Source organism: Glycine max, chromosome 2, assembly GCF_000004515.6.
Source record: "Glycine max cultivar Williams 82 chromosome 2, Glycine_max_v4.0, whole genome shotgun sequence".
Taxonomy (NCBI): Eukaryota; Viridiplantae; Streptophyta; class Magnoliopsida; order Fabales; family Fabaceae; genus Glycine; species Glycine max.
Window position 1 is genome coordinate 44,339,832 of NC_016089.4, and position 124,483 is coordinate 44,464,314.

Here is a 124,483-nt window from a genome sequence, read left to right on the forward strand (position 1 = left end):
ATATATAGATCTTTCTCCGTCCCTGGTTCCTAGAGCTTGGTATAGTCCGTCAAAAGCTTGGGCTCTTGCCTCACTCACCGCCTTTTTGGTTTCATTTCTAGCTATCTTATACTTATCCCAAGTTTCAGAATTTCTACACCTAGACCACTCTTTGAAACACTCCTTTTTTACTCTAACTTTGCTCTGAACATTTTCATTCCACCACCACGATTCTTTACCCCTAGGTCCAAAACCTCTAGATTCACCCAACGTCTCTTTAGCCACTTTAATAATCTCTTGGGACATCTTGTTCCACATATCATTTGCACTTCCTTGTGATTGTCCACACCAACCCTCCCATATCTTTTGTTGGAAGATTCCTTGTTTCTCACCCTTCAAGTGCCACCATTTGATCATTGGTGCTACCAGAGGACTTCTTCTCTTTGCCCTATCTCTAATTCTTACATCCATAACCAAAACTCTATGTTGGGTAGTCAAGCTCTCTCCCGGGATAACTTTACAGTTCAAGCAATACTTCCTATCAGACTTCCTGATAAGGAAGAAATCTATCTGAGAACATGTCCCTCCACTTTTGTAAGTGATAAGATGTTCCTCTCTTTTCTTAAACCATGTATTGGCTATAGAAAGATCCAAAGCCTCCGAAAACTCCAAGATGGATTTACCCTCCCCATTCATCTCCCCTAGGCCAAAACCCCCATGCACCCCCTCAAAACCTCTAGCCACGCTACCTACATGTCCATTGAGATCCCCTCCTAGGAAAACTTTCTCTCCTTGGGGTATATCCTGAAGTACCCCTTCTAGATCCTCCCAAAATTTTACCTTAAAGTGTTCTGCTAACCCAACCTGAGGTGCGTACCCACTAATAACATTAAAGGTGTCCTGTCCCACTACCAATTTTAAGACTATGATACGATCTCCTACTCTTCTTACATCCACGACATCCTTCTTCCACTCCTTGTCCACAATAATCCCTACCCCATTTCTTGATCTGATTTTTCCCGTATACCACAGCTTAAATCCCGAGTTGTCTAATTCTTTCGCTTTTTCACCTGTCCACTTAGTTTCTTGTAGGCACATAAAATTGATCTTCCTCCTCACCATAACATCCACTATTTCCATAGATTTTCCAGTAAGTGTGCCTATATTCCATGTACCAAAGCGAATCCTCCTGTCATGAACTAGCTTCTTTACCCACACCCGTTCACGAAAATGTGGGAACCCTTGCTTACTTTTCACTACATCCGGGCGACGATGCAGCGGCCCTTGCTCTTTTGACACTGTACTCGAGCCATACAGCGCGTTGCTTTCGGGCAACGACCTAGCATTCACATTATTACGTAAAATAAATTGATATTTATAATAACAATAAAATAAATTACATTTCTTTTCCCTGAAAGATACTTACACCACACAATCTTCTCCTTTTATTTCTAAAATTATATTTCTCTCTTCTGAAAGATTAACGTACTCATATGAAAATATAGTCCATTAATTTTAATGTAAATGAATACTGCATTAAGACATTGTTGAGAATTTGGTTTTGAAACAAAAAGAGGGAAGGACAAATATGATTTTAAAAAATTAGCTACCAATAATCTTAAAAGTTGAAGAGAAAAAGAAAGATATCATCAGAAGATTCCTTAGTAGTTCACTATGATAGACTTGTTTGCATCAAAATAAATCAACAATCTATCAAAACGAGAAGCAGAGAACGGTGCGATGTTTAAAATAAGAGAGTCAACATAAAAAACAAAGTCAACATATTATTTTAACAAAATCAGTTAGCATCTCAACAAAATCCTTTTTAAATTTTGTCGCATAATATGTTTTTGTTTGTTGAATACTATTAAAGACAGAATGACATAGGGTAAAGTCAGATGTTGAAACTCAGTCATATATATATATATATATATATATATATATATATATATATATATATATATATATATATATATATATATATATATATAACAGAGGTTTTCCTCAATTTTTTAATTTTAAAAGTTTTCAAAGTATTTTTGTTATATTAAATTATTTTTTTACTGATATTAATTTTAACTGACATGAGAGACATTCATTTAATGACATTTTTTCACAATTTGCCATATCTCATCATCAAATTGATCAAAATTAATATGATGGATTAACAGCAAGGCCAATTAAAACATTTTAAAAGGAATAAAACAATTCCAAAATGGAAAAAAGGAAATGAGTCACTAAAAATGTAGTACTATTTTATATATATGTGGTCCCGTGATATTAACAAAAGACAATGTTATATATATTTACCTTTATATGGGAGAGTTGGTGGTGCTACGTAAGTGAAGCACAAGCAACTTCATCATGCGATATGACAAGTGACAGATGAGGAGAGAGAGTGGGAGAGCAAAACAAACAAATCTACATCCAACTACTCTCTTTGTTTATTTTGCCCAACCACTTCGACCTAGTTTTTGGATCTAGATCTTCATATGTTTATTTATGCCCACGTAAATCAACTATAAACTTCTAAGCCTAATAATAACTGAGAAATGGGTAAAGAGATCAATTAAACAATGCACACATGGGGACACAAAAACTCGAATTGGGTGCAGAAGAAAAGAAATGAACAAAATTTGAACCAACCAACTAAGTGAAATAGTGAATAACCCTTGTGTTTTTTAGAGGAAAAATAGAGTTACAACGAACAAAGATTAAACTTGTGTTTGGAAAATAAATTGAATGATCAACTCTAACAGACTTTTAGATAAAAATTACAACATAATTATTTTTAAATATTTATATTCATGAAACACGTAATTTTTTTGTTTAACGTAATTTTAACACTAAATTCAAACGCATCCTAAGGTGACTAGTGAAACAATAAAAAAGACTAAATTGAACACATCACAAGAGATATCAAATGGAAAAACATCTTATGGAATTAAGTGATGCATTTGGAAAACAAGCAAAATAATGATGATGGAAGATGCATTGCAACAAAAAATTTGTGCTAGCTTTGTTTGAAATTTTAATGAAGCCAGTAGTGGAACTACTTGGTCAATAATAGAGAAACCTATTGAGTTTAAAGCTCCAACTCTTTCATCATGCCTCAACTTTAGCCAAAAAGTACATTATTACATTAATTAATATTTGTGGGGCTCGTGCCGGAATAGCAACCAGTTTTCTATAGGTTGTGGATTGTGATTCAAAGTTTCATCACACTATAATGAAAGAGGAAATATATATATATATATATATATATATATATATATATATATATATATATATATTAAATTCATTGACCGTGTAGAAAGTTTTGTATATGCTACGAATAAATCACAGAAAATATTATATTAATGGGCTTGATTGGTAAATTAAAGTTGTCTGTGAGAAAACTATTTATCAGCACAAACTACAAGAAAAAAAGAGTTTTTTTTTTTCTTTCTAAATTGCAAATTTTCAATAGTGCATTTTGATCAGCCATATTTTGGGCATGTTAGGAAGGGAGTTTTTGACATAAAAGGCTCAATTTTCCTAATACTTTGTTGGTAGAACTCTCTTTTCTCCTGATTATGCAGGGAATTAAAGCTTATAAGAAAATAAAAGTAGAATTAAGCAAAAATTTGAAGAATTTCAAGCAAATTAAGCTCTTGTCAACAAGCTTGGTTGTGCTCAATCTAACATGACCGTGCTAAAGTCAATTAGTTAAAGGATTTAATTTGACCAATTGAGAAGCACGATCATACCACTTTTAGCATGATCTACAATCTGCATCGTTTCACTTACAAGTGAAGCACGACTATGCTCAGTCTCAAAATGACTCTGCTTTAGTTTGGGGAGACTTCATTTATGAAAGACACAAATCATGCTACTTCTCAGCGTGTGTTTAGTAAAGGAGCATGACCATGCTAAATCTCAGCACGATTATACTAAATTTGAATTTTGAATTGTGCCACGTTTCTAGCACAATTGTGTTGGTCTTACAAAGCCTTGTGCCCCATTTCAGTCTTGCTGTTAAAATAGTTAAAAAATATAAAATAATAGACATAGATATATTTATATTCTATGTTATATTTTTTCATGTTAAATATTTTATTATCAATCTTATATTATTTTTAAAAATATTTTTAATCAAATTTAAAATAATATAAAATATACTTAAGTAGACATTATATTTTTATTACGTTAATTAGTGTAATAGTTAAAATAAATTATCTAATATAAAATTATTTAAAAAATAATACACAAAATATAGTGTTTAAATGATAAATTAAATATTATAAGTGGTATAATAATTAAAATGAATAATATAACATAAAAAATGTAAAATATAATAACAAAACAACAAACGTATCTTCTATTATTATCAATGTCTTTATTTATAATACTAAATTAATAAAATAAATAGTATAATCATTAAATTAAGAATGTAATATAAAAAATAAAATAAATTATAGTAAATTTATGATCTATTATTTTATATTAAATGACAATAAAAGCCAGATTTATTTTAAAATGATAAATAATTTTTTTGATAAATACATTAAGGATAAAAAAGAAGAAAATATAAAAAAAACTAGAAACTAATGATTTAAAATATGTTATTTCAAGAGTGTTGAAAAAATTATTAGAAACTATGAAAAAACTATTAAAAAAATATATTTATCAAACAATCAAATAAAATTTTTAAATAATAAAAAAAATAAAAACTAATTAAAATAACTTATGAAAGATAACATAATAGAGATACATGGAGCTAGGAAGGACATGGGGAGAATCATGAGGGTTAACACCTATAAAGGATTTTTGTCCCTTTTACTATTTTATGCATTCCTCATTATATAATTTTGTGCTTTCTTGTATTCATGAATAGTATAAATTCAATTAAATATGCAGTCGAAGTTAACATGCACAGATTATATCATAACCTTAGTTTTGAGACTAAAATAAGTTTATCCATTTTATAGATTAAAAACATAATTAATCCTTAAAAAAATATTATCGAAATTGGATTATCACATAGCTTATGATTGGTAGCTTATGTATCATTGCATCAATTTATGTCAATATTTGGTCTTCTAATCTACCAGCGCAAATCTTGTAAATGTGAGTGGGGTATATGTTTGGATGTTTTTTCTGACTGTTCCGCATCTTATAAGATGATGCGATGATGATGAATTTCGTTCAAAGGCCTAAGACCAATCATGTCTACTATTGTGGTAAGTGTTGACATTCAAATTGATATGATGTTTATTTGATTTATATTAGCTGTTAAGGATTTTTTTTTAATATTTTAAATGTTAAATTACTCAAATTTAACAATTTTTAATTAAGTTTCTGGTTCTTTTTAACGGAATCCTTAAATTTATATTTATTTTTTAATTAGATCCTTTCGTTTAAGAGTACAACGCACAATGTAAAAAATATAATAATTACAACTAAAAATGTAGTTAAAAAATTGATCTTAAAATTAAAAATGGTAAGAGTTTTAAATTAATTTAAAAATTATAATTTTAATTATTCAAAAATAGATTTTTATTCATAAATAAAATTTAAATTTATATAAAAATATCATTTAAACATTTCTATTTTTTATTCTTTTATCTTTATTGGTCACTTTAATGAATAACTTACTAAATACATGTACTTTGATAAGTTACTTTAACAATTTTAAGATTTTAACTAATAATTTTCAACTACTAGTTTTTTTTTACTATTTAACTATATTTTTTAATTATAGCTAATTTTTTAATTTTGTCAAACCAGAGCTTTTATTTTCAAAATTCCTTTATCCTTGTTGTGTTGTTGTAAAATGTGCAAATGTTGGTGGTGAACATAATGTTTTTAAGAATGATTAAACTAGTTTTTTTTTCACAGTTGATTAATTTATTGATTAAAGGTTCAATTATCTAACTATGGTTAAACTATTGCCAAACCAATAATGATTAAATTTATATTTTAATGTTATATAATATTTTAAGTAGTAAAACAATATAAAATTATGAAAAATGAGGATAAAAATTATAAATTAATATAACATAATAATGAATAAAACAACTATTTCTTTTTTAATATTATGGTATATATTAAGAAATAACTTAATATAAAAGTATAATAAAATTAAGTTATATAAGAATTGAAAAAAATCACACAAGATGTCTTACAAGATAAAAATTCATAATAAATAGTTAAATAATAACGATCCTTATATGCATATGATTTTTATTTTTTAAAAAAGGTACTAAAATAAAAGTTTAAGGCCAGAAAGTTCTTTTCTTTCTTTTTTTTTAAAGAAAATACTACTACTTTTTTAAGCCCCACTCTAGTTTGTGCTGTCTCTTTGATTTATCATATCATATTCCCTTTCTCCGACAGCACAAATCACCCACTCACTACCTCTATCTGCATTCAATCAATTAGTAACTAAGTAAACAACTCCTTTAGAAATTAATGATTATGATTCATGAGAGCCAGTATCTATCAATCTCTATCAAGTGGTAACTTTTTTTCCCAATTCAAAGATACATGCACTCACAATATTCTGTAATAGGCTCGAAATAGCATGCGCCTCGTTGTAAACTCTATGTTACTACTGGTACCCTTTAATTATAATACATTTTCTGATAAAAAACAATATTATGTAAGAACGTGAAAAATGTGAAAAATATTTTTAATTATATAAGACACATGTACGATAAATAATTGTGTGTGTGTGTGTTTTTCTTACACATATTTTTAAGTATATATGTGTGTGTGTTTTTCTTACGCATAAATAATTTAATAATATATTTTCATTTAATTTTTGGAAAGAATTTATTAAAAAGAACTATAATTTTGAATTGTTTTTTCAAGATGGTAATTCACTCACAATTGACCTTATTGATTGAGGATAACTATCAATATAATCTAGTTTCACTCGATCGACCTTGCTATATGCGCCTTTATTGAAGCGACCACACCATACATATTGCTACAACCATTGTGAAGTAAATTTCACAAAAACAACAATTTTAAGAAGAGTCTAGGTAAAATGTGTCATCACTTCACAGTGTGCTCGGTGTTTTTCTTTATGGTCTACAAGTCACAAAGTTCAAGAGTGGCATGGTCCTCCATTTCCAAGCATGGACCATGGTCCCCCATAGTAATTATTCATCCGCTAAATGCTATGGTTAGTTTGGAGATGATGGAGAGTGGAGTTCAGGGGACTAAACAACATTATACAAATAGGGCATAGTAAATGACACAAGGTTTAGCCGAGAGTTATAAATTTGAGCATGTTCCTCTTGCCTTGTTTTTTTTTTTTGTTTTTGGTCAATTACAATTTCTAGTTATGTATTTTGGATTTAGATATATAATGAAATTATGATTCTATTTTTATATGAATATACAATGAAATCATGTTTCTATTCAACATAAAAGTAAGACAAAAAAAAAGTATTTCCGTGAGGTTTAGAGAAATAGGAGGACAAGAGTATCTTTTTGTCCGTTTATTTAAAAATAACAGGTGGGAATAGCAAAGCTTGAGGTAAGAATAGTGATTTTTGTTCTTGTTTAGTGGAATGATTTCTGATTGGAGTTTGAGGCCCATCCCATATGGACTCATGTATTGCAAGCTTCAAAATAAGTAATTTTTTGTTTGGTCAGCAAAAATAAACGTACCTCATTGCTATAAGTTTATAAAGTGTCATGATGTAAGGTTAAAAAATAAAAAATAAATGTTTATTATGAAAATAATATAAGAACATAAAAAATACAAATAATATAATTTTATATATTTTAATAATTTTTTAGTATTTTTTTAACTAATATGGATACTAATTATTATTTGTTTTTATCTAAAATAAGTTTATAACATGATAAATTGATAATGCTACTGATCCTAGAAACTAGAAAGATACAGGTCCTGTTTACAGAATTTATAATCAGTTTATTTGATTTTTTTGACAGACAGTTCATTTGAACTTAACGTTATAAGTGTATGGGAGTTTATACACAAAAATATTGTATGACAAATCCATATAATATTTTTAGCTTATTTATATAAGTTTTCCAAAATAGATTATAAGAATAGCTTATATAGAACTTGTGGAAAAACTCACATTCAAATCTAACAAATATAGAATATATGTACTTTTTATTCTGCCGTTTAGGGTCAAGTTTATTTTTAAAAAAATAATTTTAAAAGTGATTTTTAAAAAACTTAAAAAATGTCTATTATAATTTATGACCATGGTAGTATTTATAAAAAAATGATCATTAATCTTCCTCAGACACCTCTCTTGCATGTTCTTAATTTCAACGAGTTTCAAGCATTAATTAGGTTTAGCTTAATCATCTGTTATTTAAATTGAGCTCTAGCATATTTTGGATTTGAGCTTTACCAATGGCTGATGACTCTTCTAAAGTAATTGAAAATGCTTCTTTGAATCAACACAACTAGAAAGCCCTCCTCAGATTGAGCCCATAAGACTGCCCTCAGTCGAGGAAATCCGTGATCAAGACATCTGAAACAATTTGCAGTGCGCAGTGTCGTCAGTGGAGTCATGGCTATGTCATTTAGCCTCACTTCTTTTTTTCTCCTGATACATTTTAACACATATTTCACCTCTGCTTAATGATGCAGATGTCATATGAGCCTAGTTTTACTTAATAGTTAGTATTGTATTGTTTGACAATGTAGAGCCTATGAATGTTCTTTCCACAAATACCTTTTAGTTGCTTGGTAATGATGTAACGAAAAATTAACAATTAACAGCTAACATATTTGTCGATATAAAAAAAGTATGATGGACAACTATAAGATAGGGTTTTTAAGATCATGCATAATTTGACTCACCATCCTTACTGCTGAAACTTTATCATGTTTGTGAGACAAGTACATTAATATTCCCACTATGATTTAGGGACCGTTTCATTCAGCCCATTTAGTACCTTTTTAAGCACGTGTACTTTACCTTCAACACATTCAAACCCAGGGGTACCTCCGTATCAAATATGTCATTGAATGAACTTAAGCTTCTTTTTTCCCCCCAAGATTTTGACAGATGTTGCCAGTTGAGATGAATATTGTAAAAAGTGTGTTTCTTGGGATTCATGTGATGTTTTTTTTAGGTGGCGGGCTTGGCATCTTCATGGGTTTATTTCTTGGAGCACTGGACAAACCACTGATGCAAGAGGAAATGACTGGCAGACAGCAACTTATATATCAAGCAAAGCAGATGGGGCGAAGGCGTTGGAGTTCGGCCAAAGCATTTGCTGTTATGGGTTGCATATTCTCAGCTGCTGAGTCTGTTGTTGAGAAGGTCTATTGGATTTGATCATTTGAGGAATGAAAATATATATTTACATTAAGTATGTAAGGTTCATTTTTCTTCTTACCATCTGGGTCCTTGTTAGCAAAACATGACATGACAAATACTGTTGTTGCTGCATGTGCAAGTGGAGGTGCAATATCAGCAAAAGTAACTCTTTTTCTTTTATTTTCTGTTATTTTTATCATATTTTTCTTTCTTTCATATTTAAAAAATGACAGGCATACATCGCCTTTCAAGGCATGTATAAGATAAACTTAAAAACCTTATACTCAGAACTATGATACTGTAAGATTCTACTTTGCTTTTGTATGTTTGATTTTTTTGGGTTTCTCCAAAAAAAAAAAAAGAGATGAACTTGGAGAAGTGGTTCATCTTTTGTAGATATTAAAAAAACAAAAATTTAGTTGCTTATTATTTTCCGTACTCGAAGGAATGTGCTTATGCTCATCTCTGAGGAGTGAGGAGTATGATGCTTTTCAAATGTTGCTAGTTATTTCGTTAATTAAATAGTATCTGCATAGAAAAGTTCCCAATATATATAATTCATAGCTTGATACAATTTACTCATTAAGTTTATATATATATATATATACTTTTCCCCTTATTCTATGGTCGATCTCTGGCTATAATACAAATGAACTTTGCTACAAACTTCTATCCTATAAAAAAAATCAACAAAGAAAAGAAACTAAAATTAATAAATAAAAGAGTAGTGGAATCAGTCAAACATTTAAAACAAGAAATCCTACAGGCCACCATACATTGTTGCGATGCGATGCGATGCTATGCCACCATGGTAGTGGAGAAGAGGATGAAACCAGAAGAGTTTCAACCACGTCCAAATTTTTATACTGGATTTATTTTTTGTCTAGATTATAGGTATTCTTACAAAGCTCTCCCTCTAAGTATTTATACCAAATTTATTAGTTTACCTTAAGAAAGTTAGCAATACTATTGTCTGATACATGTTGAAACTTAAAATGCTTCCAACCATCTTTTTTTTAATTGGAAAAGCATGGAATTAGTAGCTTTAGATTCAGCGGACATTTTGAGGAGAATAGCATTTACTTCAACCAAAAAAGAAAATTAACAAATATTATTTGGTTTATCATTGCAAATGAACATTGGTAGCAAAAGGACTTTTATAAAAACATCTACACTCTTCCTTTTGCATTTTTAGTTGCATGGTAATTAAACCAAACATGCTCTAAGTAAATGCAGTGTTCTTTAAAAAGAAAAAATCCGATTAGGTGTATAAACAGAAATTTTCCTCAATAAAAAAAGGTGTATAGACATAAAACAAAACACACCCTAAAAGTTACGAAATATCGAGTAGACCCAAAAGTTAGCACGACTCAAAGCATTTTTATTATAATTCTCATTAATTCATATTGAAACTAGGATGTTCCTATATATCCAGATCAAATACATCTTAACATACAGATATGAACAAATCTAATTTAAGAAATCCAATCACGTCTCACTTTTTTCTTAATTACAAATTGACACTTTCATGAAAAAAATTAACAATCAAGAGAGAAAACGTAATTACTTCAAAAAATTTAAAATTCTTTTTGACAAAGCTTGGAATTGACTAAGGAAAGCAAATCTAGGAAATGGAGAACCTTCTCTTTCTGGGCTTGGTCAAGTCCACAGGGGCATCGTCGATGTGTGACGTGTCCTTAGACCCATTCTTGAACGGGTTCAACTTGCTCAGTTTCTTGGACATGGACGAGAAGAACGTGGGCTTTTTAGTGGGCCCAATATTCTCCCTCCCAGACGACGACGTTCCGTGAACATTCTTCTGCAAATCGGAAATGAACATTTTCATCTTCATCAGCTCCGACCGCAGCTCCTCGTTCTCCCTCACCAAGGACACGTCAGCTTGCAGCTGTTTTTTCTCCGCCGCCGCCACCACAGCTTGCTTGTCCGCCGCCGTACCGCTCCTTATTTGTAGTTGGTCGTAGTACAGCGCGTGAAGCACGATCTGTAGCGGCAAACGCTTGTTCTTCGACGCGTGCACACGCGCCTCGTAGGACAGTTTTAACGTGTCCAATACACTGCACACTTTCTCCTTCTCTATCTCGTCCAGGTTCGGGTGCACCTGCAACGTTGTAAAGTTAGTTAATTACTTCACTAGTTAGTTAGTTTTAGGTCAAGTTAAATTATTCATTATACACTTCTCATTTTAAATTTTACTTCTTAAGTATAGTACCTCTTTCAATTTTCAGTTTTTACACAGCTTTTTATGTGAATTTATCACAGGTAGAAAATTATTGTACCAATTTTACATCACCATGTATTCTTATTTGGGTGCTAGTGGTGATATCAAATTAAAGTTTATTTTTAAACATGGGTTTGAAGTAAAATTTGATACTAGAACTTAAATTAGAAAAAAATATATAGAACTAAGCAAATAGTTTAGAATAAACCATGGATCTGACAAAAAAAGAGAATAAACCATGAATTTCATTTTTAAAACATTACTCACTCTTTTAAATAGTTCTTAAAAATAAAAATATATATAAGTGAAATTTTAAATACTAAAATCGTGCTAAACAATTTCTCAATATTAAAAAAATCCTTCTAATTAGTTTCTAAATATTAATAAAATGTATTGATGTAAGGACTAAACTGATACTCTTGAGACTATTTATATATTGTAATTATTTCAAGAATTACATAGGAGTGATATTTTCTTAATAAATTATACTCATATTTCCTCATTTTTTTCCAAATTTTATTGCACATAACATCTTTTATTTTTTTTCATCCTACAAAAAATTCATTAATTATTTAACTCATATTACACCCAAATTCCATTTTACTAAACACCGTTTAATAAAAAATAAACACATACTAATCACATGACTTTAAATGAAAATTTATGTCTAAAATATTCTTATCTTTCTTTTAACTCCATAAAAAAATATGATATTATTTTTAACCTAAAAATATTTTAACATTTTTCTTTTTTTTTTCTTTTTTTTCCTCTAAATTGAACGTACACATGTGTTAATACTTTTTATTCTTTTTCTTTTTTAGTTTAATTTTTGTGAGTATATTGAGTTGTTTGATTGGTGGGTTATTGGACCTGTTCCTAATCATTTCTATTGTTAATTTTGTTATTAAATATTTAACAATAATGAAGAGTTATGCTAACAACAATGATGTAAAAGTCAACTATTTTATTATCTTAAAAAAAAAAAATCTATTCAAATGCTTAATTGTTAATTTGTTATTAGACATTTAATAAACATGTTAAAATAATTTAATTTGCTTGCATATTTTGACGTGGTGATAAAAGTAATATAAAAAAAATATGGGATGTAATTTGAGAAAAATATGCTATATAGATCGTTAATCCAGTTTAGGAACCTGATTATGCTAATTCTGTACCTTGAGGTAGATATCGACGGCGCGGTATAGATCGTCGTCGGATTTTCTCGCGCCTTTGGGAATGAGGATGGCGATGCCGTTGAATTTCGAGATGGAGAGTTCGGCGTACGCGGCGATCTCAGCGAGGTACGAGTCGACGGTTTTGGCCACGCGCTGCATCGCGGCGGAGAAGTCCTCGTTGAAGTTGACGCCGGCGTTGAACACCGTCGTGCCCTTCTCCCTCTCCACAAAACCGGAGATAATTCTCCTCACGCTGTCCAGATCCAAGAGCCTCTCGCCGTCGTAGGAGAACGTGAGCACGAGGAGGTCGTCGACGGTCACGTGCTCGAGAATCTCCGTCACGCGCTTCTCCAGCTCGCGCTTGCACGCGCTCGACGCGCGGAGGTAGATCGCACACCGCAAGAGGCAGCAGAGGAAGTTGATCGGAAACGCGGCTTTCTCCGTCGGAAAGAGAGGAACGATAGCCTGCAGAAGCTCGCGCTGTTCGCTTCTTTTCGACTCCGAATCGGAGTCTCCGGATTCCGGTGACCGGATTCCTCTTCCGCCGCCGGAGTGATCCCTGACGAGCTCCCTCAGCGCGCGTTCGGTGTACGTAATCAAAGCTCCGGCGACGGTTAGGTACTTCGCGCCACGCTGCTTCATCGCGGCGATCACCTTCGCGAAGGAATCCACGTCGAGCACGGCGAGCTCTTCCGTCCACCAGTTCGGCGGCGACTGGCTCGGAAAATTCGCCTCGTTGCAAGCCTTGCAGCTGATGACCTCAACGCAGCGGTCAACGACGTTGACCTCGGCGGCGAAGGGGAGAATCTTTTGGCAGGATTTGAGAACCGCGACGGCGCTGTGGAGCGTGGAGAGGCCGACCTGAGAGAGAAAATCCTCCGTCCTTCCGGCGAGGTTTCCGTCGCAATACTCGTCGGTCATCTGGAGGAACACAGCGGCGCAGTGCAGCGCCGCCACGTTGTGAACCGTGATCTCGAAGTTAACGCCGTAACAGAACTTCGCCGCTTTCTCAAAAGCTTCTGATCCTCCAGGTATGTCGGAAATCTCTATTCTTGTTAGGTCACTCTCCTCTGATTCCATTATCACTTTTCTGACGTAGTTACTCTTCGCCGCCAGAATAAACTGTAATAACATATTCCATACTTAATTAAATTTTAACACACAAAATCATGCACAAAGAATAATCACGATCAATCACGAACCACGAACCACGAATATACGAACAAGTTATCAACAAAATATACAACAATATATGTTGGTACCTTGTGGAGAGAAAAATTGGTTTGTCCAACTGCAACAATAACATCGGTGGGGATTTCTGGGGAGAAAACCCTGCAATAACAATTGATACATGAAATTGATTCTTATAAGAACTATAGCATAAACACATTTGATTAACTGATTCATGAAGTTGTGCAATGGAGAAGAATGGAATAATTGATTAAGCTTGAGATTGAAAATGAAGGAGTGGTGTGGGTGTTTACCATTGCCCGGTTCTCTCCATGGCAAGGGAGAATCTGGTGGGGTTGGGGGTTGCCATGAGCTGATGTAGTTGGTTTTTTCGTGGTCTGAATTGGATTAGGGGTTTGAGAGTAACAGCATGTTATTATATGGTGTTCTTAGCTGTTGTTATAAGGGGATTTTTGATCCCTGTTATGATTGTTATCTTGTCATGAGTTGAGTTTGTGACTGTGGTCCATGTCTGTCATGTTTTCTTTTTCCTCACTTGTTGTTATCTTATTTATCCTTCCATTAAAGTGATTCCTTTTTGAGCTGAGAGTGTCATACTTACCATAAATCTTTAGGACAGTTCATATTTTTTTTTTATTCGAAAAGGGAGTAAGACTGTTAATAGATATGAAGAGAAAAAACAAAAGTGAGCATGCATGTGATCAAATAGTTAATTTGACAAGATAAGGGAAAAAAGTAAATTATGAAGGTGCTATAAAAATGGGTAACATATGATTTTTGCCCCATCAAAATATTTTACAACATTAATTTTAGTTTCTATATAAAAATTTAATACTTTTACTCCTTATTTACTTAAAGTAATTTTAGTTCTTCATCATGGACTAAAAGCATATGTTTTTACCTTCTAAATGAATAAAAGAAATAAAAATATATTAAATCTTTATAAGGACTATAATTAACATTAAAAAAATATTTAGAGAAACTAAAACACACTTTATCCTATAAAAATTTATTATATAGGATAATGGTGTCTTTAATTTTCCAATTTTAGAAAACATTATTTGGTGATTCAGATAATAATTATAATCTTAAATAATTTCTACGCAACATCTAATTACGTATTATTAATTCTTCTTCATAATTGTAACTTGGATAGATGTCACATAAAAGATTAAAATCATTAACACAAAATAGTGTAAGATTATCTAATAATTTTTCAGTATGTATTTTAGTTAACGGTCACAGTCAGGGACACAATATTCAGCAATAAGTCCGATGCTAGGTGCAGCTTGTGAGAAGTAACCATTTGCCGTTTTGAACTCAACGCATGTTCATACTTCATAGGCTATGGACCGCAAAGCCGAACCATACGGTTAATCCGCTAGCTAGCTGCTTCCATGCAAGTGGGAAGTTTGAAATTGACATTTAACAACGACAGTTTTTTTGGTAGCTACTCAAAATTTTTGTTCTGCTCTTTGACTGAGGTTATCTTACTTTCTTACCTGTTTCCATTTTCTTCAATCTGCATTAATTTTCCGTTTTTAAACTTACAGAAATTGATTCTTTAAAGTTTAGGTTTAATTCCGGCGTGTAGCTTTTCTTCACATAATTTTGCATATGGGAGCTTGGAAATTAAATGATACAGTTTGTTCAATACTGCTTGCCTAAATTAGAGTACACACGGGCTGGTTTACTAGTTATTACTGATTCAAAAAAGATAAATGAATGTTTTTTTATTAACAAATAAAACAAAGAAAAACATTAGGGAATTCCATTGTTGAAGCTTCAAATAAAAACGCTATTGATTGCCGAAAGTTGGTGGTTGTCAATATAGGCACACACACACAAGAAAGGAAAAAAAGACGAAAAGAAAAAACCCTTGCATACATATTATTTCGGGGAGTCATTTCATTCATTAAGTCCTTGCGACAACATTATCTATTTTCGTTTTACCATCTCCATCTTGTTAGATTTTGTCTTTAATACTCTGTTATTATGCTTCGTTATTTCACCTCCTCAATAATGAGCTAATAACTGATATGATTTTGAGGTTAAGCTTTAAACTAATCATTGAGGGAGCAAATAATAACAAAACATGAGTTCACTTTAATCATGTGCCATCGGTTTATGGACTCGCACGTAATGTAACACGTCTTAAGATAATGCCCACCTCATCATGAATTTAAAACATTGAGTGTGACAAAATGTTCCTCTCGTTAATTATCCTAGCTCGATGAAGTATCAAAAGTGATAAAAAGAAAATATGTAAACCAAAAGCAATTAAATGTAGGCCAGCAGTCTGGAGCTTGATGTTATATGTTCAAATTTAATGTCAGGAAAAGAAAATTCATACCAATTCTTGAGCACCATATAAAACTCAAAGCTAAAAACAACAACGCAGTAGAGAGATCTAGCTTAATTTGCAAGGAAACTTAGAAAGAAGATATATATTCAGAAAATATTATTTTAAAATATAAACAAAAAAAAATGAAAAAATTATATTTATATTTCCTTTAAACTTAATTTTTGGTCGATCATATATATACCTATTAGTTATTAGTTCTATAATACATTCTGGCTACTAGCTACTTAAAATTACCATACAAGATTTTGGAATTTTATCAAATTACTATATATGTGCATGCATGTATATATAATATGTGATCTTCCTATACTTACAAAAATATAGTATATATAGAATTAAAAGTTGTAAATTTAAGTGATTAGGAGCAATATACGTACAAAATTATATATATATATATATATATATATATATATATATATATATATATATATATATATATATATATATTCCTTATATCAGTAAATCTAAAGATCTTATAAAAAAATTATAAAATCAAAATATTAATAGATCGTTTAAAACAATTGAATCTAATTAGAATTAGTTTTAAATATACCAACATGAATTAATCATATAATTACTCCATCCACTTTCTCTCTCTTTATTAATTTTTTAAATTATCATATCATTAATAAAATTTATCATTTTCTCTTTTCTTTTTATCTCTCTTTTTCTAAAGGATGTGAACACTTTAATTTAAACCTAACATGAGATTAGGGATCCATTCGTTTTATTGTTTTAAATCGTTCTATTGATTAAGGATCCATTAATTAGTTTTAAACCTAACTATATATAGTTAAATTTTTAAATCATTCTAAGTGATTATACTATGCACATTAAAATCAATTCAACCCTAAGTTTAACATTTAGAAAATTCAAGACACAATTAAAAAATAATAATGAAGCATTCGGTGGAAGATGGCGATGGGACGTGAAGTGCATGGGATGGGAGCTAGGAATTGAAACGGGAACATGCAAATGCATGTATCAGGTTGAATTGTGAACGCAACAAATTGTTTGTTGAGTTAGGGCAGCGTGTCTCCGCCACTCAATCAAACGAGTGGCTGTGATGCTTCAATATCGACAGCATCTCTGATACTAGGATACAGATCCGCCACGTCATCCTTTCACTCCACCTTGTCTCCGTGGGTCTCCACCATCTTTCTTATCCATTATTAATTATTATCATATTTATACACCGTTTTTCTTATATGATTTTTAGAGATGTGATTGGATGAAATTCTTCCTGACACTCTCTTATTGGATGGTAATTATTAAAAACTATCAATTTTGGAGTAGTAATATTCATTAAAATTGATGATGTTTTATAAATTTTAATAAATCACAAAGTATAGAATAGATAGTGTTATTAGTATTTCTCATACATAATAATTTAATTTAAAAAATATTTTTTATATACTATTATTTAATCACAAAATATTATATATATATATATATATATATATAAATTTATTAAATTTTATAATAATTATCTTATAACTATCTTAAAAATTATAATAACTATGATTTTTGATTGATTGTGTATACTACGTACCAATATATATGATTATTACCGATTCATAAATAATTTATAATAGTACAATATTATTTTTTTGTGTTTCTTCTCAAAAAAGTAAAGAGAAAAGTTAAAGGTGGAATGAGCGTGTTTTTTTCAAGAAAAAAAACTCAAATTGTTCTCATTATATATATATATATATATATATATATATATTCAGTTACTACACAACTAAATAATAGTAAAAAAGTATTTTTTTCTTTCATTTTTTCCTATACTAAAAACCATTTTGTTATTTTTTTTCATTTTCCTTTTCACTTTCTATCTTAAACTAAATATACTTTGTCCGTATTGAATTAGTTTTTTTAGGATATATTTTTCAATTTCTAACATAGTTTCTCTTATTTTGAAGGAGTAAAAAACAGTAAAGAGAGAAAAAAGTGGCTAAAACGAAAAATCAAGTGCGATTGATTTTGACATACAAGCAAAACTCCAAAATAACATTAATTACAATTGAAAAAAAAGCAACTACAACCAAAACACATATAAGAGATTGGACGTGACTTTGTATATTGTCTATTTTACACACATGTATATATATATATATATATATATACTACTAATATATTATATATGTGACTAGTAAGAATATGGTGATAGTAACAATGACGATAATGTCAATAATAATTATGATAGTGATAGTTTCAATGATTATGACGATAATAATAGTAATGACAACCATGATGATCATCAATGTTATATTTGTTGTTTTCGTCAGTCATAATGATAGGGGTAACAATGATGATAATCAAATATATGATAATAATCATTGTGGTCATAATTAATGATGATAACAATAACAATTATGACACCAATAAAGATTATGATGATAGCAGTGAACTAGTGGTCATCACCATCATTATGACCATTTTTCTTGCCACAATCACCGTTCTCGTTGTCACATGGGTTAATTACGTACTTAAAGAAAAGTCATGATATTTTAGATCATAATAATTTAGATCTTTTCCATAGATTTCATTTTTTTTAGTGAATCTTTGGAGATTTAATGGTGGATGTGAGGGTTTTATGTTAGGATAGTTAATGCTCTCACAAACAAAATTATTCACACCCACAAAGATCGTGAGAACACAACAAATATTACATCGTATAAAAAATAATAAAAAACACAAGAATTTAGGCACCTCTTGCCTATGTCCATGAAACCGTCTCAAAAATATTTTACTATCACAAAAATAATTATAAGATTGTAATTCACCCAAACTGTGTATTATTCTACAAATCCGAGTAACTCACTCAATGATTACAAGAAATAATAACACTCTCACATAAAGATACTTTGCTTCACAATATCTCTTCAAACACACTCTCTCTCCATGCGATTTTTCTTCACTAAATCTCTTCTCTATTTATAGTGAAAATTGTCATCAACTATAATAAATAAGTTCTTTTAAAAGTTGAAACAAAAATAACTTTCAATGCATTCATTTAACTAAGGTTCATCTAGTAAAATACAATATTTCACTTTGCATTTAAGCTACCTAAACCTTAGTGATAAAAATTAATTCCTAATATACATGCACTTTATCTTTTGACTTGAAACTCTACATTTTAATACATTCTTAAATAAGTTTTTTATATAAATTATCTATTTTAATTTGACTGTAATTATTAAATGTTTTCACCTCTCACAATTAGACACTTTCCTTGCATTAAAAAAAAAAGTTTGACCAACCTGAAAAGTCTACCACTTGCATTGTCATGATTTGATTGTGTTCAAATAGGTGTGAAATGAGAATTTTTTATTATTATTTAGTGAGAATCCACACTTCTTTCTCTTTACTTTAATTTAAATATTTATTCTCTATTTGATATTTGATTTTTTTTCATTCTTTTCCACTGAACCATATTCACTTATAGGGTTGGGTTTAGGCAACAATTTAGAATATTGAATTGAATAAAGGTTTTTCTTAGCCCTGATGGATGTAACCTGCAACCCACATAAGCTAACCCGCCTTGCATTGGGTTGGTGGTCAACAACATGCCCTCAAAGATTGTGGCTTAGCAAGGTATGTGTGGTTACTCCCCTTTCTTAAGATCTACAGGATTCATATCCCGTAGATGACTTGGATGCATGGCTTGGTAAGCACATTAATTCTAGAGATAAAAATTGGCATACTACTTTTGGTTTTACCATTCGAGCCATTGAATAAATAAAAATTAACCAAGTGATTGTTAGTCAAGATTGAAACTAGCTAGCTAGTGTTTTAAAAATTGAATTGGTCATCGATCCAATCTAGATACTAGGTAAAAAAAGAACATTTCTTCCGATCCTGCAAAATGATCGAATCCAATTCATAATTGAATTAAACATTTCTATCTAAACCGGCCGGTAAGAAAAGAAAAAGAACATTTATTTGGATGATGATTCATATGACAATTATCTTCCACGATATCACATCATGCATGCCAGCTAAATATATCTCATTAGATATTTTACTTTCAAAGGTAATTCTCCCGGAAAATATCTGTTTGTATGCTTTCATGGCCACAGCCTTCTTTTTGTGTGTTCTCGAAAGGATTATAATAAATTAAACGTATTTTGTCAATGAAATATTCATATACAGTCGTTAAATAAAATTATAAATATTAACAGAATATTCATATTATCATAATTTAGAGATTAAAATAAAAAATATAATTGTATAAAAGATCTAATTTAAAAATAATTTCACTAATGCATATTTTTTTATTCAAGCTAAGAAATATTAAGATTGACAGTTAACTGAAATTACATTTAAAATTTACATTTTTATTTTGACGTGTTTCAATGAATTAATTTATATTGCTTTTGATGAAATTGAATTTTTATGTTATGATGAATTTAATCAAACTATATATTAATATTTTAGAAAACAAAAAATGAATCTAATTTCAATCAATTGAATTTAGATTTTAAACTAAAATAAATATATATAATATATTACGGAAAATTAATTAAATTAGTTGAATTTTTCTCTTAAATTTCATATAATATATCATGGACATGAAAGTGTGGTCAATATTTATCTAAATTCCAACACAGAACCTATCTGAACTGGATATTCTCGTGGATAACAATCTCTTATTGCAATCAGACAACCTTATAAACTCCATATTCATCTTAAGCCACCGACAGACATGCAAAGCAATGAAAGTTACATATGCTATGTATGAATTAAAGCAGAACCCGAAATTTTATATCAAAGAGATTTTAACAAAGTTATGATGTTTATATGTGTTAAGCATGTTGATCGACTTAGGTTTAATTAATTAGTATTATAGTATATGAAAAATATTTTGTTGAAAGTGGCAAAAACTAACTTTGGTGGTGTTTTACATTTATAAGAAATTAAGACTAATTCAATTGTTGGTTGAAAGATATATATTCTTAATGTGTGTGTGTGTCTATATATATATATATAGTGTATGTGCAACGGTTAAGAATGATAAGCCAAGCCTTCCCATAATGAACTCTCATGAATTTTAATGACGTGATGTTGAACTTTAAGTTATGGAGCAATGAGCACTTATGAACATTTGGCCATTTGCTTATGCGTTTAGGGCATTCCTCTTGTCCTATCAGTGTCGAAGGTTTGGAGCCTGATATTGTTTCTTCTTTCTTTGTTCTCTTTTGCTTCCCTCCCTTCTAAGTTTGAAGCCAGGAATAGTTGTTTGTTCTTATACAACGTTGCTTTTGGCAACTAAATTGAGTTCTTAAGTTCTATCATTTTTCTACCGCAAGTTGGACAGAGATTGATAGAATGATAGTACACGTTGGACAGGGATATCTGTGTGGTGCCTCTTATCCAACTAGGCAAAATTTGGCCTGTATTGCTAAACCTTTCCATATCCATCAATTCACCTTATCCTTTCGTTTTTTAGTTTGACCCAAATTTAAATATTTAATATTCTAACTATACATAAAAAGCGCCCCCCTAGACTATCCATAAATCTCAACTATAAATAAGACAAACTATGAAAAATTCAATGAAAAACAATGTCTAGGTGACTTGGCTTCTAATAATCTATGATGCAGATGGATAAAAATGACTTGGACACTTGGCTTCTAATCAAGATTGCACTACTCTTTCTCAATTAACCTTAGCATGGCTTCTTCATGGGTTCCAAAATGTTCCTATGCTTATGTAGAAAGTTTTGCGGAATAACGTTTTCTTATTCTTATTGTACACTAATCTTAATAATTAACTTTTGATTATTTTATTACAAATTATTTTAATGCATAATATTTCTTATTGCAATTGTTTTTCCTTTGTATTGCATTGTAAACCTATATTTTAGGCCATGATTATTGTCAAGATGTCTTTCTATAAAAAAATCACTGAAACATTGGTACCTAACGTAGAAAGTCATTTATTTTTTATTTTTTAAAAAAACTGATATATTCTGCATTGATTCTTACTCGAACTAATGTAAAGCACCTTACAACATCAATGTTTTACAAAATGGATGCTATATAAGTATTTTCTATATTGGTAAAAATCACAATTGATATTAAAAGTTGAAAGACTTACATATTTTGACATACTTTCTGCATCCATTTAAGGTACCATGTTGAAAGTGTTGGATCCTCAACAATGATTCAAAACAAATGTTAGAAATTTTTAATTGATGTTAAATGTCTTTTTTTTTTTGTAGTAATGAGGTTTTGTTTTTTTTTTTAATTTTTTATATTAACTTGACTACAATTGCAAGTAGTACGTTCGTATAAATATTATTTTTGAGACACAATTTTTCAGTGATATAATCAAGAATAGAAATAAGAGTATTTCCACTTCCTTTTGATGACTTTGCTTTTGTATATGGTTAGGAACTTAGTGTACCTCTTGTAGAATATTTTGGAGACCTATTGAAGATCCAGTCACAAATCTTAATTATCATGGTTAAAAAAATAGAGTATCTTTTATACTATTTTTTAATGCACTTGTTTTGCCTATCCAAAAAAAAAAAAAAGAATAGAAATAAGTGTATTATATGTACATAATTCCTCCAATGCAAAATGGTAAAACAAAAGAATAATTTTAATTAGTAACAATTAGAGAAATGATTTTTCAGGTCCTCTTATGATTTGGTAAGTTAACTGCATGGTTCTGCTTTCTCAGGAATCACTGATAGGTACTTTAGGTCCACCTGAACCTCCATGGAGTTAGAGGAAGCTCCATCAGACACTAACATAGTTGTATCAACTATCTTTGGTAATATCAACTGCTCATCAAACATTGCATCCCTGCTGATTAATTTTTTTTTTAGAAACTGAATCCCAAAACTTGAACTACTTCACACCTTTGAAATAACCTACGAAAACACACTTTTTTGACTTTGGATCAAGTTTAGATCTCTCATCACTAGATATATGCACAAAAGTAGGACACCCAAATATTCTCAAATTATTAAAATCAATAGGGTTATCTATCCAAACTTTGCAACTTTTCTATCCAATGATGCTCTTGGTGATTGGCTGAGTAGGTAGTATGCCATATTCACTGCTTCTGCCCAAAAACCTATAGAATGGTAAACTTGCAACCTTAGACACCAGACCTTTTCAGTAAGAGACCTATTCATTCTCTTTGGAATACCATTTTGTTGTGGTGTTTTCCACACTGAGAAATATCTTTGAATGCCATGTTCCTTACAAAATATTTAGAATCGTGAATTTGTGTATTCTGTACCATTATCAGACCTCAAGTACTTGATCTTTCTGCCCGTTTGGTTCTCCACCTCAGCCTTCCAGAACTTGAACTTTTCAAAGATTTTAGATTTCTATTTTATGAAGTACACCCAAACCTTCGAGAAAAATCATCAATTAATGTCACAAAATAATGAGAACCACCCAAAAACAAATCTCTAATAGGATCCCACACATTAGTATGCACATAATCTAGAATCCTCTTGGTGGTATGTTTCACAACATTAAACCACACTCTGTTATTTTTCCCAAGCACACAATACTCACATAAGTCTAACTTTCAACTCTGAACTCCTTTGAAGAGTTCTCGCTTATGAAGCTTCTCCATCCCACGGACACTGAGATGACCCAAATGCATGTGTCACAATTTGGTAGCATCATTATCAGATTCAACAAATGCAACTTGGTGTACAACTATACTTCCTAGTAGCTCGTAAATGTTTCTTAATGTCTATTCTGCTTTCATCACAATCAATGCCCCCTTATACACTCTGAGGTTATTCTGATCTCCATTAGTTCTATTAATGAAACCATTGGCCTGTAAGGTATGAAGTGAGATCAAATTCTTCCGTAACTCAGGGATATGTTGGACATCACACAACGTTCTCACTCCACCATCATCCATAGCAATCAACACCTGTATCATTCCAACAATAGCACACACTTATCGTTACCCATATAGACATTGCCAAAATTGTCTGACATGTATGTGGTGAAACCACTCCCTGTTGGGAGTCATATGGTAAGAACATCTGGAATCAATAATCCATGCATTTGTCAACCAATTGCATGAACTAGAGAGAACATGTCCTTCATTGTAGTAGTCTGAATCGTCAATCTGCCACATTTGCTAAGTGAGATGTCCCTTCACCAGTTTTCTTCACCTCTGGGCAAACCCTCTAGAAATGCCCTCTTCTGGTTGCATTTGTAGCACTCCATTGTTTTCTTGCATTCTCTAGACTTGGACTTCTTCCTTTGCCTACCAACAGAACCCTTGCCTTGTGTCCTTCCATGTTCCTGTTTCCCCTTCACATATAGACCATCGCCTTGCGAACTCCCACTACATTTTGTCTTCATAGAGAGTGAGACATAAGTGCAGCCTATATTGCCGCCAGATTCATTGAGTGAGTCTTTCTTGTACATTGTCACCAAATGTTCATAAGAAGAAAGCAAAGAACACAACATAATAAATGTCTTATACTTGTCCTCAATCTTACATCCAGCCTTGCCTGATCGTTGGTAATCTGATTGAAGGCATTCACATACTGTTGGAGATTCGAACTCTCTTGCATCTTCATCCCATACAGTTTCTGTTTCAGATACAATTTGTTCATCAACGATTTCGACATGTATTGACTCTTCAATTTCTTCCATACCTCCTCGGAGACTTAAACTCCATCACATGATAGAGGACCTCGATCTGCCAAACACAAGCATATGGTTGCTACAACCCTCTATTGCAACTCCTCCCAATCCAAAGCTTCCATATTACTAGTCTTTGATTCGTGCAACGCCTTCAGAAGACCTTATTGTGCCAACAAATCCTTAACTCATCTCTGCCACAGTCTGAAATTTCCAATTTCATCGAACTTCCCCACTTCGAATTTGGCCTTAGAGTTAAGCATCATTTGATACCAATTGTTAGCAATAATAACTGAAATTCTAAAGGGTATGAGAAATCACACACACATACGCAAACATAAGAGATTTAGCGAGGTTCGACAATTGTGCCTATTTCTTATTATAAACAATAGGATTACATGATAATATATAATATTGAGTATATCACGGGCTTTACTTGCACCCCAAACCTCTTCGTAACTCAACAACAAGTGATATTTATGCTTTACTCTATCATTTTGTCTAGCCCATAAAATATGAGCCCAACAAAAATAAATCAGTTTTCTCAAGTATAATTTGTGCTTTACAAGTCAAAATTGCAAAAATTGTGTTACTAAGTTTTTGCTTATATTGCAATTTGATATGTGACTGCTCTGAAGCTATCTTCATGTCCATTTTGTCAACATTTATCAATTTCTGATATTCTGGATGGGTTGACACCTGTTTGATTGCTTCCGAAATTCAAGCATATTTTGATTTGTTTATTCAAATTCTTTAGAAATTCCAAGACCATAATATAATATTGAGGTGCAATGTTTGCTCCAGATTTGTTTTTAAGTTAAAAGAAACTCTAAACAAAACCAGTTAAAAAATGGATTAATGTCACTATGACTAATAAATGAATAAGCTGCTATAGACATCCATATATGGAATATAATATTTTCAAACTGTTTTTAAGTTTGGTCACTTGTACTCATATACTGCTTTATTATTGTTGCAGTGATTTCCCCCTCTCCAAGTTCATGGATAAGCAAAGGGGCACTGGCTGGAATAGTCTTAGGTGCAATTGCATGTGCAGTTACATTATCCGCAACTGGTTCCATTCTTATATTGAGAACACGCCTGAGAGATTATGGTGCACTTTCCAGACAGCGTAATGGTGAGTACCTTATAATGAGTGAACTAGCCTATTATTTTTTCCTCTTTGAAATGTCTTCAGTGCTCTAGCTCTGTCACAATCAGAAATGTAGTTATTCTTGCACATAATCTTATTTTGACTGAATTATGTTCTAAATCTAATTTTCTTTTATCACCATTCAAAATATTCATAATGCTTTCACATTAGCCTTTTGAGACTATTTCTGTTGGCATGGATTATCAAATTCTCAAGAATGCTGCTATAATAAATTGGTTTCTGAAAGAAGTGAATGATATATGTTGAATTTCCTTTGTTTTTAATAGAAAGATACTTTATTAGGAATAAAAGATGGTAATTATAATTATAGTGTAGATAAGATATCCTCAAAAACAGAGAATTACTGTTTCAATAATGAGCATTAAGAACCCTAAGCAAGGCTTTCTAGTCTATCTGCATATCAACAAATAGCAACGAAAAAATTTCCCATAAAGAACCCTGATAGTTGAGCTTTCCACTCAAACCATTACATTGGGTCTTCTAGTTTATTTCCTTTTAGCATTCATAACATTTTCGTTGAAACAACATATTTTGTTGCTTATCTTAGATGAAACAAAATTATCAGTTCAGTGTGAAAATTAAAAACATCACTGAACTGCTCTGTATAGTTAACTGTTCATCCTATAATTGAGTTAGTTAGTAACTTGGTTGGATTTCAGAATAAATATTATTCTTCAAATTTCAACACCCCTCTTTGTCGGGGAGATATAGCCAACAAACATGATGTGAAAAAAGAAATTGTTGTGATATTATTTTTATGTTTTTTTTCATATGTGTTCGTGATGATGGATTGACAAGTGTATTAATTCATTCTAAGTAGTAAAGTTAAAACAAAAATTCGAGTGTTGAATTCATACAGATTTTATTTGTATTTAGGTAGATAAATATTTTATTAATAAAAGAGATTAAAAGAAAATTGATTTGAAAAAGTTACGAGGAAATAGTAATTTAAATTGGTATAAAATTAAATCAAACAAAAGGAGAAATTAAACAAGAATTTAAATTAATTAATTAAAAACAAAAAGGAAAAGAAAAACCAATTAGTATAGAAGTTAAATTCAGAAGATGAGAATATTGAAAATTTAGCCTACCAGAACTACTTCTTGATGTAATGTTAATTCTCTATTTATAATTATTTTAATTTACACCTACATCTACTAGTATACTTTAATTTTGGTTCTCCGCATGAAAGATTCTAATTTATCTATTTTCTCTCCCAAATCCTTTTACATAGCTAAAATATAGTAAATTGCATTAAAAATAGAGATGTATAACATGTTAAACAAATATCAACCTATCCCTAAGGATAACTTTATTTAGATATTCTTTCCTAATTCTATCAAAAAATAACGTTTCCTAACGCTATCACTAAAACTTATCATGAAAATGGGTGATCAAACCAAAAACAATAATATTAAACACAAGAAAAGATAATGTAAATATAATATTCATAAATAGATAGGAAAATAAATTACATCAAGAGTAGTTGGTTATCAAGTTCCCAAAGACAGTTTAGTCTCTCATTGTCATGAAGACTTTACAATTACAAGAGGGCAATATTCAGTACATGGGAAGAAAATAACAAAGGGAATAGAGAAAATGAATGACTCATAATGCTTGTTTCTCCTTCGAAGATCTGTTTGGGAAGTAAGAAGTTCCCTTGACATCTCTTCATCTGTAAAGAATTGTCGATCTGAAAACACAGAGACAAAAGACTGATCTTTGAATAGGAAAAATAGTGGATCCGCGGGGTCCCAAATGAATTGGCTTATTCGAAAAAAGCCATGTTCTTTGGAAGATCTATCTTGTGTCTGGTACTGCATGGTTCCACCTTGCAAGAACTCTGAATCATTCTCTTGAAGCTCATCCTCTTCATCATAAATGATCCGCTTGTTCCGAAATGACCTGGCCCAATAGGGAAATCCCAATTCATTGGGCCTTTCAATACAATAAAATAGAAAACCCCAAGGGCTCCATATTCTAGGAGCCCAAACGATGTGATTGAAAAAATCCTCTAGCCTTTGCCTTCTATAATGAATATATTTTCTTGGAATTTATGTGTTTTTTTTTCTTCTCTCTTCTTCTTTTATATATTAGATTAGCTAAACGGATCTCGAAATTAACCTGTTTTTCTTAATTAGTCTTGCTTTCCTTAATTATCCTATTTTTTTTTTTGCTTTATTTTACTCACTAAACATCATAAATTTATCACTTTTAATATTTTTTGTACAAAAATTAAATAATGTTAATTTAATAATTATTTACTCAAAAAAAATTAGAAGAAAAAAATTATAAATTTCTATATAATTTAACCTCAAAATATATGTTATCAGTTCTTACAAGTTCTACACTAGTACTTCTCTTTTGCAATTTATCATATCGTGACTTGCGTTAAAGGGCATTTCTTTTGGTAGATAAATATCATGAGATTGTTTGTTCCAATGAATAAACATGATGCTACGATGAGAAAATATTTAGTAATTAGTACATCAATGCCAACGCACTGTATTTAACACTATTACAAGTATAATGAACGTTCAACTAGATAGGATAGTGAATATGGTAGATACTAGATAGGATTATAGAACATGGAACTAGCTCTCTTAACAGATATTAGATTTCATCTTAGAGTCAATTGACTTTAATAAAGTTGTCCAATAAATCTATAAATTGTACCTTAAGTATTGAGACTAAGACCTTCCAACAATAGATACCTTTATGCTATCCCAAAGAAGCTGCATTACGATTTCCACCACATGAAATTATAACATTCCAGTTCTTGTCTTTGTCTTATGTTATTTATGTTGTCATTTTTTTTTTTAAAAATATATTGTTACTGCAGTTCAAATATTCATCAATAAGCTCCACAGATAAAACATACACTTCTCGTAAATTTACTTTCTTCTAATTTTTTTTGTTTTCAACTTCAAAATTTTCATCTTTCTATTATATTTAATGTCTTCTTATTCTGTATTTGGAGGTTGGAATGTGAAAAAACATATGGAACTATGAATTTACTGATACTGACCAATAAGCATATCCAATTAGTTGTCAACTTGTCAAAAATGAGCTGATTAAAAAACATCATAAAAAAAGGCTTCTATATTTTTCACAGCATCTAGGATCTTGGTAAAAATTGATGGTGTAAGATCATTTGATTACAATCAAATGGCTTTGGCTTCAAACAATGTTAGCGAGTCTGCTCAAATTGGACAGGGGGGTTATGGGAAGGTTTAAAAGGCCATCTTCCTGATGGCACCGTTGTTGCCATAAAACGTGCAGAGGAGGGTTCGTACTGCAAGGTGAGAGGGAGTTCCTTACAGAAATAGAATTGCTATCAAGGCTACATCATCGCAACCTTGTGTCTCTGATTGGATACTGTGATCAAGAGGGTGAACAGGTAACTTTTGTTTTAAAGTCCAAAAATGTAAACTCAAAAGAATTTGTTATAATTTTCAGTTATCTTTGATTTGTGATTCATTTTCTACGAGACACATTGCCTTGCTGTCTCGTGTTGATTGACTCACTCCACGAAGGACATGATTTATCCTAAAACAGGGTAGGATATTGATTAAAACTGATATAAAAAATACTAGTGATAGTAACACAGTCTGTCTAACAAACTCTCTACTATTAGTTAAAATTTACTAGAAACTATCATTAGTGGAGCTAATTAAATAAGAAGTGGGACCCAAAAATTATGATTTTCCATAAATTTCAGTCAATAATAAAAATTGTTAAAGAAATATGTTGTTAGCATTTCTCTGAAAAATATTTCATTAAAATAAGGATCATAGCTTGGCCTGAATAACTTTAAATAAAAGAAGGAATTCACTGCAGAAAAACACAACTAGGTCTGTTCTTAATGAATCTTGAGGCAATGGTTATTTTGACATATAGTTAAGAAGTAAATTTCTCTGAACTATATAACTAGGAAAGTTAAGTTAATCCAAATTCATATTCTTTTGCTTATTGTCTTGTAATTGTTTTTATTCTATTTCTCCTTTAAATCTAATTGTTTCCTTTTGGACTAGTTTAGTTTTTTCTTTGGGTTTGCAGATGTTGGTCTACGAATATATGTCAAATGGAGCGTTAAGGAATCACCTTTCTGGTATATTTTATGCTCTTATTTTCTTATTTTCCGTGTTGTCTATTAACTAATTGGTCCCCATTGCATTTTTCTGTTGGCCTTTTCATGAAACAACAAATGTTGTTTTTCCGGTATAAGTTTTACTTGCTCTTTCTTGTTCCAATTTGAAGTACAAAGAGACTTGGATATTTTTATTTTTAATAAAAAAGAGAAAAAGGGGTCTGCACTCACAGTGTCAAATAATATTACACTATTATTATTCAATCACAAATTTTCATGTATGGTAAGTTTGTTGACTTTTACAATAATCATCTTAAAAGTCAAATAATGATTATGTAAAATTATTTTACACTGGCAATGCATGACTACAAAAATGTCTTTCTATGCTGTCTGCCTGAACTATGGTGCTTAATGTTTTATGATAGATAACTCAAAAGAACCTCTTAGATCTCCATGAGATTGAAGATTGCTCTAGGATCAGCTAAAGGTCTTTTATATCAACACACAGAAGCTAATCCTCCAATATTCCGCCGAGATGTCAAGGCCAGCAATATATTATTGGACTCTAGATACACAGCAAAAGTAGCTGATTTTGGACCTTCACGACTTGCCCCGGTTCTAGATATTGAAGGAAATGTACCTGGTCATGTATCAACAGTGGTAAAGGGGACCCCGGTATGGTTTTCATAACTGGATTTACTTTTGCTAAAATTGAGCATGTATGCATTCAGGGTAACTTTAGAATTTAGAAATCTTATTAAAGTATGAGACTCCATTCTACAAAATTTAAAAAAGGAAAATGTGGAACGATGCATTAATTCAAGAAGGTCCTCCAATCTCTCCAAACCCTAAACCTTAAACCCCAAAAAAATTCCTTCCACACTAGAAAGGACCTAGACTAGGAAAACATATATATTTTATGTAACCGATTAGTGGTTATGTTCAAGGCTCAATTTTTTTGGCTTAAGTTTTTTGTGACCGGTGGACTTGATCTGAGTTTGATAATCTGTTTTTTCATAATCTATGACATATGTATCCATTGGTTAAGTACAAAAAATACTTAACAAAAACATTTTGCAGCTCTACATCCACCAAACCAGCAGAGTTAATAAAATTTTCTCATATCACTATAACTTCTCTGGTTTGGTTGATGGAAAACCAATAATTTTGAATGTAGAACAATTTCACTAAATCAAAGACTTGAAAGATAAGGTTTCTAGGACTAGATTTTGAGGTTTATGTTCGAGAAGGAAAAGTTTTGTTGGATTGTTTAGAAAGGACAATGTAATATTAGAACTTTATAGGACCCAATGACTTTCATCTTGTTTAGGCTTATCACCAGTCTACTAGTATACTTAGATTTAGTCATCTACTTTTTAGTAGTTCGTATTTTGCACTGTACTGCTAGAGAGAATTTTAAAATAAATTTGATTTATGGACTTCTGAAACCAAAATAGAAAAAATATCTAACTAGTTGATTGGACATTATTTTTATATATTGGTTAGGGTTGATTTTTTCTGTTCATTGATTTAATTCTATATTGTTTGTTCACTGTTTTAAACATGCAGGGTTATCTTGATCCAGAGTACTTCTTAACTTACAAATTGACTGACAAGAGTGATGTTTATAGTCTTGGAGAAAATATTATTAGGCACGCATGGTTTGATTTCTCTTGTTAATAATCTTGATTTGATCAAGCGGTGGCAACAGTTATGTGTAAAACTGTAGTGGAGAGTTCTATTTCTATAACACTGCATTTTTATATTGGTCGGACATTACCCAAATGAAAAAAAAAATTGTCTTTATTTTTGCTGCAACATATTATACTTTACCTGCATATATACAGTCCATGAGTGAGGCTAAGCAGTTATGTCTACCTGTCTGTATTCTCATCCTCATACTTTTAGTTTGGTTGGAAACATTGTTTGCAGCTGTAGTGTTTAACCATTATACTATTAATATAAGGTTTTGATCTAAAGAGCTCTGTGTAAGTATTTAACATAGGTTGAGTTTAATTCGATTATTGAAGGAGAGAGTTATTGAGAGAAGTTGTGTTTACATGCAGGATGCACACTTGATCTCTTATTTATGACTTGATTACAACCAACCAATGCAGTAATCAAGAGGCTAATTATAATGTAAAAGCTAAGCACAGAATAAATAATCAGTAGCTAACTTGTAGCCTGATCAACTTAACATATATAATATATTATACTAAATATTCTAGCATGAACGCTAATATTTAATATTCTAACATCAATAATGTCCAAGTAATTTTGTTTCATTTGTTACATTAATATCCTTAATCATTTCCTATCTCTAATATATGAAAATAAAAGAATACCAAACACTTTAATTTTTTTTTTCATGTTTATGTAGCATACCAATCTGGTGGAATATTTTTGGTTGTTGATAAACATATTGAGTATTATGCTGCTGAATATGTGGAGAAATTTTTGGCTTTAGCCTTAAAGTGTTGGCAAAGATGAACTAGATGAGCGGCCTAAAATAAGATAAAAAGAAGTCTCTTTTCTTTCAGCCCCATTTTTTGTCCTTGCTTATGAATATAACGTAAACAAAGTAATTCTACTTTTTCAATTTCGAATTCTCATTAGGATTAGATAAGACAGAAGTAGGATGATTATGAATTATATTATAATAAAAAAAAGAAAGAGCTCAGGAGTGCCACCATTCTTCAGAAAATCAGAAAGTTGTGACAGACCCATCTATCACAGCTGACACAATTGTCATCACAGCTCTTAATTTGCACCAGCCGGGAATCGAACCCGGGTCTGTACCGTGGCAGGGTACTATTCTACCACTAGACCACTGGTGCTTTTTTATCAGAATTCTACACAAAATAATATTTATTAAGTAATTATGTTTTCAACTTCATTTTGTTTAATCTATAGTAATATGAACAGGTGTGTTTCATCCAAAATTTACTTTGGTTTCTTGCGCCTCTGACTTGACATGATTAAAATATGCTGATTAGACTCTTGAATTTGATTTCACCAAGTAGAAATAAAAGTTCAAGTCAAAGGGAATTAATTTATATGAGATAACTAGAACTTCATTTGCATCAAAGTTTAAAGACACCAGAGTCCACACTTCCTAAACATTTTACAATTTATATTTTTCTATTACGAGTATAATTTATGATTCTACCCGCTGTGTTTTGTAGAAGCTTCAATCTGTAAAATCAAATGCAATAGAATCAAACTTGGGTTATCATAATTAATCTCTCAATAATTGGTATGAGTAAATTATACTCTATTATCTCGAGGTTAAATGTAATATTCAATAAAATCCAAATTAACTATATATTTCACTGTACTTTATCTTGAAACCTTTTATTAAAGGATTTATTTGTAACTTTATGGTTGACTTAATGTCGATAATGTATACTTTATATTTTATGATTTTTTTTTGTTAAAATAGAATTTTGCTAACTTATCTTCTTTTTTTTCAAATTAGTCTTAAATTTAAAAAGCTTCAGTTTAATCTCTTAAAGTGTTTCAATTAATGGTGGGAGGCAAGGGATTTTATTTTTAAGTTTAGGGGGAAGTATGTTAAGGAGGATAATTTGTGGGGAAATTGAGAAGGATAGGTGTAAAAAAGGAAATGCAAATAGCAATTCCCTTTTCATTTTATTAGTCCACGTCTACCTCATAGCCCGGGTAAAATGGCTTGACTTGCATATCAAGAATAAAAAAATATTTTTTTTAAAAAAAAACCGACTAGTAAACCAAAATAAACTAAAAATGTCTAAAAAAATTTAAAATTTTATTTTATATTTTATTTTTTAATTAATACTTGTTAATAATTGATTAAATTTTTCATAATAAATATATATACTCATACATAAATAACAAATAGAAAGTCCCAGCCAAAGGCTAAATATATATAGTATTTATTGAAAACAAACCAAATATTCGAGCACATCAACTAATATATATTCAAGTAAATTACCAAATAAATTAAAATCAACCTATTTAAGCACTAACAAAGAAAAACAACGTTTTGTCCGTTAAACCAACATGTTACATGGAGTGGCTACACAAGATTGAAAATCGTATCTTAAAATTGAAAATAATCATTGTTAGTTAGATAAAGAATTATTTTATAACTTTTAATGAATTAGGGACCAAATTATAACTTAAAATAAAATTAAGAAATCACATTAGTAATAAATTAGTAACTTTTACTTCCTTGTTAGTTTCCTTTAATTTTATTACAAATTGATTGCATAGGCCACTTGCATTTGAGGCTAAGTGATGCAAACTTCTCAACAAATTCCTCTTTTTTATCTCACCAAAGTACTAAAGATATGTTTGTCTCATTGGATTTGCCAAACATAAATTCACGTAATTTTAGCAACTAATATTAGTCAAATCAAATAAACTAATTACTGAAACAATCAATTGATTTAAAACATTGTAATTCTCAAGTAGCGATTTGAGAAAGAGACTTTATTATTCAATTATAAGATCTTTAACTTCAAACCTAATTCCTATGACTTGTTCATTTTAAAGATTAGATTGGACTTTTTTCACGTTTAGATTAAATTAAGCTTGAAGCTAGCTGATAACTTCAGGATTTAGTCAAGCTTGACCGGAATATATATGTTTGATATAGAGTTGCTTCAATCATAAATGTCATAATATTTTTTTTTGAAAGGAATAAATGTCATAATTAACAAGTGGATAATTGAGCATGTATTGTTTCAAATATATATTCATCAACTTGAAGCGGACTACCTCGTTTCAAACATTTAAAAAATTTATGAAAATTGAATGTCGACGTATTTTTTTGGGTGTACCCTTCAATCGTATTTGGTAAATGCTGACGTTTTTTTTTTTTTAATGTTGGTTATATATAATCCACATGTGATTCATCAAATGAGTATAACTTAATTGAAAATACATACTGAATTTATAGGAAGAATCTGATTAAGTTCATCAATCCTTGTAAAATATATTTAAGGATAAGCGATAAACTCTCGGTGTAATAAAGTCTCTCGACTGAGGATTAATTTTATAAACTTGCATGTGGACAAGGATACCTTGGGGTGACCCCAAGACCCTAACTATGTTAGTAAAAAAAGTCAACATGTGATTCAATTCTACTATAGTAATTGAGAAATTTTAAACAAAACTACACGTTTTTTTCTTAAAAAAATATTAGTCCCCTTGGTATCTAACATTACTGGAAAGTATTCCTTTTTATTGGAGAAATTGTAAAATGAAATGACATATTTTTTTTTCTAAGAAGCATACAGATATATTAATATTTAGGACTCTCCAAAAAAAAAGATTTAATATTTGGAGATTATTGAAAATTTATTTACAATTATATAATTTTTCAGCAAGTAAAATTAATAGGCTATTTTGCCTATTAACCTCTTTCTATTTTGGTTCCACAAAACGAAGTCAAATGACCAACACCATTAAAAAAAATCTCTCTCTTAAAAAAAAACGAAATTTCAGTAGTTGAATTTAATTATTACATAAAAATTTAAGAGTTTATACTGTAAGTACATGGGAAAACTTCTATGAATTAATTATAAATATTTTATTATTATTTTAAAGATAATTATTATAAAAATTAATAATTTTTTTTATAATGACCGTCTGTGATTGAATGTCTTTTATATTATTTTGACATGTTTTGTTTATTCATTAAATAATAGTAATCATTTTAATATTCTTAATGTATTATTAAATATTTATTATTTTAATTTCTAAATTATAAAAATAAAAATAGGTCTACGTTGATTAATTTTATTAGCTTTAATAATATTATTACTCTTCTTCATTTATTTTTGGTTCAATTCCTTATTGCCATTTGCACATCATATGTAATGGCCTTTGTTATGAGAGGAAGCTACAGTGACGAAAGTAATGGCCTTTTCATCAACAAGTGGAGACACACAATTGCAATGGCGACCAAGTCAGAAAGTTTACCTTTACCACACTACCTAGCTACGAAGTTTTCAATGCTGATATACTCTGCTTATATATATTATAACCCACATGTTAACGTTGCTTCTCTCATAAAATAATAACATTTGCTTGTAAGTTATTACAAACGTACATTTTGCATTTTGACTTCTGTTGTGGTTGTATTATTCTTCCAGCATGAGCATCTGCTTTCTCTCATAAATAGGGTATATATGGTTTAATAGCTGCTGTGCCTAACTTTTTTGCACTTAGAAATATGCATGTATACATGGGATAATTGGCTTTTAAAAGGGTACGTATTCCATGAGATTGTATTCTACTTTATTTAGCTTGATAGCTTAAGGGCTTTTGAATTATTAGAAGCATATCTAGGGGTTCATAAATATGAGTGTTTAATTTCTAACTGGTTTTGTTGCCACCAGAGCAAGAAAAACACCCTACTGATCAGTTCACTGGGATATATATGATGTATCTTTCAAAGGGTTGTAAGTGTGAAGAAGTTGTTCTGTGCTTGTGCTTCTGCTGCTATTTCCTATTGGCTGCTGGTCTGATCACTGACCCCACTGAAGGTATACTCATTTTTCTCTCTCTTCTAGTTGGTATTCTATTTGCATCTCTTTTATGATTCACTAGGGTTTCTTGAAGTGGTAGGTATTCTCTCTATATACATGGCAAGGGCTATATGTTAAATCTCATCACGTGTGTTAACAAATGAGTTTTATTTTATTCTATCTTTTGCTTTGACGAGTATTGTCAACATGATATCCATGTCTCCTATAAAACAGTAGCTAAATGATTATTTTAGTCACGAGTAAATAGATGATAATTTAATTTTTAAAAGAATAGAAACCAATGATAAATTGATTCTTAAAATTTATAATTTTAATATTAAATTGATTATAAAAAATAATTTAATATTAAATTGGTTGTCAACCATAAGAGATGAAATAAAAAATTTGTTATTTTAAAAATTAATTAAATTGTCAACAATTTATACTTTTAGGGATTAAAATGATCCGTAAAATTATAATTTCATATTCACTTAAAAAAATCAATTCTGTGAAAAAACTCATTTATGACAAAAAAAAAATGGAATCAAACAAAATATCTTATGCATGTGGATTTGTGCTATGTTGAGTAGAGAGAAGAAAAATAAAGTGAATGGAAATAAAGATAAGCAGAGATAAGTGAGTAATATTAATGTAGAAATAAAATGTGCTTGGTTGAAGAGAAATATATAAGAGGTGGAGAGGTAGATAGAGATATGAGTGAACATCGTGAGAAATAGTAGTGTAGTAGGTCTCACCAATTAAGAATGAATCAATTGAACAATTGAAATCAGACAAAAATGTTTTAATTTTTATTTTCAAAAATATTAAGTTGAATTTGAATTTGTTTGGTAATGAATCAAAAAGTTATAAACACCAAAATTTAACATGTACTGTGTCAACCTTATTTCAATATGATGTAAAATCTGAACATGTTTTTAGATTTGTTAATTTATTATTATGGATACACACATCTTAGGATTAGGATGTAATTAGCTAATTATCCTTATTGTCGATAAAAAAAGGATGTAGTATTAATTATCCGAAACAATATTATTTAGACGATTGCAGTAGTATTAGTTTATAAATACAATTAAATAAAATTATTTTTTGTAATTTTTTTTAACATACCGTTTTTTTATATTAATTATGCTTATAAATATGTGTAATAATTACTTAGTCAATGAAAAGAAAGCAACCTTTATCACCTTACATGTGGAAGTAATGGGGATATTTTGAATCTAACTTAAATATAATTTTAATCTCTCAAATTTAAGTTATTTTTTTGTTTTTCCAAATTTTAATTTATTTATTATTTTATTTATTGGATTTAAATTATTTTTTTAGTTTCTTCTCATAGATGTCATTAGTGTGTCAAATGGATCGGATTCGCAATTGATGGTGATTTTTTTATCGTCAACATTCTGTTTTTAATTTAAACTTTAAAATATAATTATTTGTGTTGCTGTTAAACTGCAGAAATGTCACGAAATCAAAAGCAGATCTACATAAGCAAACAAACACACGAAATTGAACCACATTTAAATAAGGAAAAACAAAGAAAATCAAACCCAAATTTAAATAAGCTAATCCCCAAATCTTAATATAATTAAGAAGAACAAAAAAATCAAACCCTGATGAAATATTGACGCATACACGTCTCCAAGACTTTTTTTTTTGTGTCATTTCAATTTTAGGGGTCCGAACTAGGAAGCTCATTCGTCATAGCTTGTACGTTTACGCATGTTCATTGGAACATTAAACCACAAAATGAATATAGCTTCTCTTTTCGGTGTACAAAATTAATAGACCACCAACCAAGAGAAAGAGCACTGAAGGAGTACTTTACTCTTTTGGGTATGTCTTCTTTTTTTTTTTTTTAATGTGTAAAGTCGTTTTGTCAAGTCATGAATGAACCATAAAATCATTATATTATGAATAAGTAATGCTCCTTTTTCTTCTCTTATAAATATCCACAAAACAATGTCATGGTAAACCTGTCATCTCGCCACTGTCACCAACCCATCCATGCTGAGGGTAAACTGTAATTGCCTGACCGCCTCCTCTACCTCTTCACCACCATAAGCGATATCGCCCTTATCATTCTAACAAATTGTGGTTCTATGGATTGTCTTTACACCCTATTCCCAACCTTTCAAGTAACGTCCATCATCGTTTGCTCACTTAGCACCAACATGCATTTTGGGAAACCCTAACTTCATATATCCTTCTAGTAATAAGAAAAAAAAGAGATTAAAATCAAAAACATCTAAATAAGAAAATAAAATCAAACTAGATTTAAATAAGAAAAACCCCAAATCACTTTCCTATATCTTAATAAAAAAAATGAAAATGAAACTCAGATGAAAACCCCCAATCAGAATCTCAAATCTAAATAAGGAACAAAATGGAAATAAAAATCCCCCAAATCAGAATCGTACATCTAAATAAGGGGGAAAAAGTAAAAATCAAACCTAGTTCAAAACCATCAAATCAAAATGTTAACAGCTTGATCAGGGTTGATTAATTAGATGGTGTTGTGGTCAAATCATAGCATGAGGTCGGGGCTCTTGCACCACAGGGAGAACACAAAGTTTGGGTTCCCTGGAATCTCGTTGTTGATGTGGAATGTCACTGTTAACTCCACAAGTGTCTGAAACTAATTTCAAAATGATTCAGTTTTTAGAATTAATTTAAAATTAGTTCAACTCAAAATCAATTTAATTTAATTTTTTTATCAAATTAATTTTTACACACCCTTAATGTCGGAAAAGTTATCATTTACCTTCTTTATGAATTGGTTAGTTGAAGTAGCAATGATGGGTCTAGCATGAGATTGTGTTATAGTCCATGTGGATATTTAAAAGAAAAGGAAAACAAACATTATTTATTAGAAATATTTATTTTAGTATTCATTTATGACTCAACGAAAGGTTTTTCATAATCATTTATGATTCAGAAAGTCTTTAACATCCATATATGATTTTACCAATTTAAGAATCATTTATCTTTAAAGATCATTTATGATTTGACGAAAAATCTTTCGTTTATGATTAAGGTCTTTAATGTTTATTTATGACTCAGCGAAAAGTTTTTAACATAAAAACTTTTCGCTGAGTCATAAATAAACATTAAAGACCTTTTCCTGAGTCATAAATGCATATTAAAGTTTTTAATTTTTATTTACTCATTATTTAGTTCTTGTAAAATTATAGAGTTTTAATAGTTTATTTCATATTGATTTTTTTTCTTTTGTTTAAAAAATATATTTCTCTTTAAAAGTACCATATTTATTATCTAATCTTCAAAAGGTACGTCATCGCTCATTAACCACTTTTAGACATTAAGAATTAAAATGACATAAAAAGTTTAATAAATATAATTTAATGACTATACATGATTAGTGTAAAAATTTTTACACTATTAACCAATAAAAATTATCATTAATATCACTTTTATCATATAAGTTTATTTTAGATTAAATAATAATATAAAATTATTTTAGAGTTCCATATTAAGCATAGTTTATTTTCTCTAGGAAAAAAACAAATAAAAAAGTTAAGAAAATTAAAATGGAAATAACTATATGTTGAAACCAAAGATGATAAATATCTAACCCTTTAAAAAATATGATTCTCATAATTTTGATGATAAAAAAGATAATTATATTTTGATATCTAACAAAAATGTAAAATATACAACGAAATGATATACAATCTTATTCCTTAGATGCGTTGAAAATGCTTTTATAATAAATGACATCTAATGTTCCCTGTTAATGTATGCATTCAGTGTTTTAAAAAACATAGCGTCCAAAGTGTTTTATATGTAAATGACAAACTCATGTTTTCTATAAGTTGCCCAACTCGAATAAAGTCGCATAAACTATTGATCTTGTGAGTGTTCATTTTGTGAAGGTTTTTTGCTTTAATGTTTTTATCCTCATATAAATCGTAAAACCATTCCTGATATCTTCTTTACAATGCTCTATCATTTAAACATCATAAGCATTTATTGAAAAATAAGATTTTATGAAGTATAAGTACAATCTCTGAACAAAAGTGAGTTAATTTATCATTCTAAACTGGGTGTTAATTCCTCTAAAGGAAAATCACTTAAATTGTGGTTATCCCTAGCCCACCTTAGTCATGAAAAGTAGTCCTAGACAAAGAGAGGTGTGTTGTAGTCCCACATTGCGATGAGTAGCCAAGGAAAAAAGAGAACATGTTGAAGCTTCATAAATAATGGCGAGATATATAAATTATATAAGTAAGGAGCAATTCTCACTTTTATAGTGTTGAGTTAGGTTAAAATCCATGTTGTAACATGATATCAGAGTAGAGACTATTTTAGATTTGTGTTTATCACGCTCTAGGCGAGTAACCTTGAGCTTGAGAGAGAGTGTTGGAAAGTCACCTAAATTGTGGTCACCTCTAGCCCACCTTAGTTTTAACGACCCACTGTCACTACACACGATGGCTTAAAACTAACAAAGTGGAAGTCTTTGTTTTACTTTATTTCAAACTCTCCATTAATTTATTTATGAAAATACTTGTGAACTTTTCACATTCTCAAAAGCCAAAAGCTAAAAACATCAACTTCAAGATGAAATCTCAAAATAACTCAACACATATCTATATATACATGTACAACTTCTTAAAGAGATCAATCTTAAATACCTAAGTTGTTCAATACTACACATAAAACTAACGAAGAAAAGCAGAAGAAGGATCACATCTTCACGTCCAAGCATGCCCATCCATGATACCTCTAGCGGAAGGATCCAATTCCTAACCATTTTCTTACATGAACACAAAGTTTGAGATCACCTCAGTTACAAACACACGTGCCACACAAACGCTTACAAAATATAAACATACTTAAAACAATATGCACCTTAACAATTAAAGCATAAAAAAATATCATCATATATATATAGAACATAATATTCGGAAATCATACTTAAGGCATAAATGTTAGAAATTTATATAAAATAACATCTCATAATAATCCAAATCATCAACCATTACATCAAAATTCAATCATTATATACCACCAGTCAATCAATCATCATTATCATGATTCATCCATTAAACATTATCATCATCAATCTTTCAATCATTGACACCAAAGACAGACTTGATTCCATGGAGATTTACATTACATGAGCGAATAATCTAAACACATCTCTTAACATGGTCACATTCTATAGTCTAACCATACTGGAAAACCTAGATTAATTTTGCAGAGGAAGTGTGGTTTATCGAAAATAAATGAGCGTGAATAATGACCTACCTCTAAGGTATGCATTAACCTTATAACCTATCTAGGAGTTTGTCCACCCATCTATTCTATGGGCCCTTTCAGCGTTAGCCACCACGAAAACCTCTAATACTAGGTTGAAGGTCTTCTTAGAACTACCAACTTACATGCCTACTCACAAACAACAACTAAACTTAGATTCCTTAAGGTTCGAGGTACGAAACAGTACCCACCATCTCTCTCATGGTCTGTCTCAAGGATTCAAGTTTCACTATTAACAATGCATTCTATATACATTGAAAGGGTCACTAATTCCTTTGGGAAGTAGTTATGAACACCTTAACATGTTATTTGAAGTCAAAATGTAGGGATGATATTCAGGAAGATACCTCACTAGGAAAGACCCCTGGGTCGCTTTAGTGAGACAAAGTTATGGCATGAAACTTACCCTTCTTACAATACCATTTTCCATCAACAACAAAATCTTTCCTAAAGATATAATTAATTCCCTTTCACGCATATGGATGATTCTTAAAATTAGATTATCACCCACAACAATCAGATGTCATCACAAATTCATTCACAAAACTCAACACCACTAGAGGTTATAGTATCATATATTCACCATTCATATGTTCATCACACTCATGAATCCACCTATAGTTCAATAAGCATATCAATACATTCTAACACCTTGAGTTCTTGCAAATAACTCACCAAAAACTCATATGAATGAGAGACTCTTATGATCTCAACATAAAGTCAACTCTAATAATAAAACAACATCTATAGTTCAATAAGCATAACAATACATTCTAACACCTTGAGTTCTTACAAACAACTCACCAAAAACTCATATTAATGAGAGACTCTTATGATCTCAACATAAAGTCAACTCTAATAATAAAACATCATCTCAACCACATCTTATATCATCATCAAGAAATCAACCAACACAACCTAAATCCTTCATCAATACAAAATTATCTTATCATCAATATAATAGTCTCAACAATAAATAAATCATTTCACATCTTTAAAATATCACTTTAATATTGAAAATAAGAAGTATATCAATATCATATTTCTTACAAAGCCATACAACATCAATATTCTTTTCCAAGCTCTAAACACACATTCATTAACTACATTCGAAGGCTCTTTCAAGTCATTGCATTCACAAGCATTACTAAAAACATAACACTTCTTTTTCCTAAAAGATCACACTTAACACTGTATGTTTTTGCGCTTAGCTTAAAACTTCACGCTTAGCACACAAATTGTTGTGCTTAGCATGGAGAGTCCAAAGACTACTCTTATCTTAGAAAAGTTTGCGCTTAACGTACAAATTTTTGCGCATGAAGGATCTTGAGACTATTTTTTTCTTAGAAAACTTGCACTTAGCACAAACATTTTTGTGCTTAGCGCAAAGAGCTTGACAAAAATCACATTTTTTTTTTTGCATAATTTAGGGTTCCATCTTCCCCAAATCACCCCAAACATCAACTACAAAACCAAGGAGGTTTAAGATTGATTACCTATATGTTTCTAATCAATTTTTAACACACAATTTCATATTTCCAACACAAAATCACTACTTATTAAATCACAAATACTCAAAGCCCCAATTTTGAAGAACATGAAAAGGGACAAAGCTTCTCTTACATCTACATAAAGTAATTGGTTATTGCCTAATGGTGCTTAATTTGAAGTTGTGACACCTTCTACTCCGACATACATATAAATAAGAAAAACATATAAAAATGCAGAATTAACTAAAATGATTTTACTCAATTAACATAAAGGAGCCCATGTGAGTAAAAGGGTCACATTCGCTTTAATATTATCAAATAAAACTTATTAAAAACATATCCGACTTAGAACAAGGCCGTCAAAGTTTACAAAAGAAATTTTGTTAAATCAGCGAGGTAAAATAAACTAAAATAATATCATACAATTAAAATAAAAATTCATCTTCAATGTCACATCCTATCATAACATTGTATCCCAGCGTTCTCTAGCACGAGGTTCTTTAAAGTCATTCACCTAGTCATCTATTCCCACGAACACAATGTTCAAGATAATCACAAGATCCAAATACAAATAACACATAGGGAGTGAATTATCACATTTCTAAAAAAATACAAATAAACAAAGACATGATCAAAATAAATTATAGAAGTATTTATAACATAACTCAACTTAATACAATCCACATCACTTCGCCACTTTATCATTTAAAATTCATTTTTCAATCACCAATCACATTACACATGATTCACACACTCGAATTAATACATAACAACACTCATCAATTTCATAATAAACAATTAGCAGATGTTATGCAACAATTATACTAAGACTCAAGCCTATATGCAATGTGGTACCATGTTAGTGAAAAACCACACTGGGGAGTTTAGGACTACATAACAAAACACGCTACACAATGAGTATGTCAAGGTCACTTTCATTAAGTAAAATCATAAGGTGACCAGTCAGAGTCACTCTATTTTATGAAAATGTTTCAACCATATGGGATCAACATAAGCTTAAAGGAGCACTTAAACCGAGTGTCTTTACCCCCAAGACCTAAACTCCGAAGAATCCGTTAGGGCCTTACCTTCCTGATTCAGGTCCAACCCCTAAAATAATTTTTGCACGCAGACACTGCTTATGAATTATACAATACCCACGACCTCACACTCGTGTTTCAAACACGTTTAACACATTGCGATACAATTTAACACTTTAGATTCCTAACTAGGAATCCTACACTTTTCCTTTAACATTGCGCATAAACACTTTTCTCAAGGTAAACACGAGTCAGGTTATTGTATAATTCACAGCTACAATACAAATATTGTCACATCAAGTGTTAACCACACACTTATTCACAACCAAATTTCATGTCTACAATTTTAACATATCACATGTTTATGTGTATCTCACAAATCAACGCATGTTCAACTTTACACTTATACTCAATCTCAATAACAATATTATTATCTCAAAGCAACATGTTATCTCACAATTCATCACATATTCAATTTATCACTTACACACAAATTTAATCATAATTTCATGATCTCAATATTACAATCTCGTAATTATAATCATACATGAAGAATTACAATACAACAAACATCCCAAAATAAATTCCAATTTGATACCCTAAAGATTCATACACATGTTCATTCTAATCCCAATTGCGATAAACTTATCCCTTATCTCTAAGCGGGCTCACGTGTGTAGTATGGTAGTGATAACGGTGTCTTTGGCAGTTTCCTAAGATTCTTCAAGTTTTTCCTCTGTTTGTTCTGTTAGGGGTTTTCAAGCATTAGAGAGAAGGAAAAAAAATTATAGCCTCCATTTTATTGTCAATGTGCGAGACTAGTTTCTCTCTGCAAAAAATTTATTTTGCAAATCTCAATAGGGATAATGTGTGAAAATGGGTTTCGAAGGTGGTGTCCAAATTTTATGACGATCCAACGGTTGACAAGTCTGGGATCGCAGTTTTACTAGGACAGGTTTAGGGTGTCTGCTGAAAAAGAGAAAGCTTAGTGCGAGAAATATTTCTCCCCACTTTAGACATTATCACAAAAATCCCAATGGTGGGTGGGTGGAAAAATAATTTATGAACCACATGTTTAAATTTTACGATGATCCAACGGTTAATGAGATTGAGACCGTCATTTTACTCTATTTATAGCTACGATACTCTGATCCTTTTATTTATTCTATTTTTCTTTATTTATCTATTTTATAAAAATGAACTCTATTTTATTTCCTTTCAAATGAACTCTATTTTATAAAAATGACCAAGCAGGAATTCTGTTAGGTAAAACTTGCATGCAAACATGCAATGACATACGGTACAAACGATTATTTCGAAACTAAATTTTTATTTTTGGGAGCTATTTTATAATTTTTTTCGTAAAGGAATAACTTAAAAATTGGCAATATAATCTAAAAAATAGTACTTAAACTTATTATATAAATAATCTTTTTTTAAAAAATGGTACTTGAATAACATTTTATAATCTATTTAAACGAGAATTTTAATCCAATATATAGTTAGACCGATGAAATTCAACTTTTATAAAAAAAATAATTAATAGAGAAAGTTTGATAAGATCAACTACCCAAATTAAATTTTCACTTTAGAATATATATATATATATAATTAAAAAAAATTTAAAATTAAAATTTAAACAAAGAAATGTTTAAGAAAGACAGGCGTAACTTTTTAAGAGTAGAGTATACTCAACACGATGTGATCTAATAATGTTTAATATGTTGAATTTAATTTGTAAAAGTTTGTGTAATGAGCTTTCATTGTTTTTATTGATAAATGTAAAACTTCATTTGCATTATCATGCAGTTGACGCATTAAGAATCATAAAGGGAAGTCTGATAGATATTAATGGAAATTTGAGCAACTGGAATCGTGGAGACCCATGTACATCTAACTGGACAGGGGTTATGTGCTCCAATACAACATTAGTCGATGGCTATCTACATGTTCTACAATTGTATGACTTCAATCTTTTACTTAAAGTTTCTTTTCTTGTAAAAGCCATGTTAAGATGTATAAGCATACATTTTGTTGGTCCATTTTCATTTATATTTTGTGGAATCTTAGCAACACTCTCTTTGTGATTAGATGGAATTTGTTGAAAATCATCAATTTTATCTAAATCAAGAGATAGAATCATTAAATGATAAGTGAAGTCCTAAAAAATTGGTTATTTTCAACAAATTTCATCCAGTCACATAGTGTTGAAAAGAGGGTATCATAGAGAGCATTGTTGGTATTTCTCTTACATTTTTCCCTTCTGAGCCCAAACTTTCTTAATCAATTGACTAGATTAGAGAAGTTAGTATACTAAACTCAACACTAAACTAGTCAACTGACTACAATGAAAACAATAAGCTATAAGTGCACCATTCTGTATGATATTTTCACTAAACTTGAAGCACAATAATCTCTGTTTGACAAATTTATCTTACTCATCATTAGCTATCTTTTACTTCATGAATTGCATCAAATCAGAATAGTAGTCAATACTACTTAATGCATTGCATAATAATCAAATATAGTATAGACAAGTATATAAGCTGTGGATGAGTCTTTTCTTGCTTGCATTGACACATTTGTTTGAAAACTTTTTTTGTTTGCCTGCAGGCATCTACTGAACTTGAACTTGTCTGGAACTTTGGCACCGGAGATTGGCCGCTTAGCTTATCTAGAAGTGTTGTAAGGCTGTAGCAGCATTGATGTTTCTAATGCAAACATGTTACATATGAACAACTTCAATTTTGCAATTGCTAGATTGCACTTTTTTGCTTAAGAATATAGTAGACTTGATTCCTTTTTGAATATTTTCATCCTGTAGGAGCTTGCAATTACTTTCTTAATTCCTCTAATCATGATTTTGATTTGTATTCTTGAAAGGGACTTTATGTGGAATAACATAACTGGGAGTATACCGAAGGAAATTGGCTTTATCAATCCTTTGAGACTCTTGTAAGTTGAAATGAATTGTCCTTCTGAGTCATTTAACTCATATTAGTGCAAGAACAAACTTTCAATTGTATCAAATCAGAATAGTGTTTTCTAAATAAATTGAAGTTAAAGTACTAGTTTCTGTAGGATAAAATAACTCAAATCATTATAAACAAATGCCCTGTATTTTTACATGAGAGGTAGAAGGTTTCTGCTTTGTTTCTCATTAAATAAAGTTTTTGCAGACTCCTGAATGGAAATCAATTAACAGGTGAGTTACCAGAAGAGCTTGGATTTCTTCCATTCCTGAATAGATTGCAAATAGATCAGAACAATGTCACCGGACCTATACCTTTATCATTTGCAAAACTAAGCAGCCTTGTACATATGTAAGGTTCTTTATAAGGACTACTTCGGTTTTAAAAAAATGCTATTTTACTTGAAATCTTTTGTTTCTCTACCTTTGTTATTCTTGATTAAGAAATGAAAGAAAAGTAATGCTTTATCTTTTTCCCCTAATGGATCAGTCACATGAACAACAATTCACTTAGTGGCCAAATCCCACCAGAGCTTTCCAACTTAGGAAGTCTTCGTCACTTGTAAGTTATTTATTGAACACGATTGCAGTTATTGACATATTTTTCTCGGTTGACAAGATGTACTTCTGGACTTGCAGTCTTCTTGACAACAACAACTTAACAGGATATCTCCCCTCTGAGTTCTCTGAGATGCCAAGCTTAAAGATTGTGTATGATTTATTATTCTTTGTTTTACGCGTGTGTATGAATGTCTCTTAAGCTCGTCCGGCTTTCATTTTGTTTTGGATGAATATGACACATATTCTTAATATAGGAACTGAAGCTATTTTTGTTTTCTTTTTACCTTTTAGTTAACATGTTAGCTAGGCTCCATAAATTTACATATATAAGGTACCATTAAAATTAATTATTTTCTTTCAGATATATTCTTCAGCTAAGATTTTCCATGAATTATTTTAACAAATGGGCTACTATTTAGAAGATGGAAAATTTATGTTATGCTGCTCCCTGGCTACCATAAACAATTTAGCCACTGGTCATTTTTCTGAAGCAAGCATAAACTCAAGAAGAATTGTTTTACATAGAGTTTCTTAAAATCACAGATAATATGTGATCCATCAAAATGAAAAAAAAAATGTGAAGTAGAAATGGGAAAAAGATAGGAAAATTGTTACGAAGTGGCAGTTCTGTAATGTTCAATTTGTAGGGGGGAGGCAGAGCATGGCAGGGGGAAGAGAATGTACTTTGACGAAGTTCAATTTTTACTTGGGTCATGTTTCAAAAACAAAAAAATTGCACTTGGGTCACTTTGCTTTCAATTGGCCTTGCCCTCTTCCACCCATCACCAGATTTTAGCTAGACCTTCTTTTTGTAAGCAAGCAAAAAAGCACACTATGGAATTATCAATGTCTAATCAAACAGCTTAATTAAGGTAATTATATGGAATGGTATACACCATGAAATATTAATAGTTTTAAATATATGTTTCAATAAATATCTATTGGAATTAAGAGCATGCAACCTAACAACAACAGCAAAAGACTCTCACAATGTCAGGTGATCCAATTTATGGTTTTAATTACATATAAGTATTGCTAAGTGAAGTTCTAGAGTTAAATAGTAAAACTCTAAGTAGTGAATATTTTGCCAAAGGTTCCATATATCATAAACTGGACCAAATCAATGGATTGAATACTGGAAAGTTGCCATTATTGTCATTGTAAAAGTTTTTGATTTTTTTTTTGAAGTTTGTTGCTTTTACAATATCAACTGATTTAATAAATATTCTTTACTTTGTGATGAGATTTTAAAGTATTTCATGGATCTTCTTGTTCTTGCAGTCAATTTGATAACAACAACTTTAGTGGAAATAGCATTCCAGATTCTTATGCCAGCATGTCCAAATTGACGAAATTGTAAGTTCATTTTGTGATCCCTTGTTTGTAAGTATGTTAACTGTACAATGAGTGGAGCTGAGGTGCTGGGAATCTTTGTAATTTCATGTACAACTGAACTTCAGTTAAACATCGGGAAGGAATTTAAATTTAAGATGCTAGGAATGTTTCGAAGTACCAATCTAAGATAGTTAAATGTTTGTGATTTCATGTACAAAGGAATTTCAGTTAAACATTGGCAATGAATTTAAAAATAAAGGTCCAAAATTAAAAAAATACAAAATTATGGATATTGTTTCCTGAAATTGATATTTATTAGACAGTTGTTGATCACTCGGTTGAACACCAAAATTGAGAAAGAAATAATGTCATACACTGATACACAGACGTTTAGTTTTATGAACAACTACTGACATGATCTTGTTATCTTGATTTCTTTATCTTATAAAATTTAATGAGAAATTGTTAGGATAAATAAGGGCACAGTCAGATAGTGTATTAGTTGTTAGAAGGGATATGTTATAAATAGAGGAAAATTAGATTAGAGGGATTTATTCTGTGAATTTGATAGTCTGTCTGTGAAAGGAGAAATCCTTTTACAAGGGGAAACCCTTGCTTGGAGGAGAGACTTCTCTTCATTGCTCAGTAGATTTTTCGTTCAACCAATAATATTATTTTTCTCTTCTCTCTATTTTCTGTTCTTTGGTTCCCAACAGCTATGAGTCATTCACAATAATGCTTTGATACTGTTGTATTTATCTGAATCCAAATCATTTTATAAGAGTTTTATTTCCTCCATTTTCTTTCTTTGGAGTATACCATATTGCCACTCCTTTATATTTTCCACTTGAATCACTTGATAAAATTTCTTGTCAAAAACTAATTATTTGGTTTGGTGAGGAGAAACGTACAAAGTGTAAGGTTGATTATATATATGTTCTTATTGGTTTACTTGGTTTTATCAGGAGCCTTAGGAACTGCAACTTGCAAGGACCAATTCCTGATTTGAGCACAATGCCGCAGCTTACTTATCTGTAAGTTGGTTATCCCATTTGCATTCAACTCGGTTTATGCATTACTTTTTTGGATCCAAAATAGAAGTGTGTGCACCTGACATAATGAAGAGTGAGATTTACTTGTTCAAACGTCAGTCTAAGACTATAACTGTTTCAACTGACTGTTGTTTGTGTATATTCCAGTGACCTCAGTTTCAATCAATTGAATGATTCAATTCCTACTAATAAGCTTTCAGACAATATCACAACCATGTAAGAACCTCTATTTCTTAAATAATATACAAATCTATTGTTCTTGAATTCAAATATTTGGATTCTCAATGTTGATATTTTCCTCTCATGTTAAGTATATCTGGTTTGAAAATCTTCAAAACATGATAACAAAGATTTCATAAAATTCATTATTTGAAATCTGGAGATGTTTGCAGTGATTTATCAAACAATAAGCTTATTGGAACTATTCCATCCTATTTTTCTGGTCTTCCACGTCTTCAGAAGCTGTAAGTTGTCTTCTTTTTCTTTTTCTCTTCATCCTTTCTTCTCCTACACCAACAAGTACTGAATACCATAAACCAAACGATATAAACGTTTAAGTCTATATCACCTTATCTTACAAATCATATTGTGTTATTCCTAATTAATATATTTTTAATTTATAATTATATAAAAATGCTAAAAAATCAATGAATTTTCAACACTTGTCTTTTGCTGACAGGTCAATTGCAAACAATTCATTGAGTGGAAGTGTTCCATCTACCATTTGGCAGGACAGGATTTTAAATGGACCAGAAACACTTCACCTGTAAGACCTAAAATGATAATTGCACAGTTTAATTTCCTCCTAGAACTCTACATGGGAGCATGTGTATGCGTTTCCTTTTTCGTTTTCACTTAAAGAAGATGGTGATTGGGGAGCTAAATTAACTGATAGTACATGTGTGTGTGTTAAGATGCAGATGGCTGCATATTCCCAAATGCACCATAGTTAGCTGACCTGAAACAGTTAGAATAAACTTATAAAGTATGTTGCCTATAAAAAGGAAGAGGAATTTAGGGGAGTAGGGTGATCAGTTGGTGAGTTAGTATTGTGGCTAGGGAGAGTCATGTTATGGATCCCTGGAATATCCACGGAATTTACTATACTTTTTATAGTGTCAGTTCTTGGTTCTGTATCCATATTAGGGAAGGATTGGAACTAGGCTTCACAAATAAAGATTCATATATTTACTCACAAATCTGATGTTCTATCAACTGGTATCGTCTAGGAGTTGTAGGAGGTGCCAGTGCATTACACGGTGCGAACAATTATTAATAGATTTCTAATGTTCTTGTTAAATCAGATCAAGTAAACTGAAATTGAGTTTTTTTAACACTGAAAACATAGTGAGAGTACATATATAGAGAGATTTCATACTCTGAGAAGAGTCTGGAGGAAGAAAATGACAGTTCTGACTCAGCATGTGATTGATAACTAACTATCCTAACTAACCGAGAAATAATTAGAGAAAAATAAATCACCTACTACATTACTACAAAGACTAGGCTGCTACTGCACAAACAGATATAGCTCGTATTCTCTAACAAGAATGAGACCAGGTTAGAATTCATGGAAAGAATCATCACAAGATGGATTAAGAAGCGAGGAATGTTTGAGGTGCGGTTTGCTTAGCAAGATGCATGACATACAAGAGTAGAGGTAAGGGAGGAAAATCTGGTGTTGGAGCAAGAACAAGTCATATCAAAGAGTGAATTGTGCAATGAAGAAACATGGGAAAAAGAGACTCAAAATGGGGAATCTTTAGCTTCAGAGGGTAAACTGTAGTTTCGGATAATGGAAGAAACCTCATACAAGAAAAGCAAATAGAAATTCCAGTTTGAGAATACAAGGAACAATTTAAGATATACAAGGAGTTATCTTGAAAAGACTCAAGAGCTGAAGTGACCCTTGCAAGAATCAAGATAGGTTATAGACTCTAATACCATGTTAGATTTAAGCTTAAAATTAATCAACACTAAGTAAAGTTGTTCAACAGATATATAAGCTATATCTCGAGAATTGAGGTAGGCAATGTGAGACTTCCTAACAGTCATTACCACCAGATCTATCAGACCTTGGTGATTAGAAATGCTGTAGGTGAAAGCAAAGGAGTAGTATTGGAGTTACAAAAAGCACTTCACTTTTTGTCAAAGGATTACTTTTTTACATCTCCTATTTCTACTAATTACATCACCCATCTTTCTTTTATTCTTTTCATATTTTTTGTTCTAAGAATGCCCCTAATGTTACAAAAACTAGGTTGAGGGTAAGAATCCTCCAAGGTTAAATTGTTTTTCTTATCTAACTGTTCTGACCCAAGAGAAGGTAGTGTAGGATGATGCTAATAGTAAGATAGTTAGAAGAAAATAATAAGGCATATTGCCTATAAATAGGAAGAGGGCTTGAGAGGAGTAGTTGGTATGTTAGTATTGCGGCTAGAAGAGTCTTCTAACTCTTGAATATCCAGGGAATTTTCCATTCTTTGTATAGCTTAAGTTTTTGGTACAGTACCCACATTGGGGTAGTATTGAGTGTGACACCCTCTACCCCTCACATATATATTAATAAAGGAATAAAAATTCAAATATTAATTAAAAGTATTTTTAAAACATTTTTAAATACAAGCTTTTCAAATGGATAAAAGACTCACATTCACTTTCTTCTACATCATATTCAAACTTGTCCAAATAAATAATAAAGTCATCTCGACTCAAAGAAAATCATATAAGTCTCATACAATTAATATAGAACCTATATCCTAATGTCACATCCTATCAGAGCGTGGTGTTCCCGTGTCCTCTAGCATGAGGTTCTTCATAGTCATCCATCTATTCATCTGCTCCCCCGAACACAAGTTCAAGATCATCACAGGATCCAAACACAACAACACACAGGGAGTGAGTTATCACATTCCTAGTTAATAGAGAAACAAGACAATTAAATATACATATTATATAAATGAGATACCACTTGCTTAAACATAGCTCACGTAACTTCACCACTTCATCATTCAAAATTCACTTTTCAATTATCAATCACATTACACAAGAATCTCACACTTCGATCAAGATATAATAACACATCAATTAGCAAGCATATGCAATAGTTATGCTAAGACTCAATCCTATATGCAATGTGGTACCATGTCAGTGAAAAACCACCCTGGGGCGCTTAGGAGTACATAACAAGACACACCACACAATGGGTTTGTCCGGTCACTCTCACTAAGTAAGATCATAGGGAGACCAGTCAGGGTCACGATGTTTTGCGAGAATGCTCCAACCATATGAGATCAGCATAGGCTTAAAGGAGCACTCAAACCCGGTGACCCCCAAGGCCTACACTCCGAAGAGTCCGTCAGGGCCTCTCCCTCCTGATTCAGGTCCAACCCCTAAAATAATTTTTTTGCATGCAGACACTGCTCATGAATTATACAATACCCACGACCTTACACTCGTGTTTTAAACACGTTCAACACAATCGCACTATGATTTAACACTGGCTCCTAAATAGGAAACCTACATTTTCTCTTTAACACTGCGCATCAACGCTTTTCTCAAGATAACACTGGTCGGGTTATTGTACAATTCATAGCTTACAACACAAGTAATTTCACATCAAGTGTTAACTACACACTTATCCACAACTAGAACTCATTCACAATTTCACTTCTCATAGTGTGATAATTCACCATCACATGTTTACACGTATCTCACAAATTAACACATGTTCAACTTTACACTTATACTCAATCTCAATAACAATATTATAATCTCAAAGCAACATATTCTTCTACAATTCATCACATACTCACAATTTGAATCATCATTTCATATCCTCAATATAACCATTTATATAAAACACTATCACAACATTAGGACTAAAACCCCTTAACTAATATTACACAATTATATCAAAATCATAGGTCGAAATATACAAATATCAAGAGCACAATTTATCAAGCAATTTTCATTAGGACATCAATATTTTATTTATAATCATAAAGGAAAAATTGCAATTTAATAAACATCTCAAAATAAAACCCCAATTTAATCCTCTAAGGATCCCTACACATGTTCTCACTAATCCCCAATTGTGAATAACTCATCCCTTACCTCTGAGCGGACTCACGTGTCTTCAGCCAGGGATAGCAACATCTCTAGCGGTTCCCTGAAATTCTTTCAGTTATTCCTCCGACTGTTCCGATAGAATTCCCAAACGTCAGAGAGACGGAGAAGAGATTGAAACCTCCACTTATACTGTCTTCATGCGATTCCTTTTTCTCCCTCCACGAATATTATATCGCAAATCCCAACGGTGGAAGCGTGCGGAATTGAATTTCGAACAACATATCCAAATTTCACAATAATCCAACGGTTAACGAAACCGAGATCGTAGTTTTACCAAGACAGCTCTGGGTTTCTGCGGGAAAAAAAAAAGCTACAATGCGAAGGGTGTTTCTCTCAGTTCAGACATGATATCGAAATTCCCAACGGTGAGAATGCTCGGAATTGTGTTGCGAACATGATACTCAAATTTCACGACGATCCAACGGTGAATGGGTTCGAGATCGTCGTTTTTCTGAGACTGGTTTGGTGGGCTGCGGGAAAAAGAAAGGGTTTTGAGAGGAGAAGGGGAAAAACGAAAATGAGGCCAAGAGGAGACAGCTGACTTAACATAACTATTTATACCTAGGGTACTCAGCCTATTATTTACTCTATATTTATTTATTTATTTATTTATTTTACTAAAAAGCTTTTTAAATTTATTTACGAAAAATTGGGATGTTACATTGAGAACTAGGCTTCATCAACGAAGATTCGTATTTCTACTCACAAGTTTGATACAGTTCTATCACATAATGTATTCTCATGTGTGTTTTTTTATGCTTTTGTTTTATCTTCTGCATGGGTGCTACTGAATTTTATTGTTCTGATTTGCTCAGCATGGTTTATATATGATCTTGCAGGGACATGCAAAATAATCAACTTACTAGTATATCGGGCAGTATAAGTCTTCCTCCAAATGTCACACTCTGGTATGCTTCTAATCTTATATTACTAGTATATAGGGAATCACATGATTTGAGATTCAAATTGCATGAACCAATATGAATCAGCAAGTCAAAAATTCATATCATGTGGTGAATTGCAAATGACTTTGAATCAAGATGCACACGCATGAATTGATGTCATTCCGTATCATGGATATGATTTACATGATTCAATTTTATTAATCCTGATTCGTTATTTTTATTTTTTTTCACCAATTACCATCAAAATTGAAAATTTAAATTAGCTTAAATTGAATGCAACCTAATTTATTATTCAATTGCTTTCATTTCACTTATATGAATTAAGGGCTTCACACAGTCACTCACTCACTCTAAGCACCATTTTCAGGTTCTCAATTTTCATTTTTTAAAACATATGCTTCACACAGTCACTTGCTCTCTCTATGCACACCTTGTTTGGCTTTATCATTGCTTTGTTTTCATTAATTCCTAACCTACAACTTATGACTTATGATTTTGTTTTGAGTCTACACCTTAATACGATATATTTCAAGTTTTGTTTGTAACTGTGAATCTTATGATTCGTGATTAAAATTACCTTGGCAATTCACAACTAGAATTAGGATCGCAATTCAATAACTGTATTTGAAAGTTACTATGTTTCAGGCTTTTGGGAAATCCTATGTGCTCAAATAATAACACCTTAGTTCAGTTCTGTGGACCTGAAACTGAAAGTGACGGTAGCATCAATGGTAACTTCAGCGTTAGCTGTCTCAGTCAAGCATGCCCCTCCCCTTATGTATACGCTGTGGACTGTTTCTGTGCTGCACCGTTGGTTGTTAATTATCGATTAAAAAGTCCAGCATTTTCAGATTTCCGCATATACACGAATGCATTTCAGAGCTTGATGTCAAGTGGTCTTAAAATACATATTAGTCAGGTCTTCATTAACAGTTTTGCATGGGAAGAAGGCCCACGGTTGGGAATGAACTTGATGGTTTTTCCTATATATGTTGATAATAGAAGCTCTCCTCGTTTCAATACAAGTGAGGTTATTCGGATCAGAAACTTGTTCCTAGACTTTGATGTTCCAAGCAATGACTTGTTTGGACCTTCGGAACTTCTAGACTTCATTCTCCTGGAACCTTACAGAAATGGTAAGTCACAGAAACTTCTTATGATCTTCTAGTTTTTAGTGGAAGTTGAACACTGAATAATATGACCTCAGTTGAATTGTCTTTAGGTGGTTGAACAGTATTACTGTATGAATTTCAAGTTTCAGTCCTATTAATTGAATTATTTGCATAACATTTTCCTTTCATTGAGCTAGTAGCTCACCGGTTGCTGTTAAAAATCTAGGCTTCTCTAGTATAATTAATGTTTCACACGTCGAAGTTAGCAAAAATTATGAAGCTGAAGTTTTGCTTTAATTCTATTACTATTTGATATGTCACCTCTCTGAAACCGTGTGGGTACAGGTCATTTTGTCAACTTTTTTCAAATTATGATATTCTGGGAAAGTTGTCATCTATTTGATTACTTCTCAAATAGAAATGCTAGCAACACACTCTTTATCATTGGTTGTAATTTATTAGAAAATACAAAATTTGGTAGGTCTCACTTATTTAATGAGTGCGTCTCACGATTTTGTAGTTTCTAATAAATTTTACCGAATAATAAAGAGTGTATTGCTAGTATACTCCTTATCCTCAAATTCAAAGTTTATATTCACTTGTTCATTGTAATTCTTTAAAGATACTGTGACAAAAATGAAACAACTGTGCTGAGATAACTAACAGCATTGGACAATTGAGATGCAATGCCTTGTTCATGATTACATTCTATGTGTTGCTGTCAAGTGTCAAGTTAAAAGTTTAAGCAGTGCCAGTTAAAATTGGAAAGTTAATGCCTCTAGAACTCATTAACGAATATACTGCTTTATAGTATGAGCCATATAGCCATTTTTATACAGAAATTTATATTTGCAAATTGTATTATGGTTGTTCTGATACTGCTTATATTGTCACAGTGATTTTTACCTCTCCAAGTTCAGGGATAAGCAAAGGTGCACTGGCTGGAATAGTCTTAGGTGCAATTGCCCTGGCAGTTACATTATCTGCAATTGTTGCCATTCTTATATTAAGAATACGCTCAAGAGATTATCGTACACCTTCCAAACGGACAAAAGGTGAGTACCTTATAATGAATAGCCTAGTCTATTACTATTTCCTCTCTTTGACTTGTTTTCAGTGCTCTCTGGCTGTCACCAACTGAAGTCTAGATGTTACTGCACATAATTTTATTTTGACACCATATTCTAAATTTAATTTTAAAATATCATCATTCAGAATAGTCTTAATGTTTTCATATTAACCTTTTGGGACTGTTCCTGTTGGCATGGACTTTCATATTTTGAAGAAATAAATTGATTTCCTGAAAGAACTGCAAGAAGCATGTGTAGTCATCTTTTCTACTGAAACCTTTGGTTTCACTGATATATGCCCCTCTGATTTTCCCTTGTGTTTTATAGAAAGATACTTCATTAAAGAAAAAAGACAGTTAGTACAATTATGGTCGCATATCAGATCCTCCAAAACAGAAAATTCTAGTTACAAATAAGGAGAATGAAAAACCCTAGGCAAGACTTCCTTTAGCCTCTCTGCATATAAAAAATAATAACCCAAAATTTGGAACACCATGAACACCAAAGATAACACTATTCCATACCAAGTTTTGGGGAAACGAACCCTAAAGATGTGAGTATTCTACTCCAACCATTACATTTGGCCTCCTTAGTTTATTTCTTCTCGGTATTCAATAACTTTTTTACTAAAAGGAAAATTTTCTGTTGTTTATCAAGGAGTGCAAAAAGTTTACAGAATTGTACTGTATAATAACAGTTCAGCCTTTAGTTTAGTTGGTTATACAGTTGATTGGATTTCAGGATTGATACCATTCTTCAATTTTTAAACGTCTATTTGTGGAGTAGATATTGCCAACAATATAAAATAACAAACAGTTCTATTTTATTGTTATATTGTCTTCTCTAATGCTGACTAACGAATTCTAACTAGAGTGTCTTTAGAAAGACTTTAGCTAATGAATATAATCTTCAGAATATCAGAAACCTTCTCTTTGCAATTAATCATGTCCTGACTCGAGATAGGTCTGTCTATGGAAAATAAATATCTGATTAGACAGTTTATTCCATTACATATACATGATATTATGAAAAATATATATATTTAGTATAATAATTTTATGGAAAAAAATATTTAGTATCTTTATGTACTGTATTTATTGAAATGGCGATTCATTTAAAAGTATAATGAACGTTGTTACAAAAAGTATGAATATATATGGTGGATTGGACTAGAGCAGTTCATGCATCTGGTTCAGTAATTGAACCAGCACGCTATCACAAAGTAATGTGAAATTATACTTAACATTCCAGTTCTTCTAGTCCTTCTTATACTTGGATTCCACTATTTAATTGATGAACAAGATGACATCTTAACATTCAGATGCTCTATGTATCAGAGCAGCTTACTGCAGCATTCCTGATAATTAAGTCCGCTGATAATACTAGTACTTTTTACTTGTTATGAACTATGAATCTGGTCCCAGTTAAGGCTGAGAAGGTGCAAACGCCCTGCCACTCCCTTGCATATGCATGTTATTTACGTTATCAAATGTAAAAAACAATTTAAACTCTAGTTCAAATATTCATCTATGAGCCGCATAGATTTAACTTACAGTTTCTAGCAAATATACTTTTTCCTATATTTTTTGTCATACTACTTTAAAATTACCCGCTCTCAGTTAAATTTACTGTCTTCCTGGTCAGAATGAAAAAGTTATTAGTATGAACTACTGATGCTAACCATATCTAATTTGTTGTTAACTTATAAGAATGAGCTGATTGAGATATATGTTAAACATAGTCTTCTATTTGTTTAGCAGAATCAAGGATCTCCATAAAAATTGAAGATATAAGAGCATTTGATTATGAAGAAATGGCTGCGGCTACAAACAATTTTAGTGACTCTGCACAAATTGGGCAAGGGGGTTATGGGAGGGTTTATAAAGGTGTTCTTCCAGATGGTACTGTTGTTGCCATAAAACGTGCACAGGAGGGTTCACTGCAAGGTGAGAGGGAGTTTCTCACTGAAATACAGTTGCTATCAAGGTTACATCACCGCAATCTTGTGTCTCTTGTTGGATATTGTGATGAAGAGGGTGAACAGGTAAAATTTGTTTTAAAGTTCAGAAACGTAAACTCAACAGAATTTGTTATAGTAAAATATTTAGTTATTTTTTATTCTTTGATTTATTTTTTGGAATTTCTAATTTCTGTAAATCCAATTAGCTTTCTGTCTTGTGTTAGTTCCATGACGATATGGTTTGTACCAAGAATAGGATGTTGATTACAGTTCAAAAGTCGCCTTAATTGTGGTCACCCCTCGCCCACCGTAATTGGGACCTAAAAATAGACTAGAGATATGGACTAAAAAGAGACCATATATAAAGCTTGGGAAATCTTCATCTTACAAGTCAATTTTCTAGGATTGAGTTAGGCCCTAATTACATTTGATATTAAAAATATTTGTTTTTTTTTTAAAAAAAAGATGTAAATGAATTAGCATCCCTTAATTCTTATTTCCTTATGTGAGTTATGGCTTTGGGCTTGCAGATGTTGGTTTATGAATACATGCCAAATGGAACTCTAAGGGATAACCTTTCTGGTAAATCCTTTGCTCTTTTATCTAATTTTCTGTATTGTCTATTAACTTCTTATAGTGGCCATTATATTTTATCATTGACTCTGTCATGAAACAACAAATGTTGTTTTGCCTGTATAAGTTTTCCTTGCTCTTTCTATTCCCAATTTGAAGTACAAAGGCACTAGGATTTTTTTATTTTTTATTTTTGTAGAAAAAGCATGCCTTTCTTGTTTTCTCTCTGAACTCTGTACTTAATGTTTTATGACAGCTTATTCAAAAAAACCTCTTACTTTTTCCATGAGGTTGAAGATTGCTCTAGGGTCTGCTAAAGGTCTTCTGTATCTACACACCGAAGTAGATTCTCCAATATTCCACCGAGATGTCAAGGCCAGCAATATATTATTGGACTCCAAGTTCACTGCAAAAGTTGCTGATTTTGGACTTTCAAGACTTGCCCCAGTTCCAGATATCGAAGGAAACGTACCTGGTCATATATCTACAGTGGTAAAGGGGACCCCGGTAAGGCTTTCATGGCCGGGTTAATTTAGTTATGCTAATACTGAGCATGCCTACATTCAGCATAAAATTAGAAACTATGAGACACCATTCTACACAATTTAAAAAAGAAAATGTTGAACATTTTCCTGTTGTTCCATTTTATATACTATGATGAATTTCATTATAATCTCATTCCACTGAAGTATGATCTTTCTTTTTACAGATAACATGGCTATAAATCTGAAAAGGGATAACCTACATTTTAAATGATCAGTAATCAGTAGATTAGGTGTATTTGAACCATTAGATTATAAAACAATGGTGAATAAACTGTTTTTACTCTCTCTCTCTCTCTCTCTTTCTAGGAAAACATATTTCGTGTATTTATGCAAGCACTTAAACTTTTGAACCAAATTCTAAGCAAGTTGTTGGTAGACCAATTAGTGGTTATGTTCAAGGCTCAACTTTTTTTGTATAATTTTTTCATGATCTAAAATAATGGTTGACTAAGGATATGAATTTGAAAACCAAATTAGCTATGACTGTAAAACAATTTCAACAAATCATGATTCTATATTTTATCTTTAACTGTCTATTTCTCAAACCAACCTTCAAGACCAGAAAGATAGAAGACATTTTTTACTAGATTTTAAGGTTTACATCCCTCTTGGAATAGCTATTTACAGAAACCATTGATTTTCACTTTCTTTAGGTTTATCACCAGTCTACTAATACTTAGATTTAGTAGACATGTACATTTTAGTAGTTGATAATGTGCTCAACACTTCTGAAGAGAATATCAAAATAAATTAATATGACTTTTGGACTTCGGAACACAAAATTGAAAATCATCTAAATGATTGAAATTATTTATATACATCAGTTAGGTTGAGTTTATGTGTTCAAAAGATTTAATCTCTATTTTTTGTTCACTGTTTTAAACGTGCAGGGTTATCTTGATCCAGAGTACTTCTTAACTCGCAAATTGACTGACAAGAGTGATGTTTATAGTCTTGGTGTTGTATTTCTGGAACTTGTGACTGGGAGGCCACCAATCTTTCATGGCAAAAATATTATTAGACAGGTATGGTTTGGTAACTTTGATTTCTCTTCCTGAAATTTGTAATTTGATCAAGCTAGAGGGTAAAAATTGTGTGTAAAAGTTGCAATGCAGTGGATAGTTCTATTTCTATAATTTTATTTGCACATTTGTCAGACATGACCTAAATGAAAAAAAAATCTGCCTTAATTTATGCTGCTTCATATTACACTTTTTCATTCATACAGTGATTACAGTCACGGGTTCAAATTGTTTTAGGGTACTAAAACAAGGCTATGTAGCTCAGTTTGTTTGTCTTTTCAGTTTCAAGTTTCAACCCTGGAGTTGTGTTTGTGATCAAATCTTACCCGGACCTGTTTTAGGGATGTGAGGGTTTGTTTCTTTGCTTGACAAATTTGCAGAGTGAGGTTAAAAAAATATGTAAAAATTAGCCTTCCCATCATTATTCTCATCCATTTACTTTTTGAACAGTGTTTGTAGCTTTCATGTTCAGAAACTATGCTTCAGCCTAATTTATAGCTTTGATTACAATGAATCAATGTTGTAAGCAAGGGTAGGGCATAATTAGGAGTTGTTTAGAAACTATGCTTCAGCCTAATTATCAGTAGCTAACTTATAGCCTACCACCAGCAAGTCAATCTGTAGTACAATATATTCTAATTTCTATGATAATGCTGATATTTAATATTCTAAAGTCAATAAGTTTCCAATAATTTGTATCACTTTCCATAATATTGTTCCTTAGTCACTTCCCATCTCTAAGATGTGAAAATAAAATAATTCTTGACAAAAATCCTTTTTTTTTTTTTCAGGTTAATGAGGAATACCAATCTGGTGGAGTATTTTCGGTTGTTGATAAACGTATCGAGTCTTATCCTTCTGAGTGTGCGGATAAATTTTTGACTTTAGCCTTAAAGTGTTGCAAAGATGAACCAGATGAGCGGCCTAAAATGATAGATGTGGCCAGAGAGCTTGAAAGCATCTGTTCTATGTTAACTGAGACCGACGCTATGGAGGCAGAATATGTTACAAGTGATTCTGGAAGGGTATTCAATCCACATTCTTCTTCATCTACTACCAGGACTCCTTTTGTTTCAGCAGATGTGTCAGGTAGTGACCTTGTCAGTGGAAAGATACCAACCATTAGGCCAAGATGAAAGTTGGAAAAGATCAGCTTTAATAAATGTAGTTTTTCTAATATCAGAATGTCAATACCCTCTAAATGGCTAAAATAGAATTTTGGTTCCTTATCTATATTTTAGATTTCAGTTTGTTCCCTTATGTTCAAAAAGTTTCACTTTTGTCCCTTAAATTTTCTTAGTTACACCAAATTGGTCCTTCCATAAGTTTATCACACTAATTTGATCATTTTGGTGACATGTGGTAAACTATAAGAGAAGTCACATCCGCCTAAATTGACACCATCAGTGCTAAAAACTGACAAAAGGACCAATTTGGTTTAACAGAGACACTATAAGGTGCCAAAGTGAAACCTTGTAAGGGACAAAATTGAAACCTAAAATATAGATAAGGGACCAGAATTCTATTTTAGCCCTCTGCGAATTAAACAATGGAACCACCAAATGTACTATTTTTCAGTTATACTTGTTAATTTGTTTTGTGTGCTTCCTATTTTAAGGTTAATTGACAGAGAACTGGTTTGTAAGTTATATTATATTGATTTTGTACACCCATCTATATATCTATTTACAATGTGTAATAGCTGAAACAGAGGTGATGAGTGATGACATTGCTACATCAACCACTTGAATTTTCTTCAATTGCCACTTCATCATTTTGCTGATTGATACTCATAGCTTTACTAAAAGGAAGAGAGAGAGAGATCCTAGCTTTTAAAGGAGTTGCACGGCTAAAACAGCTGTCCTTCCATCGATTCATGTTCCAACCCTCTGTCTTGCTGTCTCGTGTTTATGTTTAAAATATAAATATATTTTGAGGGCCAAGATATAAGAAGAGCATGGATGCAACTAACTTGCGAGATACATTATAGACAATGTCATGATGTGAACCTCATACACTGCAACTCTTGCACAGAAAAGCTGCAAACCCTCAACCAAGGCAATTTTTTGCTTGCACATGAAAAATAGCTAATCATTAAAAACAATATATACTACTAATCACAGACCAAATAAATAGTATATCATATTCTGCATTTTTTCCTTCAAATAACCAGCTAAGCATATCTAATTAAACTTCTTGATACCATATATGCTAATGATGCACAAGGTTCAGGCTCGTGATTGAGTTCAAGATACTCTGAAATTACAACAACTAAAAAGAATACATAATATACAATGGGCATTTTTGTTGAGCCAGAGAAAGGCAAACAAAAAATGAAAAGGAGAAATTCATCCTGTTAGAAAGTCTCACATCGCCTGTCTTAGTTCTTAGGATACAGTTTATATATCTGTTGGACGACTTCAACTAGTATCAGTTGGTTTTAAGTTTAAAAGGAGAAAGGTTTATCAATTGATTTTAAGTTGAAATCTAACATGTATCATGAGTCTCCTTAATGTCCAACAGATATATATAACATTCAAATGAATAACCATTGCAACAAGGGTAAATTCTGATTCAAACATTCAAGTTCTTCCTTATACAAACAAAACAATAAACAAGGATGAAAGAAAAGGAAAACATATTTTCCAACAGAAGCTCTTGGAAAACAACAAACAACTTGCTCTCATTTTTTTCACCCAATTAAATTTTTCCTTTTTGTACCAAATATATATTCTTAGAAAAATAACCCTCCTCAATTTTTTGGGTCTTGCTCTGCACTAACACTAAGTGTTCAAATCATTTTAATTGTTCCCCAGCCAAGTCAAAACGGCATGTATCCATTGATTCTGTTGGTGAATGCATAAGATGTTTATTTAAAGATTTTGAAAAGTGTTTTTCATCGGTTATATACAAAACTTTAAATCAAAGTGGAGATTATCGAGTTGAACCAGATTGCTATTTTGTTCGTTGGAGGAAAGTTTTTAGTTTCATCATTTCTCATTGGTGGAACTGAACTATGTCAATGAGACCAGAACATGAAAATTTAAAGATGGAATATTGAATAAACTTCTAGTAAACTATCATTTTAATCCTTAAAATTTTTATTTATTTTAATTTTTGAGAAGGCAAAACAAATTTATTGATCAAAAGCATTGACTTGACCACAAGATGTGACCATTCAAAGGCAAACATTACAGAGATTGATACTGTCATTTTCTAACAGCATCATTGACCTACCAGAGCTGATTATAGCATATTAATTAAAACATTTCTGCATAATACTGTGTGTACCTATCTGCTGCAGACTAGTAACAAAAAAACACAGGACAGAATATACCCCCCTCCTTACTACCTTCTATACACACTAAAGAACTCCTCTTAGACAAACATCCTACATTTACTGAATCCTTAAATTTTTATCCCTGCCCTAGCCACACCAATATCTTACAGTCATCACTGAAACCAAAAACAGTCCGACCTTAACTTGCTAACTGCTCAAATTGTGGAGTGTTATTATAGTAGTCTCTAAGATTAAAAAAAAATGTCAAATAAATCTCTGAAATTGAAATTTGTTAATCATATTAGCCTTCATGCTAGTTATGTTTGGGACTATAATTATAGTAAGTTGTAAAATTTAAGAATTATAATGCTAGTAAGTTGTAAATGTTAGGGACTAAAATAGCAGTAATTTCAGTTTCAAGGATTTATATGGCATTTTCTAATTCCAAGGACTAGCATGACATTGCTTCACAATTTCAGGAACTAAAATAATAGTTTACTCAATAAACTTCTTAGTCCAAGATAGAGAAAACTTCTCGGCTCTAATAATACCTTTAGTGAAACTTATATTTACCTCACTTCACCAAGGGGATCTAGCTTAGTTGGTTGAACAAGGTGTGTGAGTATTGTAAATCCTCAGTAATGTCTTTGATCCCTATAAATAAAAAAATATTTGCCACACTTCAAAGAGACAGATGGCACTTCAAAGATGTATGGATTCATGGATTTGACATAGTTCAATATTTTAGTTGTAGATTTGGGTTCTGTTTCCTTAATCGTCTTCGGCTCTTATCTTGTAAAGCTATTATATAGCTATATCAGATTATCAGTAATAGTAAGATGTCATTCCCAATTGTTGAACTCTGATCATAACAGTAACCAGTCTTATTTCTCTTGATCGACTAAACCACTTAGGATTAAAGTTTCGAACATGTTTGGAAGGAGTCAATTAACAATGACAAAAAAAATGGTAGTGCAATCACCTCCTTCATAGCCAAGCTTCTTTAATATTACACTATTTATATATATTTTTTAATAAAATATTATATTTTAAAATTAAGATAGTAAGAATTTTTTTATTATTTCAAAGATATCCTCCATTGAGATAGTAAGAATTCATGATTAGGATTATATCATTTCACATGGAGGATATCTTTCTTGCAATCATAACAAAGATTTCAGAATATACAGTGGATCCAATTTTACACTGTGCTCAATAATTGTGTTTTTTCAACAACTTTGGTAAGAATCTTCCAAATGCCAAAGGAGAATTGGAATTGAATCAAGACAGTGTAAAGGAACGAGTTAGAGAAGCCACTAACAGGACTGAAAAAATTGAACCAGCCGTTGAGAAGTGGCTGAAAGATGTTGAGAAAGTCTTACAAGAAGTGCAGACGTTAGAAGGAAGGATTTTGGAAGTACGAAAAAGTCATTTCCGAAGTTAATGCCAATATTTCCTTGCAGAAGAAATAGCAAGAAAGATAGAAAAAATGACTCAGCTCAATCATAATAGCAAGTTTGAGCCATTTTCTAGTAAGACAGAACTTCCAGGCCTGAAGTACCATTCTTTCAAAGATTTTGTTCTTTTCAAATCTACAGAGTCGGCTTGTAATGAGATTTTGAAAGCATTAATAAAGGATAAAAGTTTTCATATGATTGGACACCATGGAATGGGAGGATCGGGAAAAACAACTTTGGTGAAAGAGGTGGGTAAGAAAGTTGAGGAGTTAAAACTTTTTGAGAAGGTTGTCATGGCAACGGTATCTCAAACTCCAAATATTAGAAGCATCCAAGAGCAAATTGCTGACAGAAGGGTTTCCCGTTAGAGGAAAAATCAGACATAGGTAAAGCACGAAGACTATCAAAAAGATTAAGTGGAGGCAAAACTTTTCTAATCTTGGATGATGTATGGGAAAAGCTAAACTTTGAACCTATAGGTATTCCATTCAATGAAAACAACAAGGGTTGTGGAGTACTTCTTGTAACACCCGTAACTTTAATAAGTAAATAAGAAAATAATAAATTAATACATAAATAAATAAGAAAAAAATAAAATAAAAATTATTAGGTCATAAATTCTCACTATATAAGCCAAATGTTAACCTATAGTAGCTTTTTGTAAAACACATTATGTTCCTTTCTTCTTTTCTGACACACAAGAAGCCTAACAGAGCAATTAGAGCTGGAGCTCTAGAAAGCACCACAGACGCCACCATTGTTAACAGAGAACATTTAAGCGACTACCTCGAGGTAAGGGATGAGTTACTCACACTTGGGGATTAGAATGAACATGTGTAGGGATCCCTAGATGATCAATTTTTGGGTTATTTTGGGGTGTTTATGAATTTAATTATGTTTTCATGTTTAATCGCGGATTGAGTGTGTTTGATGAACCAATTGGTGTTCTGTTGCGAGTTTGTTGTAGAATTGATGTGTTCTGTTGCAAGTTTGTTGTAGGATTGATGTGTTTCTGTGTTAGGTGTGTACCTTAGGAATTAGAATTCTTTATAATTAGCATAAAAATTGTGTGGTGGTGATTTTGTTTATACCAGATATGTTGGCCTTTCAATCTTGTTCTTGTGCTAATGTATATTGTGTCCAAATAATTATTTTTACACCGCAGTGTATACGTGTACATATATATTGATACTATTTTTTTTACAAACTGTATATTTTATTTCACGTGGGTGATTTCTTATCATGAAATTCATAGGTGTAGGGATTGTTGGATAATTGAATTGGCTAAAATCATTTAAAGAAATTAACTAAAGTTGTATTCACATTGTAATTAGGCATTTTCTTGATGTTGGCAACTTAGTTGAAATATATTTAAAATATAGGTATACATGTTGTTCATAGAAATCAATATGAGTATATATTTTATTGTTATATATAATTTGTATTTACTTAATAATATATTTGATATTATTGTGATTACTTTATATTAATATATATTTAATACTTTTTATATGTTATATATAATATGTACGTTTACGTTTACGTTAATATATATTTTGTTATATATTTTGAATATAATATACTTATATATATATTTTACGTGTATTTTATAGTTACTTGTTTATAAGCCATGAAGTTAAATATTGTATGTTATTATTATTATGATACATTGTTATCTAATTGTTGAGTATATTTTATAATTAGTTAGAGTGTGAAATGTTAAACTGTAGACATGAAACATGGTTGTGAATGAGTGTGTGATTGATATTTGTAGTGATATTACTTGTCATGTGAGTTATGAGTTATACAGTAACCCGACCAGTGTGTACCTTGAGAGAACTTTTATGTGCAGTGTTAAAGAAAATTGTAGGATTCCTAGTTAGGATCCTGAAGGGTTAAACTATAGCACAATTTGTTAAATATGTTTGAAATATAAGAGTAAGGTCGTGGGTATGATATAACTCATAAACAGTGTCTGCGTGCAAATAAAAAAAAATATTTTAGGGGTTGGACCTGAATCAGGAAGGTGAGGTCCAAACGGATTCTTCGGAGTCTAGGCCTTGGGGGTAAAGATACTCGGTTTGAGTGCTCCTTTAAGCCCATGTTGATCCCATGTGGTTGGGGCATTCTCGCAAAACAGAGTAACCCTGACTGGTCACCTTATGATGTTACTTAGTGAGAGTGATCGAGTATACCCATTGTGTGGTGTGCTTTGTCATGTACTCCTAAGCGCCCCAGTGTTGTTTTTCACTGACATGGTACCACATTGCATATAGGCTTGAGTCTTAGTATAATTGTTGCATAACGCTTGTGTTTGAATTTCATTGAGTTAACAATTGTGGTTGATGTTATTTTATGGAGTGTGTAAACTTGAATGGGTGTGAATAATGTGTGCGATTTTGTGCAGTAATGTTATTTATATAAATTCAGCTTTAAGTATTATATGTTTCACATGCTCTGATGTTTTATTATATACGAATGTGATAACTCACTCTCGGTGTGTGTTTGTGTTTGGGCTGATTGCCACTTTGTTTCAGGTGAGCCTTCATATGATGAGTCACATGCTAGAGATGGAGAGACTTAGTCTGTGATAGGGATTATGATTTACTGAATGATATAATTGTGTTATACTTTTCTACTTTAGTTTCTTTTTATTATTTATTTAGAGTGGACGACCTTGTTTTGAGCCGGGATAATCTTATCTTTTATTAAAAAAAATAATATTCTATTATGTTTTCACTAAGTGGATGTGAACCTTTATCCTTTTGAATTGATTAAATTAAATGTGTTTAAAAAGAAAAAAATTATTAATTAATTTTGCATGTTTTTTTCCTTCTTTTATTATTATGTGTTTATAATCTTTTAATTAAATTTTGTATGATTTATTTAATTAGTTAGTTATAATTGTAAGGGTAGAGGGTGTCACACTTCTAACAACTCGAAGTAGAGAAGTATGTACTTCTATGCAATGACAAAGTATAATTGAGCTCAATCTCTTAACTGGCGAAGAAGCTTGGGATTTGTTCGAGTTGTATGCAACAATAGCTGATAACTCCTCAGCTGCTTTAAAAGTTTTGGCAACAAAAATTGTTAATGAATGTAAGAGATTACCTATTGCAATTGTAACATTAGGAAGCACACTAAGGGGGAAAACTTTAGAAGAGGGGAGTTGGCATTATCAAGACTTGAAGATTCTAAACCATTGGATATTCCAAAAGGCTTAACAAGTCCTCATGTTTGTCTTAAATTAAGTTATGATAATTTCACAAATCGATTAGCGAAATCCTTATTATTGTTGTGTTCTATATTTCCAGAGGATCATGAAATTGATTTGGAAGATTTATTTTGATTTGGAAGAGGATAGGGCCTAATTGGGACTTTTGAAACTTTGGAGAAATCAAGAAGGGAGATGCATGCAGCTATTAACTTCCTCAGGGAGTCTTGTTTGTTGTTGCATGCCAAAATTAAAGAAAAGGTGAAAATGCATGACCTGGTTCGTGACGTAGCCTTGTGGATAGCATCTGAAACGGGTCAAGAAATTTTGGCAGGTGATGCAATGGATCCATGAATCTTGGTACAAAGTGATAACATAAAAGATAAGAAAGCAATAATATCCTTATGGGATTTGAAAAATGGTTTGCTTCCTGATGACCAATTGAATTGTCCAACAACACTTGAAATTTTCTTGCTTCATTTTCCAAACAATGGCTTCGAAGTATCAAATGTGTGTCTTGAAAGGTTGAAAATGCTTAAAATCCTAGGCATTCTTAAGATCTGACTATGGGTGGATTCTAGATTATTATTATTATTATTATTATTATTATTATTATTATTATTATTATTATTATTATTATTATTATTATTATTATTATTATTATATATGTTTGAAAGAAATATAACTTTGTTACTGCCACGGTCATTTGAGTCAATAAAAAAATCTTCATACTCTGTGCTTGAGAGGTTATAAATTAGGTGACATCTCCATTTTGGAAAGCCTACAAGCACTTGAGATTCTTGACTTGCGTGGTTCTTCCTTTGATGGAATTTTAGCATTAAAGAAATTGAAGCTTTTAGATTTGCTCTGCAGTGGGATTGAGAAAGATATTGCTTACGAGGTTATTGGGAGATGCTTGCAGCTAAAGGAATTGTATTAGTTTTTATTGCAATATAAAAACGACTTTCCACATAATGTCACTTTTTCAAGATTGCAGAGGTATGCTATAATACAATATGGTTCTGAAACACACTCCAACTTCTGGTCGCTTGAAACTTTGAAAAGGCGTAGACTATCTAGAGTTTTATGCTTAGATGGTTTCAATGCTTCTGCTCAATCTTTTATATCATTACCAAAAGGATCTCATTCTTAGAGCCGAGTACTTTCATTTGATGACACTTGAGGGAGGTTGCAAGAATGTAATCCCATCCATAGATCCACAAGGCATGAATCAATTGATTTTCTTATTCCTCAAATCTTGTCCAGAGATTGAATGCCTCTTTGGTAGTACCAATGCTAATCTGCTTATGACCAAAGTTGTGTTCTGCAACCTAGTTACCTTAAGGTTGAGTCGTATGCATGGTCTGCAAGAAGTGTTTAGTGACCCCTCTTCGCAATGCTTTCTCAAAAATTTACAAGAGTTAGAGGTAGAAGAATGTAGACAATTGCATAGCATATCCTTTCCTAGGAACTCAAAGGTATGCAGTTTTACAGAATTGAAAATAAATGGTTGTCCGATGCTAACTTCTCTCTTCATGCCATCTAGTGTCCAAACTCTGGAGCTGCTAGAGGTTCTGGAAATATACGACTGTAGTGAATTGAAGCGCATAATAGAAGAAGTGGAAGAAGGGAATGTTGAATATGTTAGCAATCAAAGTCATATTTCTTTGGCGCTCCCAAAATTAAGGAGTCTTTATGTTTACGGATGTCACAGATTGGAATATATATTCCCTGTGTGTTTTGCTCGAGGGCTAGTAAGTTCAGAATTATTTGTTAATAATATATTAAGATGATCAAAATCGACAATTTATAAGACTAGAGGATCAAATCTTACAATTAAAATTTAGAAAAACCAAAATCATGGATTTAAGAAACTAAGAGATGAAAATTACAATTTAACCTAAATCTTTTCTTCCAAATAAATAACTGTTGTAGGACTTTTGGTCTCTATGTTTTGTCAAGCTTGGCCTATATACGGTTTTAGACTCCTTAATTGTTATTGCACGCATTTAATTCTTATAGTTTTCCAATTATTCAAATTAAGTCTCCTATTGCAAAATTTCATCCAATAATGAACAAAAGTGTAACAAAGGTGTGACCTATCATTGAATTTTAATACAGAGAAAGAAAATTCAGGTCAATCATGCATCTTAGTCAATTTAGTGATTTCAAGTGCAATACAACTCCGTTTTTTTTTTATTGCAGGGCCTTAATCCAGAAAAAACAGCTTCAGTGTCACTTGTTTCGTGATCTTGAAAGCTCAAGGAATGTTCCGAGTTTGTTTCCAATAACATATTCCTCTTGTAGTTTGTTTGTAGTTTGTGTATCACAGTTGTGTAGCTAATGCAAACCAAATAGTTTCACGTGAATGTTGTGTAAGGATTCAAGGTTAAGCATGAATTATTTACTTTATTCATCATAAAACTGTTTAAAGCAGCATTTTTGTAAACCCTGAACTTGCTTTCTGTACAAGAAACAGTGAAGTCATAATGTAAATTCAATCAACTTGCAGTATTTATAAATGAAAGCATCCAGATTACACATTAACAAAACATTGTTTTTTATGTATTATAACTAACATACTGATAGATATCAAATCAAATACATATCTTACACTTTACTTCCATTAATCCACAACAGAAAATATTGTCTACTACCATAATATACTCCATACAAGTCTTAATACATTTTATAATTTACCAGTCATTAGCTCCAAGATTATGCTTTCTTTCTGAAAAATTTGGAGCTGGTTTTTTCTAGCTTTTTTGTGACACATTTTCTTGCTTCTTCAACTAGTTCAACTTTCTCTAACTTGCTATCAGCATCCTGAACAAACTCATTCTTCTCTAACTTGTCTGAACCACCAATTTCATTTATACCTTCTTTCGACTTCCTTGTATTGTTTGACAGCTTTATAGATGCCTTTGGTTTCTCAGTTTTAATTTGCACTTTCCCTTTTGAATCAGCAGTAGCAGGATATTTAGATTTCTTTGGCGTATTTTTCTGAGAAAATTTAGTTTCCTTATTAGTTGGATTTACTCCCTGTGGTTTCACTTCGTTGTCAATGCTGCTATCTAGAAGATATTCCTGAGAACTCTCTGATTCCTTAGTTTCATAAACTGCAGCCTGTTTTGGCTTTTTTGTCTTACATTCCGATTCAAGATTACAGGCAGCTTTTGGTGCTTTGGTTGCACGCACATTTCCTTCTTCCTCTAAAATATTATTTCCCTTTTCTTCAACTGAATCTGGAAATGCTCTTACAATATAAATCTGCAGTAATAACATGTTAGGTTCATTATTTATTGTTAATATATTATCTATAAAAACAATTAGAGGAATTGTGACACACTTCAGTTCACATCACATACTTGGCATGTTTACCAAATAAAGCCCAAAAGCTGATTTCTGGCAACACCAAGACAAAATGGTGTTCATAAATTGATAATAAATGTGTATTATAGTACCAAATCAAGAAAGTTATTTTGCGGGACAACTAGTAGAAAAGGACTATGAAACTTGAATACAATTTTTTTTTACATAAAGATCAAATGTTAGTTCGATTGTTAACCTATTGAGCAAATTACAGAACATTCCTTGAGCCTTTATCAAATTACACATAGTCCCACCCTTTTTATTTTCCTACACTAACCTCCCTTTAAGTTTGAAAACATTACACAAACACCCCCTTATATGGTTGAAAACATTACATTGACACTCCCTCAACACCCCCTCAAATCTTACACTAACATCCCTACAAGGGAAGTGAAAGTAATGGTTAAAAAAGCAAGGGGTGCTTGTGTAATTACACGAAACCTCAGGGGGTGTTGCTGTAATTTGTTCAGTAGGCTATGTCAAGACAAATAAAGCATGTCCTAGCACACAAGACTTAGGCTCTAGCATATTATAGAATTGAGCCTGGATAGAGGAGAATATCAAGGGATTTCCTCCATCAGTTATGTGAAGCATGTCACCTCAGCAAACATTAAGATGCTTTCCTATAAATGAGACAAAACCTCAAAATGATTAACAAGGAACCAATGAATTTTGATGAAGCTATGAAAGATGCAATCAGAGACAAACCATGATGAAAAAGATAACTTGGGAATTATTATTTTCCCCCCAAGGGTATGAATTATAGAGATCTCTATAGTTCTGCACAAGCAATTGCATATCATCAATTGTTTGTCATGATTGAAGCAAGCATTACAGATAGTGTATCATTGAATTAATATCATTTAATTAAAGAGAACAAAAGGGAGACTCAATGCACAATGATCCCACCTTATGGGGGTCTGGGGAGGATAAATGTACACACTTACCCCCACAGCCACAAGTGAAGAGGCCTGTAGGATTTAAACCCATGACCAACAGGTCACAAGGCAGCAACCTTGACATTGCACTAAGGCCCACCCTCATTTCATTAAAGCAAACATTGTGATAGATACTCATTATTAGTTAGTTAGTTGCATAATAGTTAGTTAAGTTTGTTTATGGAAGAAATAAGGTGTGTTTGTTGCAAAAACAGGGCACAAGGCTCCCAACAGCTAATAGTGTGATTGTTATTTCCATTTTGAACCCCTCAAACTGACACTGAAGCCAAAGCTAGAAATTGTACTTCTCACAAAATGGAGCTTTGGAATGTGCACCAACTGAATCTAACACAAACACGAACATGCTTTAAACTTGATACCAATTGAAAAGAACTTTAGAGGAACCATATCATAAAATCTAGTCATTGTAACAGGAAAGCCCAAAGCCTTATAAACTCCAGAGTAAATTGTAACTGGATCCTAACATATTGCAAGGTTTATAACATTGTGAAGAAACCTCTAGTCAAGAAGAAATTCAAAATTAAAAGTGTGTGTTGTAAATAATTTAAGAATTCTTAAATTAGGAGTTCTTTAGTTGTAGTCCACTTCAAAGTATTTCTCTTCCCCTAACAATCCAAACTTAAATTTTACTTTTTTCTAATCAAGATAACCTCAACCTTGATTGATAATAGATTTCTCAAACATTATAAAACAGACTTCTTTACCAAGCTGACATTTTTTTCATCATTAACTGGCATTTTTACCAAGCTAGTTTTAAGGGTTGAAGAGCTTCTATGCGGCTTATTTGGGCTTATGAAAATAACATAATTATTTCAGTAAGTTTCTTTGTAAAACTTATGGCATAAACTCACATGTTAAGAGTTTATTGAATAAGCAATTATTTATGTTCTTTACCCAAACTCATCCTTAGTTATTCTTCAAATAATGATGATAGAGCAAGTATAACAATTGTAGGGCTCAGAAGTTAAAAGAGGGTTACAATGGAACTGGTAACATAAAGAACACCTTAAATCTTGAAGCTTCAATCAATTCAAAAACAAGGGCATCACCATCATCGAGTTTATGATCCAATGCAAATGCTCTCCAACCACCACTAAGCCCAGCTCTGTTGCCAATGTAAACAGCCTCATATTCTGAGCCATTTTCATCTTCTAAAACCATGTCATGTAAAGTTTTTGGCAGATGTTCCTCACAAAATTTAGAAGGAAGACCCTAGCAGAATCAAATAAAATAATATAACAGGAAGAATAACTTGTGTTACATTTATTATAACAAAAAGAGCCAGCAGCAGGTTGAGTACATGCAGGTCATACAGAAAACTACAACCTACCAACCAAAAGCAGCTATAAACATGAGACCGAACCATTGACTTGATAAATGATGGATTTGATGAGTTCAAATTGATTTGGATTGCCTCTGCAGCCTCCAGAGCACAAAGTCTTTCCTCTTTTGTTGCTTCTTTGATTTCATCTAGAGGCCTCGCAATGTAACTGAGTCCCATAACTGTTATTAATATTTCATCAGCAATACAGAAAAGTCATTAAGTAATTAACTACCTTCCCCATGATGAAGAACTTGACCTTGACCTCTTCCGCAAGGGTGGAAGGTCTATGTTCACCTGTGATAGAAAGAAATACACACTGTCAACTACAAATTTTGGGTGCTCAGTATCACGCTTAATCATTAAAAAATAAATATACAGAACAAGATGGGAGTATTTATTCAATTTTTTAGGGGAATTCTTGGGTTCTTCTAAATTGGTGATTCCCATGCATAGTTAATTACTATGCTCTTGGAAGTTAGATTTTGACTCTTGACAAAATCTACATTCACCTTTGAAAGAATGAGGAGCCAATTTTTAAATAAAGGGAGCATGCTAAGAGTTGAAGAATAATTTTTACATTCACCTTCTAAATCTACATTCATTAAGTAAAATAATTTATATTTTTAGAAGAAAAATCACACCACCACTATATAAAGAGAGCATGTTAAGAGTTGAAGAATCTGTTGGCGGCTGAGATTTTTCCTGCTATTATATTAAATATTTAAATATCTCTGCAGATTTTGTGGTTGCTTGTAAGTTTGTTAAAAGGTTGCTTGTGCTCAGAAAAAAGCAACTTGTAACTGTTTGCTAATGATGCCTGGTTTTAGTTGGCCATAATTTGCTATTTATTTCACCCAATCAAGAACTTGTTAAGTTTTCTATTTAACCTCTAGCTGTAACAGTTCAAAGTGTGAAAAATCTGAGTTACAAATCTGAAATATATCATATCAGTTTTTGCTCCTCTCTTCTTCTTTATACGTTTATATTTGTGTTGTCTTTATGTTCTGTTTTTGTTTTTCTAACATAGTATCAAGATCTTCATTGATCTTTAATGGTCTATGAGAGAGTGAAAATCAGGGTTAGTGAGGAAGAGAAAAAACCAAAAACATAGTGAGAGAAAACCCATACAAAAAAGAACCTTCAAACACAAAAATGACTTCCAGCAGTAGTTCTTTACCTTCACCTCCTATATTTGCAGGGGAAAACTTTCATTTGTTAAGACTTGAAGAATCTATTGGCAGTTTTTTCCTGCTATTATTAGTATTATGTTAAATATTTAAATATCTCTACAGATTTTGTGCTTGGTTGAAAGTTTGTTAAAAGGTTGCTTGTGCTCAAGAAAAGCAACTTGTAGTTGTTTGCTAATGATGCCTTAGTTAGCCATAATTTGCTGTTTATTTCACCTAATCAGGGACTTTTTAGTTATTCTATTTAAGCTCTTGTTGTAACAGTTCAAAGTGTGCAAAATTTAAGTTACAAATCTGAAATATATCATATCAGTTTTTGCTCCTCTCTTCTCTTCTCTTCTTTATACGTTTGTATTTTTGTTGTCCTTATGTTCTGTTTCTGTTTTCCTAACATGGCATCAAGAGCTTCATTGATCTTTAAGGGTCTCTGAGGGAGTGAAAACCAGAGTTAGTGAGGAAGAGAAAAAACCAAAAACAGAGTGAGAGAACCCATACAAAAAAAACCTTCATACACAAAAATGACTTCTGACAGTAGTTCTTTACCTGCACCACCTATATTTGCAGGGGGGAACTTTCATTTGCGGGCTGCAAAAATGATGACTTATCTTAGAGCTCAAAGTTTGTGGGATACAATGGAAAATGGAAGTAACCCACCTTCATTACCAGAAAACCCGAAAATAGCTCACTTGCCATTATACAGGCAGCACTACATGATGATGTATTTATCAAGATTCTAACTCTTGAGACTGCAAAAGATACACAGGATCAATTGAAGGAGGAGTTCCAAGAGACTGAAAGAACAAAAAGAATCAGGGACTGAACTTGAGAAGGGAGTTCAAAGCTGTGAAAATGAAGGAAAGTGAATCTGTCAAAGATTTTACTGACAGGCTTTTAAATGTGGTTACACAAATCAGGTTGCTTGGTGAAAAGCTCAAGATCAATGAGTTGTGGAGAAAATTTTTGTGTGTCTCTTCCAGAGAGGTTTGAGTTGAAAATTTCCTCTCAAAGAAAATAAAATTTTTTCAGAAATATCAATTGCAGAGCTTTTGAATGTTTTGCAAGCAACTGATCCTAGATGACGGAAGAAGACATTGAAGGTGCTTTTGTGGCACACACAAATGGAAAAGCCCAAAGCTAAAAAAGTTTTGGGTAAAAGCCATTTTTTGAGGAGGAAGAAGGCAACAAGAAAGGAGGAGGTTGGAAAAAAATTTCACCTTACCCCCAAGCATCAAATGTAGGGCCTACAATCAGTTTGGTCATGTGGAGAAGGTTTGTAAAAATAAAGCAAACCAACAGGCACAACAAGCCCAAGTTGTTGAGCATGAAGAACAAATTGAGGAGCATTTATTTGTTGCTACTTGTTGTCCAGCAAGTAATACCAAAGAAGTGTGGCTTAGAGACAGTGGGTGTAAAAATCATATGACCCACAATGCCTAGCATTTTCAAGGAATTGGATCAGTCCTACTTCTCCAAAGTCACCATTGGCAATGGTGAATGTGTTGATGTCAAAGGCAAAGAGTAGTTGTTGTCGAAACTCCAGAAGGTACAAAATATATTTCTGATGTGTTATTTGTGTCTAAGGTAAATCAAAGTCTGTTGAGTGTGGGACAAATGCTAGAAAGGAATTATTCCTTGTGTTTTAAAGATATGAGTTGCACTACATTTGATCGTTTTGGATGTGAGCTAATCTCCATTGAAATGAGAGATAAAAGTTTTCCAGTGGAATGGAAGAAAAAAACCATGCATGTTGTGCTAAAAGAAGCTGTGAAGTTGAAAAACATGTCATATAAGGAAGAGGTATTTCAGAATCTAAAGTGTGATTCAAATGGGTCTACAACAAAAGTTGCTAAGAAGTTGGACCTCTTTGACCACAACAAACTGGAAGAGAAGAAGGAAAACAAGTTTTTGGAGTTTTATGGTGAATCTTTTTTTGTGGGTTATGGAAGCTGCAACAATTTTGGCCATTGCTTTGGAAAATGCAATAGGTAAATCTCTTGATTGGAAAGATTTTGTTGGGATTTTCACACTCCTTATCAAGATAAAAATAAATTTCATAGAGGAGTACAATGTTGATAAAGTTGTTGCAACTGTCATGACTTCTCTAGCACCAAAAGCTAAGTTTCTTCGAGATCAAAAATGGATTAAGGAGGTTGCAAGCATTCTCATTTCAAATGGTATAATTGCTGTTAAGCAAGGGGATGCAGATGTTTTTTTCTAGTTGAAGGTGATCCTTCATAGATGTGGGAATGAACTAAGATCAAGGCTTGTAGTATTGAAGAAAAATCTCAAGAAGTGTTGGTAGTTGAAATTTTACCTGTTGTCATATTAAAATATTTAAATATCTCTGCAGATTTTGTGATTGTTTGTGCTCACAAAAAGCAACTTGTAGCTGTTTGCTAATGATGCCTAGTTTTAGTTAGCCATAATTTTCTGTTTATTTCACCCAATCAGAGACGTGTTAGTTTTTCTATTTAAGCTCTTGCTGTAACAGTCCAAAGTGTGCAAAATCTAAGTTACAAATCTGAAATATATCATATCAGTTTTTGCTCCTCTCTTATCTTCTTTCTATGTTTATATTTTTGCTGTCTTTATATTCTGTTTCTATTTTTTAACAGAATCCAATCCAATCTCCAAGCATTGAGAGTCACCTAGAGGGTGGTAAGATTTTCAAGTTTTCACAGAACTTGTAATTTTATTGAGATAGTGAATATTTCGTTTGAACATTTCCATGGACACAGGCAGATGCTGCTCAACCACATAATCATGTCTCTTACAGAATTTTCTTTGTGGCATGTGTGTACTCCCATCATCAACTATTGGTGTGTGTGCATTTTTCCAGCAGAGAACAAATCAATTCAAGCACAGATTCCTAGTATACATTTTTCTATTAGGCAAAATTACAAAATTGATCCCCCATTTTATCTCCAATTTCGGGTTTGGTCCCCCAATTTTTTAATTCACAAATTTGGTTTGACGACCACATGTCATGTTTTGATTGGTCAATGAAAGCAACAATGTATTTCATCTTTCATGGAATTGATATCCAATCAGAACATGACACTTGGCAGTCAACGTCACTTGCTAACCGTGAACGTCCAATTGTGGCCCGCCCGAGGGACAAACATTGCACGATTTTACAAAATAGAGGACCAAATTAGTGAATTAAAAAACTGGGGGACCAAATCCGAAACTAAAGATAAAGTGGGGGACCAATTTTGTAATTTTTCCTTTCTATTATATCCAATGGTACTAGCTTAAGACAATCCAGTGTCCAACCCAAGTTGATAATTTATTCTTTCTTGAGTCACATGCTTGTTGTCTGCTCCTGCATTATGGATTTATGGTAGTTTGAAAGACAATATTACTTACATCTTCACGGTATGAACGAACTGGGTTTCGCACACGAGAAGATCGCCTAGGTTCCACTTCAACATTTGTCTTCTTTGTTTTCTGTTTAGGAACATGACGCTGCACAGGGCAAGATGGAAAAATTAGTCAAATCAAATCCTGATTCTTTGCAGAGAGAAACCAAAAAAAAAAAACAAGTTTACCAGCTTCTTCTTTGCAGAACTTGCGATTTCAGTCAAGTTTTTTGAAATCCTCGAAATTCCCAAATCCTTGAGAGCAAAAAGTGAAACCAAGTAAATTGAACAGTCATCAAAACTCAAAACAGAACAGAACAGAACACCATATATACCAACAACAGTACAAGAAAAAGTTAGGCATTTCAACTCAAACAACATGAAAAGTCTCTACACATGCACATATGCTGCTCACAAAGTTTAAGATCTTATAAACAAAGAAAGAAAAAAAAAAGAATGGTGATTACCTCAAACCTCTTTTTGTTTTCTTCAAGTCTTTGTTTTCTAGCCTCTTCATAAGTGTTGTTGGAGCAACCCTTTGCCATCTGCTAGTGCACAAGACAAATTGTGATTACTTATATCAAATGTCACAAAAAACCTCACTAACTATTATCTAATAGAACAAAACAAAACAAATGTGAAATGATTTCCAATGGCATGTCTTAAAAGACAAAAGCTGAAATCTTTTTTAAGTTTCCCGCTTATTTTTTCTATATATAAAAAAAAAAACTATGTAAAGAAAACGGATTCATCTAAAAACTTCGGTAACAGTACCAAAACTAAAATGGGTCCAGCACAAATTACTGAAATTAATTCTAAGTTGGACAAGATCGGTTTTTGATATCTTTGGAGGTTGTGAAATATATGAAAGAATCCAACTTTGCTGAGCAAACGCAGTTGAAGAGTGTTGAGGAAATGCAGCAAAAGAAATTGGAGTAAGAAAAGAAAGGGAAAATGGTTATTACCGAAAAGGAGAGGAAGGCGCAGTGAACTGAAGTACTGAACTTGCTGCTTTCGGACAGTATGTAGAAGGTGGCAATTTTTTATTTTCAAATTTCTTGTTGCCGTTGCCTACTTTAACACAATAATAATAATAATAATATAATGAATAAATGAACAATTTCGTATGAATAACACTCCCTTCTAAGTCTGGCAAGATGGAGGAGCTCGTCTAGTCTATGAGCTAAACGTGGGGTGGAAATAGGTTAGGTTGGCCTACAGGGATCTACGACCTGACCTACATAAAGTCTAGTCTGAACTGATCTATTTAATTAAAAGACAGATTCAAACTTTTTTAAAAGCCTATTAAATTAAATAGATCAAGCTTAAACTTATTAAAAAACCTTATAAGCATGATAGGCCGCCCAATATATATATATATATATATATATATATATATATATATATATATATATATATATATATATATATATATATATATATATATATATATATATATATATATATATATATATATATATATATATTATTTTTAGGGTACCAATATATAATATTATTTTTTGGATACAATTAATTTTTTTTTAAACTATCAATTACACTCCATAACTTTTATTTTTATAATCAAGGACTTTAATTACAATTTAGGTGTGAGTAATGTGTCCTTTTATATTTCTCATTATTTTGATTGACTTTCATTTTTCTTTAACTTTCCTATTACATTCATACCCCATAAAATATTAAATATTTATTGTGAAGAAGACTTTTAAAAAGGTTATCAGGTCAGACTTTTAAAAAGGTCAAGCCGAGCCAAAATAAAAGTCTTTGATAGGTTATAGGTCAGACTCAGGCCTCAAAGATTCATCGTAGGCTAGGCAGAGGTCTTTCAAAGCCTGGTATGGTCTATTCACACCCCTAGCTAAGCGCGAAAAAATAGATTGGATTGGACAAGATATAGGTCTCAATTTTTTAAGTTTAGTCAGATCTGGTAGCTCATTGGATTAGTCCATATTGATTCTTTTTTTTTTAATTTATACAAATTCAAAAGAAAAAAAAATTTAAAAATATTCAAAGTAGGCTTAATTGAATTCTAGTCAATATTTTTTTAGTCCAATGTCCCCTAAGGCTAGCAAAATGGACGGGTCAGCCCGGGGAGGCCTAGCCTGATTCATCGGGCCACACATTGAAAATGGATCAACCTAGGTCCGATCCATATTTTTTTGGATTGGAATTTCTCAAGTTCAGTCCTATGTCAGGTTGTCAAGCCACCTGGCCTATTTGGTTCAATTTAGAAATTAATAAAAAAAAAGTTAAAAAAATTGATTCTATGTAAAAAAAAATCAAAGACAAAATATATCATGCATTTATTCCGCCTAACAAGTATAGACAAACGCATTTAAATTATGTTTAATGAATACTTAAATTAATAATAATGCTTTGGGATTGTTACTTCTTGTGAACATTTAATTTTATGTTTAATGAATATGTTTTACCTTTTAAAAAATATAAATTGAATTTAAAATTATAAATTATATTAATAAGTTACTATATTTTATTTAATATTTATTATATATTACTATCAGGCCATTTGATCCATCAAATTAAATAGGTTGAACCAAAAAAGACTCTTTTTTATTCAGACTGACTTTTTTTAAACCCAACATACCCCTAATTGTGGATCAGCCCATCGGACAAGTCCATTTTGTTAGCCCTAAGATAAACCTAGGGATCCAATTCTTAAAGGGAAAGGTTATTTGTTAGTCATTTCATATTGTTATATTAGAAGTAGTAGGTATATTAAGGGAAATTCTTAGAGAATCAAGGTTTGAGTATCAGTTGAAAGAGGTGAGAATACCTGGTGTTTGATCATGATCATGTCTCATTTAAGATTATCTTTAAAATGACACGTATTAGAAAAAAAAATATAAAAAAGTATAATATCAAGCACATAAAAAAAGTTTTAATTGTTGTGAGTTCTTCAACTTTTATTACTTTTTAATTAGGTTTTTGATTTTTTTTTCTTTCAATTGAATCCCTAACAGACGTTTGGTTTAGGGATAATTTTTTTAGTCCTAAAAATATAATATGGAAATGTTATTCCCGTGTATTATTAAAAAATGTATTTCGTAAACTATTAAAACTGATTGGGATTATTTTTTATATTCCCTTGAATAATTAAAACATATGTTTAGATGAGTTATTTTTTCTAGGCAATATATATTGTAATTACTAAAATATTCTTTTTACAAAAACTCTCGTTACACTCTTTGTTTCCTTCTCATATTTTCGAGAATTACAATCATTAAAAGAGAAAGAAGAATTGCCTATTAAAACAGGAGCATCGGAGGAAAAGAAAAAATTATCTTAAAATCTAAGAATGAAACTAACATTAAATCAAATTACAGGAACATCAATTGGGTAGGAATTTGCGGGATTAAAATAAATTTAAGCTCATCATGAAGGAATAATGAGAAAATAGTGGGGTAGTGGTTAATAAAAGGATATATATGAATTTTTACTCATGTAAAAGTATTGTTGTCCTATGAGAATAATTTTTGTCGCTTTCTCCATCAGGACTAAATATCTGTAAAACGTGAGATTATGTCTTTTCCAAGAATAAAATATACTCATGGTTAATATTTGCTAGAATAACTAAATAGTCCATGAGACAACCGTCTCCAAAATATATATTTATTTTTTGTAGGAATGTAAAATCAAAATCACTGTATTTCTAAGAACAAAAAAACATGTTGCTGATGGTAGATTCACGACAAGGGTCAAAACAAATAACGAGGAATAGTACTGATCAAAAACCCATATTTATTTCAAGCCTAAAATATGTTTTAAGTCCATAAGTGAATTTTATTTTATATTCCTATAAAAAATTATCTTAAACTTCTAATAAACCAAAAATTTATTTTCATCATTTATATTTTGTTTTAGTTCCTCATAAATTTGTAAATTTTTTATCTTTAATAAAATGTGTTCATTTGTTATTATGAAGGAAAATAGGTGTTTAAAAACACACATTACGGAATAAAAAAAATCTATTTTGTATTTAAAATTATATTATAAACAGATGACATATAAAGAGAGTAGTTGTTGATGAGTTCTTGAAATAAAAAAAAATATTTAGTAGTGTGAAGACTCTACGTGTATTCACACCGAGACTGAAAAAATAAGAATAGAGAAGTGATGTTTTCAGAAGCATTTCAATGTGTAGCCGAAGACTCTATTTATATTCGTGATCAAATCAAAACCAGTATCTTTTTTTTAAGCTATATTATTTCTTGTTAGCTTTTATTGTTAACCATTTAATAATTAAAATTAAAATAATAATTGATCAAATCAAACTTATATCTAGTCACCTTTTCAACCCAAATCCCAAATACAAAATCATACATGTTTGTTTCTCTTCTTTCATCAAATCTTTCAAATTATTATATTTTTAGTGGTAGAAAAAATATAATAATATTTCACCTTTTGAAATAAATTAATCATTTGATCATATTAAATTCTCTAATTTAATTAATTATCAAATATTAAAATAATTTCTTTAAGAGAGATTAGAACACTTGTTTGTGTTAGACCCCGTAGGTTCAATACTAAACTGGTAATATATTAATCAAATTAAGATACTAATCAAGGTAGGCGTCTAGCAACACTCCTTAATGTCCAGATAACATGAAGTAACATTTTACTTTCAAGAACCATTAGAAGAGTAGTGTAATAATTTCTTCCATCTTTACATCTCTAGGTTAACTCTAGAGTATGATATTACTGTCCAACCCTTTTGAGTTAACTCATAATGAATTAAGAAACTCCTTTCTTCTTTCATTTAATCTTCCTGGCTAGGATTTAATTTTTATTCAGAGTTCAAACTCATTACCAAGAGTTGATGGATTCTTTCTTAATTAATCATTAATTCTACAGGTATTTAATCATATCTAATATTCATTCAACAAATACTCTGAAGCATTAGGTGTTCGAAATTAAAATACAACAAATAACATGTTAATTACTATGACAATCTAAGGTCAAAGAAATCTATTATACCTCTTATTGAGAATTTTCTATTGACAATTTATGGTAAATTTTAATCATTAAAAAATTTCAATTGAGTCAGTTCAATGATCACATCAACATGTGACTCATCTATATATGCAAATTAATAAATAAGATCTATTAATATTTATCCAATAAATATTATCAAATATATATTAATCTATCTGGATTATTGATATCCTATTTACAATAATCCTATGATCAAGAACAGTTTAGATTACAATTAGAACAAACTTGTTTCTCATTATCATAATCTTTATTATAATAACAAGTCTTTAATTTTAATCAAGGACATTATCAAGCGCACCATTTAATCAAATAGTAAAATATGACAATGAAAATAAAATAATATTTTATTATTAAAATTAAAATTGATTACATGATGACTTAGATCGTAGGCATACAAATTTATTCCCAACATATTAGTCATAGTTTTCAAAGAGACTAATACAAAATGAACAAAATTTATTAATTTAACAATGACTAAAATCAAATATCAATAACCAAAAATAAAATTTGTGTTTTATTTAGGTACTCAACACAAACAATAATAATATTAACAACTCAAAATAAAATTCATGTTATTCGTTACCTTAAATATAAAATTTGCTTTGTAGGAACCTCAGAACATATTTAATCATTGATACTGAATATATCTAGAATTTGATTTGCAATGAACTCATCAATTGAACTCTTCATTAAAAATGAAAAATATAAAATTTCAAGTTGATATCAAATTAAAAAAAAAAAAAGACACCTAGAGAACCTCTAATGTAATGCATTGTCATTTGGGTTCCTATAATATCAAACATCATTATCAACTACTCGATATATAATCTCCTAAAATACAATTGATACTATCAAGTGAAATTAAGGGAAGTTTAATAATAACATTTAGATAGTGGATCAGATTTATAATAATGAAGAAGATATTTCTGAGTGTGGAATGATTTTTAACCAAATTAGAGAGATCCTGAAATTATTTCCTTTTTTCCATATTCAATATGGTAGAAGACAAGTTAATTTGGTAGTGCATTCCTTAGCTAGAAATTATATGATGTTTGATGTTGAGCATACTTATAATATGATTTCTCAGTGTATTCAGCATATTATATCAATAATGATTATGTTGTTGTAAAAAAAAATCTCCTTCTTGCTGTTATTTCTCAAATTTGGTCCCCCAAATTTTTGTTTTCGCAAATTTATTCTCTCACTATTTTAATTATGCAATTTTTTCATTTGATAACTTACATAAAATATTTAACGGAATTACTTACATGACAATAGAGTATTGGTGTTGATATGCAATAGTGTCACGTCTATATTGAATGCCAAATAAATGAGCGACCTAAAATTGCACAATTAAACAAGGGACAAACTTCAAAACAAATAATGAGGGGATCAAATTTGAAATATGTCAATGATAAGAGAACCAAAAGTATAATTAAGTAAAACTTTTAATGCTCTCAAACTTTATAACTTAATCACCTCTCTATGAGCTATATAACATATAAGCAAGACTGTAAAAAGCATCACGACCCTCTCTTTAAGACACTATGGTCTTGTTGCAATCTCAAGCACCTTAGTTCAACTTGTTTATAATTAGGAATAGGTTTTTAACATAGTAATAATAAGTGTAATTGCAGTAAAAAAAACATAGTAATAATGACAAAAGTAGGAGTTATTGAAAATAACATTGATGTATAAGGTGGAGAATTATTGAAGTTATTAGTTTATATATCCATGTAGAAAGCTAAAGAGTTATTAAACAAAGCTAAAAACTAAAAGGACACTCAACAATGGAGTGATAAAAGGTAGGAATAGGTAAAATTTACTTACACGGCTAAATGATAGAAGTTCAAGAAGCTTAGACATCTCAAGAACTCATGTCTTTGCTTTTATAGATTATATAATTAACAGACAGATAGAAAATAGAAGTGCCGACATGTTTTCCTTGTTTTACGCTTATATATGATGATCTTTTATTCTCTGTGTTCAAATAATAATCATAAATAAAGGTTAACTTAGAGAAGTTTACATTTGTTGTACATGAACTTGAATTTAAGGCTGAGTGTCCGGCAGTTTGGTAAGAACTGATCGAGTGCTCTGGTTTGTGATCACATTCGAAGTCTAGATGAACAAATGCCCTCTCAACTTCTGGAAGTTTCTCTAGCTTTATCTGAAGGCTCTCTCCAATGGCATGAGCTTCTTTTAAGGGTAAATCCTCTGGTAGTTCAGTGTCAACCTGTTACAGTAGAACCAAAATCATAACAACATCATTTCTTTATCATGAACATAAGTCCCTGATACAGTGATACTAATTAAAATCTATGCCTTAAGTTTTAATTTTGCACATTCTGTTGTGTTGTGTATATATAAGAAACTAGAAAAATAAGAGAGACATAACCATGGAATAGTGGAATAGGACCGCAATGTAGTTCTCAGGGAGAATGCCTTATGAAAAGTTAACACAAATAATTTGCCTTAAATTAAATATTACAAAAAGGGGAGGGGAATGGGAATTAAGATTAGTCTTATATATAAGTAATCTATCAGTACAACGTCAAATTAAATAACAACTATATTTTATATTTAGGTTACAGTCTAATGTTTAAAACTGCTGAGAATTTAACTTTATAAAAATACCTCCACAAAATATAGAACGCCAAATGTGTAGGCACGGACAGTGTCAATGCGCTTAATTTGAGCGTGCATTACGACAAGATATGTCAGCTTCTGCAATACTTCAGGAGGTGCAGATTATCCCACTAATGAAACTGCAAATTTATCAAAATAAAAACCTCCACAAAATAATTTTGCATCCATGCTAATGCTAATATGTATAAGTGATGGCATGATACCATCACATTTTTTGATAATGTTGAAAAAATCAGTTTGTAAGATGATACGTCATCACTTAACTAATGATAGAGACTCAAAACAAAAGTTTCAATACATCAGAGATTCAAAATAATAAAAAAATTTATTAGGGACCCAGAATAAAATTTAGTCATTTATCAGGACCTTACACATGTTTAAGCCTATAATATAATGAAAAGAAGGTGCAGCTGATCATAGCTTATCCCCCACCCCAAAAACAACCTTTCGTATTTATTTTTCTATATACTAAAAATAGGACAAAATTTTGATGCAGCTCTTTAGGTTCTTTTGGTGATCTCTAATCAGAATTGAATTTTCTCTTCTGTAATAAAAGTTTGCATTAAAGTTAGCATAAGCTATCGAAGTAAAACTCAATTCTGGTTAAAGAACAACACCAAAAATACTTAAAGAATTACATCTAAGATTTATAAAGAAAACCTTTTATAGTATAAAATTTAGAAAGTACTTTGCCTTAAAAAACTGCATCTTAAGTTTTACCTGCATTTTCCATCACAGTGCCAGACCAATTTGTAATAGTGTAAATTGAAAGTAAAATAGCACCGACCGGGTCGATCCACCAGTAAAATTTATCACCAAGAACAGCCGCAATTAATCCAATCACATTTGTTACAACATCAAAGTAGTGATCCTGCAAGTTGGCATTTGTAAGATGTTGCAACAGTTTCTTGACTCAATTCATAAAGCAGTTACTAATCAAAAGAGGACACATACATCCGCATAGGCACGGACAATTTTGTTTCCTGAGCTTCTACATTAAAGCCAGAGTGCAAGCTTCACCACTGTTGCAAATATCATAACAGAGTACAACCATACTAGCTGATCAAAAGACATCTTCTCAGGAGGATTGTTTTCTATTAGTTGTTGTACAGCCGTGATCAATACTTGAAAGCCTGTATCAAAATGGATTATATGTAATCTTTTTTTCTCATATTTCCAAATAAATGTGCCTTTCCTAGATCATGTCCTTTAATATAATCTATGCCAAATCATACAGTATTCTGTAAACATTTGTATGTTTGCTTGATTATCTTACCAAATTAGGTTCATGTTCTCAGATTTCAGTATGATGAAAAGATGTATAGTGTAATGAGTAAATAGTCTATGGACTGACAGTGTAAAGTGCAGCACTTTACGCTGTCATCCAATCACAAATTACATGTATGATAAGTTTATTGATTTTTATAATAACACCTTAAAAGCCACGCATACCATGATTTCCTATTAGTTAACAGTGTAAAAAAATGTAAACTAATAGTGCATAGAAATAGGCTAAGTCAATTCTACTCACCAAGTGTTGCTATGACAGCTGCAAAGATAATTATGCCCACTGGCTGCCCCCTCAACTTTCCAATTGGGTATTTGTACATATTTATATCCTTCATTGCAAGGTGGGTAAAGCAAAGTATGCCACCAGCCATGAAGTCAAGAAGAGAATCCAATGTTGATGCTGCAACAGCTATTGATCCACTCCTTATAGTCACATAAATCTAGATATGTATATGAATATTGTTATTTAACTGAGATGTACCAACAAGTATTATACATACAACATCAAACATTAAGGGAGATTATACTAAAACAAGTTCAATTGATATATTGTTAGAACTCTTCATATGAAATTTCACTAGCATGAAGTGAATCCTATTAATACCTGAAAGATGGGTTTATAACTAATGGAACCTGAACTTGGTCGCTACTTCAAAAGAAATTCATAACATGCACATGCCTTCTATTCAGAACAACTACTTGAAGTTTCATTGCTAAACGAACATATAAATCTTATGAATATCACCTTCAATGCCAATAAAACTGCATTTGCATAATTAGAAATCTTCATTGCCCGTTCATGTTCAGCTTGTTTTCCAATGTCTTCTACATCAGTGCAGTCCGATATTACTATGGAGTCAACTTCTTCAAATGATTTTAGAGTAGCAAACTGTCTTTCATAATATTCTTTCTCTCCTTTAAAAATTGAAACATGTCACTTCAAACGAGAGAAAAGTTCGTGCTTTGGAAACAGGTCATGGTTCTAAAGACAGAATAAAGCAATCAAGCAGCCCAAAAAAATGTAGCAATTCCTTCGTTGTTATTGAACATTTTTAAAAAATTCTATCAAGTATTCAAACTAAATATGTATGATTTTCTCCTTCAGAACACATAATGCAAAGCAGAATTTGAGTTATTAAGTATTGGATCAAATTAGGGTTTTGGTGCAATTTCACTAAGTATTGCATTTGTCTAGAATCTGTCACTCCCTTGAAATTCCTTCGTTCGATTTTATTAAAGTGTATTGGCGAGAATGGCTAAACTGAGTGAGACTGACAGAAAAATTGTCTAATGAAAATATAAAACAATCTTATATTGATATGATTAATTTTATGAGCATGATATAAAAGTACATGCCATAATCTAATTGAGTCGCACAACATTGAATGTAGTAAGTGGTTTTCATTGTATGATTAACATACTAAGCCATAGAACATGCAGGCACGCGCGCACACACAACGCAACTTTAACTTTCAAGAGAGAAATCAGAGAGAGACCTTGACTTAAGTGGTTGGTAGAGGAAACTTGATGGTCAAACTGAAAGGGAGACTCAGAGTCGAGGCCAGAACGGTCATTATCGGGAAGCTTGAACAAGAAAGCTGTTCTAAGAGAGTTAAAAGAGTTCCCATCATGGTTCTGGTTCCCCAGTAGTGGCCTTGAACCGCAATTCTCATCCATTCAATCACAGCTAGTACTAGTGCAAGTGCTCAACCGTGGACCAATGTCCAATAACATACGTATACAACTCATAATAACTATAGTATTAAACAATGTTTGTGCTGTTAAATTGAACACTTGATTACAGCCTTTAGATTATGTTTTGAAAAGTAATTTAAACATTATCACACATCCCTTATAGAATAACCAACCATCTTGCTTCTTGGTGCTGTTAATACAAGCTCCTACTTGTTCAGAAATTTATTCAGAGTGGAGAAACTTGTCATTTGACCAATTGACAATGACACTAGAGAACAAGCATGCTGAATGCTGCATGCCGCATGCTGGCACAGCAAAGTGTCTTGCAAACATGGTTGTAGTAAACTAATAAAATTTGAAGGTTTGACTTGAAATTTGTAGTTGAACCTAACAACGGATGACTAAAGAGTACTTGATTCTCACTTAAATAAATATTTATTTTAACTGACATGATTTTGATTCAAATGATAAGTGGCATCAATTAATCCCTTAAACAAAAAAAATTGACATCAAACTTATCATTCTAACATTAAATTGATTGCAGCTTTCTCATTTTGAAATACTTAATTGATGTAATTTCTTGAAAGAACTAAATTGTTAGCACTCCACATATTCGCAGAGGCTAGTGTAATTCCAAAAACCAAAATGACAATCTACTCTCCTTTACTTTATTTTAAGAAGTTTAAGTTCAATGAGCTGAACACTTTAATTTCACATGCATTTTTTAAATTTGAGGAGGGAGGGGAATGCTGACATCAGACTTTATGCAAATTACTCAAGCTCCTCATCATTGGTCCTTTTAAATTTGAGATTACTAGTTACATTATTCTTTTTTTCTTAAATAATCTAACATTTTAGAAATTAATGTATGATTATTAATATTGATTAAAAATTAACAATTAAAATTATAACACATATATTGTTGTACATATATAATTATTTATTATTCTCTCTATCTCTATCCCATAATAAGTATCATCCTAATTTTTTTTTATTTGATAACAACTAATAAATAAGTAAGTGTAATAATTTTACAAAGTAACATTACTATTAATGTTACATTAAAAAACAAAAATAAACTTATTATAAATATTAGTGAAAAAAGTAATCAATCAACATTACAATAAAAAGCTAAAATGACCCTTATTTTGAGATTTATTTTTCTTCTTACACGATATTTATTTTGAAACAAAAAAGTACAATAATCATCAATTTATAATTAATAATTATAATTATACTTCATTTTTTTAGTGCATTCCTTCAACTTAAAAAAGACAAATTACTTTTCCTTTAGATTGAAATTTCATTGGCTGAAAAGGAAAAAAAAAACTTATTCCAGATAGAAATGTTTATAAACTTCTACGCACTCTTTTTCAACCCTGTTATTGAACACAATCTCATATTTACCAGTAAGATTGGGCACTTATTAGTAGAACCGGTACCTGATTTTACAACCATTTTTTAGCAAAATACTATTTCGTTAAAAAGGCTCATATACTGATCATTCTCTTTACTGTAGAGATACGCAGCAAATAATACGCGTCAAAATTTAGCGAGTATTAAGAATGCTTGTTTTGAATTAAAAAATGATAAAAGTAACTCAACCATTCTAGAGTTTAACATGCAAAACTAACCCTGGCATTACTGACAACACATAAATTTGTCTATCAAAGTAATATGGATTAATGAAATAGACCATCAATAAACACTGTCGAAGTTTAAAAAGCTCAAACTCAGACATCTCAAAACCAAACGGTAGAGCAAGTTTCAACAGTGTCACATTATTGGGTGGCTAAACAAGATCAAGGCAACAAACTAGAAGGTTATCCAATCAGCTCTTGCATGAGTTCAGTACCTGTGAGACAGCTTCTCCTTTTCCAGGTAGTTCTGAACATACCTGCATCCATCAAAAGCCATATTAGACATACAATTTAACCAGCCGGGGAGAGAAAGAGAGTCATTTTTTAGTCGAAGCTACTTAGCTAATGAGAAATTCTATGGAGAGGAGAATCACTCAAGAGGTTGAACTTTTCACCATGAGTTGGACTCTGAGATTCATGGCAGCATATATTATTATCCAGCATTTATTTTCTCCGTTTCAAATCCACCTCTCCAGAGAATTACTGTAGCTAATTTCAGTTCAATTCCAGCACCTATTTTACTTATCAACCAACGCTAACAGACTTAACATCAAGCACTAATGTACCCCAGTACCATAAGGCTCCTCGCTAAGCAAAGATATGGAAGAGGGTCATTCGAGCAGCCTTACCCTTGCATATGCAAAGAGGCTTTTCTGGATTTGAGCTCATGCTAAGTTAACAGACTTGTTTCAAGAAAATAAATACCAAGCCAAATTCTGTTTTTTAATCTTCCTTTGAACTTTTAATAGATAGAAATTGCAATAGTTGCTGAGGGTAAATCAGATTGAGGGAAAGAGATATAATGCAGTGGAATAGAAAGACATACATTACACTAGTTGTAATTGTTTAAATTTTAAAAATAGGATGGCATGGAATGAACCTATTGATTCCACCCAAAACCTTTTATTTCCTTCCTAAGTTACAAGTGATGTCCAACAAATTTTGCACAATTGCATTGTTAATAGTAAAAAAAAGAACCAATGTTGTTGAGATCACAATCTTCCTCGAAGGATGGTGCAATGTTGCACTTTTGTGTGGGAGCTTCAATCCAATTATTCACACCAACATAAATTGGTGAGAAAAATATATGACCATAGGGAAAGGCTTATCAAACCACTGAATGGGGTGATTTTTCATAAATCTAAACGACCGGCCATTTAAGTGGCAGGGCTGAGCAACCCATTTTTTCCCCAAAAAAAATCCCATCCTCAAAAAATCTAAACTTTGTATTTAATTAGCTAGAATCTTATTATCTGGTTATGTGTTGCTTATCCTCCCCTTCCAATCTCAATCACAACAACCTTGTATTCTGCCGATTTGTAAGCACAATGTAGGTTAAAAATTGACCTAGGCTTCAAATATGGTTTCTGCAACAAGCAAAGCTACTAATCTCCAACGACAAACAAAAACAAAAACATCGCGGAAAAACATAGAAACAAATATTTCCTAATCACCTAATATTTCCTCTGACACAGAAAACAAAAGGGGAAAAAACAAGCAAATAAACAAACAAATTCTTAACACCTGAAGAGGTCGCCAATCCATTGAAAAGTACATCAAACTCAACAGAATAATAAATTAATTAAATATTTATCAAAACAGATTCGTTCCCTTTTCCCTAACAGATCAGAACACAAAGCCCGAATCCTCTCCAATTTTGTTCCTTCAACCAGATCAATTCCGGTCAAGTTATTTCCAAAATCAACAACAAAACGTTGAATTGTTCATCGACGTTCGATCGAATTTACAACCACAGGCATGTACATACATAATCATCGCGCAAAACAGAGATAGAGCGAAACCCTAATTCAGAGAGAGAGAGAGACTTACGTGTAGGTTCCGACGAGGGGACCAAGCAAGAGAGTGGCGCTGATCCAATTCTCGGAGACCTTGTGGTGAATCTTTGTGGGCAAGTCCTTCCAGAGACCCGGCATTATCTTCTGCTGGAAAGGGGAGAGCGCGTAGATCACTGATTTCACCGGCACAATCTGTTTCCCCATCTTCTTCTTCTTCGATACGAACGAAGGCGAAATCTGAGATGAAATCAGAGGAAATGAGATATGAACCCTAATTTCTAGTTTGTTCGGTTGAGATTGGAATCGGATCTTCTCTCTGTGCCTATTCCAGTCCAGTACGACTGCGTTCCGCTATTGCCCGGCTCACAAATTTTCCACGTCACGGTTTATTTTATAAAAGTTTTTTTTTCTTTTTTTTGTATAATTATTTAGAAAAAGTGTGGAACAAGTGTCATGTTTTTTTTCATTTTAACTATATATAAATGTTTTTAGCTTGTGTGAAAAATATAAAAATATAAATTAAAAAATGTTAAATGGTTATTTATAATAAAAAAATGTTAGTAAAAAAATATGTAATTAATTTATTGGAAAAGTTGACAACAATATGAATTAGTCAACTATGTTTGGTTCGATGGTTAAGAATCAGATTCATAAGAAAATAAAAAGTTGATTTTTTTTTTCTATTTGAAGAGTTTTTTATTTAGAAAATTCTATTTGAAGAGATAAAACAAATGACTAAGTGGCATAATGCTTTTTTTTATTAATAATTAATAATAAAATGAAAAGAACAAAGTGAGTTTCAAATAAATAATAAAATGATTGGTTGAACTTACTTTAGAATGTTAGTTTTTTTCATCATCAACATAGAACTTCTACAAAAATTATTATTTTTTAATTTAAGTTAAACCTAACATACAAACATGCCTTTTTCAAATTTTATTTTTTTATCTTTATTCAACTAAAGATATTTATAGAAAAATTAACCGTCTCTGAAAATTTTTAAAGTAACAACTAATTTTTAGTTTTAATTTAAATAAAATAAATCAATTTTTAAAATATGATTAGTTTCAAATAAACTACGACAATGACTCATAGAGGTAGAGGTACCATTAGTGGTGGTGGCAATGCAAATGATGGCAACAATGACAATGTCATGAAGGTAGCGGTATTGGTGGTGGCAGGTAATGGTGACAACATTAGTGGTGGTGACAGAGGTGATATTAGTAGTGAGGACGGTGATGGAAGTGATATTATTGGTGGTGGTGGTGGTGACATCAAGTTGCAGTGGTGTGGTGTTGGTGGTAGTTGTGACAACGTTGGTGGTGATTGTGGTGAAAGTCACGAAAGTGCTATCGTTAGTAGTAGTGGTGACAATGACGGTGGCAGTGACCTCTAATGGTGGTAGTGGTAACAACGCTATTGACGACGATAGTGACAGTGATGATGATGATGACAATAGTGGCAGTGGTAGTAATGTTGGTGGCGATAATCAGGTTGATAACGATGGTGGTGACAGTGAAAATAATGATAGTGGTAGTACGGTACTAGTGGTCATGGTGATAACAACCAATTATGATAATTACAACAATGGTGATGGTGACAATAATATGATAGTGACAATGACGGAGGTGACATTGATGATGACGATGGTGGTAATGCCAACAACAATGATGGTGGTCACAAAAATTGTAGGAGTGGTGACAACAAAAAATGTTATTGTCAAATGTGAAAAATATATATTTTTAAACTAAAAAATAAATTCACAAAATATTTTTTCTTAATTTTGAAAATAAATGTAAAAATATTTTTAAAATAATTTAAGCTTATTTTTGCCAAACACATTTTATTTTAAAAATTGCATTTGAAATTCAAAAACTAAAAAATCACAATCACCCCAAAATGATTCTAAGTTATACATTAATAATATAAAATATTTTTATACTATTATTCAATCATAAATTATTGTAGTGATAAATTTATTAATTTTTATGATAATAATCTTAAAAATTATCCCAACAATTTTTTTTGTTGAGAGTGTAAAAGTAACTGTGTATGATAAAACATATTTTTACCTTTTGTAATTCTATGTTAAATTTTTTACTCATATATATATATATATATCATCAATTTAATTATGATTCAACTACAATAAAATCATAAAACAATGCCTTCGTTTCAATTATTTGTCGTATTTTCAAATCACCGCTTCATGTATGAAACAACCAAAATAGAATAAATAGAAATAAAGTAGCATACGTATCTTAGATGTGTAGAGTATATTATTATGCTGTCATTGTCACAGACAACTATAAGAATACTAATATAATGATGATACATCAACTCACCTTAATTATTGAGCCTACTTAGTTATAAAGCAAACTTTAAGCTCATCTTTATATATGGTGTATAAATAAATGTGGCTTGGCATAAGGATCGATGGAGAATATCTGGTGGTGCTAGAGACATGAGGGTCCCATGATGGACTTGCAGAAATTTAGAATAGTCCCACTTTACAAAGACATGCGTTAATAAGTCAAGCCTAAAATAGATTAGTTTGGCTTAGCAGAGCTAAGGACAACAACATCCACCTCTACTACATTAACCTCAATGGCCCTACTAACATTAGACATTATCCTTAACAAAACGCGGTATTACTTTGTTCAAGAAAGTACATACTTTGATGGAGTTTGAGTTTTGTATATATAATTATATTAAATACTAAAGATTTTTTTTATTATTTATAATAATCTTATTCGACTCAAACACAAATTTATTCAATAAAAAATACTTATGACCAATAAAAAAATAGATACTCTCACATCAAACTAACTGTTCTTTCCATTCAATCATAAACTTACAATAATAACAATAATCAGTTTAGTCCCAGCAGGGTTATATTTATAGACATTACAGATATATATACTAATCAATCGGTCAAAATATAATAATAACGAAATTCTCCTAATTTTACAAGTCTATTGATACAATTGAATTGATTGTGGCAATGAATATGTGTACCCCCTCCCGTTTTTCTTCCCATCTTTTAGTGAAGTTTTCCTGTAGCTGCTTTGCAGAATTAACATGCAGGAACTGACATCAAATATGCTATGATTCTCAATGTAGACACATACTATAGGTCAGTTTTGGCCCGTTTCATTTCGTTGGAGTTGAATGTAGAGGGACTAGCACTGAGTTGAGGGCTCTCTTCTCTAAAATTGGAATTCAGCATAGCAAGTTCTCTTAGTTGTTGCCTTTTGTAGAGATCCTGTGACTCATCCTGCACGTGAAACGGAGGAGAATAAGAAAAACTCATATACAACACAATATCAACACTTAATGTCTCTTTGCTAATTGGTTTGCAATTTGACTAATGGAACATTTTGCTCCAAACAAAACCCACTTTCCTACACATTTCTGTCTATTTGCTGCAGCTAATTTATTAGCATATAAAATTAAGTAAAAACTTCAGTGGTTTGATATATGTAGTCACAATATCTCAGTAGTAAGTAATATTCAGAGCTTTAAAACTATAAGGAGATACCATGGGTTTGAGTAGTTCTTCTATGATTTCCTGTGCTTGCCTCAGCCTTATATCAACAACATTGACAGGTAACTCAGCCTCAATCAAAACGTGCAGTGGTTCATTTAAGTGTTCGTAGCCTGGCCTTCCCCTTAACAACTCTTCCTTTGGATTATAAAAGATAGAGTGAAGTTAATGGTTACAGTTAATATATGTAGTCAGAAAAAAAAAAAAGACACACTCAACAAATTGAAAGGAGAAGCAACTGACATTAAATTAGGTTCTTAGGATTTGCAACTTGCAAGACAATCCACTAAAGAATAGATGATACCTTATCTAGTTCTTTTATTGAACCTTTCCCTCTGATAAATACACGGCAACCTGTGGTAGCCTCCACTCGCTTCAGTGAATTACCCCTAGGGCCAAGAAGCCTTCCAACCAAATTGAACTGAAATTTAAGCTAGGCTTAGTGACTCAAAGCTCAGTAGAACAACATAAAACTATTGCAACAATACATGGTATAAACCTGCATAAGGCTACAGCAAAAGGCATTAAAATGTTCTACATATCTTCTTACATTTGGATAGCTATCATTAGCAATATCCAAGCGCAATATCCTCTTCACAATGTGAGAGCTTGGGACACCTGGCGATGTTTGCCAATCCACGTTTAGTCCTTGTACTCCAGCTAACCCCTTATGTAAGATTGGACTTAACCTCTTAGAAAATGAAATGACTAAAAGTAAAATGATAGAAAAAGAAGAAAGGATGAATGAAATGGAAGAGTAGTAGTATAAGTGATACATGATACAAAGAAAACAAGTTGTAGCTGCTTGGTTTCAACAAAACAGACTGAGGGAATCAATTTAAATTCACAAATATTGATAACATTGGTGTCATAAACTAACAATTCCAAAAGTTTTCACTGATAGATGAAGACATATGCCTCCTCACACAAGAGAACATAAATAATGCATAGGTTCACCAACCTTGTACCAAAAGTAAACTTTTTATCAAAAGAATGGGGTAGACGGGTGGTAAGGACTAAGGATCAAACTCTAGATCACTTGCTCATAGAGACTTTAATACCATGTCATGAACTAAGGATCCCAAAAGCTTAAACTAGTGAAAACAAATAAATGGTGTTATATATTATATTTCTAATTTCTAACTATTGTCACCCTATGCACAATGGAAAACAGATAATGTTAAGTACCTGAAGTTGTAATAGGCTAAGAATTAGATTTTCTAACAATCCATGAATAGCTTATGTAGACTAACATTGAAGCAAAGAAAAGTAGGAACTAAACATGGAAGAGTGCTGGAGAGTGATCTATTAAACAGAAGTATAGAACAGAAAAATAAAATACATACTTCATGTGACAAGCTGTTCCAGCCTGTAAAATTTGGTTGTATGTCTAAAGAAGGCATAAGATTGGGTTTGGGGCTTCCGAACTGCACTCTGTCATAGTCACTAAACCCTTGGTTCTGCATCATTCCATTCTTTCCAGAAACCCTTAAAATCTCTGATAATAAAGTAACACTAAATATAAGAACGAGTTAAAAGAATGAGACCTTACTACTGTAGGTTGTCAAATATGAGCACGAAGGGTACTAGCTAGTAAGCACATACAGTTCAAACCATGACTATGAAAACAAAAAATTCAAGCAAGCATAAATATTTAATAGTAAATCTGATCAGATAAAGTTTGCTCTACTCATTGAAAAAAATATGCCTAATTTACTTCTTTTACTATAGTGGATATATCATCAATGAATAAAACATTTTGTTCGTTGTTTGAAAAAGAATAGCGATAATTGTATAGACACATTGTTGTGGAGAGTAATGCACATTGCCGCCATCTTTTAGGACCTTTTAAGGATTTTTTCCTCCCTGCATTCTGTTCTTTCTTTCTTTTCGGTTATCCGAAACTCACCAACTAAGATGATTGATCCCTTTTCATGAGTTTATCAGAACTATGTTGAAGTTTGCTATGGTCACATATAGGTGGCTAATCTGGTTTCCAGTTACGTGTATTTTGTTCAACAATATAGACTTCTATTTCCTTTTGCAATTATTAGTGATGACAGAATTAAGCATCAACCAGTAAATTGAAATGAAATCCTACTATACTTCAACCCGGTGACAAGATCATAACTCGACAATTCAGTGCAATTTGAAGGAGTTAATAATAGACCTCAAGACAAAAGGAAAATGAGATACTAATCCAAGTGACTAGAAAACTGGGTTTATGACGAGGCCCAATTCACCTGAAACAAGAGGTGAGATCAACAAAAGGAGGAAACTATCAATAACAGAAACCTTGGAAGGTTTTAAAAAACAGCCAGCGACTGTGATTTGGACTGCAACATCAAGGTTTGTTTTTTTTTTTTTCTTTCTGTGGTCACAATTGCGATCACATCAGCCATATTTATCATGGATCATCACAAAACTGCAATTTCCTGCAATGTCAAGGATCACGACACAACCACGATCGCAACCAAAATTTAAAACCTTATGATACATAGATTTAGAATAACCAACCTTGATTTAAGAGCCTGGTACACAAGGGTAGGACTTGCATGAAAGGCCCAAGCTTCTGGTGTTCTGCTAGCAGCTCCGTTAAGTACTGACTATAAAAACGTGAATAAGAACATGCACCCAGAAGTTAATTGAAATCCTGACATCAAACATATACGTATACATATAACATAGGTACCTAAAAAATCAAAATTTTCAGTTTCACAATAAATAGCAGAAGAAGAATCACCCCCCAATCCATTCACCTTTCAGCCTCAAAATTGCTTCTCATGTTTATGTTTGGTGAATTGGCCCTTGCTGTTGAAGGTGAGGAAATCTGATTGTACAAACCAGACATCAATTCTACAAGAATTAAGGGATGCAAATTTTGCACAGAAAGGCTATAGAAAATTCAAGGCACTAAGAGAGAAATAAAGGGTTGATTGAGATGGGGTTTGGCCTCAATGATCCTATTAAAAAAAAAACACAGAATCACCTCACTTATGTTTGAAAGGAAGAAAGAGCAAATGGTAATGAAAGAAGGAAAGGTACAAAAAATAAGAAATATAGATGGAGGGCCACCTTCTGTTGCTCAGTAGTAAAAGCAAGCGTTAAAGGGTGCCTCTCAATCCATCTATCTCTCTCTCTCAAGGTGTGATTTAATTGTTGTTTTGTTGACTTCTGTTGCATATGCAATGTTGTATCATTACTCCTGATTAACTAGTAGTTTTGAACCGTCTATGCAGCTCCCATAAACACTCAGAGGAGGAAGAATTTATCGTGTTGATAGTAATCTTACAAGGCTGAAACATGATTGTCACCTATGAAAGATACATGTGTATAAAAAAATTGGATGTGGTCTAGAGTCTAGACAAAATAAAAAAGGTTTTTATAAATGGTTTTTCTTGATTTATGAGTAAATAATTACAATCTCATCCAATCACAAATTGATAAATGCATGATAATTTTTTTTTTTACATGTCTTCTCTTTCAGTGACAATTTTAATCAAGATAAGATCCAACATTAAATATGAATACTCATCTCAACAAGAATTTCAACCTTAATTCACTGTAAGTTACGAGAGACTAACTTCTTTGTTAGATGAAATTTTGTTAATTACTACTTGATAAGTTATTGACTTTTACTATATTAAAAATAATATATACTATGATTTGTAAATAATTGTGAGTATCATAAAAATGTATAAAAATTAAACTCTATTTATTTTGCAAAATAAATAATTTTCCAATGAAGAGAGGGAGGAGGGCAGTCAAAGAAAGACATGAAAGCACTCCAAATCTTCACTACATTTTTCAGGAGCATAAGGCAAAGGGTCCAACCCTAGGGTGATGTGACCATGAGACTTCTCAACTAGAGAAGGGTAATTAAAATCCCAAAGCAATCATTGAAATGCTGAAGCAGTCATGCACGCTCCAATAAGGGTGCGTGGAGGTGGATTCACTTCAATCAGTGAAGAAGCATAGACAGGGTACCCCAATGACCAATGTGGGTCAATGGCACCAGATCATGATCACGTACACTATTTGAAACCAATCACCCTCATGTTTCACGCTTATGTACATAACATAGCATAAATGATGATAATTAAATCCCTGCAAGCAGTTATTATTGTTAGTATATATTAACTGGCAAGCAATGAAAATAATCAAAATATGATAAATATCTTCCCAACAACTTCCAAAACTAGCAACCTTCATCACCTCCTCTGCCCTTAGCAAATAAAATGTATAAATAATGAAGGGAAGAAATTATGTGACTACTATTAACCTACAAGATATCTTCATTCAAGTGGTATTGCGGTAAGGAAATTTAGTGATTTTTTAATTATAAATGAAAAAAATAAGTATTTAACCATAAAATTTAAATCTACCAATTCAATTCAAATGACTTGATGGTGAAGTATAATTTTCAGAGCGGAGGGTAAAACAGAGAAAGAGCTTATATTAATCTTGACAGCTTAATTGCTATAATTATTTGATTACTAAAATCAACTTGCTTACGTTTGTTTGAAATATCATATGCTATTTGTTTTTTAAACCACCTTTTGCCCCATTTCTTGTCTTACTCGAACCAACCCTACTGACCTACGAGAACAATTCTCTTTTGATAGAAACTTTAAAGGCTTCAGCACTGGGAAATCAAGACCCACACACACACAACACATTTTATATCTATTTGTAGATAATTTTTTTAATCATAAATTTTTTATTTTATATTTTATTAAATTTTTTTGCGACAATATTTTTTCATAGAATTTTGAGAAAATAACTTAACATATTTTTTATTTTTCTTAATTTAATTTTATTGCCTAACACATGAATAATATATTGATTATTTCTAAATTTGTTGTGATTGAATCATGAATTAAATTTAATGCCAAGAAGGCATGGTAAAAGACTTGGAGAGATATTTTCTTTCTTTTTCTTTTCATATACGATAGTGCATATTCTAAAAAAATATATGTAAAGAATATAATATCATGTTATCATATATTATTTATTAATCCTAAATATATTATGATACCATTTTAGATTTAAAATGTGAGATTAAATTTAATTTAAAGATTATCCTTTATTTATATATTTTAATTTTATTTTATTTTTAACTGATGTGAAACTTGAATTTTTTTTTTCAATGCCATCTAGGGTCATGAAATAAATTTAATGGCAAGAAGGCATATGGTTAGAAACATGTTGTCTTTCTTTTCCTTTTCATATTAGGATGGATATTTAATTTAACAATCTAGATATGTCATCATGTTAATAATATCATGTTCCAATAAATGTCATAGAGTATAAGGTGTTGTACTTGGACTTGGAAGCGAAGAGGAGTAAGGGGGAAGATAGAAGGAGGCATAGGATTCCTAGGACTCTGTGGTGTTCTTGCAGAAAATGAATGCCAACGCGCATGTTGGGCCAGGGTTAGGGACGAGAACTTTGTCAAGCAGATAAAAGCCATATGATAGGTCACAATTATGTGAGTCATGGCCATCGCAATTCTAATTCAGTTTCTTTTTCTAAAAATTCACTCTTTACGATTATATAATTTTATTGAATTTTCAGATATAACATTTTAGTTAAAAAATTTCTAATAAAATTTTCATGCTTTGTAAATAATTAAATACGTTCCTAAATTATCATATAAATTTTAGTAAAAGTATTTGTAATTATTTATTATTTTTATGTGTGATCATATAGAAATTCAATTAGTTTTTGGTGTACAATGACATGACAATACTTTGAACATAGGACATTATACAAATTATCCAAACTCTCACCATTAGGTGGAGTCTAGTGGGTAGAAACTAAATTTTAAAACTTTGAGAAATGCTAATGCAAGCATCACATTATTTGTTATTACACATTCTTTTTAGACACAATCTCTATTATTAACGGAAAGAAAAATGTGTTTTTACTCCTTCTATTTTTTTATTTATCAAAATTGGTTTTATTTACTGCATGCATTCAAATGGTGAAAATAATCCTCCAACTTTTATTATTAAATGATTAAAAAAGAAAATTTTTTTGGATGAAAAATATTTTTTTTATATGAAAGAAAAAGACTTATTTTGATGATAATAAGTGACTTAATATTTAATAAATAGAAAATCTTTAAGTGTTTTCAAATATATATATATATATATATATATATGGTGTGTGAAAAAAGAATATCAGTGATAAAATTAGTTTGTACAAAAATGGTGTATGTTTTGTGTGTGTGTGTGTGTTTTTTTTGTGTTGTGGACAAAAAAATGTTAATTTTGCATCACTATAAGATTCTTTTTCTCTTCTTTCTAAAACCTCTTTTTTCAAATCATTTACTCCATCTTTTATAAACTAATGTTAGCATACAAACTAATTCAAATATTAAATATTATATTTTTGTAAAAAATATTCAAAGAAAATAAAAAGGGAAAATTTACCTTATTTGATTAAATATTGTATTTAAATTAAAACCTTATTTTTATAACATAGTACTATTTTGTTTTATTCTTATGTGAAATTCCTTTTTAATTATTTAATAGTTTAATTATTCTTATGTAGAAATAACGAAATAATATTAATATACAAATGTTAAATGAATATTATTATTATTGAAATAGACCATTTTAATGTGTTATCATGCTATTTATGAACTCATTAAAAAGTTTATTGCATCATTCCGCATCTTGTTCAAGGGTTGAAAAGACTAAAGACTAAAAGAAGATCGCTTGATAGTAGTTCTTTAATTGTGAAACTCGATCAGACCCGATATCAGGTATAACAAAATACTGTTCTTTTAAAAATTAGATATTAACAAATTAGAAAAGGGATTAATTCAATAAGAGGATGTGATATGCATGACCCTGAAACTGATCATCATTTTATAAATCTGATTGCAATTAAAATTTGCTTGTGATTAAAAGGTATTTATATTTAAATTTTGTTTTAAAAAATAACTTTGTAATTTAAAAGTTATGTTTGAGTTGTTTCTTTTATAGAATTAGTTTTGGCATCTTTTATAAAATTAGTTTTGGGATTAAAATCCCCTTGCAAACTTGAAGGCAGAACCTAGCACACTGAATCATTGGCGAACAAGTTCGACTCTAAACACATTATTGGTTATGTTCCTTCCATGTGTATTTAACTGTTTATAGAGGCTGATTTTTAATTGAGATTTAAGGCAATTATTACACATTGGCTGACATTAACTTGGTTAGAGTGGCTGAAGAAATCTCCTATCACTTTCGAAATAAGAATGGCACATTTGTACCTTCTAAGATGAATTTGGCTTCTTTTTATGAAATGGAGCAGTGTATACAAAAACTTTTAATTGTGGAGACCCCTAATAGCTCGTCTAAGAAGTCTGCTTCCAAAAAGTTGAATGTCAATGAGGTCGGCGATTTTTCGTGTAACGATTTGCTCTCGTTACATTACATCAACTAATATAATTGTGGACTAATATATTGTAAATGAATATAAGAATTAGGAATCAATAGAGAAACACTAATTCTCTATAGTGTGCATAAATCTCGGAAGTAGGTTTTATCTAACTGTGTTAAACCTTGTTTATTGGTATTGTTATCCATATAAGCTTTTGGGTTTAATTCGAATTTCATGTTTGAGCTAATTAACATATAAAGATAAAAGAAATAATCATAAAATTCAACAGAAGCCGATAAATCAGATAAAATGAAACCACCAAGGCTGAACTGAGCATTTCAAGAGTTCAATTTGAACTAATTTTGAATAGAAAATTTATAATTCCATTTCAATCAGAAAGAAAAAAAGTGGGGGAGAAAAACAAAAATGCCTTGAATCTAAGGAAAGTAATCATGTTCTATCATTGGTCTTGTACGAGTCCCAAATGCTAATGGTACTTTGATGTCACCAATGGATGTCATATCCATGATTTCATTGCTATAAGCTACACATTCCAATTGCTGCATCCTTGTCCCTTTCGTGTGTCTTCTCACTAAAACAACCAATAGACCCAAAATAATAATCAACAACACAATTCCACCAACCACACATGGAGCCAATATCCTCAACATGAACTTGTTATTTTTCTTATTGTTCTTCCCACTAGCATCTTGAAATTCCCCACCACTACTAGGCGCTGGTGATGGTGCATTGGATTCCACAACTATAGAGAAGTGCCCTTGTTGCATTGTTGAACACACATTCCCAGGTAATAGAGTGTCAAATTGCACAGAACCATGCAAATCAAAATACACACATTTGGCCAATGCCCCCAATGGTGCTGGCCTCACATGAGGAAAATTGACCAAAACTGGCTTCTCAGAAGCCCTTATATCCAACTCAGGTAACTCTGAGGCTGACAAATTAATTCCACTATAGGCCAAGAGGCCCAAAACAGGAGCCAAATATGAAAAACCAGGTAAAGGGTAAAATTGATCAGACCAATTACCTAAGTTTTGGTACACCAACACAAGCCTCTCCACATAGGGCTTCTCAACAACCCCAATTGGGATCTCAAATTCTTTGTAGCTAAGAACACCCCTTGTCCTCAAACTACCACTCCTAAGCCTCATTGCTGAAACTTTGATCCCTGAAAGGTTGGTGGGCACTTGAGCATCATAGGGCACACCGGTTATTGGACTGAAAAGGGCCCTAAAGGCCGAATCTTGAAGATGGGAATCTAACAAACGAGCCGAAACAACAGCATCAGGTGGAAGTTGTTGAGCACTTGAAAGTAACACACAAAGAAGGCATGACAATGAGAACAGCACAAAGAAACTGGCTCTGACCCTCATCTAGATCACATAAGTATGATAAAAATCAAATAAAAAAAAGGTCCAAAACTGAATCAGAATTTTTTTCTTGTCGAACCACTTAAGCACACAGAAAATAATTGTTCAGTGTTCCCTTTACCAAAAAGGGAAATAAATCTTCAGCATTCTGTTTTGTAGCATATGCTAATGATAAGGGTAAACAATTAATTTTTTTTTTTTAAAAAAAGATAGAGATAGTGATACAGAGAAAACAAATTTGGTTGGTACTTTGGGTGAAGGGTTCAAGAGCAAATCTTGAAAAATCTTATCTAACATTCAGTTTGGTGTTTGAAATTCAAAGGAGACAACTTGAAAAAGGTGCTAACCTTTGGTCAGGAAATTCGCGTAGTTAGTTGAACAGGAATTAAAAAAGAAGGGAGAAATTTGGGAAGCATCAGATGAGATTTAGGAGGAGATGTGGGGAGTTACATATGAATTTGGTAGTGTAATACTCATGATCAATGTAATGCAAGGATGCACATTGCTTGCTCTTCTCTTTATTATGATATTCATTATGGACTCATATTTATAATTTGGTGATACGATATTTGTATGCCTCAATTCTGGAAATCTTTTTTTTAAAGGAGAAATTCTGGTTAACTTCAAAGATACATTGGTTATTTGAATGCTAAATTTTATGGTATGATATTATTATGAATATGATCAGCATTCACTAAATTGGGGGAAGTATTATGTACATTATATTTAATATTTTTAATTATCTAACTAAAAAAGGTAAGTATTAAATAATTTTTGTATTTCTTTGATTGATATCTTAATGAGATAAATATTAAATAATGAATGTTTGAATATATATTTTTATTTCTTTTGCCAATATCTTAAACAGACGTATCTGCATTTCTTTGGAAAAATCACCAATGATATATATAGGGATATATAAAACATGAATTTTTGGAACTAGAATGAGCTAGGGACAGGGAAGTAAAAGTGTAAAACACTGAATTGAGGTTAAAGAGTGATAAATAAAAAATCAAAGACGGAACAAAAATTATAATGAAAAATGGGGAAGGAGAAAATTATTACAAATTGAGGGGGTAAACTGCAAGATGCAATGATTGAGAGCTTGAATCATTCGTTACTACCTTAGCATGTTTGACAATCTTAAACGTTTGAATTGTGGCCTTCAAAGTTGAAAAGGAAAGGAGTTATCACTTATCAAAATATTGACGCGTGAGATTAATGCCTATTATCTCTACTTTGGGTGCATAGAAAAATATTGTAAGGGACTTCATTGACAAACACTTAATATATTTATTACCCGATTTAAATTGTTTAAATAAATAAATTTTATATAATAAATGTTCTTTAATAAAAATTCTTTAGTTTTATCTTCTTAATTAATAACTTTAAAATATCAGTAACTAGAATTTATCTCTTTAATGAGTGGTTACCATTTACCAGCTTACATATGCTTTAAAAAGTATTTAATGAAAACGAGTATCAAAAGTAACAGCATGAAAATAACTATAGAGAGAAATTATTATATATGAGTACATCTTTAAACACGATCAATAAAACAAATTATAATTGATAAAAAATTTTGAAAAGTGTCAACATATATAAAAATAAAACACTTTGAACATTTCAAATAAAGAAGGAAATTCACGATTATTCTTTTTATCTGCGTAACCGTATGGTTCTTTTTTTTTTGGAATTTGTTACTCTAAAATTTGTGCGAAAAGCTTAGATGTATTCAAGACACTATTATAATATTTTCTTAATTATATTTCTTAGACTTTGAAAATGAGAAATATTATGAAAAAACTATTCATCTTATTTAACATAATTTAATTATAAAAATAAAAATGAATTATTTTTATTATCTTTCAATCAATAAAACAATAAAATAAATTAAAGGTTAATAATGCAAAAAAAATCCTAAAAATGAAAACAATAATTTCTTTTAAAAAAGGAAAAAATATAACACTTTATTTTAATTTTGAAAATATTTTCATTTTTATTAATAATATAATTATCAAATCATAATTTATGTTTTATTTTTGAAAATTTATTTTGAAATAATATCATTAATGTCTCCTTTTCATTTTTATGTCACTACCGCCAAACTAAAAAAACAAGAATTTTAATTTCCTTTACTCTAGATTAAAAGTTGGTGGTCATATGGCCACTTAAATATGTTGTGCTTATTTTTCTTTTGATCTTGACCATTCAAATATAATTTAATAATTTATATTTTTATTTCTCTCTTTTTTACAGAAGTTCTCAATTCTCATAATAAGAAAAGTTCTCATTTAATACGTTCCCCATAAAAGTATTAGTCTCACTAACAGGATTTTCTCACTTCTCACTAAACTCTCTTTTTTTAAAAGATTGTGCTGGGAATGTTGAGTTCTATGGTGATGTGTCATGGGTGGCAAGCTGCAAAATTGACTTCGATAAGGTCTTGAACTTGAAAATGAAGCAAGTAGTATGTAGTTGTTCTTTTTAAGTTGTATTATTTTGTGAGGGATGACTAGTTGTTCTTTTTAGGAGACAGAGGCTAGCTTGGCAACCAAGTATTATCATCATTAAATGAATCCTATTTTAGTTTTTCCTATCAATTTTTTTTTGTCACTAGACTCTTTATTAACTTCTTAATTATACTTAATTAAAATGTCATTTTCTCTTCAGACTCTATGTTCTTCAGACTGATTCCACTTTGTCACCAACTGTTTTGTGATTTGTGTGCCTTGAAAGTAGACTTTCAATGCTTGAAAAACATTTCTACTTGGTGGCGGTTTGTTTCATGATATGTTTGGCCAGCCAAATGTAAAAGAAACAGGCACTAAAATAGTAATATAGGCTCTATATGCAGTTAAAGCTATTGGTAACAAAAAAATGGGTTTTCTAGGAGTGGCTATAACTCATCATAAGCCCATAACCCCATACTAAGTGCAAAAAAAAATAAAAATACATGTTTTAGTTGTATTTTTTGGAATTTAGGATGCCTTGACTTATGATAGATTCAGTAACAAAATGTAATGGCTAAATTCTGTAATTGTTTTAAACACAAAATCCAACTATCCTTAATTCTGCCTTTTGAGATTTGTCTAGTAAAAATTCAGACATACAAGAATGTTTGATGGTTGAATATGAAGCGTTCAAATATGATTGAATATTTGAAATTAAGTTGAAATTTAGATTGGAGAATACAATTGTAAAACCTTTGGCAAGGAACTAATCTTGATTAAGGCTTCACATGTGCTTGTTATTTGGCCTACTCTTTTTGCAAGTGATAAAGTGGAATGAAGTAGCAAGGATACATGCCATGAAGTTCATGAACCATTACTTAGATAGTATTAGTGTTTTCACATTTCTTCATGGTCGAAGTATCATCAACCATTCAGGAAATCAAATTCATGTCATTGTTAACTACAATCAGTAACATACTACATCTAATTTGAGTTATTGTCATTTAATTATATGAAAACTAATTTTACTTAAGAGAGTGTAATTTTATCATAATAACTTAAAGGTTAATGAGAGAATTTATGGCTTGAGAGCCAAGCTTCAAAACAATGGTTCATCAAGTTTACAACAACTTTGCTGAAACATGGAGAGATTATAGCTTACTCACGAAAGGCAGCGGTAATTCTTTCTAGCACTAATGGTATATATGTCAATGATATTATCATTGCAAGCTCGAATCAGAAACAATTCAGGGTTTGTCTTGACTTGAAAATACTTTTTGGGGCTTGAAATAGCACGATCCTCCAAAAGAATTTTCCTCTCACAAGTCACAAAGGGAATATACATTCTCTTTACATGAAAATAATGATTTTCTTGAATGTAGACCCGAATTTGAAATTAACACAATCTGATGGCGGTGAGTCTCTATTGATCCGATCATGGCATGTATATATAGACATCTTATTGGCAGATTACTTTACCTGACTATATCAAGACCAAACATCATTCATGACCTCATACTGAGTCAATCATGCCGTCTCAACTGGGTAGCATGTCCTCATACTCCTTCAGAAGCCACATCTTGACCTTTAGGAGTCTCTACTCCTTTACTCACACATAAGGTAAGGCCTTCCTCCTGGCTACCCTTAGGAGCATTTGTTAGAAGGAATTTTTTTTTTTCAATTCCTGAGAATCACTATTTTTAAAAATCATGATTCCCATAAATAATTAAATTGGTTGAGTTTATCATAAATATTGTTATATATATAAGTTTTCTGAAAATATAAAAGTAAAATAACATATCTACCACAATCTTTAATTATTTATCTCATTAAACTGATATTTTAATAGTACTTATTTAAACTTATTTTATTTAACTTGGGTATTTGGTTTGATTGTTTTTTGTTTTCATTTTCACTGGAAATAGAAGATAGTGATGGAAATGCGTTTGGTTGGATTTTTGAAAATATTTTCAGTGAAACCAATAACTGAAAATAATAAAATCCTATTTTTAGTATTTTTAGTTGAAACTAAAAACCTCGTAAAATGGAAATGCAGTGACAAAAAATATAATTTTAAATAAATCTAAAAATACATCTCTTTTTAAAAAAAAACGCATTTTCACTGTTTTTATTTCTTGAAAACAGAAAACAAAAAATCAAACCAAACATATTTTCAAAATTCTAATATTTTGAAAATGAAAATCGTTTTCAGAAAATAAAAACATGAAATAAAAATAGAAAATGAAAATGTAAACCAAACTCACCCTTAGATTTTCACTTTTTTCATGAAAATATTTTCATAGAAAATTTGATAAAAAAATATTTTTAGGAAACATTGTTTCAAGAGGATGTTACTTTTTAAAATCAAACAAACCTAAAAAGCTATTCTCTCCTTAAGATTTCAAAAACTAAAAATTTGTCTCGTATCAAACATCTCCTTATAGCATCACATTATTGAGGCAAGCAAATTCACTAGCTCACACTTTGGCTAAAGCAACCGAATTATTAGTTGGCCCCTGCTCTTATAATTGTTTTTCCTACTTTGCTGACCTCGTGGTTGATGAAATAATGAGTCCGTTTCAATGTAAAAAAAAAAAAGTGTATTACGTTATTAAATCGATGAATTTTAATATTTAATTTGAGAATTTATTTTAATATTTAATTCTTTTTTATATTTAATTTGAGAATTTATTTTAATATTTAAGTCTTTTTTATATTTAATTTGAGAATTATATTTTTTTATTCCTATAAATATTTATATCATTTTTTATTTTAATTAATGTAATTTATGTTTATTTTAACTTTAATATCTTTGCATTAATGATGGTGTAATACTTTGTGTTGACGTGGTAGGATAATATTAAGATGTTATCATTTATTTTAACTAACTAATGACAAAGACAAGAAGTAAAAACAAACATAAATTGCAAAGATTAAAATGAGTTTTTTTTATAAGAATGGAAAACAAAATATCACTAAATTGGAAGAACAAAAAAAATCAACACTTAATTGAAAGAAAATATAAAAACCAATACTCACAAACAAATTATAAGTAGTTAAATATAAAGGTTAATAAATATATTAAAAGGAATTAAATTATGAGTGTTATAAACATCCGTTATAAGTATAACAATTAATTTATTATTTTATAAAAAAAACCTTTATAGGTTACTATTTTTTTTATTCAGTCAATCCAAAACACACTTAAAAAAACATCAAATTCTCATTATCTTTTAAATTGACTAGCTTTTAAATTCTCATTATCTTTTCTCTTTTGTCTTAACCTTTTTTCTGCTTCTCAACCTCTGATTTCTTTCTACTCAAAAACTTCCCTTTCTTTAACTTTTTCCTTCCCTTTTTTTTATCATTAAGCAGCATATGCTCCATATGCTTAAAATATGTTTGATCATAAAAGGTAATTGACCATTCAACCATGTATTTTTTTTTTTTATCAATTTCCTACCTCACATCAAAACCCGTCACAATGGCAAAAAAAATTATATAATTTACATCATTGACCACACATCATGTCACTCCTGTAGTATAATTTAAGATCATGTCTACACTACATTTTTTTTTGTGTGAAAAATTTCCAAATGAAGACCTTAAGTTACAACATTAAACAGGCTGGTGAACAACCTAATACCATTTCACAAGAAGCCATGCCATGGGTCCTAAGTCCAATGTAAGAGATCATGTTTACACTAGTTTAATTATGTGCACAAAATCAAAACCAATGCATTTGATATATGGTTGTTGGTGATTGGTATGCAGAGAGATACGGGGCATTGGCCACCTCTTTGTCAGACAAGCCAACACGGACGAGTCACAAGCATATAAGCATGTCATGATAACGTTATTTAAAATGTAAATGATATGTGAAATTTAATTTTCTTTTTGGTTTCATTATTAATATAAAATATTTATTAATTTTTTTTATGATAAATTTTTGTGATCATCTTTGGTAAAATTATATTGAACTCATATATTAAAAAATTTATAATAATTTGCACACTTAAAAACTTCCTTAGTTTTGTGGAATTTAATTTGAATCCAACTAATAAATAGCTTTTTATTTTATTTAATTATTTAAAAAAATCATGTCATCAATATAATTTTAATTGAATTAAATAATAATGTAAAATATATATGCTCACAAAGTATAAAAAATATATGATTTGTTATTTATAGGCATGTAACGTTTCTCATTAATAATGGATATTATTTATTTTGCTCTCTATAATAAATTACTCATCTTAATCAAGTTAAATTCAAAGTAACAAATCAATAAATAAATGGCAAGTATTTTTTAAAACGTTTTAAAAATTTAACAGAGTCTTTTTAATTAATTTTTAATAACTTTTAAACATTTCTTTTAATTCAACCAGATTTTTTAGGTGGTTGAATCTTTTAAATTGTTTAATTTAATTTTAAATATTAAAATTTTTAAAATTAAATATTTATGTTTTAGAATTTATTTTTTATTTTTTATAATAAATGGAACCAAAACCCAGAAGCAATGAAATTACGTTATGGCATAGCAGCCCCTAAATAGGTCATCCCGGGAACAAAAACTCATAATAACTCGACTGGCCAAACATAAGACTAACAAAATATTTTTCTTTTAATTAATCTAATTTTTTACATTTTATTTAAATCTAAAAAGGTACATGCTATGCTAATATTAAACATTTGAGGGTTGTTATACAGTACCAATAGATAAAAATTTGATAATTTTTTTAACTTGTTCTTCCATACTACAGACAATGAGATCGTGAGCCTACGGATATAAAAATAAATGACTTGCATATTGATTTATTTACTATATTTTTTGTCGGTTTATCGTAATTAACACACATAATCACTTAATTAAATAAATTATACCTAATTTAAACAAGTATGGATTTGTGTCGTTGGCATATGTAACCACAGAAGGACAAAGAAACACATGTGTTTTGGAATAAAATGATTGGCAAAGGCCTAGAAATTCATGTTAATTATTTGATCATTTATCACATGCGTACGTGGGTAAGGAATCTAGGAAAGAGGTCCCCCTACATATACTTTTGAATTTGCAAAAGTTATAAGAAAAGGCATAGCCGAATAATTAATCAAATTAAAGTACGAGAATAATCTTAAAAGTTTTGGGATAATTGAATATAGGGGTACTACTATACTACTATCCCACTAACCCGGTCAGAGGTTAATTTTAATATAATAGGTTTGAGTTTTAAAAATTAAATTTGTTGTATTTTATAATTTAATTTAAGTTATGTTTTAGGTTATTACAGTTTCAGTCAGTGTTTTATATTCTTAAATATATAGGAGTGAGAGTTTTAAATAATTATGTATTAATGATGAACTTTTAATTTGATAAATAATATTTTATCATGATATTATATTTAAAATGATATTATATATAATAAAATATATTTTAATTTAAGTTTTATGTTATATATTTTTAAATTTGATTGTATACAATGTTATGATATATTAATATATTTTTTCATAGATTTTAATTTTTATGGATTGGCTTGCACTAATAATCAATAAAAAATTATGTAATTAAGATTAATTTTAAAAATAATTATTATAAAAATTAATAAATTTATGATACTCCGTATGATAATTTCTATTTAGTTAATAGTGCACAAATTCTCTGCACTATCCATGTATTAATTTTTTACTTCTTTTATAAAAATATTGTTTTACTTTTAACACACTTCTTATTATTAATTATAATTTTATAATTGAATAATCTCATAAAAAGTTACTTTCTAAAACCCATATTATTTATAAAAAAGAAAGAATAAATAGTGCATTTTTCTTTAAAAAATATGCTATTAAACTCATTTTTAAATCATGGCTCCTTAAGAATTAAGGTTTTAATTTTTACTCACGCAAATATTTTATCTTTAGTGTTGAAAGAATAAATCATTACATAATCTTAACAATTTTTACGTGACATATAATATTAACAAACTATATTATCTCTTTATAATAAACTGAAAAGGTTGAATATATGTTAGGGAAAAATCCAACCTGGACTCCTTTGGGGCTTGCATGTCACATGCCCCAAGGCCCACGACAATTACATAGTTACTGCTCTATAAAGTATTTCATGTCTATATGTACTAATCGAATCTCACTTTACACATATCTTAGTGGCTCTAAACAAATTAAAAGATTGATTATTAGAGAATCATTGCTCTTAAATGCATATATATATATATATATATATATAAAGGGTGAGAACCAAATTAGGGTTTGAAAGTCTAATTAGTGAATGTGGACGAGTCTATTGACGTTGAACGAGACTTCAAACACATCCTTAGTCTTTACATATCCTTTCATCTTTTGTTGGTTAAACACACACATACTCCATCAAACTAAGACCTAAAAACAATTGCAATAAAAAAAGTAAACTTTTTTTCTCCGCTTTTCACATTGTTATTAACTTTTAATTGTATTTTTTAATTAACTGTCAAGAGACAAGATATAACGGGTCTTTAATAAAATTTATAACTTATTATCATCATGATGTTTAGAAATTGGGTTTTAGGGTAATTTTTAGTTCTATTCACCTAATTGAATTAGTTTTTACTCCTTCTTTTCACTTCTTCCCTGTCTTCTTTTTTAAACACAAATTTGTGTGACTCCATGTGGAATTGTTATTAAGATTTACACAAATTTGGATGTCAAAATGTTATTTATTAAGATTTACCTGTGTTTGCTTTCAAAAGATAGTCATTTATTCACGGAGACAAATTACCCATTATACTCAGCTAACACATTTTTCCAGACTTTATTATTATTATTATTATTATTATTATTATTATTATTATTATTATTATTATTATTATTCAGACAAAAGACATTTATCCCAAAATCACTTTAGAATATTTGACTATACATAAGAATATTTGAATTTTTTTATTTTCAAAACTTAAATAATATTGTGAATTATAAATATTTTGTAAAAAAAAATGAAACAATATAAAGTTTTTTATTTAAAAATCACATATAAAAAAATGTAACAAAAAAAGATAATTACATACAATAACATACTATCATTTTTGTAATAGTTTTAAAATAATACTAAAACTATAAAATATCCCTTATCAAATCAAACATGGCCTTTTTAACGTGTGGTTGAAAATCTGAATCGTGAAGAAAAGCTGTGTGTTACTATACTGCAGATCCGTAGTCTGGTAGATGAGTGAGTCATCTCATTTTAAATTGGACAATTCTAAGTACCCTAATCTGTTGCTTCATGTTTTTCTCCGCCGGACTAATTAGTGACTTCAAATCCTTCTTTTATAATATTTCCTCAAGATGTAAGACATCACTGAAATTTCTGATTATTTGTATTGTTGAAACTTTACTGTTTAGGGTTTGTTTACGCAAACAATTTAATTAAATATTTTTTGAATGGGTGTTTAATTATATATAAATAGTATTGTAAAAGTTATTTTTCAATGAAAGACAAATTAAGATTATTTTTCTTTCAAATAAATTCTGAACTGTTTTATAAGTGTTCTTAAACAAAATTATTTTAATAAGTTGAGAATAACTTTTTGTCTGTGTGGAAAGAAAATAAATGGCATTGCCAGTAATGTGCGATAAAGTCCATCAAATATATGTTGAAAGCTTAAAGAAATACCATTAGTTATTTTCATAACAAAAGGCGGTGGGTTAAAATAAACTATATTAATAATATCTTTTAACAAACACACTCTTGACTTCCTAGCACCATCCGAGGGATTTAGCTCCGGTTCAACAGCATGTTAAATTATATAAATCTTTCGGTGCTTGTTTTTTTATTTTATTCATATAGAAAAAAGAAAATTTCCTAGCACCATGGTTTAGACTTATTTTAAATAGTTACAAACATAAATTTTATTAAAAAATATTTATAAAAATGTTTTGAATAATTTTAATAGATTGCAACAATTTTATCTTACGGATATTAATTGAGAAGGTAAAAATAGAAATATTATAATATTAAATATTAATATATTAACGTCACAGTTTTTGATAAAGTTATTTATTTATTTATTAAGCAATGTTGTTAGGATGTTTGTTAGCCATACTTTTTAATATATTTTTTTTTACCTTTAATTGCTTAAAATATTTAAAAGTTAATGTTAACAAACCCCATTAACGTAGTAAAGCAAAAAAAAAAAATCGTTGATATGACCTGGAGTAATTATTATTATTATAGCAACAACCGTGTAATAATAAATGATTGTAAATAATGATATGAAAAAAATTCAAAATCAAAACCTAGATAGTGACCATAGAGTGTCATAGAAAACAGTGCACTACAGTTGAGTGAATCGACTATTACTGGCACAAAAGATGAGAGAGAATGACTTAAAGGGGCAATGAGAACCCCACCTTTCATCCCACTCTTCTTTTTTATTTATTTATCTCTTTCTTTACAGTACTTAAACAGTACGGGTAGGTTGGATTTTATGTGTGTGGTAAGTTTCTCTATCAGTTTTTTCGGGGAGAGAAAGAAAAGAGTGTGTGTATAAGAGAAGAAAGGAGGTTGATGATTTTGTTATCACAAAGGAAGAAGAAACAAGAAAGAAAAACGCTCTATTCCTGCTTCTCAATATCCAATCTCATTATCATATGTTTGCAGCAAAAAAGTCTCCTGCAAAAGAAATTCCCTTGCTGGGAAAAGATAAAGATGATTTTTCCTTACCTTTGTTTTTTCATTTCTTTTGGAAAACAGTGCTTTGCTAGATTTGTATGTGTGGTTATGAGATCTTCAATCGCTTTCCTTTCTCTGACTCTAATGAAGACAGTGACAGTTCCCATCCTTTTCTCTCTCCCTCCCTCCGCTACTTCTTTAATAACACACCTTCTCTTCTCTTCCACTGATTTCTGATTTGTGCTTCTGACCCTTCAACTCTCTTCCATTTTTCCCATTTCTATAAGTATTGCACTCTTAATTTTTTTTGCCTTTGATTTTTTAGCTTGTTACTTTACTTAAATAAAGTCATTGGTTTTCTAATGTGTTTTCTTCACCCCTTTCTCTGTCATATTGGTTCTCATTTCTTTCAACACCGAAGGAATCATGGTGGGAACTTATGAGAATGGTAAAGCTGTAAGTGTAAGATATAATATAGTTGATGTTTTTTGCTTGTTATTTGCGTTATAAGTTGTCCCTTTGTGAATATAACATTGCACAAGTGTTCAAAATCTAAGAAAGAAGCCGGTTTTGGTTTAGTCCCTTTATGAATATAACATTGCGCACGTGTTCAAAATCTAAGATAGAAGCCAGTTTTGGTTTAATTCATGCACGTTCATAATTTGTTTGCTATACATTCATCAGCTTGTGCATGAATAATCAAAGGGTTAGAAACAAGGGCACACACTATTCTACTACTGTGAAAGAAAACATTCTGTCAATTCTTGATGTATTATATCCAGATTTTGTTTTTTGATTGTTTTAACGTAGGGTTAGGGTTCTTTTGCTAGAGCACTTTACTGAAAGCTAATGACCCTGAGAAGATGTAGGATGCTCATTCAGGGAAATGTAGTACTTCCTTGACAGCTGAGATTGCAGTAAAACTTGTAATTCCTATCTTATGAACATATTTTCAAATGGAAAGGATAAAGGTTCTGTGCAGAATATAATTCAATTCATTCGCTAGTGAAATTATATCAGGTCTTACCTTCAAAATAAGTAAGTTTCACAAGCCAAAATTATATTTGAAATAATGTGAAGTATTCCTGTTATATTAGTAGTATATATGAATTATGATTTATTATATGGATTACATGTAGTGTCTACTGACCAGAAAGTTTTATTCGATTAGATTGATTACTTATGGAATTTATGAGTATGTTCACTTTTAAAGATGTCATAAACACTAAAAACAGTTATTTCTGTTTCAAAGTTTTGTTGTCTTTTGTAATTATCTTTTATTGTTCTTGCCCGTGGCAAGTGTGATTATTTTCATTTATTTTTTAAAGATCCAAGCACTCTATCGTTAGTGTTTTGAAGTCTAAATATATTTTGTAATTTTCGTTTGAACATTGTCTCATTGTGATTTTGTTTTGATAGACCTTATATATGGTGAAATATTTTAACATTCCTGCTATCCAAGTTGTTTTTCAATGCAATTAAAATTGTTTTTGGATTAATATTGATGTATATACTATTAGGAATAGTTGAAGAGAGCTTCCTTCAGTCCACTCATGGATGGGAAAGGGGTTTGAATTAGCTGCTGACTCATTCATTCAAACACAATAGATTCGGCTTCATGATATGTTATTGTGAATGTGTGAATGATGCGGGAGGTAAATTTCTTCCTTTTCTTGTCCTTGCTTGGACTGAAGGGAGCTCCCTCTAACTTCTTATAATGTTATTTTTTTTCATTTGTGCTTAATTATTCTTTTCCCTCTTAACATTGATACTAAAATTTTAGTAATTATGCATTTTTGACCTACCAGATTTTTTTGGAAGTCATTAGGGTTTGTTTAATTATATGTAATTTTAATATCTTAGTCAATTGTTATGTAATTTTACTATCTTAGTATCTTTGGAGCTACTATTTTGTTTTTTGCTTATCTCAATTGATGCATGCATTTGATTAATTCATCATTCCAATCATCATGACTTCATTTTATGTTGGGTATTTGAGCTATATCTCCATAGAATTTGTGGCATGAGATTACCTATGCATTTTCTTAGCCTCTTAGGCATAATATATGTGATATTACCGTTGGAAAACATTATCATGTTTTCCTGCAGCTCGTCATCTTGTGATATTAGTTCAACAATGATTTTGGTGGTCATATCTTGCAGTTTTTCTGATTCTGATTCACATTGCTTTTTACATGTTATAAATTCAACTCATATTTTTTTGAGAGGGATGACAGAAAAAAGTAGTCATGATAATTATGTTTTGGTACCTCGTACAAATTATATAGTGAAATAACACCAATTGCTTTGATTTGGATTTTATGAAACCTTTTGGTTGTAATTCTGCCATGGTATTTCATGTCGGGTACATCTCAAGCATGTGTCTATCATGGCAAAAATATCAAACTGGGTCTTTTTTACAAATTTTTTATCAAAATAAGTTTGTTTTGTAATTATTTACTCTATGGGTCTCTTTTTTTACTACAACGTGTCTATCCGAGGAGCACGTTTCACGAGAAGCTGATGTGTGTCATGACATGATTAAGTGACAGGGGAGGTGGGACAGGGGGAGGAAGTGGTGGTTTGTCAGACGTGACCACTAGTGGTGGCCTGTCAGGTGCGACCACTAGTGGTAGTCTGTCAGGCGTGATCACTAGTGGTGGCCAGTCTTGCCACTTCCTTCTTTCCTATAAAACCCCTCGTCCTTTGTTTCATTTGCGTTATGAAATCGTTAAAATAAATTAACATCAACAAATTACTCAAAATAAATTAAATTATTGTCAGAAATTTTGCTCTTTTTACAAATTCTTTTACCAAAATGGGTCTGTTTTGTAATTATTTATTCTATGAGTCTCTTTTTTTACTATAACGTGTTTACCCGAGGAGTGCGTTCTACGAGAAGCTGACATGTGGCATGACGTGATTAGGTGACGGGGGAGGTGGGACAGGGGGAGGAAGTGGTGGCCTGTCAGACACGATCACTAGTGGTGGCTTGCCAGGCGCGACCATTAGTGGTGGCTTGCCAGGCATGACCATTTTGGTATTTTTGCTTGTCTATCATATATGTTCTTTTGATGTGAAAAATGTTCTTTTACTTGTAATATTGCTACCAAAATTTAACAAAATAGATGGGTAAAGTAAATCGATTAGCCTGGCAAGATGGAGTGTTTTTACTTGTATGAGAATCCATGTTGGTATTTGCTATAGTACCATAAATAACAATACTTTAGGCACTATCAACAAGTGTTGACTACATCATTGCATTGGCTCACAAGGAAAATCTCATAAGTTGTACACTATCACCAAGGTTGCATAGTATGACAAATTTTGTAGGGAAACTTTCTAACCATTTCCACCACTTTTCCTCTAACGCATCCATTGATGGCTTTGGGACAAGGAAATCAGAATCTAATAAATCAGTTTCCCAAATTGTTTTTCTATGTAGTCTAACTAGGATTTAGATATTTCCAACCATGACCTAAACACTATTAATGAGAACTCACTAAAGGATGGTAAAACTCGTTCATAACTAATAATTTTTTTTTTCTGCCAAATGTTTTGAAGATGAACATCAACTCCATGGCCACAATTTCAGGGAAATGTTGGAGTTATGAGGATGCATACCCTAATAGAGGCTTTTTAACATCCTCAGTGATGCTTCTTCATTCAATATCAGCAACCCTTGAAGGCACAATAATGTAACAATCAAATAGGGAAAATGAGAGATTGACCTAGCAATGACAATGACAACGGTAACTGAACAGTTCGATGATGGGGCGAGGTGGCGTGGAAGATACCTACGACAAAGATGGTGAGCTCAAGGAAGGCACAATGTAATGTGCATAGTCCAGTAGTGATTGAGGGCATGAGCTTGCATTAATTTTTTATTTTTTAATTGAAATATTATATTTTTTATTTTTAAAAAATCCTTAATTTTAATCTTTATATTTTTTTAATTAAGACATTTTGTCTCTCACTTTTTTAAAAAATTATGTGATTTTAGTTCTTTTTTTCAATTTCATACTTAATTATGTATTTTTTTTCTTTTCTAAAAAAAAGTTAAGCATGTTAGAAATTAAATAATTAAAAAAAGCATTTATCAAGTGGATATATTAAATAGACATATATTAATCAATTTTTAAAAATGGTCACAAAAATTAAAATTATGAATTTTTTTAAAATTGGAAGACGAAATGTTTCAATTAAAAAAGAAGAAATTAAAATCATGATTTTTTTTAAATGATGATGAAATATCTCATTTAAAAATAGAGAAATTTAAATCACATATTTTAAAAAAATAAAGGGATACAAATTACATTTTAACTTAATATATAAAATATATTTTGTCCATTCCGTTCTTCGAGTGTATTCGTTTACTTCCTTCTCTACACTCTTCTCCATCACTCAACAACCCAATAACGACTAAAATACTCATTTCTTTGAGTCCCTTGATTCTGTGAAAGGTTTAAAATACATTTTTAGTGTTTAAATTTGAGTAGTTATTTTTTTATTTTTTGAAAAATATTATTTTTATTAGTATTTTAAATATTTAAAAAATTGTTTTTAGTTTCTATTATTCTTTGTGTTAGTAGTGTTATAATTTGTGATACTGTTTTATGTGTTAATAGTGTTATAATTTGTGACACTTTTTTATTGTCAAAAATGTATTTTAATTTCTTCAAAATCATTTGTGACATTAAAACTACCTAAATATGTAATAATTTCACATTTATGTTTTTATTTTTCTTCTTTAAAATCATAAAAAACAATTAACAAATCATATGACTAAAATATTTTAGTGGTTTAAAATCACAAAATTATTTTTAAAATAAATTAAAAAAGTAATTTTGATTATTAAAACTGTGACAAATTGTATAAAGATAATGAATAAAGAGGGACTAAGAAATTTTTCAATTGAAGGACTAATAAAAATATTTTTTTCAAGGACTAAAACTTAATTACCCAAGTTGAAAGAATAAAAGCATAGTCAAGTTTTTGTTAGAAATATGATAACAGGCAACAAGAATAACCCATAATAAAGATACAAGTCATATAACAATTTTTTTAATCTTGAAAATCCTTTCACAAATAGATAACACAAGTAAAATAATATAAATCTACTAAAATATTTAATATTAATTATCTTAATACAATTTATATCAAATTTAATGTATTTATCAAAATAAAAGAGAGATTAAAATATAACAAATTCAATGTTTCCTTTTTTAAAATAATTACACGGTTTAGCTACTATTTTTTTTATTATTAAAGAGATACAATTAGGGATATATGTCTTTAATACCTAGGATAAAAAGTTACCCCACCATTTTTTATTAACAAAAACTAAATATTTTATCACATCTTCTTCAGTTGCTAGATTTGTGTTGTCCTTTTTTTCAAATCAAACATAAAAAATAAAAATATTTATCTTATCAAGTATCATAAATGAACTCAAATGATTTTATTTATAAGATCCAAATTAAAAATAATATTTATTTTTTTATAACACTCAATTTATAATGTTTTTTATGTTAATTATTTTTAGACTAAAATACCTCAAATTAGTTACACTAACAAATAATTAGCGGAGAGAAAAAATTATTGATGAGAAGGATAATTTTAATATATATATATATATATATATATATATATAAATTCAAAATAAATTAATTTTTATTTACTAAATTAATTTTTTTTAATAAGTCTGAATAATTAGGTAATCGGTCTTAAAAATAGGAAAGAAGGAAATAATATATAAAACCATATTACTGTCATAAATTTCAACTAAAATGATCATTATACAATTAAAGACATCTTTTAAATGGATTTGGATAAGCATCCATTAGACAAGTGATTATGGTAACGAAGACCAGTGATCATACAAGTGATTAATTCCCCCATAATATCCTTTGGTTCTGTACGTTAATATTTCTCTATCCACATCAAAGAAAACTGAACAGTACGTAGTGATCTTTAGCTTGGCTTGCTTAGAAGGTGAGCGCGCGTGAAGGTAGAGAGTGTTTGCAAATTGCATTTGTTGATAAAGGAATGCAGATTGGTGCTTCCTGCGTTCTTTTCAGAATATTTTTTTTGCATTTCTGATGATCATTTTAGAAGTCAAAATCTGTAATCATTATAAAATATAATTTTACATTTTGGATTGATAAGTCTGAATACCAAAAAAAAATAGGCGCAGTAAACAACTTAAAATTAACAACTTAAAACTAGGAATGCAGCTCAAACATTAACAAACAAATACCCTTTGATTTAACAACTTAAAATTAGGAGCTGCTGCTAATTTACGAATACCAAAAAACCAAGGAGAAATGCACAGGTCATGCAAATATAAAACCAGAAAATATAATCACCAAGCTTACACTTATAATTTTATTTTATTTTGAAAGAACACACACTTATTATTAAATTGTGTGTGTGTTTGTTGACCATTATTTGATCTAATTAAAAAAAGTATTAAATACTTCTTTTCTTGGTGCAAAAAGTATTAAATACTTCATTGTATCTCTTTATTTTAACATAAACATTATACATAACATAAGAAAATTTGAGGTTTAATTATCTGGTTTCTATACTTGATATTTACTGATTTTCTACGGTGGAGACGTAAGGGAAATGGTTCACGTGGTTAAGTAAGAAAACAGCCTACAGTAGGTAAATAATATTTCAATAGGTCAATTAAAATTGAACCAGTAATTATGAAATGACCTTTAAGCCCCTTGTAAAAATGGTTTACTTACTTTACAGGATCATTAACATCAATTACGATAGCCTATTTAATTTAAAAATCATTTTAAAATAACCCATCAGCAGGTTTATGGTAATTTTTCACCCACCAACTTTTATATTATATATTCGACGATCACTAAATAACACAGAATACGGGTGCCTACAAACATTAAAATGCTATTTAAATACGGGTGCACTGGTGAATCATTTAATTGATAGTTCACCCTAGAATCTACCTTATATGAAAAAAACATTACCTTTTCATTCATTTAATCGGGTTAAACAAGTGTTGACGTGTGCAACAAAAAAGTGACAA

General features: G+C 30.9%; 7 protein-coding genes, 3 non-coding genes and 3 pseudogenes across 18 annotated transcripts; 5 read left to right on the plus strand and 8 right to left on the minus strand.

Moving 5' to 3' along the window:
• Positions 1-10,641: 10,641 nt before the first annotated feature.
• On the minus strand, positions 10,642-14,660 carry LOC100127361 (root phototropism protein 2-like). The gene is made up of 4 exons (NM_001358756.1): positions 14,180-14,660; positions 13,958-14,027; positions 12,696-13,817; positions 10,642-11,400 (listed from the first exon to the last, which is right to left on the minus strand). Exons 1-4 carry the CDS (start codon positions 14,233-14,235, stop codon positions 10,906-10,908), a joined length of 1,743 nt encoding a protein of 580 aa, NP_001345685.1. The 5' UTR covers positions 14,236-14,660; the 3' UTR covers positions 10,642-10,905.
• On the plus strand, positions 13,606-32,348 carry LOC102664587 (probable LRR receptor-like serine/threonine-protein kinase At1g06840; annotated as a pseudogene).
• Positions 32,349-32,827: 479 nt separating this feature from the next.
• Positions 32,828-32,914, minus strand: LOC113000983 (small nucleolar RNA snoR114). The gene has a single exon (XR_003266291.1). It is a non-coding gene; the product is annotated as a small nucleolar RNA snoR114 (small nucleolar RNA).
• Positions 32,915-32,920: 6 nt separating this feature from the next.
• On the minus strand, positions 32,921-32,991 carry TRNAG-GCC (transfer RNA glycine (anticodon GCC)). The gene has a single exon. It is a non-coding gene; the product is annotated as a tRNA-Gly (tRNA).
• Positions 32,992-36,201: 3,210 nt separating this feature from the next.
• LOC100785752 (probable LRR receptor-like serine/threonine-protein kinase At1g06840) lies at positions 36,202-63,478 on the plus strand. Of its 2 annotated transcripts, none has more exons than XM_041008569.1 (21): positions 36,202-36,410; positions 36,541-36,687; positions 46,310-46,460; positions 47,114-47,185; positions 47,384-47,455; positions 47,680-47,823; positions 47,962-48,033; positions 48,111-48,182; positions 49,314-49,388; positions 50,333-50,401; positions 50,567-50,635; positions 50,812-50,883; positions 51,099-51,185; positions 55,390-55,458; positions 56,101-56,591; positions 57,464-57,622; positions 59,395-59,681; positions 60,128-60,179; positions 60,427-60,677; positions 61,606-61,740; positions 62,529-63,478. In XM_041008569.1, the coding sequence occupies exons 2-21, from the start codon at positions 36,582-36,584 to the stop codon at positions 62,871-62,873; spliced, it is 2,850 nt and encodes a 949-aa protein (XP_040864503.1). In that variant the 5' UTR covers positions 36,202-36,410; positions 36,541-36,581; the 3' UTR covers positions 62,874-63,478. The 2 variants fall into 2 exon arrangements, with proteins under 2 accessions (XP_040864503.1, XP_006575461.3); XM_006575398.4 differs by having other exon boundaries at positions 36,219-36,410; positions 59,398-59,681.
• A 2,680-nt stretch (positions 63,479-66,158) lies between these two features.
• On the plus strand, positions 66,159-71,938 carry LOC113000728 (probable disease resistance protein At1g61300; annotated as a pseudogene).
• A 264-nt stretch (positions 71,939-72,202) lies between these two features.
• LOC100786265 (putative B3 domain-containing protein At5g58280) lies at positions 72,203-80,951 on the minus strand. Of its 4 annotated transcripts, none has more exons than XM_014769407.2 (8): positions 80,858-80,951; positions 80,360-80,437; positions 80,082-80,147; positions 79,900-79,998; positions 75,576-75,637; positions 75,383-75,509; positions 75,025-75,231; positions 72,203-72,958 (listed from the first exon to the last, which is right to left on the minus strand). In XM_014769407.2, exons 2-8 carry the CDS (start codon positions 80,435-80,437, stop codon positions 72,407-72,409), a joined length of 1,191 nt encoding a protein of 396 aa, XP_014624893.1. In that variant the 5' UTR covers positions 80,858-80,951; the 3' UTR covers positions 72,203-72,406. The 4 variants fall into 4 exon arrangements, with proteins under 4 accessions (XP_014624893.1, XP_014624887.1, XP_014624894.1 ...); XM_014769401.2 differs by having other exon boundaries at positions 75,350-75,509; positions 80,858-80,946; XM_014769408.3 differs by lacking the exons at positions 79,900-79,998; positions 80,082-80,147; positions 80,360-80,437; positions 80,858-80,951 and adding an exon at positions 75,853-75,916 and having other exon boundaries at positions 75,350-75,509.
• A 5,920-nt stretch (positions 80,952-86,871) lies between these two features.
• On the minus strand, positions 86,872-91,456 carry LOC100819420 (metal tolerance protein 4-like; annotated as a pseudogene).
• A 760-nt stretch (positions 91,457-92,216) lies between these two features.
• Positions 92,217-94,376, minus strand: LOC100500582 (cytochrome b-c1 complex subunit 8). Its single transcript, XM_003519250.5, has 2 exons — positions 94,028-94,376; positions 92,217-92,454 (listed from the first exon to the last, which is right to left on the minus strand). The coding sequence occupies exons 1-2, from the start codon at positions 94,195-94,197 to the stop codon at positions 92,406-92,408; spliced, it is 219 nt and encodes a 72-aa protein (XP_003519298.1). The 5' UTR covers positions 94,198-94,376; the 3' UTR covers positions 92,217-92,405.
• Positions 94,377-95,077: 701 nt separating this feature from the next.
• LOC102660421 (cell wall protein IFF6-like) lies at positions 95,078-96,472 on the plus strand. Its single transcript, XM_006576024.1, has 3 exons — positions 95,078-95,294; positions 95,380-95,645; positions 96,425-96,472. The coding sequence occupies exons 1-3, from the start codon at positions 95,078-95,080 to the stop codon at positions 96,470-96,472; spliced, it is 531 nt and encodes a 176-aa protein (XP_006576087.1).
• Positions 96,473-96,813: 341 nt separating this feature from the next.
• Positions 96,814-100,867, minus strand: LOC100820485 (KH domain-containing protein At3g08620). 5 transcript variants are annotated; one of them, XM_014769414.3, is made up of 8 exons: positions 100,616-100,867; positions 100,300-100,370; positions 100,058-100,146; positions 98,887-99,038; positions 98,040-98,231; positions 97,845-97,961; positions 97,535-97,678; positions 96,814-97,270 (listed from the first exon to the last, which is right to left on the minus strand). In XM_014769414.3, the coding sequence occupies exons 1-8, from the start codon at positions 100,721-100,723 to the stop codon at positions 97,124-97,126; spliced, it is 1,020 nt and encodes a 339-aa protein (XP_014624900.1). In that variant the 5' UTR covers positions 100,724-100,867; the 3' UTR covers positions 96,814-97,123. The 5 variants fall into 5 exon arrangements, with proteins under 5 accessions (XP_014624900.1, XP_014624902.1, XP_014624904.1 ...); XM_014769416.3 differs by having other exon boundaries at positions 98,040-98,207; positions 100,616-100,864; XM_014769418.3 differs by having other exon boundaries at positions 98,091-98,231; positions 100,616-100,862.
• A 4,463-nt stretch (positions 100,868-105,330) lies between these two features.
• On the minus strand, positions 105,331-106,587 carry LOC100786793 (uncharacterized). Its single transcript, XM_014773336.3, has one exon. It carries the CDS (start codon positions 106,309-106,311, stop codon positions 105,355-105,357), a length of 957 nt encoding a protein of 318 aa, XP_014628822.1. The 5' UTR covers positions 106,312-106,587; the 3' UTR covers positions 105,331-105,354.
• A 12,360-nt stretch (positions 106,588-118,947) lies between these two features.
• MIR319H (microRNA MIR319h) lies at positions 118,948-119,133 on the plus strand. Its single transcript, NR_048889.1, has one exon. It is a non-coding gene; the product is annotated as a microRNA MIR319h (primary transcript).
• The last annotated feature ends 5,350 nt before the right edge of the window (positions 119,134-124,483 follow it).

Excerpts from the sequence above, each read along its gene's own strand:
- LOC100786265 (XM_014769401.2), bottom strand. The coding sequence starts at position 80,437 with ATGGCAAAGGGTTGCTCCAACAACACTTATGAAGAGGCTAGAAAACAA. Across the intron at positions 79,999-80,081 it reads GTTCTGCAAAGAAGAAGCTG|CGTCATGTTCCTAAACAGAA; the intron begins GTAAACTTGTTT and ends TGCCCTGTGCAG. Across the intron at positions 75,638-79,899 it reads TTCGTTCATACCGTGAAGAT|GTGAACATAGACCTTCCACC; the intron begins GTAAGTAATATT and ends TTTCTATCACAG.
- LOC100127361 (NM_001358756.1), bottom strand. The coding sequence starts at position 14,235 with ATGGCAACCCCCAACCCCACCAGATTCTCCCTTGCCATGGAGAGAACC. Across the intron at positions 13,818-13,957 it reads CCAATTTTTCTCTCCACAAG|TTTATTCTGGCGGCGAAGAG; the intron begins GTACCAACATAT and ends ATGTTATTACAG. Across the intron at positions 11,401-12,695 it reads CCGTCGATATCTACCTCAAG|GTGCACCCGAACCTGGACGA; the intron begins GTACAGAATTAG and ends ACAACGTTGCAG.
- LOC102660421 (XM_006576024.1), top strand. The coding sequence starts at position 95,078 with ATGACTCATAGAGGTAGAGGTACCATTAGTGGTGGTGGCAATGCAAAT. Across the intron at positions 95,295-95,379 it reads GCAGTGGTGTGGTGTTGGTG|TGACCTCTAATGGTGGTAGT; the intron begins GTAGTTGTGACA and ends TGACGGTGGCAG. Across the intron at positions 95,646-96,424 it reads CATTGATGATGACGATGGTG|GATCGATGGAGAATATCTGG; the intron begins GTAATGCCAACA and ends GCTTGGCATAAG.
- LOC100820485 (XM_014769414.3), bottom strand. The coding sequence starts at position 100,723 with ATGCAACAGAAGTCAACAAAACAACAATTAAATCACACCTTGAGAGAG. Across the intron at positions 100,371-100,615 it reads TTACTACTGAGCAACAGAAG|ATTTCCTCACCTTCAACAGC; the intron begins GTGGCCCTCCAT and ends TTGTACAATCAG. Across the intron at positions 98,232-98,886 it reads GGAACAGCTTGTCACATGAA|AGGTTAAGTCCAATCTTACA; the intron begins GTATGTATTTTA and ends TCATTTTCTAAG.
- LOC100500582 (XM_003519250.5), bottom strand. The coding sequence starts at position 94,197 with ATGGGGAAACAGATTGTGCCGGTGAAATCAGTGATCTACGCGCTCTCC. Across the intron at positions 92,455-94,027 it reads CCCCTCGTCGGAACCTACAC|GTATGTTCAGAACTACCTGG; the intron begins GTAAGTCTCTCT and ends TGATGGATGCAG.
- LOC100786793 (XM_014773336.3), bottom strand. The coding sequence starts at position 106,311 with ATGAGGGTCAGAGCCAGTTTCTTTGTGCTGTTCTCATTGTCATGCCTT.
- LOC100785752 (XM_041008569.1), top strand. The coding sequence starts at position 36,582 with ATGATGTATCTTTCAAAGGGTTGTAAGTGTGAAGAAGTTGTTCTGTGC. Across the intron at positions 50,636-50,811 it reads TCAGACAATATCACAACCAT|TGATTTATCAAACAATAAGC; the intron begins GTAAGAACCTCT and ends AGATGTTTGCAG. Across the intron at positions 57,623-59,394 it reads ACCTTCCAAACGGACAAAAG|CAGAATCAAGGATCTCCATA; the intron begins GTGAGTACCTTA and ends CTATTTGTTTAG.